Source organism: Sturnira hondurensis, unplaced genomic scaffold (assembly GCF_014824575.4).
Source record: "Sturnira hondurensis isolate 20B ecotype Veracruz unplaced genomic scaffold, ASM1482457v3 Scaffold0020489, whole genome shotgun sequence".
In the NCBI taxonomy this organism is placed as follows: Eukaryota; Metazoa; Chordata; class Mammalia; order Chiroptera; family Phyllostomidae; genus Sturnira; species Sturnira hondurensis.
Genome location: NW_028093120.1, coordinates 782,721 through 926,899, shown reverse-complemented (window position 1 = coordinate 926,899; position 144,179 = coordinate 782,721). Strand labels below are relative to the sequence as shown.

The following is a 144,179-nucleotide window of genomic DNA, read 5'->3' as shown; positions in this document are numbered from 1 at the left end:
CTGGAGAAGCACTCAAGGCTAACAAGGTTAGACAGACAACGTAAATCTAGGTAAGTCAGAAGTCAAATGCGAACAATCAGCCAACACAGAAAGGGTAGAGTAAGTGCTATGGGTCAGAGCAGACGGAGTCGGAAATCAGAATGGATATTAATAGTACTGGAAAGTAGAAAACATGAAGGAGAGGTGGATTTTAGAGCATAGCCTATTGCCTGCCTATGCCGTTTATAGTTATAGGTAGCTGTGCCCGTGGGTGCTCAATGCAGTCACAATACTGTGAGCAGTAATACTGATGAAATAAGATACTGCCCCAAGGAAGATACTGAAAAAAAGTTTTGGAGGATGCTCCATCAAAGAGCATCAGAACATTCAGATAATTTAGAGATACTGGAGGCAGGAGAGGAGATGAGATAAGAAAGCAGAAAGTAGTATGTCTTTCTTAGATGTGTATTCTGTGCTGGCCCTGTCTGGAAAGAAAACAAGCCACTCCCCACTGCCCTTCAGTCCGCGTACGGAGCCAAACCAGTAGAGCTACACCAGGGAACCTGATCTGGGTGATGAAGGCAGGGCCACAATCCCCACCCTGGAGTGGACTGCACACAACAGCGTAACCTTTACCCCTTCCCCAAAGAACAATGGAGAAGGCCGGTCTGTATAAGCACTCTCTCATCCATCTCCTCTGGCTCTGTGGGAAAGTGCTCTGACCCATTCCTCATTCCAAAAAAAAAAAGGAAGAGAACAGTTTTTATGGAAATGGATGGCAATGTAGAAGGTGCTGTGGACACAATAGAAGTTCCTTTTCTAAAAAAGAATTCTTTTTCTGTACCAATTGAACAGCTGGAGAGAGATATTCTGATTTATATTTTAAATAAATCTTCTAGTTGCCTTATAAAGAACGTATTTCAGATGGTAAAGATGGAAGTGACTTAGAACTCTAATGTTCACATGTATCTTGTTTTCCTCACCTTCCACACACACAGGAGAATTATACCTCCTTGTCTTCTTTGCAGCATATAAAACTCCTCATAAACTATACAGTGCTAGCCTAATATGCAAACTTATTAGTAGTTTTAGCCCTGGCTTGTGTAGCTCAGTGGATTGAGCACAGGCCTGCGAAGCCAAGAGTAGTGGGTTCGATTCCCAATTCAGAGCACATGCCTGCGTTGTGGGCCAGGTCCCCAGTGGAGTGCGTGCGAGAGGGAACCACACATTGATGTTTCTCTCCTGCTCTTCCTCCCTCCCTTCCTGTCTGTCTATAAATAAATGAACTGGTGTTTTTAGAAAATATTTTTAAAAAGTGAACCACAAGGGTTTTTCTTTCCCTTATCTCTGAGCCCATGTATAAGCCCAATGAGGCTCTGGAAGACGAAATCTGATATCAAAAACTAGGACTGAAGTAGCTGTGGGAAACTAATGAGTTAGCACAGCGAAATCCAAACTTTTCATCTCATGGCACACATAAACTAATTACTAAAATTATGTTGCATACCAAAAAATACATTTTACTTTTTGCCGATCTGACCAAAAAAACAGGTATAGTTGTGATTCATTCACACCGGACAGCTATTTTTGTGTTGGCTATTGTCACTTTTTTATTTGACAATCTAAGGGAAAAGAGGTCAGTGCCCCTAACACTCAGGTACTGCATATTTTAAAAAATTCTTGCAGTACACCATTTAAAAATCACTGACTTAGAAAGCAGACATTTTGTCAAAGTTAGTGAAAATCCCAAAGGGAAGGAAGTCAAGATGTGGTCAATTTGTTTAGAATCTAATTAGGGAAAAGATTTTAAATTGTATACACCCATCATTGGATTTAATCACATTCCTCAACTGTGCCAGGAGTAGCTTAGTTTACTTTTCATAGTGGCTATGATCTTAGGATTAAATGGTATTGTGTACTTGCATTAAATTGAAAGGTCACTGAGACATTCTTCTTGGTGGGCTCTCCTTCTTCCTCCCTTTTTGCATCTCTCTCTAGTTCTACACAGCACAAAGCAATCAACACCAGAATAATTATACAGTAAACCTGGGAAAGCTAACTAATAGGGTATTGCCTAGAGTAGACTCTTTCATTCAAAGTTATCAAAAGGCCTGTTTGCGGTACAAATTCACATAATAGGTTCTGGTCCTCCACCCTGACAACAGTTTAAAGAAATATTTATTAAGCATTTACAATGGACCAGACACTTGTGTTAGTCATTAGGAGTGCAAAAGTAATTTAAGTCCCCCTGCCCTTAAGGTGCTTAGGGTCTAATGGGAAACGGTATCAACACAATGTGGTAACAGTTAGAAACATGTACAGGTGGTGCAGAACTTTCAGTACACATTGGCTTCCTCCAAGAGATGACACCTCAACTGAATTTTAATGACATATGTGAGTTAGCCAGGTGAATAAAGCGGGGAAGGGCATTTCACACAGGTAACAGCCTGATCGAAAGAAATGTAGGAGCTGTGGATTTGGAGGCCGCAATGAGCTCAGCTTGAGAGGTATTGCAGGAGAACAAAGCAAACTTAGGAGGTATCTCGATATAAAAACCCAGAGCTCAGAGGAGAGTTGCTGGCTGGGCATACACATTTAGGAGTCACCAACTGACAAGGAGGAGAGGAAACCAGAAAACACATGAAAAGATCAGAAGGAGAATTGGGAGCCTGAGGGACACAGGCTGAAGGGACAGGAAAAAGGGAGGGAATTCTTGGAGGGGCAGCAGGAAATGATCAAAATGACAGAAAAAGAACTAGGGAAGAAATTTAGAATGTTGAAAGTTTCAAGCAGATGGCCAACAGTGACAAATACTCAACTAATATCAGCTTAAAATAATACGCATTTTACTAGCAATACGAACAGCATTTGCTTAATAGGAAATTTCAATGGCATACAGATTGGAGGAAAGAGCTAGAATTTAGATTGTGCTCCAGCTAAGAAGAGGGGCAAGTTGAAGGAAGTCGAGGCCAAGACAGGATAGTTTTAAGTTGGAGAAATTAGAAAGCATTACAAGCTAAGGGAAAGAATCACTAGAAACTAATAAACTGACTATTAGAGAAGATAATGGAAGGAGTGGGAATGCTGTGGAAATGCGAAGGGGTGGGGGACGGTCTCAAATAGGATGATGCTCTTAATATCTTTGAGCATGACCCACTATAAGGAATACATCTCACTCAAGACCTAGGAAGCACACAAGGATACAGACATAATCAGAGATGTAAAACGAAGTTTATGAAATATTTGTCCTTACTATATGTTATATGGGGTCTGTCCAGAAAGTATCCAGTCACATATGAAAACTAAAGACATTTATTGAAGAAGATACAAGATACAAGAAACATTGCATATAAGACAATGACACCTCAACCCCCTTGAAAGCAGGCACCCTGGGACCTCACATGGTTCTCCCAATCACCATCAGCTGCCCCATCATATTTTCCTGAATCTCACTGATCGTCTGAAACCTTTTCCCTTTCAAAGGTGATTTTACTTTTGGGGAAATCCAGAAGTTGACGGGCACCAAATGTGGGCTGTAGGAGAGCTGAGTCACCTGGGTGATTTTATGTTTCACCAAAAAACTCTGTACAAGAAATGATGCGTGAGCAGGTGTGTTGTCCTAGTGAGGCTGCCAATCGCCAGCGGCCCATAAAAACTGTGGTCTTCTTAATCACCCAAATAGTTTCCATGGAGGAATGTTCAAGCTTAAAACAAAATTTGATGCAGATTCATCGCTCTCCTCGCTCGGCCATTCTGAGTGCCACAGCTTCACAATACACATGCTGACTCAGTGGTGTCTACCACCCCCACGGACAATCACAGTGAAGTTGTCACTGTTCATGCATGTTCATTCCAGTCCACTCTCTTGGTTGCCTGGTTACATCGTTGTCGCACTAACCATTCTCATTATATTATCAATGGCTGGACTTTTTCCAGACAGACCTCATATACCCTGAACTTTTATTCTTTTCTTGTCTATTTTATTCTACTTTATTTCATTAATAAATGTTAGTCCCATTTCATTAAGTTGCTCTCACGCCGTACTAACTAATCTAGGTTTAGATTTTTTTTAAAAAAGTTGGAATGAGAGACTCTTCAACCTCTAAAACTTCAATCTCTGAATCTTCCCAAATTTGGAGGAAATGGAGTTAGGTAACAATGAAGGTAGATATATAGTGATCCAGAGGAAGTGGAGGCATTTCAGGCTTTATCACCTCACCTTTGCTCAAGTAGAAGTTGAAATCTTCTGTTGAGTATGGGTAGAACGGAATCAGAGTAGGGTGTACAGAGGGAAAGGGGTGAAGATTTGGGAAAGTCACTGAGGAGAGTGAGAGAGGATGCTCAGCAAAGAGAAGGAAAAGGTCACCCCATTTCAGCCAGAAACTAAGCATTTATTGTAGCACCAGCTTTGATGGTTCTGCAGATCAAACTCTCAGTCCACCAGAGGTGTCATGCTCATTTTCTACTCTTTCACCAGAGAGTCTAGTAAATTCTCAATAGTTACTAAATAAATGCTGAATCAAAAATTCTCTATCTAGAGAAGCTAATTCACTGCCTGAGTCTAAAATGTTATACCAACCATTTCAATTCCTCTCTCTCCTGCTAAAAAGATAAGGAGTACTTTCCTTAGATTTTGTTTCCTTCTGCCACTCCCCTTAAGATTTTTCTTGGATGCTTTTGCGCTCAGAATTCTTCAACTGTCAAGTTGACAGCATTCAACATGGCACTTGGCACCCTGAGTGTGCAGTTTATTGATTGGCATCCAGTTTGCAATATATCGTGGAAGTATGCTATATAACCAGCCTTTGTGTTTGCACTGTTTGCTCAACAGAACAATGCTATAGGGCAAAACTGTGACTATTGGAAACAATCTGGCTCCATTCATTTATTCATTCATCCAACGCGTATTTATTGAGCACTGACGACTATGCCAGGCACTATTCTAGGCCTGGAGATAGAGTGTTAATGAGAATGGCAGGGACCCTGCACTAGAGGAGCTAACATTCTCTTTGGGGGAGAAAGGGAAATGATTTTGCTGCATTTCATTTTTGTTTTGTTTTTTTGAGATTGGGTGGGATGGCGGTCAGGGTGGGGTGGACACTGAGTGTGCAGGAAAGGAGAATGGTTAAAGGCTAGGTGTCACACGGACCATGGCACTAAAGTGTTCCAGGAGCTGAGATGAAGCCAATGTGGCTACATTCTGGTGATGGAAAAGACAGGGTCCAGACTGTGGGCCTGGTGGGCACGTTAAAGACACTTTCTCCTAAGACCAAAGGAAAGCCGTTTCAGGCAAGAGAATGATGAGAAGACTACTATTCCAAGATGGACGTCAAAGTCTGAATACTTACCAGTTGTTTATTTCAGTGAGGTATCTCTCAGCTGGCAGACTAGTTCAATGATCTGTTTTCCATCTTGCTTTGTGTTGCTCTTGCCCCAAATGCAAGTATTGTGGAGCAGGGTCTACATTTTGAACCACTTCCCTTCCATCGTCACATTTCTCTTTAATTGCCTGGGGCTGCTTCTGCTTCTACCCACTTCAGCTTTCAGGCCAAATGTCAACAGGAGTCTGGGGAAATTTTACCTCACTAAGAGCCTGGGATTTGCAGAGTAGATACCACAGAGCAGTCAAGAGGAGTTTTAGAGGACTGCTTAAGTTTCAATATCACAACACGAAACGGTGTGGCTACATGGAGGGTTTTGTCTCCACTCCACTCCACAATGTTGATTCAATTCCAAAGGGGAAATCTTGGAACTGCCAACTCCATTTTGCCTTCTCAATTTCCTTCTGGATTTCCTGTTGCCCGGGAGCCTCAGAATCCACATGAGCAGCCCCCTCTCCTCCCCTCATTTCCAGAGGTGACTGCAGATCCTGGCTGGTATGCAGAGCTGACTGGGGAGTACACCAGGGCAGGGTGTGGCAAGAGAAATGCAGCTCGGATGTCCTGCACAGGGCTATGTCTGGTAACCGCAAATCCCCAGGCTTAATGATTAATTAGAATGACAACAGAGTGCTGCTCAAGTGTGTGCCCAGGATTCAAGCACAGCTGCACCTCAGGGAAGCCTGGCAACCTTGCCCCTGTGACCGGGGACATGGGACTGATGCACTAGGTGGATTTTATTCAAAATACCTGTCCCTGGCCAGGCAGACCACGCAACGAGTCCGAAGCTATCGCCTCCACCTGACTTTGGGGACAGAGCTATTGCCACACTAGGACAAAAAGCTAGAGCTGTTATTTTTGTAATTATCTCCATTCCATTTGCTGACCTTTGGCTCTGCCTCTTCAGCATTCTGAGACTTTCCCTCCCACTCCACCAAATTCTAGGAAATTTGCATTTTCCTTCAATTCTTCGTACTTATGAAATAAAATTTTCTTTAAATAAAAAACTTTCTATGGTTGCAATGAAATGCAAATATGTCAATAAACAGACCTGGCTTTGCTCCCAAGCTCTGCGTGTAGTACTTCAACAATCTAACCTCACAGAACCTTATTTTCTCAGTTATAGTAAGAAGAGTAGAGGCCACCACATTGAGTTGTTGTGGAATAAATTAAGATAATGCAGTGCCTGGCACATAGTATGTGCTCAGTAAAGATTAATTGCTGTTATTGTCCTCTATGAGTCTAGGCAGGAGGGAATCACCTGAGGGTTGATCCTCCAGAGGAATCCTGGACACTCGAAGATGCAGTGTGTCCACTGCAGCTCGGTGCTGTGTACTCTCTGGTGGTGCAGGAGTTAGACGGGGTTTCTGTCAGCTTTAACCTCCAAGCTCAGGGGGCATGAGTGGGGCTGAGTGCCGCCTGCTAGGCACAGCTCTGTGTTATTTAGATGTTCTTCAGGACTTGTGTTCTTCCAAACAAATAAATTCATTTTATGGGAGCCCCAGTATTCTTTATTTAGAGTCAAAATGCAGACAGGCTTCTCCCAAGCCAATAAACCCAGGCTTCCAAAGTCCTAATTTTCTCGAATTTGGTAAAATCTTCCCAGACACTGCTGGTGGGTGGGTGTGGAAACAACACACTAATCAATTTCACGCTTCATCCCCTGTCTGTAGCTAATTCTGCGCGGAGTCCTCTCTCCTTCCTGTGGCTTTAGCGATCTTCGTGCCGGGCCTTCTGGACGCTCGTTTCACAGCCCTGCATGGCGGTGACTCACAGCTTGTTTACAGAACCTTGGATGGGCGTCTGGGCTCTGTGCGCAGTGTTCCAGAATCATAGTCCCTGTCCTTAAGTTCCCTTCCACTCTTCTGTTTGCTAGTAGAATAGTTCTGTCCTTGCCCCCAAACATACCTGATTCTTCCCTGCCCCCAGACTTCCCTCATGCTGTTTCATTGCCAGGGACACCATTCCCATTCTCTGCTCTCCCTCTCTATCCCCAGGATACCTGCCAATATTCTTCCTGTGGATTTCAGCTCAGTTTAAATATCATTCTTCCTGAAAGCTTGTCTCTGTCCTTCCATATCCCTCTTCCTCCTCTGAATTCTCAACATAGAGTCCTTACCTCATTCAAAGGATTACTTGGAGTGTCATTTTCTACACATACATCTCTCTCCCCTAATTTAGCACAATATACTAGGAGAGAAATCTACGCTGTTCATCGCTATGTCTCTCACAACACTTCTAGAGCTTAACAGTAGATACGAACAGTTGAGTGAAAGATCAAGTGAATTTATTCATTCGACAGATACTCAGTGACCGCCCCGGCAGGAGCTGCCTCTGTTCTAGGTGCAGGGAATGCAAAGGTGATTGGACTGGCAAAGTCCTGGTCCTGACGGAGCTCATGTTCTCTATCAATAAGTTATGAATAATGAATGAATAAAAGATTTATTAGCTTAAGTCACTCTAAAAATAATTTAAGATGAGATGTATAGTGTGGCCAAAAGAACACTGACCTCCCGGGTTTAACAGAATAAGAGTTCGATTCCTGCCTCTACTCATTCAGACCTGGGCCGAGTGTGTCATCCTGCAGGTACACACACTGCTCTGTGGTTGCTGTAAAATGGGGACAATATTATTTGGCCTAATTTTTGAGGAGAACAAATGGGATAACATAGTGGAGCACCCAACATGATGTTGGTACGTGGTAGATCCTTAACAATGTTTCTCTGGGGGAAAAAAAAACCCACTTGGTTGGGTTGGGTTTGGTTGGGTCACACTTTCTCGTACAATGTAAGTCAAACAGTTGGATTATGTCTGGGGTGAACTCTTACTATCCTTGCTCGAAAATTCTTGTCACTTGGAGGCATGGGTTGCTCATACTTTAAAAATGGCCTTGATGGGCCAGTGAAGTGCTGAGTTACTCTGCTTCCCAGATAACGTGCCTGTGGCATGTTATCTCACACTGGCCAGGTAATTGTGCTGCTTAAAACACCTGCAGGATTCACAGAAAGATTGTAAGTCAGTGTAGCTCTTTAGTTCTGAAAGCTTCATAATGGAGGGAGTTTCAAGTAACCAGACTTCCAATTATCCCACATAGGCGAATGTTGCTCTCATTTCCCAGGGGTTTTCAGTCCGGCAATCTGATCTACTATCTCCAGGTATCTTGGGAATAAAGTGAGCAAGATCTCAAGAAAACACTTAAGAGTGCCTGAAACAAGAGAATGTAATGTCAGCTCATTTGTTGTTTTTCACCCATTTCCATATGTTTTGCCATCAAAAAAGTGTAGCTTGAAAAGCTATAGGGAAAGCTGCAGGTGTGATAGCCAAGGACACAGCAGATTCTTAACAAATGTTACTTCCACTCCTCACTCTCCTCCTAGAAAAGATGCTCATATTACAGGCACAGTAGTTGGGCAAAACCTAAAAGTGGATCAAAGAAAGAGAAACAAGAGAGGGAGTACAATGCAGGAGCTATAGCAGCTACCAAGCCCTGTGGTCAGTGTTTCTCACTTGCTGCCTGTAAGTTTCTTATCTGTTTCGATTCTCTCACCAGCTCTGTGAGATAGGTATTGTTAACCTCATGGTTACAAACAAGGACAATGATTATCAGAAAGGTAAGAAAGTTCCCCAAGATCCTACAGCTTGTGAGCATTAAAGTTTGATTAAAAGGTCTCTTTGCAGATTCTGTTTCCTCTCCATACCTCCAGATCTTCAGCTCTAAAGTAGCGTCTTCAAGATCTTTTCCCAACTCTAAATATCTACACGATTTATTATTTAATTCATTCAAAAAATGGAGATTCTACTACGATGCAGGTTCTGCTATGCTCGATGTAGTTGGGTGATACCAGAAAGAATAAAACATGAAATTTAAGATCTTGGTTGACACACAAAGTGGTTATGATACACCGTCTAGGTATTGGCAGAAGGGCTCAGAGGCTTTGGAAGAAAGAGGATTTGATCTTGCTGAGTAGCCAAGAGACCTCATGGTGGAGGAAGACTGTGATCTAGACCTTAAATGTCCACTCAGTGTTCAAAGCAGAAGACCGTTCTATTTCCCAGGGGCCAAAACTCCTAAGCTTTTCCTGCTTCTCCATTAACGTTGAGAGAATCCCTCTGTGAATTGAGAGCTTGATATTATTTTGGCCAACTCAAAGGAAGAGAACTTCAAGTGCTATAATCAAGTACATTTCAAAGTGCTTGCTTTAAAGGGCCATGACATCTAAGTTGCAGTTCATCTTTCAGTTCATCGTTTTTGTCATTTCCTCTTTAAATCATGCACACGTGGACATCAAAATAATACAGAGGCTTATTGTCATGCTTCTCCTCTTAGTTCATGGAGGCCAGAAAGGGGGATTAGATATCAAACCTTTGACAATAAACAGAGCTGTACTTGGTTAGAAATCAGACCACGGCAACAGCAAACACAAGTACCACTCACCAAGTGCCAGGCATGGCTCTAAGTGCCTTACATATATTATTGTCATTTAATACATGCAATCATCCTTTGAGACAGATACTATTAATATTCTCATTTTACAGATGAAGAAACAGACTTCAAGATGTTAGATAATTTGCCAAAAGTGCCCTGCCCCCACTGTAAGTGTCAGAGTCCAGGTATAGACTAACAAAGCCTTGTTCTACAAAATAGGCTCATCACCACTATTCCACAAGGCCTCCTGGTGTAAAAGCACACACACACACACACACACACACACAAACACCTAGCACGAATGACTCTAACATTTGGAGAAAGCCCAAAGTATTGTTTGTTTGTTTGACTGTAAATTTTCAGCTCAGTACAGATCCTAGTTTAATGGTCTAAATTCATAGGCTTATATTTGAAAATTATTGTTAAGGTATTTATATTGCTATTTTCACAACTATAAATGTAAATCATTGTCATTATGGAAAATTTTTTAATATAGGATAAAAAAGAAAACAAGTCACTTATGAGACAACCACTACTTATATTTTGAAGGATTTCCTCCTTGCTTATTTTTTCCTACATACAGCTAAGCATCTGCCTTCTAGATATGAATATTGAAGATCACAGTATACTCACGTTAGTATTTTCATCTTTGTCCATGTTTTACCTTATTAAAAACTCTTCTAAAGCCTCATTTTACAGACAGAAAAATATTCCACCAAATGACTATTCCATAATTTATATAATCAAATCTTTATTGTAGGCATTTATGGTGTTTCCATTTATCTCATTCAAAAATGTTTCAGTAAATATTTGTGCACATTTCTATAACTGACACTACTATCTTAGGCATTGTTAGGATTATCAGATTTGATTAATTAATCCTACAAGTGCTTACTAAATATCTACGATGTGCCAGCTATAGTTGAGGGGCTGAGAATACTGTGGGTCAAAATGGAAGAATGTGGTCCTAACTGATGTGACGGACCAATCCAATCCAAAAGGTCACTGGTTCGACTCCTGCTCAGGGCACATGCCTGGGTTTTGGGCCAGGCCCCTGGTTTGGGAGCATGTGAGAGGCAACCAATGGGTTTTTCTCTCACATCAATGCTTCCCTCCCTCTCCCTTCCCTTCTCACTAAAACTAAATAAATAAAGCCTTTAAAAAACAAAAGGGAAGAATATGGTTAAGAATCTCGATAATGGTGGCCAACTACTTCATCCCAAAGGCTATTCTACTAAATTTATCCTGCATCAGCTGTTTGAGACTTAGCATTCCACTAAATCCCACCTAGATGAAGATTCGTATTTTCCAATTTGAAAGGCAAAAGAATTGTATTTCCTTGTTGTCTTTATATATTTTTTTTATTTCTAGCGAGGTTATACCTTTTCATATATTTATTATTCATAAATGTTTAATTTTAAAACTCTTGTTCAGGCCCAGTCTAATTGAAGAAATTTCTCATTTCATACTCCTTTATAGCTTGAGAAAATGCAAAAATACTCTCTGAAAGCCTTATTGTTGCCTTTTAGTACCCATAAACGTCAAGGTCAGGCTTTTAATACATCCAGATCTCAGAAATCTGGGTTATTAAAGAACATCAAAATGGCCCACAAATGAATGGAGGACTTGGAAAGACCTAAGCAGGGATATTAACTGAAATTGGGCAGATGAACTAAAATCTGTTGGTTTCCTGGCTGAAGGAAGTTAAACACATGCTCTATCAACAGTTGGAGTTCTTTTTAAAACAAATATTTTTTAATTTCCAGGTTTGTTTCTCGGGCTAATTGTTGGCTAATGTAATGTCATGTAAATTAATCTCACTCTGTTACTTAAAGTCCCATGTGCAATTCACTGAATCCTACAAGGACAAAGTATTTCAAAGTACTTTAACAAGAATCTTTGCAACCTATTCTCAGAAATGACATCATTTCATCTTTGCCACACTCTTCTAGTTTGAAGTGAGTCACTAGGTTCAGTTCACACTCAGGTGATCACACAGGGTGTGAGTAGCAGAAGGTGAAGATTGTTAGGGACCATCTTAGAAGCTGCTGATCACACTATCTATCTTCTATTTTCTTTTTTGCATGGCACTTATCATTACCTGAAGTTATTTGCTTATGTTTTTATTATCTCTCTCTCTTCTCTAGCATGTAAGCTCCATCAGGACAGTGACTTTGTCTGTCTTGTTTGCCACATTACCCCTACACCAGGGGTGTCAACCTCGTTTTCACCGGGGGCCACATCTGCCTTGTGGTTGCCTAAATGTAATGTACATTCAAAGGGCTGAATGTAATTTCAACTCCCTAAAAGTTAAGGAGTAGTTACATTTATACAGTGCTAAATTATTTTGGCCCTTTGAAGGCAAGGTTGATGTGGTCCCTGGTGAAAATGAGTTTGACGGCCCTGCCCTAGACCCTAACTGGCATGTAGTAGCTTTTAAATAAATATTGTTTAGTTAATTAATGTATTAATTTGATAGACTACCATGGATCTGGGAAGCAGAATGTTTCATGGTCAACAGCAAAGTTTAAGTGAAAGAGACCTGAGTTAAATTCCCGTCTTTGCCACTAACTAGCTATGTGACCTTGGTTGGGCACTTCACCTCCACGTTCATAGCTGGAAGATGGGGATACGAACACCTACCTTGCAGAATTATTAGAATTCACTTCAGTTCATATACATATGGGTACACAAGGAGACATTCTGCTATAAAGAGCAGCCCGGAGAAAAAAATGTGTGTCACTTTCGAGGAGGCTTCACTTCCTCTCTACCTACAGGGCCTTGTATGGCCAAACTGAACCGTGGAGAAGGAGAAGCAGACCAAAGGAAAGACTCACATTGCATGAGACTCATTTCTAGGTACTCCCCAGCTCCTGACCACAGCCCTCAGGCCCAGCTGCTGACTCTCATGGTGAGTTTGTCCACTCTGTCTCCTGAGTAACCAAAGGGGATGCCCCGCCCTGCAGCTTCTCCTCACCATCTGGAGTTTGGGAGCTAGCCTTACCCCAAATAAGGGCAGGACGGACAGGAAGCCCACACTTGGCACATTCCTGGCCAACTGAACTAAAACTTCTATGGCCACAGTCCACTGAAACGAGAGATGTCGATCAAATTCAGGTTACACTTTTCCACTTACTGCAGCTTATTCAGAATTTCACACTAAATAAACAAGCAAGAAATGCACAAAAACACTTAGAATAATAATATATCCATTATTTCTTTGTCCAAGTACCCCACAAGCTCTTACTTAGTACTTCATGGGAAGCACCCCGCATAGAGCTTGAGGGTGCGCGGGTGGGAGACCTGATGTAACGCAGCCATAACAGAGCAATGGGAACTGCCAGCAAGTGCCTAGTTCAGGTGTTCATCGGAGGGGGAGAAGAAACCCCTCTGAAATAGGTCTTGAAGAATAAAATTTCCTTCCTTTAATTTATGCTTATGCTCTTACTCTATATGCTAAAGAAAGTCTAGGTCGTGGGGAAAAAACAGTGAATAAGACAGTTCCTGCCATCAAATTGTTTGTGAACCTGTAGGGAATAAAAGAGTAAGGGCAGTCTCTGGGGTGTGGGCGGTGTAGGATTTTAGAAAAAGAGAAGTTCGCGGCTTGTTTGGGAGACAGTATTCTAGCGTGGCAAGAATATATAAATATAAAATGTGGGGGTGGAGGGTGTTGGTGGGAGATGAGCCTGAAGGCCATGGTTTGGTCTGGACAGGAGGAGCCTCCTGTCAACCCGTAAGGAGTTTTGACAGGATTCTGTAGGTGACCTTAGGCTGCAGAAGGGCTGTGGGTGTGGGCAGGGGGGAGGGATGATGTTATCAGATCTGTGTTTACAGAAATCCCTCAGGCACTTGTGTTATATATATGTAGTTTAGAGGGGAGAATAATTTTGCAATTTTTCAGGCAAGAAAAATCTGGGCTCTGAACCTCAGCAGCAAGTGTAGATAGAGAGACGGGAGGATTCAAGATGTAAATCAGAGAAAGAAAAGCTATAAAATATAGGGAAATAATGGCAATATTCTTGAAGGATTTTGGAGTCTTTCTGAATCGCCCATTACAGAGATCAGGAAAAGTTCTGCCAGAGAGTTCAAGTAATCGGCCCAAGATCACACAGCTGCCAGCTTTACCTAGTCTGGAGTAACCTCAGGAATTTTGATTATTGCCTCATGTGTTAGTTTGTTAGGGCTGCCGAGTACCAAAAATTAGGTGCCTTAAAATAACAGAAATGTATTGCCTCCCAGTTCTGGAGGCTAAAGTCTGAAATCCAGGGATCGGCAGGACCATGCTCTCTCTGAAATCTCCAGGAGAACCCCCTGAGACATCCTCGCTCCCGGGGGTCTGCTGGGGGTCTTTGGCAGTCCTCACCTGGTGGGTGCATCTTTCCCATGCTCTGGCATTGTCCCTTTCCAATGTCTGTTGTCTGCCTTCACACTATCGTCTTCTTGTAGGGACACCAGTTACATTTAAGGGACGCTCACAACTCCAGTATGACCTCATTTTAACTACATCTGCAATGAACCTATTCCCAAATAATGTCACATTCTGAGGTGCTGGGGGTTAGGACTCCAACATACCTGTGCGTATGTAGGAGAGAGGGAGGGGAGAACATTTCAACCCATAGCACTATGTGAAGTTATTCTGACTCAACATGACTTTCTCTTCGAATAAACTGGCTTTTTCATAAACAAATACATGTAAAGATCCTACATACTGAGGTGCAGTCATTCAAAAATAGGCAGGTCTTGACTCCTGGTTAAAGCTGCAGGTGCAAATTTATCTAGTTCTAACCTCCACTTGGACATGAGGTGAAGGAAATAATGGGAGTCCTGTCAAGAGATCTCAGCTTTCCGCCGCTGCCCTGTTTCCCTCCTCAGCATTTTCCTCCTGCTGCCTAACGTGGAGTCATCTTTCACAAATCCCTGAGCTCACCCACAGCTATCAGTTCATCTCCATAAAGTGGGAAGAGGCGGCTTTCTCAATCCTTTCTCTGACACGGACAGCTTTGAGTGAACTAAGACTCTGAAGCATTTTATCTGATACAGCAAATGCATTTTCCAGGAGAAAGGAAATAATACAATGTAACTATGTCTGCAGTCCTCTTGACTGCTGACTAATGAGGAACCAGAGTCTAAAATAGCTGATTGGGTCTTGCCCAGGAAGTGCACCCCCCACCCCACTTCCTCCTGCCCTCCTCTCTGGGCATCACAGCTGCTCTGACCTCTCATCTGCCTGGGGCTTTCACCACCCCACACACTTCTGCCCCAGGCTACAGATAGCTTTTCTAAACTCCTTTGGGCACCAGAGGCAGGTCTCTAGAGAGATGTTCAGATGAGGGAGGAGGATGGTGATAACGGGATGGGTTCAGATACCTCACAGTTACATCTTTCTTATAAAGCATGCCAGGGCTTTGTAGACCTAACAGAAGGCCTATTGCATTCATCTCCAGGCTCCCAGAAAGTGAAACTCAGATCATGCTAAAGTCACCTTCATTTGGCGTTTGGGGTCATTCAAACAGAGCCTGAACTGAAATTTAATTTTGCCCTAGCAGTGAGGATTTGCTGAGCAAATTAATGCTAGAGTGTAAACAAGGCTTAGAGCCTGGAAAGGACAACCTGCTTTCAAGGCTTGGAGGCAATCCTTTTACATGCTAATTACAAACCCTTCGGTATTTGTGAGAGCTGATCCTTCAGGGATTTCTATTTGCCAACAAGTTGTTTATTTCCTTTCAGGGGGTGGAGGTTCTATGAATTATTGAGTAGCTACAGTGTATTTTGCCTCTGCTGGGTGAGAGATTATTTATCTTTATCTTCGCAGCCATCCTGGAAGCTAAGCTTGGCTGGGGCCTGAACCTGTGGAACTGAGATTTGGCCGGAGGTGCAGAGCTGGCAAATCCCGGAGCAGGTGTTCAAACCTGGGTGAGCCCCCTCCCAGCACCTTGTTACCAACCTCTGGGTGCATTAAGTCTGCTTTTCTCTGAAGTATGTTTCCAATTTCAGCCTTCTCAGTATTTCAGAATGGCATGTCCCTAATTATCCCACACTACCTAGCTTTTGTAAAGGTTTTCATTCCAGTAATAAGGAAAATGAGGTATTCAGCCAAGAAGCAAGCTGTCAAAGGAGAGAGGTTGCAGCAGGTCTGGGATAAGGAATCAAGAAATCACAGTCCTTGGTGCTTCTTGAGGCCAGCCAAGGACTCTGAAAGATCACAAGATGGAAAATCACTCCCTCTTTGTTCTAGAGGTTTTTTCTTTTGGAAAGATGTGTTTTCACCACTTGCGGGAGAGATTGCCTCTGACCTTAGTGCAGACATTGTCCTGTCAGGGTGCAGGCTGCCTGGGAAATGTAATAGACTGTTTTAACTCTCTGCACCTCGTTCCAGTATGGCCGTCACTGTCCACTAGGTCAAAAACACTGACGAAATGTCAGGACATAGCTGCACGTTCTCAGAAGTATTACAAAGCTTTACCCTCCCCACCAGCAGGCGATACCTCCAAGTCACATCATAACTTTCCCATTCAGACTTATTTTTAAGCAGACACAAAACACGTTTTAGTGGAATTGGAGAACTGGAGCTTTTGACTCAGAAATAAAACAGCTGTTGGCTTCCAGACTGCTTGTCATTGGAAACATCAGAAACAAGTTCAAATTCTATCTATAAGGTACAATATTAAACTTTATATACACCTCATGTGCTAAGAGCTGCCCAGCTGCACATAATGCATGAAACAAAAACAGGTTTCAAACAATTGTAAGGTACAACATACATATCAAGCCTTTAAAATATTTATTAATGCTAAAATTTTTATTGCAAAATAATACTTGCAGAAAAGCACCGGGTATAACTCTTATTGCCCACAGGACTGGCTGTTTGGATGCAAAGAATCTTAACTGCTTACACACCCATTCGTACCCTTTCAGCTAAGGAGACGTTCAGTCTCAGCTTTAAGTGCAGAGGAAGTACAAATGGCCCCTGCACTTCAGAGCTGAGCTTGCTTTGCTAGGAGACGGCTGAGCAAAATCCCAGCACGCTCTGATTCATTCTGCCTGCTGATTGGTAGTTCTCCAGGCGCTGACATCATCCTGTTGCTGGGTGGAAAACTTCTGCTGCACAGCTCTGAGTACTGACTTCAGAATTCTGTGAAGCGGACATTGTATTCAACAGTGAAATCAGTTCAAATGGAATGAGAAGGTCTCTCTTTTGTGTGATAGTTTCAGTCATCTTACGCTTGTTAAATTATAGTGTGTCCTCCCACCCCAAAGCCTGGCGAAGGCTCTGGTGCAGCACTCCCTCCTCCCAGCCACCCAACCCCCAACGCCCTTTACAGTACGGTTTTCCTTGGAGTGTAAATGAAGATGTTTTTATACACCTCCCAGGTGAAACTGGCTTTATGATTACTTTATGTTTGCTTTTATCTACAGAGTCAAAGAGTGTGTCCTTGCTCGCCGCAATGAATTGCTACTTTCAGTAATAAATGCCCTTCTAGCTCTCATTGATTATCTGAGTAATTTAAGAGGCATAGGTAAATGGAGAAAGTGATGGCAAAGACCAACTTGTCTGTCACCCTTTACAGTTTGCAGAGCACTTGTTACGTACATTTTCTCATTTGTCCCTCCCCACAATCTTATGAACTAGGCATATCACATCCCCTGTTTACAGATAAGGAAACAAGTCCTCAGATATTAAATTCTGCCAGCCACATAGCTCATACATGACAAGGCTGGGACTCAAACCCAGGCTTTTTGACCTTTGTTTCTGAACTCCTGCCCCTGGGATACAGCATCTCTCAGCCAAAGTAAGTAGCTAAGCCAGTGCCAGGTCCCAGGCTTGTCTCCATACAGAGGCTTTTCTGCTGCTCTCAGAACACCATTCCTCAGGTTTTCTTTAGAGATGTTCTTAGACACACAGTTATGTTAGACACCTCTAGGCTTTTGCAAGCTTTTACTCATTGAGTGCAGCTTTGAGGGGAAAAAGGAGAAGCCTAATAATTCAGACGAACATTTGCATACATTACATAAGGCTTCTAAAAGAGGTTAGATTCTCTAGTTGTAGGCTTAAGTTTAATTTTTTAATTTTTTTATTTATTGCTTTTAGAGACAGAGAGGAAGCGGGAAAGGAGAGGGGGGGGAGAGAGAGAAATAGATGTCAATTTTTGTTGTTTCACCCGTCCCAGCATTCATTGGTTGCTTTTTGAATGTGCCCTGACTGGAGATGGAGCCCGAAACCTTGGTGTGTGGGGACAGTGCTCCAACCAGCTGAGCAACCCGGCAGAATGACCTACAGAGCAGAAATGACAGGCTCAGAGACATTGCTGTGGGGGAAAGAGGGCTCCTTCTCACCTCTCGGGGGGAGACATGGGATGTCTCTTGCTGATTTCTTTCTGGAGGATTAGCACCCTTTGCTTGACTTTTCACCTTGCCTGGCACAGATTTTCCTTTTGTCTTATTCATTGCTCCAAACCCTTTCTCTCTTCAACTTTTAAGACACTTTTGAAATACTTCAGCGTCCCTAAATTATTTTTACAGAAGCAGAAAAAAAACATCACAGAGTTACTCCAGGGAGCCCACCACATCTGGGTTGCTCAGCCAAAACAATACGCACTCACCCATCCTTATTTTTAAATGAATCGGAGAATCCTTCAACAAAGCCCTAGGAGACTGAAATGTTGGTGGAGGGAATAGGGGAATGAGGGGCACAGATGACTCAGACACAAAAATGCATGTTTTTGTTTTCTATCTTAATCTTTGTGACTGCAGCCCCAAAGCCCATAGCACTGTGACTTACGTTTCACCATTTACATAGCTAATTTCATATACTTTTTATGCTTCTATCGTTTTCCCAGTAGTTGCCTTTTTTCCCTCTGGTGACATTGTGGGACTGTGTGTCCCCCTCAACCCTCATGTCCCAGGCATCCTGTGGACGCCTTTTGTACCCACAGTTCACTCCGTTTCAGCCAAAGGCTCTCTCTGGAACTGGCTTCACTTCACTCTGCTCAGATGGTCGGGTTTTCACTGCCTGTGACAGTACAGACTTACTGGTTTTTGTTTCCCTGTGTCATTGGAAGGTAATACTTTTTCGTATTGAAAAAAACAGAATGTTAGTCTCAGGGACTGTCCAGCACAGACCTAGGCAGTTCCCATGTGTCTCCCCATCTCTGTTCAGTGAGCTCCCCCAGCTCTGCTCCTGCTGTCCCTTTTCCTGAAATGTTCATCCTAAAAGAGGCAGAGTTAGCAATCAGTACATGTTCAAGGAAGAAAGTCCTATAGCCATGTAGTTAGTGGGTGGCAGTCAAAGGTAACATTAGATCCCAACCTCACTCAATTATTAAACAAAATATTGTATCAGTGAAGAAGTACATTAATGTAGGTTGAGAAATTTGTACAACATCCTTCCAGTTCCAAAGCTCCAGACACAAAGGCTCTCTCCTAGGATCTGGGGAGCTGTGCCCTTTCTCCCACCCTACACCTCTCCCCTTTCTGCCCTTTGCTTTGCACTGGGAGATTTATTTTGCCCAGAACGTGACAAAGCAAATCAGGTCCACAAGCATCATGTTCCGAGCAAGATGAGCTTGGAGGGCACTTCCAGTGTGGCCTTCTAGGTCTTGGGCCCTTTACAAAATTGTGTGTGCGGAATAGGAACTTTGGCTCTGGAAACGGGCCATATTCAGACTCTCAGTCTGCAGCACATCAGCAGACTGGGGGGAGGGAGAGAACCCAATATAAATGTGTGAATAACTTCACCTCCCCATCTCTTTTGTTTTTTTTTCTGTAAATCAAGGATAGTTGTATATGTACTTCTTACAGATGAGGATTAAATAAGACAATACCAGTGAAGTTCTCATCACAGAATTGGGATGTGGGATGTAGGAAAGTTTGAGTAACTGCTACCAAGTATTTTTGCCAACTGACAGAAATTCAGGTGTAATAGGGCAAAAAAGTCAAGGCAGTGAGGAATGGATGAAAGCAAATTTCAAAAATGAGTGGTACCCATAGTTTAGTTTTTTTTTTTAAGTGAGACCACTAGGGATAGTATGGAAAACTAGAAATAAGTCTAGATATTAATATCAAAAAGAAGAATCTTCTGGTATCTCTTGTTAATGAACTTCACCAAATTAAACTATGGCCTTTATTGTATTGAATATTTGGCGTACCTGTTAACTAGAGCTCTACTGGGAAAATCCAGGCCTTTTGACATACCCTGTCGTTAAAACTGGGCATCGATGATGAGTCTTTTCTCCTGATTTCACTGCGCCACTTGTAGAATCCCTAGGGTGGGCCAAAGAGACCGAAAACTTTCACAGAATATCAGAAATGGTAGAGAGAACAGAGCCACCATACTGTGGAGCCTACCTACTCTGGGAAATGAATGAGAGCCCTTCTACTGATTCAAACAGCTGAACTGGCTGCAGACCTGGGAAAAGACTGAAAGGCTAAACTTTATATTTCAGTCCTTGAAATGTATCAGATAGCTTGGCTGTTTTGTACAATTGCTGCAGGTCCAGAAAAAACTATGCAGGCTGAGTCACTGAACAAATGTCTGTTGGTGGTATACCATATGCAGTTTCCTGTGCTTGGGATTAGGGATACCACGATGAGTAAAAACGATGGCCCGGAACTGATAGTGGATGTGTAACAAAATTAAAATGCAATTCATAGGTATTGTGACGTGTGTATTCACAGGTGCTGTGGATTCCCATCAATAGTGCACTTATCTCTACCTGCAGGATAGGGAGACATTTCCCAGGAAAAAAAATACTGTGGTGATACCTAACATGCATGGACTAATCAATCAGTAATTGCCCAGAAGGGCAATTGCTACTACTTTCTAATTTCTACTTACTTTCTACTACTGCCCCACTATGGGGTTTAAGAGCCTGTCATCAGTCTTTAACATAGGGTCTTAAATTAACAAAAAGACCCATTCACTGGGTCTGAATGTGGCATAAATTTGTTAGGGAGAAGCAGTACATTGATGACTGAAGCAAGACTCGCAAAGGTCTAACAGGCTGGAAGAATGGCCTGAAACCAAGAAAAGTGTAAATTTGTATTAAAAAAACTAAACATGTAAAAACAGGAGGAGAGCACACTTGCTCAGAAGCAGGCTATGTGGAAAATATAGGGAATGAATGACTAACCAGAAGTTCTTGGTTTTCCTATAAGCTTAATGAGCAAAAGGTTATTACTAAGCCATAATATTCTTAAGGGTGGGGATCACATTTTAAATACATTAATATCCCTCCTCTGCCTAGCGAGGGCCTAATAAAGAAGTATGAACTCAGTAAAACTTTCTTAAATGGTGTCAAAACTTAGAAAGAGAGAGAAGGAGGGAGGGAGGGAAGGAAAGAAAAAAGAAAAGAGAAAAGAAAGGAAAAGAAGAGAAGAAGGCCTAAAGTGATGAGCTCCACTAATGAACGGGCTGTGGTCAGAACCACCAGGGAAGGCTCTCAGCGCTCCTCGGATGTACAGCCTACCCGATATTGTTCTAGGCTTTCTCCTCTCGATTCTTTTTAAGATAAAAATCAAAATTGCTGCATGATTTAGAAGGCCAACCTGGTGCCTTGCCTGACCTTGAGCCCCACCTGACAGGGCTCTTCTGCCTCCAGCTCTTTGAGTTCCGTGGTTCTTCCAGCTGGAACAAGTCCCGGTCTCTCCTCATGGAAAACTCCTCTCCATCCTCTCATACACACAAATTTCCACCTGCTTCTCTAGGTTCACTCTGCATGTTGCTTTAATTTACCCAGCGAACCCTCCCCTGAAACCACATCCCAGATAAGATCCTGCTGTTGCATGACATCCCAGTTCCCCCACGTGTCTTTTTTCTAGCACTTATCAGAGTCATCATTCACTGTTAACCATGGAAGCGTTGCTGCAAATCTGCCTCCCCTGCTAGAGTGTGCACTCGGTGAGGGGCCTCAGCTTTCCTATGTCTTCATCCCTGAAGCCCAAGTACCCAGGCCAGTGTTTCTCTAACTATAACGTTCCTGGAGGATCTTGTTAACCCGCAGATTCTGAGTCAGTAGATCTGCCGCCCTGCATTTCTTCCAGATGACATTGATACTACTGGTTCTCAGACCCAATTTGACCACGTCCTGCATGTCCGCGTGTCCTCTCTGTCTTTACACCCCCTTCTCTCCATCCTCACAGCTCCTGCCTTAATGCAATCTTTGTGCATTTCTTAGCCAGCCGACCTGGTCTCCCAGCTGGTCTTCCTGCCTCAGTTTCCTAGAGGTCCAGCCTCTGGGCCCTATACCTTCAAAGTGTGTCTCTACTATGTAAACCTGTAATGTAATCATGTTGTCCCCCCTTCTTTAAAGACTTTAGAGACTCCTTGTCACCTTGTAAGAAGAATAGCCAAGATTCTCAATATGCCATTCAAGGCTCCACCCGCCTACTTTTCTGGTTCCTGCCTCTTCTGTAGCCACATCTCACAGCCCACACTCCTGCCCTATCAAAGCCTTTTTAGCATCTTGAACTTACTTGCCTGTTTCATTCCTTCCTGCTTTTGCTCAGGCGGCTGACTCTCCCTAGCATACCCTCTCCCAGCTCCATTCGTCTGTCAGAAGTCTGCATTCCTATCCTGACCAACCTCCTTGTGTAGGAAGTGTTTCTGGGATTTGCCTCTCCAAGGAGAATGGGTCACTCCTTCATTTGGGTTCCCCTGGAGCTCCCTGTGCTGGACTAACTCATTTACCGGGCAGCAAGTCCTCGAAACATAAAACTGTGTCTCCCTCATCCCTGTTAACCTTCATGCCTGGCACATGCTTGGCACTTAGGAATGTGTGACACTCATGAATGGACATTATCTTGCTGTGGTCTGGATGCCACATTTTAAGGGCCTGCTTTGACACAGTGGATTCCCTTCTAAGGAAGGAATGCCAGCACTGGTCCAGAATCCCCATGATATGGAAAACAGTTTTTAAAAATGGTCTAAAAATGGAGCTTGGAGAAAAGATGCGTCTGCACATAGTAGGTGCTCGATAAATATTTATTGAGTGAATGAACAAATGAGCCCTCCTAGCTTTCTTCATATGGAGCTGTCAGATGAGATAATATGCATTCTGAGTTATCTGCTGCCCCAGAAGCTCCAAATTATATCTAAGGCAGAGATCTCAGTCTAGTAAAATGACAATTACACTAACAAGACCAGGATGTATCAAATTTCACTTCCCTGGGAGCCATTTATTTATTTATTTATTTATTTCTGTTTTATTCATTGTGCTATTACAGGTGTCCCATTTCCCCCCCTTCACTCCCCTCCACCCTGCACACCCCCCATCCCACCCACATTCCCCCTCTTTAGTTCATGTCCATGGGTCATACATGTAAGTTCTTTGGCTTCTCCATTTCCTATACTATTCTTAACCCCCCGCACCCCGTCTATTTTCTGCCTACTATTTATGCTACTTATTCCCTGTACCTTTTCCCCCATTCCCTGCCCTCCTTCTCCACTGATAACCCTCCATGTGGTCTCCATCTCTGTGATCCTGTTCCTATGCTAGTTGTTTGCTTAGTTTGTTTTCGTTTTTGTTTTTGTTTAGGCTTGGTTGTTGATAGTTGTGAGTTTGCTGTCATTTTAGTCTTCATATTTTTTATCTTATTTTTTTTCTTAGATAAATCCTTTTAACATTTCATATAATAAGGGCTTGGTGACGATGAACTCCTTTAACTTGATCTCATCTGGGGAGCATTTTAAATGTTCTTTTTCTTTTACAAATACAAAAACTGAGTCACATAAGCCAGTCTTTAGACCAGTTCAAGTTATTTTTGTGGCAATTGAAAGAAAAAAAGTAAGTCATAGGTGACTTATTGCCTCTAATGGTATCATCAAGACCTTCTCTTTCCATTTTTTTGCCCACCTTCACCTTCCGCTGTGTTGACTGCTCTATACAGAACTCCACAGCCTGAGCTCACATCTCTCCCAAGCAAAAAAAAAAGGACATCCTCTGGCTCTAGCCCCACTCTTACAGGACTGACTGTAACTGTGGCTGTGCAAAGCCCCATGGTCCCAGGAAGGCCGTTTTCTGCTGAACAGGAAATCACATAGCAGCACTAAACCTGCTGCACCGGGTGGGGTGGGGTGGGGGCGGGGTGGGGGGATGTGCATGGAGGAGGACAAGGACAGCGCAGAGAGGGAAGGAGTGGGTGGGGCGATTTCCCAGCTTAAAACTGGCTGAGTTACCCAAAGGAAAAATAAGAGCCAGAAGGCAAAATCAGCACTTAGCTACCAAGGCCTGAACATTTATTTTTATTCTGGGATGTATAACTACATTCAATATTACATTTACACGTGATATAAATTCAGGTGAAACCACTGGTTATTAAAATCTTCTGAGCAATTCAACCCACATTTTATTAACCCGATGAGAACTCACTATTTCTATAACACTGCTCAGAAGACTGTTCAGCATTGACTTCTATTCATTTCTTCAAAAATGTTTTTACTGAATTGATGAGACAATAATGAGAACTGTCCTAATGAAGCCTATAATCACTTGGAGAAGGTAGCCAAGTAAAACAACAATGACAAGGCAGGTGGCAAGTATTATGAGAAGACGACGTATCTCCATATTGTTGGAACGAGATATAAAAAAATAAAGCAAAAGTTTAATCAAGCTCCTTCGTGACCATCAGTTTTCTTGGTTCACTTGACCAGCTGCTTCTCTGAATTATGATGCCGACTGACAGAAAGGATGTTTTTGCTGATGCAATCTCAACGCCGCGTGGCCTCCCAGAAGAAAAGGTATCCACTTGCTTGGAGCACTCAGTTTCAAGCCCAGCAACGACTCACAGGTGTAACATCACAGACACGGAAATCAGCACCTTCAAGCACAGAAACCAACAGATTACTTCGGGTGAAATGAGTGGCTTCTATCAGTGGCTGGGTCTATAAAGAAAAAGAAAAGAGAAAGTGGGGAGGTTCACTGTCTCTCGATTCCCGCACCATTTGATCCCTTATGTCGCCTGTACTTCTGACTTCACCCTCAGTTTTTGGCCCTTTTTTTTCAGGTTCATGTTTTGAACTGTCATGATCCCACAGAGTGTATGACCTCTCAGGGGTCATCTTTGCTGGGAACATTCTTTCCTCTGTCTGCAGGGACATGGCATGCTACTTGTCCTTCAGAATCTGCAGCAGGCAAGAGGCTTTGGGGATACACTTTCCTCAGGCAGAGAGCAACAGCGCTTTATGTTACTTTGTTTCTCCAGCCTCCGCCACACGTATCAGGTTCTTTGGGTCCTGAGTGACTGCAGTGGTCACTGAGTTACAAAGCTTACCTGAATTCTAATCTATGCTACTCATCTGTTCTTTGTTTAAATTTTCCTGTTGCTCATTAAAACTTCAGTTTCTATTGTCAATTAGCACACTGTATTTACACTGAGCTAAGGAACATGCACAAAACTGTTCTGGATTATTTTGTTATCCCTTCTGCCAAAAGCACAGATGTCCTATACTCAGGTGCTCTGAGAGGCAATCAGTTTCATTGTAATTGCTGGCCCACATTGTGGCCCCAGCTGGTCTGACGTTTTAATTTCTGTCTCTTTTTTGATTTCCATTATCCTGGGGGCGAAGGTATAAACGTGTCTGGAATCACAATCTGTGGAAGATTAGTACAATTTTGGAACAGGGCCAGGACTATTCAGTGCTTAGGATGGATTTCTTGGAGCCTCTCCAAATGCATGGCTTGTCCATTTGTGCCATGTGGCCAGACTTGAGTCTAGAATAGACAGTGAAAACAAAATTATGCTTATTGCAGCCTAGTTGTTCAATGGAAAAGAACTGAGGTGAATGGTCGGGAGAGGGTTGCTTCTGTGCTTTAGAGGAATGCTTCCTGGTGTGGTAAGGCTTGAGGATGCTTAGGAAGCAGTTACTATATAAATAGAAAAGATGACTTACAGGGAAAATGATGCCTCAGACTGAAAAGGCTCTGGCTTTGGATAAATGTTCTATCTACTGACAACCAAAGTCTTCTACATAATGAATAAAAGATTGGCATTCTGGTTCAGCTTGGGCTGGTATCCCAGCTCCACTATTTATCAGCTGGAAGACTTGGGGAAACTCAGCAATATTGTGAAGCTGGGGTTAAATGATGTAATGCACATAAAATGTTTAGCATCGTGTCTGACACTAGAAAGTCTTCTGTCAAGCTTTTTTTTTAAAGATTTTTCTATTTATTTATTTATCTTTAGAGGGGAAGGAGAGAGGGAGAGAAACATCAATGTATGGTTGTGTTTCGTGCATCCCCTGCTGGGAGTTGGCCTGCAAGGAACTGGCCTGCAACCCAGGCATGTGCCCTGACTGGGAATTGAACCGCGATCCTCTGGTTCGCAGGCCTGCGCTCAATCCACTGAGCTACACCAGCCAGGGCTTATCAAGCTTTTTAAGAAGACGATCTCAATGTTATCAACCAATGGCTTATAAAGTTTCTGAAGTCTCAAATTATTTTAGAAATTTAATGGAAACTCTGGGTCTTTGCTCCTCCAGGAAAAAAACGCACATATACAAAATTTTTGGGCACTGTTTTGGGGAATTCAAAGATACAAGGCTGTACAGTCATAGACTTCAGCTTAATATTTTTTTGTTCTCCAGCTAGACTCCCAAAAGAGAAAATAAAGTCCCCAGTTTTATTTATTTACAGTTTTTGATCATTTATAATCATAGTCTTATAACTTTGTAGATTTGGTAGGGATTTTTAATCTAATTTAAACCTTCTCTCCTCTGTTTTTTTTTTTTTTTAGGAATAACATATTAAGACCTAAGGAAACAGTTGGCATTTCAGATAAACAGGAAATTATATCAATTTAACATTTCCATAATTTAAAAATAAATTTTGTTTATCAACTACCCTTCCTTTTGAAGATATTCCTTAAAACTATATTTCTACTTTGCCTAACCCTATTTTCTAAGATCGATTTACAGCCCTCAGAAGCTCATGTCCATTCAAAGCCCTATGATGGATACACTGATCATTTTTTTGTTTTAATTATCCTACTAAAAACGATTCTGCAGCATCAGTTTGATGCTGTGCTATTTAGTGGAGAAGAGCCTTGTTGAAATACAGTACTAGAGTAATAACTTCATCAGTCAGAATGGAAACAGACAGACTTCATGAGCACCTGCATTGGGACAGGCTCTGTCCACACACATGGGGTGCGGGAACGAACACAGCTCCCGCAGAGATGTGTGCCCTCGTGAAGCCAACAGTCTGACGATGAAATGTCGTTTCTTTTGGAAGTATATGGCTGGGTTGACATTCTGTTCATGAACAGGGCCAGAGGTAACCTGGAAGTTTCCCACCTCGTGAATGTCACCAACACCTCCATTACCATTTCTCAAGGACATTTGCCTTCATTTCCTTAAGCAATAGCTGACTCAGGCATCGTGGGTCTGGGGAAAATCCTGTCCATACAGTCTCCCTGGCAGGAGCAAGAACTACATCAAGTAGCAGATAGGCCATGTTACAGATAAGACCTTACCTGCCAAAAATATATATTTTTAGCCCTGGCTGGTGTAGCTCAGTGGATTGAGCGCAGGCCTGCCAACCACATGATCGTGGTTCGATTCCCAGTCAGGGCACATGCCTGGGTTGTAGGCCAGTTCCCAGCAGGGGACTCACGAGAGGCAACCATGCATTGATATTTCTCTCCTTCTCTCCTTCCCTTCCTCTCTAAATAAATAAAAATTTTTAAAAAATTTTAAAGCATTTCTACCTTGCTTCCAGGATACTCTGGGTAACTTTGGAGGGGAATAAAAACAGAAGAGCAAAGGTCCTTTACTATAACAACCTGTTTTAGCAGTTTGTTATAGTCAGAAGGTAGCAGAGAGTAGGGCTGATAATGTGGAAGCAAAGCAGATTGATAAATGGGATGGGAGTCTGGAACATGGAGAAGTGGAATCAAAATTAGATTAGACAAGTGACAGGACCAACGTCAAGAGGCAGTAAACAAATCTGAAATAATATAATCTTACTGAATCTGGAGCCTAGAAGCACATTCAACTACACAAACACAAAGTCAGTGTAGCTAACATGTCATTGGGATCCATGGGCTCTGAGGAGTTCACCTGATCTGCAGCGTAAGGCTAGAATGTCATGCTGCTGAAGCCTTGAAGGCAGAGGGCAAAGAGAACAGACTCAGGTGCTGAACTGGCTCAGGAGCTGGCAGCTTGGGCTTGAGCCTCTATTCACCTCAGGCTGTTGACCTATGTAGGGCAGCAGACTATTGGTCTTCATTCAGGTCTGCTCCAGGCAGCAGCTATGGCACCAGCCCTCCTAAGCAGGTCTTCTTCGCTTTTTCTACCTAGAAAAAGCTTACCCCTCCTGTTACCCTCCACATCTAGAACCTTATCTTTTTTGGCTAAATACACTTCTTAGTTCTTTGAAAAGGGGAAGAAACTTTTCTTGATGCTCCAGCAGGATCCAACTCAAGACTTTGCTTCAACCCCCGTTTACCTGAGATATCACTGCACAGTGGGCTGAGAATGATAGCAAAACAGCAAAAATTAATGCTCATGACATCTGAGGAATGTGAAATCCATGTAAACGAGTTGCATTGTTTGCTCAAGATTACAAAATCATTTACTTATGTACTGGTAATGCAATGACCTTTTCCACATTCATTCTTACTTTGCAAGCCACAATATTTTTGACAGATGAATTGCTTATCTCCTCTCCCAGTGAATGCTTTGATAGACAACAGTATAAATATCCTGTGGCCTGGTTCCTTGGTTTTATAAACAACCAGGAAATAAATAAGGCATTTTGCCTAATGACCAGGGAAGACTCACAAATAGGCTTCTATAAACAGAAGGCAATTGCAAAAGGCAAGGATGACAGAACCTGTGGCTTGTTCCATGCTTTATATATCCTGCCCATTCACCAACCAGAGGACCCTCTTAGCCTAGACCTACATTTTAAAAACCAGACTATTTATAACGTGGTTAGCTTCTTGCCTGAACCATACAGAACAGATCAGGTATATTATCTTTCCGATTCTGTTATATCACCAGAGGCAGAGTGAAACTAGGAGTCATCAGTTATTGGCTCGTAAGCAAAGGTCTGGAACTATTCCAAGGCCCTCTACCTCAGAATTTCAGCTCTTCAATGGAAATATTTCCTTTTAATTAACTGGCAAACTGCAATTCTTCAGTTAAAAGTTTGCAAAATGCTTATAGCATGCTATCTCTAGCATAGAAAAAATAATTTCTTATGAGCTGGAACTATAAAACTATATATTCATATTTGTGTGTACATGTGTGTTGCACATGCACACCTACATATATGTCCAAGTCCATGTTCTAGAGAAGGCTGCCTTTCTTCATCTCGAGAGGTTAGAATGAGGGATTCATTGTTGTCATTCAATTTCTCCAAGCACTTAGGTCCTTCATTACTCAACAGTATCTTTGACACAAAGTTCTCTATCTAGAATGTGATTGAATAGACTAATAGAAGACAAAAATATGCCTTTAAACACAAATGCAATAAAGATGCTTGATGATAAAGTGTACACGACAGCAAGTACATGAGGTCTTTTTAAATCAAACCAACAGTGGTAAATGGCATGAGGAAACCCAAAACATTAAAATTCAAGTGAATTTCAATTGCTATTGAAAAAATATATTATTACTGTGTGAAACATTGGAGAAATAATAACAGCTAACATTTATTGCATTCTCATAGGAGGGACACTATTCTAAGCACTTTATGTATTACTCTTTCATTTAATCCTCAAAAAAAAAACCCTATAAAGTATGTACTAAAAATGAAATTTAAAGACTTTTTGAACAACGACTAGATTATACAATATCACCATAGAAAACAGGTTTTCAAGTTCACCCTTACAGTACTCTTAGGAAATACATTTCAGGTCACAGCTAAAGTAACAACTTGTATAAAATGTTTCCATTTGCTTCTGGTGCTCAGTTCTAGTTCCCCCTAAACATGTGAATCTCTAGATGTTCTTATTTTCTCAGAGAAACAGAAAATGCAAAGTGGCAGGTCGTGTGTATACAGAAATAACAGTAGAGTTATCTCATCAACAGCAAGTCCAGCATGACCTCAACCCTCCTAGTATCGCCCAGGGAGAAACACCATTTCTTTTTCTTCCTCTACCACAAAGTTTTCAAAGATCTGAAAAAAATGATCCTCACTGGTAAGGTGAAGTACCCCTATATTTTCCAACCTTGTAGCAAATCCTAGGAACTGTTTTACCTATAAGATAAGAGAACAGGTTCCAGGGTTGCTAAGCTCAGAATAAGCCCAATATAAATGGGGAAGTGAGGGAGGGAGGGAGAGGGAGACAGACAGACTGACAGAGAGACAGAATAACAGAGAGATACAGAGAGAACGTGACTCACAAAGGGAAGAAAGACCAGTGTTCCTGCAGAGAGACAAGGCATGAGAGGCACAGAGGTGAACGGAAACCAACAAAGTCAAGGTCTGTAATGGTTGGTTAGCTGAGATGAGTTCCTCTCTGGCTAGTGACTGGCTTTACAGAAACAGATCAGTTGTTTAGGCATATTTCAGATCTGATAAGTCAACTTAAAATTTTATGCACATTTATATTTCTAAAACAAAATGACCGCCTTATACAGGCCTGGTCCCTTTAATATCCCATAAAGACCGCCATCGTGATCTTTAACCTGCAAATGACATGGGCACCCTCACTCACCCTATCATTTTTGACTACTTGATTCTCGGAAACTTTTAAGGAAGCTTAATTTTGATTTATTTGTCTTTATGTTTTAGAAAATATTTTTGGCCCTGGCTAGCATGGCTCAGTGGATTGAGCACCAGCCTGCGAATCAAAGGGTCACAGATTAAATTACCGGTCAGAGCACATATCTGGGTTCTGGGCCAGGTCCCCAGTTGGGGACTCATGAGAAGCAACCACACATTGATGTTTCTCTCCCTATCTCCCTTCCTTCCCCTCTCTAAAAACAAATAAATACAATCTTTTTTAAAAAACATGTAAAAAAGGAAAATACTTTTGTTTCAAAACCTCTAGAAAATCATTAAACTGGGCCAGCAGGTATTAAGTTTGAATAAAGGATAAAAAATAGAATGGGAGAAAGTTTTGTCTCTAGAGTTTTCTTCAGAGGCAATTGCTAGTGTAAACACATTTGAATCGCTCTGACGTTAAACCTGGAGAGGAAAAGCAGTTTGGGTAATGGATTACCAATCTCCACTCCCCAACTTGGAATATAGAACTGTTCTAAAATGTTTGAGCTTTTTGCAGAGCAGAGTTTCTTAATGAAACATAGGCTGTAAGAATTTTTTACGAACAAAAACTAACATGGGACTTTTCTGGTCCAGTGAGTTCTAGTTTTTCCTTTTACAATTTCTGACTTTCACATCTATTTACTAGTGAGAACTAAGACTGATATATTTGTAAGTGCTCTGGAGATGAAGATTGCTTCAGTCTGTCTCTTTCGGTCAAAAGAAACAGGCACACTCAAGTTACTTCACAAAATTAGCAGTGAGAGATTAGACTGCGGGAGGGGTGGGAGTGGTTACAAGAATGCACAGCAAGGATTGGACCTGGAAACCCACTCAGACTGAAGGTAGCTCTGAATACCAGTGTTGTGGTGTCTGCTTTTTTCCTGTGCGTGCCCCCATCTCCTTTCCCCAGAAGCTTCCTCAGCCTTTCCTCTCTATCTGCTGTTCCTTCATAGTTTTAGCTTGCATATGGTTCGTGGCATCCTCTCACAATCTGACTTTGCTGCCAACTGGCTTAGTGTGTTACTTTCCCACTGCCAAGTTTCCAAGAAAGGCATCTGATTAGCCCAGATTATCATTTTAAGTTACATTTTAAGTAGTGCATACAGATGGCTGGCCAGGTTCTAGAATAACCATCTTCAAAGTCAAGTGTCTACACCTTGGTCCACTCATCTGAAACAAGAGCAAACACACAGCATAGAGTCTGATTATTTGGAATGAGGCCGCAAGTAGAAAGATCTCTTTAGAGGAGAAGTATGGATGGGACACACTGAGATAAATATATCTAGGTTGTTGGCAGATTATGTGGAAACCAGTTTGTTCATCTTCTCTCGTTTTTAAAAATTATTTTTTGTGTTTATTGTTTGTTTTAGAGAGAGAGGAAGTGAGGGAGGAAGAGAGGGAGAGAAGCATTGATGAGAGAGAAACATCGACTGGTTGCCTTCCTCAGACCTTTCAGTTTGCGTGACGATGCCCAACCAACTGAGGAACGCCTGCCGGGGCCCAGCTTCTTTCTTGGAGGAGCTCATCTCAGCTAATCACAATCGATCTGGATGACCCTTGACGGGGCACATGAGAGTAGCAGCAGCACCTTCTTTCCTCTCCACTTTTTCTTAATTTTATCAACTTTATCTCCATTACATCCACCACGTTATGACTAACCAAGCGCCTAGCAATCTTTAGATTCACATATCAAAACATTTGAAATTTCATCGTAGAGTACCAACAAATGTATTTTTCTCCTCCTAGCATCACTCAGTTGTTGTATTTTAGAGTAACATATCTGTGGACAATAAAATATTAGAATAGGCAATATGGACACTTCTTTGCCAAACCCCATAACATTTATTTCAAGAAGAATGCAAATAATACGAGTGCCTATTTCTGTGTATTTGGTGCATGCTTGTGGGCCTCGCAGTTTGGTAACTTAATATAGAGAATGAGTTCAAAGAATATTTGCAATAATGACTTACTATACCATGCCAAGGCAGGACTGCAGAACAGTGTACATGCCGGCATCGAGCCAATCTGCACTCAAATCACAGCTCTGCTTTGTAGTAAATGTGTGATCTGACCCAATTTGTAATGCATATACATCATTTGTAAAATGGAGATAATAACCACGTTATAGGGTTTTATAAATATTTGGCAAGATAATATCCATTGATTATTGCAAAATGACTGGCACATAGCAAGCACTCAGGATATGGCAGTAGTTGCTTCTGTTAGTACACCTGTTATGATTATAATATTATTATCATGGGTGTTACGAGGATTAGAATATATACAGATATGAGGGTTATCTTCAAATAACTTAAAGTCATAAGAGATAATAGAAGTGTATACATTATAAATGGTATATACATGTAACTTGCACATACACAAGTGAGACTAGCAGAGTGGTGAACTAAGGGAGATTGGTAAGAGTGAAATAATGATATTAAGTGATATTCTCTAACCAGAAAATACTTTTAATATTCTTTTAAAATGCTGGTGGATAGTACCTCTTAGCAAAGAAAGGAGGGATTGTTTCCAGTATAAAAGTGTATCTATTATAATATAAAAAGCCAGGATTCCTCGGAATTTCATAACTGGGGCATGAACTATATTTAAAAGGGGAATTGAAACACTGGGAGTTGCAGATGGAAAGGACCTGGTCAAAGGACCTGGTCAATTAATGTTTATTAAGTGGAAGTCACTGTCCAAAACCAGGGGATAGCCCATTTAAGTTTATATTTCACTTCCTTAGAGCAGCCTAGACTGAGCTACATTTCCCTACTGTACATTCCCTTCCTGTGTTTTCCCTACACATTCGCATTACATATTAAAGTCAATCTTCTGTGCTAATTTATAAGTTCCGTAAGACCCTGACTCTCAGCCCATCACTTTGTCTCCATGATTAGCCAAGAGCTCAGCACGTGCTATGTACTCCACAAAAATATGTTGAGTGCATGAATGCATGAACGCAAGAATGAATTAAGTAATGAACATGGAATTAGTAAGTGATTTATCATATGCTCTCTGTAGTATTCTCTAATATTTATACAGGCTAATCCTTCTTCCTGTTGACTTGTAAATTGCATTGATACACAGCAAACATTCGCATCAAGGTTCCCTCACTATTCCAAAGAGGTGCTCGGTTACAGGCAATAAATACTCAAAAGATTTTTCTGAGCTCTTTGCTAATAATCCTTTTTACCCTCTAGTCCCCATTTTTTATTTAGCTACTACCAATGCAGAGGTTATACCTCAGTCTCACGATAAGATTATAGACTGTCTTTTGTTATTTTTGTCACCAGGACTCACTACTTGGTAAGTGTCCAATAAATAAATGAGTTAATAAAAGAATATCTGGAGAGTATACATTTCAAAGCATATTCTTCCAAATTTGCAGCCTTCCAGAATCTCACAAATTGCTGTTGTGATTCCAAGGTTGCAATTCATGTAGGAATTAATTATTCCAAGCCAACATTTTATCTTTGAAATTGCTGTCTTTGTTATTGTCATGCACATAAGTGTTGAAAGTTCCTTCTTACTAACAAGGCACATTTTACATGTGCATGAAAATATTTTTACAATTCTAAGACAATTTGAGAACTTTCATTGGTAAAAATAATGTGTTCACTTGCTTTTTAGTTAACACACTTTAATACATCCAATCATTTCATCCAACAAGCTTTTGAGCACCTCTTAGGTTCCAGGTACTCGAAATACTCAGGTGAATAAGATATGCCCCTGAAGGTTCTCTAAGTCTGTACGTACCATAGTGACATTCAAAGGGTTTGAAAGTTGAAGTAGACTGTTCTAAGGGCTCCTTCAATCTCACTTCAGTCCTGCATGGTAATTTCCTGCAAATTCCTCCCAATGGAACACTATTCCATCTACATTCTGAGTCTACAAACTATAACTCCTCTCTGCTCAACTAGATCCTACTCCCAACTCTCTTACTCCATATGGGTATTTCATGCTGTTCATCCACTTTCCTTTGAACACCTAAACAGCCAGCACATGGTCTTTCTTTCCTTTAACATATGTGAGATATTTCTGTCTCAGTTTCTTCATCTCCGAAAGAAGGATTGAGAATTTGGGAGAGTGGGTTTGAACTATCAAGGAGCTAAACAGCATAAACAATCCCAGAGGGAACAAAAGAAAACCAAAACAACTTTGGGGAATTTTGAGAGTACAGGGACTTTTTCTTCTCCCTGCCTACTTGAAGATATACCTCCCCTACATCCGACTCACGCTAGATTCTCATAAGAATACTAAGGCAGAACAACTTCACAGAATTTTAACATTTGAGTTCTGCAATTCTCAACTCCCACATAGGATGACCACACATTTAATGGATTTAAACTTTGGAGTCCCTCGCTAGTACTGGTGCCTTCCGAGGCCTGAGCAATGTGTTCACATGGTCACATTTTTAAGTTAAATTTCAAAAATAAGATATTTTAACCATTATTGGTAAAAACCACAGTTTCTTTGCCCTCCAATTCACCTTTTTTAAACTCTTTGATGCTGGATTAAATAGGGGAAGCTACGGGGAAGTTGAGGTGAAGATACTTTTAGCTTGAGTTTAGTGAGTTATAAATACAGATGCGGGCCAGTCATTTCAGTGTGCGGTTGTTATTTCAAGTTGTCCCAAAGCCAGAATGGCTTCTAGGAATACGTCCACTGCCCACCAGGCCAATTTGCCAGCATCCTGTCATAAAGATATAGGGTTAGAGGCTGTTTCATGATGTTTATGTGTCCTGGGGCACTCAGTACTGGATGTGTATGCTTGGGGAAGGATCAAATAATCATTCTATTCTTTCCATAAAGGATAAAGTTTCAAACATCATTGTCATATAGAGAGGAAATCAGACTATAAAGCCCCCAAACTGTAGGGAAAATGTAATAGAGGCTTTTGTCAGATGATTAATAAACATTAATAAATGCTTTATTTATTTATTAATGTTTATTAACTATCTGAGCAGCAAGGAGGTAGGCAGAGTTCTCTATGTAAAGGAAATTCTCACTTTAGGACTGAAAAACTAAAACAACATTTATTTATTTGGATTTTTGTGGTGTTTATGGTACTTTTCAATTTTTAACAATTTATTGTGATTTTGTTGCTCATTTTAAGTAAGTACTGGGTTTACGTTCATAACTAATATTGCATCTCTAGTTTTATATTTTTGTTGCTCATTTTAAGTAAGTACCGGATTCACTTTCGTAACTAATATTGCATCTCTAGTTTTACATTTTTTCTTAAAGAAGGTCTTCCTCATATTCTGTAATCTTCAATGCCCCTACAACCTGAATCTGGCCCTGAGCTGTGACTTAATCACCCTCCATACTTAACAGATTAGGAAAATGAGGCCCAGGGTCACATAGTTCACATCAGTACTGAGCTAATCCCTAGGTTTCCTGACTCTCTGTCTATTGATGTTTCTACTACCTCACATTATCTTACTTTTTGAGAAGCACCTCAAAAAGCAAAGATTTCCACTGGGGAAAAAAAGAAGCAGATCAAAGAACCTCCTGACCATACTATTTAATGATACCAAACACAAATAGCATGTCTCATATGCTAGGCATTGTTTTAAAGTGCTTTCCGTGTAACTCATTTTATCCTCAAACAACTATATGACTAAGTTCCTATTACACCCTCATTTTTCAGATGATGAAAATGGGTACAGAGAAAGGTTGAGTAAGGAGACCAAGGTCACACAGCATGCAGAGAGCAAAGCATGCTTTGCATCATGGTGGCTAGCAGCAGACATTTTTTGAGGGCTTACAATGTGCTAGTCGCCTCATTGAGAACTATAGTATATCATCTTATTTGATTTTTATAATCACCCTTTAAGATGGGTAGCATTATTACTCCATTTTACAGATGAGAAAACAAAAGTGTAGAGAAATTCAATTACCTGAATTTCTAGCAAAGGGTAGTCAGTACTCGAATCCGTGTCTGACTCCAAGGTCAGGGCTCTTTGTGTGTACATGATAACGCCCATCATTAGTAACACCCTCAGTGTCCTTCCACTGTTGCCACACTCCTTGTGGTCCCTTTTTCTTAGAAATACAACTAGAAAGGAAATGTGGACAGAATTAGAATAAGGAGTGGGGCTAGCAGCATAAAGAACACAGTAGTTCCTTTTTAGGCGGTATTGTGTACACATACACACGGACATGTATGTGTCAGGGTGCCTAGCTCTGCACGTCACGATATTCCTTGCATCTGACCCCCGTCCTCAACTTTTGCTGTAGCCTAGAGATTACAAGTTTATTTTTAATTCATATTCTGTATTAAAGTTAAGTCAGCAATCGGCAGATCAGTAATTAGATGCTGGAGAAAGTTTATAGCGGTAGCAAATCCCTACAAAGGTCAAGAAGATAAGTAAAGTGGCAAAACAGAACCCCCAGGGAATGACAGAAAATTTGGTCAACTAGAAAGGACTTGTCCAACCTCAAACAGCGGGTACTAGGCCCCAGTAGATGACTGCCATGTGGCAGCATGAATCCACTGTGACCAGATCTCACAATTTTTCAAGAAAAATTAGAAACCTAGACTGTTGGTGTAAAATCTCCTAACGTGTAAACATTTTAAAGTAATTCAATTTTTTAAAGCATTCTGAGGCTAACGTTGTGCTGGCCAAAGAACAACAAACCCCACATCTGTTGGCCTGTCATTCCCAGTCAGCCTAATAGGGGGTTCAACGTAGGAAGCTCTGCCACGTGAACTTGAAAGAGAAGACTGACAGAAACTTGGATCTTGGTGGATTATTTGTTCTTTGAAAAATGGGCTTTAGTAAGAATAATTTTTGGTGTGTGAAGGTGAGTGATTAAGGGGGGGTAGGATGGGAATGGGCACCAAAGCAGTGCCCTTCTTCGAGCAGATCCTCTTCATTTCTCCTTTGGAGTAATGTTTGTATTGGGTACTAGGAAAAAAATAGCAGGATTCTAATTAACAGCTCAAAGGGAGCAACCAATTTACAATGGTGTGAAGTGCAAATTCCTTTGTGCACAAAACAAATAACAGTATTTGTAAATTTGTAAATAATGTAGCACTTTGCCTGCTGTCCAAATGCTTGGGTGCCCCCGGAGGCAGGAAAAGAAGTCTGAGGAGGCAAAATGTTAGAAAATGACCTATTGTCTCAAGAAATGGAATTTTAAAAATATCTTTAGTAACTGATTTTTTTCAATTGAATCCTTATTTAGGAACTATAAAGGGGCCCAGTTCTTAGGCCAGTAGAACGAAGATATGTAGAGAAGTAAAGAATTTCAAGTCCAAAAGTCAAAGCTGTTATTAACGGGATAACTTCTTTCAAAAGTGCTGAACATAAAAATTTGCCCCCAACCCTTGGTTTGTGGCAAGAACCTTCATTTTACAAAGGAGACAGCAAGCCTAAACCATAATAGTTTATTGTATTCAACGTCAGAAAAGGAATTGGTGACAGAAAATAACATAAATCCAATCTCTCTGCTCCACAAACATTCAATTCACAAATATTGGAGCCCTTTTGTAAGATTCTTTAGCTATTATTAGAGATTCAAAAGACATGCCCTAGGAGAGAAGAATGTATGGTGTATTTAGGAAAGAGCAAAAAACTCGTTATTTTCTCCAAGGCTTTTTAAGCATATCTCTGTGGGTTGAATTAAGAGTTGAGAATACAGACTTCTGGCCAAGATGGAGGCGTAGGTGGAAACACTGGGCCTCCTTGCACAACCAAGTTTAAAGACAACACAGTTTTAGTAACAAAAACACGACCAAAACACAGAAAATTGAACTGTACAGAAGTCAGACAACAATGAACCATTCAGCCAGACTGGTAAGAGGGGTGGAGTCAGCGGCTGGCAGAGCAGGGGTTGTACAGGGAAAAAGCGGCTGGACCGACCCAGGAGCTCAGGGGCAGTTGGTGAATCCCAGGTGTGGGGTGCCAACAGGCGGACCCCGTGAGGGCACAGGGCAGCTGGTTGACTGTGGTCACACATTCGCGCACAAATAAACCAGGCGAAGGAGCGAACAGTGAGAAAGACCATGCAGGCTAGGGCCCCAGCAATGGGAATTAAAGCCTAAAGCACCAACTGGAAAAACTTTCAGGGTTGAGGTGCTGGGAGAAGCTCCCAGGCTCACCAAGAGTTTGTTGGAGAGACCCACAGGGTCCTGGAGGGTGCACGGGCCCACACACCTGGAAGCCGGCACCAGGGGGGGCCGGTTTGCTTGCGGGAAGCAGCAGAGGGGACTGAGGTCTGAGAGAAAGCGGAACAAATGCCATTGCCCCTCTCTGACCTCACCCCCACATACAGCATCACAACCCAGTGACCTGGATTGCCCATCCCTGATGAATACCTAAGGCTCTGCCCCTCACACTGAACAGGTGCAAACAGACCAAAACATTATGGCTCAAGAACAGCTCAAAGCCCCAGAGCCAATAATTCTAAGTGACCAAGGGATAGCCAACCTATCAGATGCACATTTCAAAATACTGGTGATTAGGAGGCTCACAGAACTGGTTGGTTTTAGTCATAAATTAGGCAAACAGATGAAGGCTAAACTAATTGAAATGAAGAGAAATACACAGGAAACCAATAGTGATGGAAAGGAAACTAGGACTCAAATCAAGGGAGTTGACCAGAAGAAGGAAGAAAAAAATGACCAAACAGAAAAGAATAAAGAAACAAGAATTCAGAAAAAAATGAGGAGAGGCTTAGGAACTTCCAGGACATCTTTAAATGTTCCAACATCCGAATTATAGGGGTACCAGAAGGGGAAAAGAAACAGCCACGAGTGGAAAACTTATTTGAACAAATAATAAATGAGAACTTCCCCAATCTGGCAAAGGAAATAGACTTCCAGGAAGTCCAGGAAGCTCAGAGAGTCCCAAAGAGGTTGGACCCAAGAAGGAACACACCAAGGCACATCATCATTACATTAGCCAAGATTAAAATGAAGCAGAGAATCCTAGAAGCAGCAAGAGATAAGGGGACAGTCACCTACAAAGGAGTTCCCATCAGACTGTCAGCTGATTTCTCAAAAGAGACCTTACAGGCAAGAAGGGGCTGGAAAGAAGTATTCCAAGTCATGAAATCCAAAGACCTGCAGCCAAGATTGCTCTATCCAGCAAAGCTTTCATTTAGAATGGAAGGGCAGACAAAGTGCTTCTCAGATAAGGTCAAATTCAAGGAGTTCATCATCACCAAGCCCTTATTATATGAAATATTAAAAGGACTTATCTAAGAAAAAGAAGATAAAAATGTGAACAGTGAAAGGACAGCAAACTCACAGTTATTAACAACCACACCTAAAACAAAAGCAAACTAAGAGGACAGCTAGATCGGGAGCAGAACCATATAAATGGAGATCACATGGAGGGTTAGCAGCAGGGGAGTAGGAGGAGGAGAAGGGGGGAGGAGGTACAGAGAATAAGTAGCATAGACAGTAGGTAGAAAATAGACAGGGGGGAAGGCAAGAACAGTATGGGAAATATAGAATCTAAAGAACTTGTGACACATGGACATAAACTAAAGGGGGGGAATGGTGGGAGGGGTGCAGGGTGGAGGGCAATGAAGGGGGTAAATGGGACAACTGTAATGGCATAATCAATAAAATATATTTTTAAAAAAAGAGTTGAGAATACAGAGTGCATGTAACTTTCCCCCTGTCCTCAAGGAGTTCAGAGTCTGAGGAAAAAAAATAATAGAATTTAAAGCAATCATTTCAGTACTGAGCTTGATGCTAAAGAAGAGGTATGAAAGAGTTACCATGGACAATTTGACAAGCGTTTGACTCTTCCAGGAGATCTTTCGACAGGAGAAGACCAGACAGAAGACATTAGAAGAGGTAAGTGGACTATTGGTGGGCCTTATGTAGAATGACAGATCGAATTTGTGCTCACAAATGTTCGAGTGTTCTTATTCACCATGAGATGCGTGCAAATTGGCTAAACCTTTCCATGAAATATTTTAGCAAATTATATCAAGAACTTTAAAACATATTCACAGCCTTTCAACTAGAAATTCCATGCCTAGGAATCAGGGATGCTGCCAGAAACTTATGTATGAGGAAGCTTATCAAAGCGTTATGTATAGCCATAAAAAAACTGGAAGCAACGTTCATGTCCAATGGTTAAATAAGTTATGGTACATCCAAGCTATGCGATTTTATGAACCACATGTAAGAAAAAGAATTTTAACACTATTTCAAGTAAAACAGATCTTTAAAAAAATATGATGTAAACTGTTTAATGAAATATTATCCTACATTTGTAATAAGATATTTAAAATAGTTCTCAACATTGGTTGCAATTTACACTCATACCTCGCATTTGTAAAGTTCTTTCTTGTTTAGACATAGCAGACAACAAGAGCATGTGGAGTTTCCTGTTGCTCTGTGTGAAATCTAGAGAATTGACTTTTGTTTCCTTCTCTCTTAACAGTATGAGGAATAGAGTAGAGTGAAAAAATCAAATGGAGTCACTATGGCCAAGTCACTGAATTATTAAAATCAAGTAGGTGGAGGTATGAGGAAACAATTCTGTTCTTGTTCTAACTGGCCTGGGAACGTAAACTTTTGAATTGTCCAGTGCTGCATCAATGCCTGGACATATACATCAAAGCTTCAGATAATCCTCTGATACCCCCTGAAGGACCAAAGAAACAATGTTCACATATCTAGACCACCAGCCATCTAGAAGATTACCATTTTGGACCAGGCTAAGATTGCAAGACTGATTCTTCTCAAGAATGTACTTTTCACTTATAAAAAACTCTCAGCTTTTCTTCATTGGAAAACTATGGCACTACCTTGCTGTGTTTCCAGTTTGTAAACCCTAAGACCCTTGAATAAATCTTTATCATTTATTTGCAGCAAAGCCTCCAGACACTTTTTCAGTTATTTTTACACATATGGGATTGGTGTCATAGAATCTGAAGAATGCTCTGCTTCAATTCGTTAGTCTGGAGTAAGGTAACTGCTTGAGCCCTTTGTGCTCTGTGGTCTCCCCAATGGCTCTGGGATTTCAATGATGAGTTCTCTCAGTTCCAACTTCTCTGCTTCATTGAGATTCAGAGCTTTGTTCCTGGGTCCTCTGATACTGGTTTTTGCAATGGGGTGCCCTGTCTCAAAGTTTGTTATGGAGGGGCAACCCCATTCTGGAATGCCAGCCAGATTTATGATCCATCCTCCGCTAAATATTTCTAGATGGACTTCTGATATGAATGACAATTTGAAATCACAGTGACCACTCTGGGGATTTTTCAAGATTCCAAAATTAGTATACTTAGGTGCACAATTAGAGAATCTTAGAAATGTGAAACAAGCTGAATGAAAAACATTTTTCTATTGGTACTTAGAGACTTCTAAGAAATTAAATGATTCAAAAACAGCCTTAACTGCTCTTCTGGGTTTTTTTTTTCCAGCCATGACATCTTTCAGAGAAACTTATCTTTTGCATTAGGATCTTCGCCCTCTAGTTGGGAACTCTAGCTAGTTATATACACAAACATTTCTGTCCCTTCTCTTGTGCCTTTTTAATAACATGGACCAACATGTTATTAAATAACATTAGCCAAAATAATTAAAAACTCTAATGGCCATTCAGGGAAACCTTTAAGCCTACACCTCAAGGGCCATCCTTATAGAGAGAATTCCAAACCTCTTGGGGACAACAGAATGCATTCTTTCATTGACATGCACAGATTCTAAAAGACAAGTTGACTTTTCAAATAGTTCTAAAAGATCCTGAAAAGAAACTTTGGTCATCTGAGTAGGTGTTTTAAAATGTCTTACTATTTCTCCCTCCTGAAATATAGTATTTCAAAAAAATTAATATCTCTATGATCAAAGGTTTGGCAAAATTAGAAAATGAAAATTCAAAGTCTAATAGAATTTTTTTTAAAAAAGTCTTCTCCCTTAAGCTAAAATAAAACTATGTACCCAGAGGGAAAGAAGCAAATTAGGAGGATGTAGTTGGATGAATAGATGCCCAAACCGGATGGTTGTGAAGTTACAATCCAGTGCTTTGCAGGAGTTAAGGAGCAAGTGTCATAATCTCACAAATCTTTGTGAAACTAGAAATGCAACTCTAGAAGCAGTTCAAAGCCCATCTGTCCTTACCATCCTCAATTCCTCTTCCTGATGGAAAAAACAAATAGAAAACAAGGGTTTTTTAAAGCACAAACTGCTGATCTGGCTCCAAGACTACTTGTCAAGGGCAAATGCAAATCTTCATTGCCTTCGCCATAAATATTAATAAGAAAAAGATCTAACCATCTGAACAAATAAACTTAACTGCTATACATTAGTAAGTTTTTCCTTATTATGCCTATCTCCTGGCTGAAATTAAAAAAGAAATCTATGGGAAGTGAGGTAGAGAAAGGGATGGGGGGGATAAATGGTGAAGGGCGGAGACTTGACTTGGGGGAGTGAACACACAACACAGTATACAGATGTGTTGTCGAATTGTGCACCTGAAACCTGAACAATTTTGTTAACCAGTATCACCTCAATAAATTTAATAAAAAGTAAAAATTAAAAACCAAAATCTATCAGGTGTCTGTTTGCATGTTTGTGTGTTCATATGTATTATGTGCTGCTTTCTACTTTCATATGGTATTGCTAATTTGTAAAGCTATTTAATTGGCTTAAAGGGACTAAGTGCTTGTATATAAATTCTCAAAAGTATAACATAAATCAACCTACATGCTTTTCAGAATCACTTAATCTGAGAAAATGTTTCATAGTAAAACTGGTCTGAGGTTCATTTGGTTAAATAAGAATGTCTTTAGAGTTATTGTAATTAAGTATATTTTAATTTTACCTGGGATTACAAAAGAAGTTCATATTATCTCTATTACAAAATTTGTCAGCTGGAAAGTAGCTTGTGATAATAATTAGTCAATTACTATTATCGTCTGATATCTCATGGCATTTTGATGGTTAATCTAAATATAATTATTAAGAACCAATAATCTGCCCTGGCTGGTGTAGCTCAGTGGATTGAGCTCGGGTCTGCGAACCACACGATCACAGTTCCAGTTCGATTCCCAGTCAGGGCACATGCCTGGGTTGCAGGCCAGTTCCCAGCAGGGGACTCATGAGAGGCAACCATACATTGATATTTCTCTCCTTCTCTCCTTCCCTTCTCCTCTAAAGATAAATAAATAAATAAATATATTTTTAAAAGAACCAATAATCCAAATAGTTGTAAGATAAAAAGTTTTTTAGATAAAATGTTTTAACAAAAATTATCTGCTATATATACTTAAAATGGTTTCCCCAAATCTTTTAATAACTTGGAAATTCCGAATTTTGTCAAGTTAAATAATGTTTATTCAATATTAAGATCATTTCCAAGATAAAATACTGAAACATTAATTGTTAAGTAAATCTATATTTTTCTACTACCAACTTACTGCAGAAAAACTATATGGTAAATTTGGATCTGTTAATGAATAGGTTTTGTGTTTTGTTGAGGAAGCATGTTTCTAAAAATTAGGAAATATATTTGCCAGTAAAATAAACTTTTTTTGTAAAGGCTCTGAAATGTATTCATAAATTAGCCAACCTAAAGAATGCTAATTGCTTACTTTTTAGTTACAGTTTAAAGTTTCTAGAGGTAGAAATGCTAATATGAAAAAATAATGTATTTCTAGTAGAAGAAGGTATAAAGTTCATTTTTGAAAAAATTAAAAGAAACTGGTTTGAGCCCTGGCTGGTGTAGCTCAGTGGATTGAGCGCAGGCCTGCGAACCACACGATCGCGGTTCGACTCCCAGTCAGGGCACATGCCTGGGTTGTAGGCCAGTTCCTGGTTCCCCGCAGGGGACGAATGAGAGGCAACCATACATTGATATTTTTTTCTCTCTCTCTCTCCTTCCCTTCTCCTCTAAGATAAATAAATAAAATCTTTAAAAAAATAAAAAATAAAAAATAAAAAGAAAATGGTTTGTTCTAAGACAAATTGCTTATACATGAATGAGTAAGAAGAGACAAAGTAAGAGGGACAAGGAGAGTTTAAAAGATTTTTTTAAATGGTTCTTGGAAAAAATTTAATGTGTAATCAAGCTAGATAAAACTGAATTTTTTAGAAGGATTTTTTAAAAAATAAGATGTAATATCAATAGTGTACTAAAATAATATTCTTTCACCTGCTAAAAAGATAAAATTTTCTTGAACTATTGGTATGCTCCTGATAAGATATTGTAAAAAGTTTTCTGCCAAGAAAGCAAAGTTTCTATGTTTTATCAAAATAATTTTGTTTTATGTCACCTTAATCAGGTCTTTGATTAGTTAAAAAAACTTAATCTTCTCAATGGTAAGAGCTAACATTCTATATTTATCTTTAAAATCTTTTATTGTTACTTTGGTCAAATAGATCATTAAGTATTATCTCACAATAACATGATTCTATTTAGTCAACTAAACTATCTTTTAGCCATCTTTAAAACAGATTTTAAAGGTAAAAACATTAAGCCATCTTTTCTATTGTATCTGCGTAGTGTATGTTATAATGTTCCAGAACTTGTGTGAAATTTCTGGAAGTCTAATATGTCTTGGAAGAAGATGTTTGTGTCAAAATTGAGGCTCATCCTAAAAGGACTGAACCTGAGTATCAAGGAAATGCCCTAGCTAACTTTCACGCAAGGATGGAGGAACAAAATCTATAAAGGTTGTAGCACATGTGGATGAAATTTATTCTACTTTTGCAAAAATGACCCCTCAGTGCCAGACTTTTGCCACTTTGATGCCCTTGAAGCATGGTAACAGCCTGTTCCTAAATCAGAGAAACTAAGGTGGGAAAACAATGGCTGTAAATTAAATGAATGGTCAGAGCTATGGGAAACCCAAGCCAACCGCCTGGTTCCGATGAGCTCCGGGGCATACCCCATCTCGGGTTTTCCCATTCCTTCATTCAGCATTGTGCATTTAAGCTGGACCATTCAACTGCCACTCAGTGTGGGTGCTCAGTATGTTATTGTTACTGCATGTATGTTTTCCAGATGGTTTGAAGCCTTCCTCTGCTGCAAGGCCGATGCCCTCACAGTGGCAAAAAATTATTGGAAAATGTGTTTCCCACTTGGGGTATACCTTCCACAATTCCTAGTGTTCAAGGCACCCATTTCACTGAGAAAATCATACAAGCCTTGATGGAAAGCCTTGCAAACTTCCTGGAATTATCACTGACCCTATCACCCTTAATCATCAGGCAAGGTCACGAGAGAACTAATGGAAAAATTGGATTCATATAACTGTTAACAAAAAGATTAAGATCAACAAGAATTAATAACATGGGACTGAATGAACTGATGAGAGTGATTATAATTTTTATGACTTTCTGTTTGAAATACAACTGGTTCTTTAATCTTCTGTTTTCTAGATACAAGGAAACCTTTTCTCTTAAGCTACCTCTGACTTGAGCAATTTGACATACTGAACTTTGTGAGCAGAACTGAAACATTTATCTTTTTCTCCCTACTTAATACCTCCAGAATTCAGAAACTGTGAGTCTTCATCTTTTTATGGTAATATTGTTATTCATGTAAGTTCAATAAGAATCTGTTCTCCCTGTAACAGGACATAATTGGAAACTGGTTATATTACCAAGGCTTTGACTGAAATGTCATTTTTGAAAAAGATATGTATAGACTCAGATATGACCAGACTGTCATATCTGAGAACTACAGCTGTCTTGTGGAAGCCAATAAAACCCTTGGAAATATCAACCTGGTATGTTGCTTACAAGATTCCCAGAAGCCTTACCAGGTGAGTAAAGCAGGTCAGTTCCTGGCAGGTGCAGGAATCTTAAGATATTTTGGGGATATTGAGAAGAAAGGAACTCATCCAACTCTATAGGTATTGCAGGCAGAGTATGATGGTAAATCTTTGCCCTGGCTTTTCTGGCCTCAAGAGACCTTTCAAAATTTAATTTGAAGAGTCCTTGTGGAAATTCCAGCAAAGCAGATTTAATAGAGCTCATAAGGTTAATTATTACTTATGCTGCTCCTATGTAAATAGAAGGCTAAGTTTATTGAAACTAGACCTATTTTGAGCCATCTGCATATTTGACTTCTGACATGAGAGGCAACTGTTTAATTGAACTGACCTATTCTCAAGACTGAGCTGGTTTCCAAAACTGATATATAACAGTAATATCTCATTTGGTCCTTTCCTCATATTTCAGTCTAAAAATTAACACAACTATTGAGCAGACTATAAATTCATATGTAGCAAGCATGTTTCTAATCCATACCCCCCCTCCAAGGGCCATGATAAACCCAAGGAAACCATTACCACCTTGACATCAAGTGACTTTAAAATCTTGTTTTATCTATGATGTTTCCTGAGAGAAAATTTATGCTCAAAATGGGGGAAATGAAGAATAGAGTGAAGAACTAAAAGGGAGTATATAGTCAAATTGCTAAATTAGTAAAATCAAGTAGGTTGAGGTATGAGAAAACAATTGTATTCTAGTTCTCACTAGCCTGGGCACTTAAACATTTTTGAACTTGCAAGTCCTGCATCATACCTGGATATATATCACACATCCAGATAACCCTCTGGTTATCCCCTGAAAGACTAAGGAAAGAATGCTCATGTATCCAGTCCATCATCTAGACCATCATTTACAATTACCATTATAAATGGAAATCCTTTATATGATTATAAAAGATTACTACTTTGCACCAATCCAGAGGCTAAGATTGCAGGACTGATTCTTCTCAAGAATGTACTTTTTAATATAAGAACCCTCAGCTTTTCTTTCTTCTTTGAAAAACTCTGGCTATTGCTTAGTTGTTGTTTCCAGTTTGTAAACCGGAAGACCTTTGAATAAATATCAATTATTTCTAGCAAAGCCTCCAGACTCTTTGAGTTGGTTTGACAAGTGTGATCCAGGATTTATTTGCAAGTCACTTATTCTCTAAATCCCATTCAAAGAAGGAAGACCAGGTAAGGAATGGAAGAGAGAGAAAGGATCCAAGAGCTGAAAATTACCCTGATAGTAGAGAACAAGTATGATAGGCCTGAGGGTGTGAGAACCAGGAGAAAGGGTTGTTGCTGTGTATTGCGAATGAGTTACCTGATTGAAAATCTCAGTGCAACATAAACACATATGGAACAGTTCAGTATAAGAAGTGTCACACAGTTAACTGCCAATAAATGACATAATAAAAAATTCATGTTATCAAAACTTGGGGGAGTTTGATGGAGAGAAACATCATTAGGTCATATATGGGTACTGACCATACTCGTATATCAATTAAGATATGCCTTTAAAACTTCCTTTTAGTAACCTTTGTTAGAGGATCTAATTGGATAGGAATGAACTCTCTTGACCACTCTTTCTAGGGTATTTAGTTATTGAAGAACTTAAAGGGCTCCACTGTTATATGTTTTATCTATTAAGTAAAAAGAAACATTATGAAAAGAATAAAACAATTTGAAGTTAAAAATATGATTTGAGAAATTTCAACTTTTGCACAAAAATTCACTTCATCCTTCAATTTCTTCTTTCCTTTAAAATGTATTCACAAAAAATCAGCTTTACAAGACAGAACCAGTTTGGAATATAGTCCAAGAAATTTACCACTAACTGGAGATACATATGTGAAACTGAAACAGTTCTAGGAAAACTGGGCCTTGCTAACTTTCTTCCTGAATTTCTTGGTTCTTTACATTTAAGAGTATGTGGTAATTTCTCCCTTTGCTAAACTTTCTTGCTTTTACAGTTTCTCCTACCTGTATTTTAAGGACCTTGTCCACACCATTGCTATTCCAGTCTACATAGCATTAAGCGACCTTCAGCTATGACTAGTTTAAAGGATCAACACATTTACCCAACCACATATCTTAGACCCTTTGGGGGTTTTCCAGTCTATTTTAATCTATTTAAACCCAACGCTGGCAGATTTCAATTTCCTTTGTTCCTCGTGTAGACTTGGTTTATGCCTGGTGATCTCTGAAAGGGATAAAGGAGGAATAAAGAGGTGGCAGCTGTTGAAAAAAATGAGATTGGCAGTTTTAACCAGTTTGTTAGCTTTGATGTCCTAAACTTGCTAGCTCCTCCCCCCGTAGCACTCTGATTTTGCATCACAACACCACAATGAATCCCAAAGTGAACCGGGTAGTTTTTTAAATTAAAAAGAAAAAAAAAATGCAAACCAGTGATACCGTTGCTTTAAATCATCAAAGATTCATTCTGCGAACTGCAGGCCTTTACAAATCTGCGTACACTAGAAACCTTTCAAACAAAAGCCAAGAATACTGATTGTGTTCTAAAACGCGAAAACAGGTGATGTCATAATGCACACTCCTCCGTGGTCACAGCCAAGGCCCGGCCGGGAGTTGGGGCTCCGATGAGCACGGAGCTCTGCGTCAGTGGGTGAAGCAAGTCATCTACCGGCCTGCAGAACACCGGTGAGGACCAAGCACCAATCAGGCTCTTTCTCGGCGCCTGCCTTTGTTCTCACTGGGGAGCTGGTTTCCCGGCGTCCCGCGTCAGGAACCCGCATTCGACCCGCACGTGCGTTGCTGGCCCCCTAGGGAGAACAGGCACCACTTCCCGGCCTTGTCTCCTTCCTTTTCTGTCGGCCAGAGCCTTCCCCAATTACATCTCTCTAAAGCGTGAATGCAAAAATCCTGACTCACCATTTTTTAGCTTTGGAAGAGGCCAGTCCAGCCCAATAGTTTTAAAAGGCAATTTGTTCTCTGAACATTCCTTTTCAAGCAGCACTCTACATTCTGCGTGTATCTGACCAGCTGCCTCAGGAAGGACTTTTGGGTGAGAAAACAAACCTGTCTCTTTGGCCCTTTAGTGCTAGTCAAATAAAGGAACTTGCATTACTGAGAGGACTGTGAAAAGGGCTTCAGATAAGAAACCGCGACACCAGAGGTTTTGTGTCTTTACCCCCCTGATTAAAGGTGTAAATATGCCTCAAACATCCCCTACTCTCCGCCCAAACCTCAGGTGATTGGTCTTTTGCAATACGAAGCTCACGACAAATGATGCGTAAAGTTCTCAGAACTCCCTGGACGCAAAGCCCTACGTGACTGCAGTCTTCTTTACAGCTAAGCTAACATACAGGCTGAGAGAAACCCTAACCACTGATGTGATGGTATGAACATTTTAGTTCCCCATCCCCAGCCCCTCTGCCACTTTCCCAACCTTTCTCAACAAGTCAGGAAATATTTACTTCAGTTTTAGATCCACCAGCGAGCTCTAGCTCCCAGCTATTATTCTCACTCTCTCACCATTTCTGCAGGGACCTAGAGAGGGGGAGCGGCTTGCCTTCGGGAAGGGCTGAGCTTCCCTGTAATTTGCATACGACACACCCTCTTCCTCCTATTGGCGGAGCAGCGCAAACTGTATTCCCTTCCATCCTACTACCTAACTAACCCGCCATCTCCCTTTAGTTCAGCCTCCGAGATAAACTTAACTTGCCCGGAGATTCAAGGCATCCTGTGCCTCTGTGATTGGCCGGCGCAGCTCCCAACCTAGCTCCAGTAGCTCATTGGTAGCGAGCTAGAGCCCCGGGGGCGTGGCCGGAGCTGTCCGGTAGGCGGGAGGGGGCGGTACTGAGTGTGGAGGTGGTGAAGGTGGTGGGGCGGCGGGGGCGGGGCCGCACTGAGGCGCTGCAGCGGCGGCGGAGGCAGCGGTGGCGGCTGCTCGTCCTAGCCAGGCGGGGGCGGGGGTCTGGAGGATGGAGGCGGGTAGAACAACGGGACGGTGAGGAGCAGCCGCCGCCGTCTCCGCCGTCGCTTCGGCAGCCGCCGCGGTAGTAGCCCCCTGGGACAGCGCCGCTTGCTCTCAGGTCATCGTCTCCTATCCCGATATCCCGCCGGTGGAGGTTGAGTCTGAAGCGCTACCGGCGGCGCGGGATCGGTCCGGCTCCACAGCGGCGAGAGCGGCCTCAGTGACAGCCCGGTCCCGGCCCGCCCTCGGTGCCCGCAGCCACGATGAACCGGGGCGGCAGCAGCCCATCGGCCGCCGCCAACTACCTGCTCTGTACCAACTGCCGGAAAGTGTTGCGGAAGGTACGGGCTCGGCCTGAGGTCCGGCTAGAGAGGGGCGCTTCCTGCCTGCCAGGATTGGGGGTGCTCAGTCCCCAGGCGCACCTTTGGGCGAGGTTCAAAGGGATCCCGGGGCACCTTCCCTACGCCGAGACCGAAAAAGGGGGCGTGGGTTGAGGGTGCAGGTTTAAACGGCTGCTGGTGCTTTCATCTCTGCGGGGACAGACGCTAGTCCTGAGGGGTTGGGGATTTATGTTTTGTAAGGGAGGAGCGCGGGACCTGTTCGACCCCTTTCTTGGTGCTGTTGGTGGAGGTTGGTGCGAAATCAGAACAGCCTGGGTCTGGACTCGAGGAACCTGGCTCCCTTTTCCCTGTGCCTATCTCTTGCGGGTGTTTTTGTTTACTTGGTTGCTTCTGCCTTCCTTGTGCGCTTTCTCCCAACACCCCCTTTTTACATTCTTTTGATGGTCGTCTATGTCTATAGCTTAGTCATGGAAGGTACTGGTAGAGTAGCTAGAACTTTAAGCCCATGGGGAAATGCTATTCGACCTTATAGTTCCTCGGACTGGGACTGGGGGAGGAGGAGACTGAGGTAGACGTGAGTTATCCCTTTTTAGTAACCCCTGCCCTCCGCCCCGTTTGTCCAGAAAAATCAGACGCACCATTAGCTTATTGCTTCCTAGAGTGACTGATAGAAAGTTTACTTCAGTATTGGTTAACTTACTTGGCTTAATCGTTCCGTTAACGGCGGCGGGGGGGGGGGGGCGCGGTGCGGAGGGGGCAGGGGGAATGTCGCTTTAGACTGAGAAAAGCTTTTAATCAGACTTTAACACTGGGCGCTGGACAATATTATAATCAAATTATTCCTTTCCAAACTATTTTTACATTTCATTAAGTGGAAACATTAGTTGAGGCGCTTCTGTTTGTCCAGTACAAATGAATTAAAATTGCTGAGCTATGCAAATGCGTTGGGACTGATAGACTAAGCTGAATAGGGCACCGTTTTTTAGTCAATTTCTCTAAATACAGTTCAGCTGGGATTGTTCTTTATTTATTAAGAAAGAAAGAAAGCATCTAAGTAAGCAAGCTCAAATATTTGCGCTCTTTGTCCAAAAACTGTTTTTCTTCCTCTGTGGGTCAGGCCAAGTGCCAATCAAAGTTGTTTTTCAAACCTCTTTTCCCTGCAGTAGGGCTGCTGCTTTTTTTTCTTTCCTATTTTATTCGAGAGCATAAAGAAAAGAAAAGGGATTGCAGATTTGATGTTAACATCAAATTATATATGCCTTAAATTGCGCTCATTTAGTATGTTTTTCTTGAAACATTTGTATTAAATGTTCTTGTTGAGTATGTGCAGTTATTTTTTTACATCAACTCTGGAATCAAATTACAGTTGATACTTGTTCAGCCCATTGTAGAGCAGCTTGTGAGAAATGTAATGGATCAGAAGTGCAGATCAGCTTAGTCGAATGTTAACTCTTTCACTTCAGGGCCGGAGGCATCTGAAATAAGCTTTTTAGAGAATGATTATTCTCTAACTTTAACAGTGATAGGTTATGTCTTTAACATGAAAAAAAGTGTTGTTTGTTACACATTTGTTTTAACTCAAGCCTGATTAAAATAACAGCTAGTTATTTCTTTTAACTGGATCAGGGAAAAAGAACTATATTGAGTTTGATTTTTTTTAAGTGACTGGCATATTGGTAAGCTAATAAAACGTTTGGAGGTGCTATAGACTTTATAATATATTTTATTTTATTTTTCTTTTGAGAGAACCATGGTTATGGATCCATCATACTCTGCTAGCATTCTTTATATTTTCATCTTGGCTTATAAGAATCTACATTTACTCAGAAAGAAAATCTTCCTTTCTAAGCATTATTAATGAAGAGGTATATGGAAAATGAATATTTATCATTTTCACATTTTGTCATTGCTGTTCATACCTCTGCCAATATTCCAGTTTGTAGTAATTCCAAGGGGTATTTAATATTGATTCATGCAGTAGCATGAAATAGCTGTGGATGGAAATGGGATTGTTTGAGCCAGTTATGACATGACTTGGCAACATTTGTAGCTTGTTAAAGAGTGCTAGTCTTAAATGCTCTTAAAAGATATCAAGTGTTTAGCATTTTAAATTCTTCATCCTAAAAATAGCATGTAAGAATTTATTTCTAATAAGAGATGGTTTTCTTACTGATATAAAGTGTATAATTCTAAGTAAAATTTATCTACAGCTTTCTAAATGATTCTCTGAATTTATCCTGAGATAAATATGACTTATAACTCACTTACAACTAAGTGAGTCATAGCACTTTAAATTTTTGTTCAGTGTAGTTAATAATGGAGAATAAAACTCATGCACACCCCGTGTGAATTACTCTTTGCTGTTCTAATCCTCATTAATGATGAGGGAAGATCCACCTTTATATGTAGCATGATGTCTTTTTTCTCTCAGTGGCTTAATTTGTTACAATGTGTTGAATTTGGGGAGGGTAGGAGAGAGTGTAGGGATCTTCAAAAAGAAGTGGGTTCACCTTCACATGAAATAATTTAGTTTAACCCAGTATCTAAAAATAGAATTTTATATTGTAAGAGAGTCGCACTTACTTTTAGAAGTTCCTTTATAATTTTGATTCAGTGTCCTCCAAAGTAAAGAGTTTCTTCAGATATGGAATATATCTAATTTGGTAATTTTAGGTCAGTAAAAAGAATGGAGAAGTAAACCACAGAAGAAAACAAAACTGTCCACGAATCTATAACTCCTACTATGTCTAACTTGTTCTATCATCAAGGAAATAATGCAATAAAGTTTCTAATAAAAGAGGGAATGCCTATATTTATTTTGGAAAAGTTAATGAGCTTGGAAGTGTAATATATTTTACTTGAAGAAATTCCAGGGACAACTAGATAAATTTTAAAGTGGAGTGCCAAACTGCATTAAGAAAGGTAGGTAACTATCAATTCACTCATTTTCCAACAAATAAAAGGTGGCACATTACAATGGACTTTTATTAAGTATTTGGTGCTTTAGAGTGAATAAAATTCTGCACTATAGAGAATTTAACATTTAAAAATTCTGAGTACATTTAGTAGTTTCAGTGGTATATATTTCTTGGTTGTACTTTTCCACTTTGCATATATAGTCACTTATTTTGACAACTTTTGATGGTTTTGTAAGTGAAGAGACTGAAAATAAAGTGGGAAATATTGGATTAAACTGTATGAACCTCATTTTTCTAGTCACAATTGTCAGTTAATAGCAATTCAGTATGGTTCGGCCAACAGAATGGAACTGCTTTGACTGTGGCTGTACTCTGCCTTATTTAATCAGGTTTCTTACATACATAATTTTGATTGTGAAAAGCAGTTTTTTACTTTGTTTTATCTAAGTGAACAAAGCAGAGATTAAGCGGTGAATTTATGATAGCAACTTACTATACAGTGGTTTTCAAACAGCTTTTTATGGGCCCCTAAACTGCTTGTGTTCAAAAATGCTTGAATTGGATTAAATTTTTCCGTTGGATCCGATTTTAACATTGTTTAAAAAATTATCTTTGTAGAGATTTTTGTACAGGAGTTGAAGTAAACCTTGTTCTTCTACCTTTGTTAGATATATTTGAAGGTTTTTGTTAATACGACTTTTTAAAAAAGGTTTTATTTATTCTTAGAAAGAGGGGAAGGGCGGGAGACAGGAGAGAAACATCAATGTGTGGTTGCCTCTCCTGCGCCCCCTACTGGGGACCGGGCCTCCAACCCAGGCACGTTTCCTGACTGGGAATTGAACTGGTGACGCTTTGGTTTGCAGGCTGGCACTTAGTCCACTGAGCCACACCAGCCGGGGCAATATGACATTTTTGAGAAAAATTGTTATTTATTATGAAGGCAGTGGCCTTTAATTAAAATTTTGTTTCTGTATATATCTACTTATGTTAATTTTTACATTTGAGAACACAAACTTATTGTTATCAGTAGTTGTTTTGTGACAAAGACCAATAAATATAATTGTTTTGTATGTTTATGTGCTTCATATTTCAGGTTCAGTATAAGATTTTATTTGTAAAAGGGATTCTGCTACACTTCCCATGGGCACCCCCACCCCCCGCCCAAATAAATTGCTAAAACTTAATGGCTAATGTAGTGGTTCTGGGATCCACAAAATGTGCCCACAGTTAGGTCTTTGATAGGTCCTTTATAAAATTGTGGGCAAGTTAGTTAACCACCTCGAAACCTAGTTTTCTCTGTCAAATGTAGGTGATTCCCGCTTACCTTACAGGTAGCTGCATAGCTTGAGAGAAATAACACATGTTAAAATACTTTGTAAACCATAGAGTACAACTATAAATACAAGAAAAAGACAAGCCTATTTATTTTTTCATTTTCCTCATACCTTAGTTTTTTTGTGTTATGGCAATATATTTGAATACATAACTGAATAATTGGGTTTTTCTTTATATTTTTGTCCCATTTAATTATTGCCTATAAATGGGAGGTAAAGATAAGCTTTTAGTTAGAATGATTAACATTTTAAAATTTGCGTATATATATATTTGTATCCAGTTGCCTCCCCTCCCCCTGCCTTAAATAGTAATCCAGTGGGTAGCTTTTGATTTTTCAAATAATAAAATTGCATTTTGGACACTTCGTCAGATGAGGGAAACTGGTACTAGCTTTGAAAAGACTAAAAGTTAGGATGATTGTGTTTTTAGAAGTTGGGGGGCAAATCTAGGGTAAAGCAAAACAAAATTGATTTTAACTTGGGATAAGAGTTATGGAAGTAAAAGTCTCTTGATCTTTCCCCCATCTCTTCATCTCTCTCTTTTTTCCCTTTTGAAGGGATTGGGTTATGTTTGTCTAGATCACCACAAATTTTAGAGTGTATTCACATTATCTCAGTTGATTCTCAGGAACTGAAAACATTTAAGTGGCATGGCCTTTGTCATACAACTAGTAAGCTATCTGTTTAATTCTCATTACTGCTTCTATAATAAATAAAGCAGTATTTTAGTTGTCTCCCTCAGTATACAGGTTGTCAGGGAATATCCACATTCTAGCTTCAGCATCTTGGGAATGCCTATAGGTACCCAAAACTCTGCAGGTAATATTGGTTGGAAATATGAATTTTAGCTACTCTTTGACACATTATTGCAGAGCACCTGGAAGGAAAGGAAAGGAGTTAGCTGGCTGTTTTTATTATTTCTGTAACAGTTGTTTTGGTTAATTCCTTCAGGTAAAACAGCACTTGTCTAATACGACCTTCATATCCTGGTGGTGTCCAAGACCCTTTGGAGATTGAGGGTTCAAAACTATTTTTATGGCCATACTAAGATTTTATTGCCTTTTTTCACTGTGTGCAACAGCACTGAGGTAAAAGCTGTGCTGGCCCCTTAGTGTATGTAAGTCAGGGTAGTATCACCAAACAGTAATTGTATTCACTGCCATCTATTCAAGGGGAAAAAAATGCGTTTCATTTAAGAGTATCCTCAGGCCTGGCTGGTGTGGCACAGTGGATTGAGCACTGGACTGCAAAACAAAGGATCTCTGGTTCGATTCCCAGTCAGGGCACATGCCTGGGCTGCAGGCTAGTTCCCAGCAGGGGATGCATGAGAGGCAACCATACATTGATATTTCTTTCCAATTCTTTCTCCCTCCCTTTCCCTCTCTAATAAATAAACAAATAAATTCTTTAAAAATAAAAAAAGACTAAAAAAACAGTGTCCTTGAAGCAGTAAAAATTTAAATTTTTTAAATCTTGACCTTGAATGTCTATCTTAAAATATCCCGTATGACAAAATCAGAAGTATGTAAAACACTTATGCACAGCACATTCATTGTCTCTAGGTAAGGAATATGTGCAATTCTTTTAGTTACAAGCTAAACTAGTCACTTCTGAAATGTAACACCATTTAAAAAACTACATTTATAGCAGCTTTATTCAAAATTGCCCCAAACTGGAAACCCAAATACCCTTTAACAAGTGAATGTAAAACGAACTGTGGTACATCCATATAATGGATACTGCTTAGTCATAAAAAGCAATGCGTATGAGTCTGCAAAGACATTACACTGAAATAAGCCAGTTTCTAGATGTTACATCCCCCATGATTTTATGTAGGTGACATTCTGGAAGAAGTAACTCTGAAGGGACAGAGATCAGTGTTTGCCAGGGGCTGCAGTGGGGCGAAGTTTTGACTAATAAGAGGCAGCATTAGGGGAGTTTGGGGGTGATAGAACTGCTGTGTCTTGACTATAAAGGTAGGTAGACAAATATGTGAAAATATACAGAGCTACATGAAAAAGTTAATTTTATGTTAATTTAAAATAAAATGGTAACCCCATTTTTATTTAAAAGAACACCTGTCAGACAAACTTTGGTTATTTGGTTAAAAATTTCTTAAAAATGGCTGTGGCCCTAAAATTCCAAGGAAAAAACCTGACAGTATTCATTACTAGTGGGAAAAAATCAAACTTTAAAGGAAATACTAGAATTTTGGAAAATGTGTGTTTGCCATCATTAGTCTGAAAGCTTCCCAGTTCACAAAGTCATTCTTCTTGGGTGATATTAATGGATATAGTATTTTAATATGTAACAAAATTTGGCATCATTTGGAAGATCTGCATAAGTCAATGAACCAGTGTCTTCCAAGTGACCAATGTAAAGCCATTGCTACTCGCCTTCCTTTTTCAGCTAAGAACCAATCAGTTAAGCACAATGGGCATGATCTTTGCCATCTGATTTTTTTTATCACAAAATAATATTGTTACTTTTCTTTAATTTTCAGGATCACTTTACACATTTTTATCAAAAACATACATGAAGAAAAGATCCACTCAAAGTACAAGACAAATTTTCATAAAACTATGGGAAGTTAAGTTCACTGATTAAAGTTTCAGATTCTACTTTGCAACTAACTTTTAAGAAGCTCTACTTGTCAAGTTTTGGTGTGATGTCAAAGAAGAATATTTACAACTATCTTTTATATTTTTCAACTACATTATCTGTGTGAGGCCATATTTTCCTAACTTTGGTCAAAGTATATTACAAGAGATTGAATGCAGAAGCAAATATGAAATTTGGCTATCATTTGTATTAAAGAGATTTGCAAAAATGTAAATGTCACTCTTCATTTTTTTATTTGGAAAATTCTTATAAAAATATGTGACTCATGTTAATATGTAAGGGGTTATAAACAAGTCAATCATTTAAAATTTTCTCCGTTTTAATTTCTAATACAGTAAATGTTGACAGTTGTAACCAACACATAAACAAAAGCTCTTTTGGGTCTTTGATAATTTTGAAGAGTGTGAAGGAGTTTCAAAACCAAAGTATTTGAGAATTGCTGAGCCAGAGTTTCTCCTTAGCAGTGAGTGGAAGATATAAATTATTTAAAACTCCTGTGACATTTCCAGAAAGTTTTTTTTATATATATACTTTTTGTCATTCTATTATAGTTGTCATAATTTTCCTCTTTGCTCTTCTCCACCCAGCCCAGTCACAGTCAATCCCCACCCCATTGTCCATGTCCAAGGGTCATTTATACATGTTACTTGACTAGTCCCTTCCCCTTCCCCTTCTACCCCTCCCCTCTGGTCCCTGTCACTCTGTTCCTTGTTTCCTTGCCTCTGATTCTATTTTACTTGTTTGTTTTGTTCATTAGGTTCCTCTTATAGGTGAGATCATGTGATATTTGTCTTTCACCTGGCTTATTTCACTTAGCACACGGGAATATTTTCCAGTTCCATCAGTGCTATCATGAAGGGTAGAAGTTCTGTCTTCCTCCTGCATAGTATTCCATTTTGTAAATGTTCCACAGTTTTTTTGATCCATTCATTTACTCATGGGCACTTAGGTTGCTTCCAGCACTTGGCTATTGTAAATAATGCTGCTATGAATGTAGGGGTGTGTAGGTTCTTCTAAATTGACATTTCAAGATTTTTAGACCAGTGGAATTACTGGGTCAAAAGGCAGTTCCATTTTGAGTTTTTGAGGAAATTCCATACTCTTTTCCACAGTGGCTGCACCAGTCTGCATTCCTACCAATAGTGTACTACTAGGGTTCCCTTTTCTCCCTATCATTGCCAGCACTTGTTTGTTTGTTTAATGATGGCCATTCTCACAGGTGTGAAGTGGTATCTCATTGTGGTTTTGATTTGCATCTCTCTGATGGCTAATGATGTTGAGCATCCTATTATTTGTCTAAGGTCTTTCCTAATCTTCAGACTCTCTTCTCCCTGTATTCCTAGCACTGCCATGCTATCCAAGTGTACTGCATTTATTGCACTTTGCCCAAATTAGAATTAACAGTTTACATATATTGTTCCCCTACAGGTTCCCCCTCTTATTCAGGATCTGGTTAATGGAAATTTTATTTTTAGCAAGATAGGATTTTGATTTAAAAATATATTGCACATATATATATATTAATAGTGTATTTACACTGGATACAATATAACCTAATGTTTCTCATTTTCCAAAATGTCTTATAATGTCTTTTTTCCTTGATTTATTTTTCTCTTTATCTAGAAGGAACACTTTCAGAAGTTCAGTAGGGAGGACTATTTTGTCATCTTTGTGACCATGGCAGGGTTTCAGTTAAGTGTTATACCACATTTTGGACAGAGTTCTGATAGGGAGCAAGAATGCTAGTCGTCTAAGAGAGTCAGCACAATGGCCTTAGGTCTCAGTTCTTCTAAAATGTAAAATGGCTATTGCTTTGATATGAACACGCACTTTACCTCATTGGAATCTGCTAGTGTTCTTTCAGGATGGCTGTTTCAGAGTAGTTAAGGGAATACCTTCAAATTTCCAAGATTTTCTGTAGGTCATCTCCTAAGGTTCATTTCCCCATAGAATTCTGGCTAAAAACCATTTCCTCTTTCATCTCCTCCTTTCCTTCCCCACCCCCCCCCCCAACTCCTTTCCTTTGGAAGTCTCTCAAGCCAGCTGGGGCATCCTTGTTGTTGGTAGGCCTGGGCTACCACCCCTTAGCTAGCCTTACTTTTTAGATCCACCAGAAGTGAGCCATTCATTGGTCTATGGGCCAGGATATTGCCTTCCTCCTGAGGGACACATTAATATTACAGGATATTCAGTGATGGATTGAAATACCTTGCGTTTTGCTGCTGAAAGCTTTTAATAAGAAATGATAGGCATTTAACTTTGTTTCATAAAGAATGTATTAAGCATCTATATGCATAAGTATGACAGTATAAAGATGGCTGATTTAGGGCCATATTATTGCCCCAGAGATTTCTTAACAAGTATAAAATACATATTTTTGAGTACTCTTTAATAGCTACTTGTAAGAGAAGTATACATTTTCATTTCTAGATACAGATTTTATTCTTACATCTTCCTCAATTGCAAAGATGGAACTAGTCAAAGAAACAAAATCTCTCTTTGCCAATAATGGAAATATGTCAGATTTACCTCACGGATAACTAGAGCTAGATTTTGTGGAATGACTGTAATTCTCTGGGACTGTAACTCTTAGTTTTGAAATGCATTCTATAATATCAACAATAGTAGCTTCCCTACTGCCTGTGTGGCATAGACTATGCTAAATATTTAAGCTCTAGTGATGTGTCCCATTTACTCGTTGTTATAAACCTATGAGGAATTACATTTTGTGGGTGAAGAAAGTAGGGCTCCAGAAAACTTGAGTTACTTGCTTAAGGTCAGAATACCAATAAGTGTCAGACTTTGAAACCTGAGTTTCAAAGCCTGGCTCGTTTTACAGGTATAAACACTGTATCGCCTACATTATACCTGCTTTTCTTTTATATAAATGACTCTTAGAAAATGTAAAGTTAATGAAACTTAATATGACCAGATTATTTGAGAGATTAAAAGGAGCGATTTCAAATTCAGATATTTTCTACTTTGTACATTAGAAATGCAAAATTTTATCTATAATAAGTTGAGAAACAAATTGAAGTTCTCATTGAACAGTTTTGAACTTGCTAGCTACTTCTTTTATCTATATAAATCTATTGTTAATTAGATGACCTTTATTTCCTAATTCCAGAATGTACTTTTCTGAATTTCCCAGCAAATTTTGACTTCTTCTTTTTGCCAACTAGTCATTCATGAATTCAATGAACATTGATTCATTCAATATTACCAGTATCTGTGGCATAAAACACTGTCTAGAAACATTTTCAGTTAAATACTGTCTCTTGACTAGGACATTGGAAAAACATTCTCACTTTCTGGTAATTTTTTTGTAGTAAAGTGATTTATGAGGATAAATAACATGAATGCTCATTACCATCATTCATTTTGGTTTCCTGTGTTAAGGCAAAAATAATGGTAAAGGAAGCAGAGAACCCCTGGGACTGCTATCCTTCCACAGGCCTTTCTCCTTGTAGCCCCTATAGTAAATACTACAACTGTAGATGAGTTTCTAGTCTTACAAAGGTTTTAAATTGTGGGAAGATGTCATTCTGCTATTTGTAAATTAGAACAACAGAGTTTTCCGTAGAAACACAGTAAGAAACCCAGGTAAGATCCAAAGTACTACCAATATGACAGGTGTAGTCAATAGGCATTTACTGATTAGCCTGGAAACCTAACCACTGGATATAACATTGTTTCCAGGGGAAAATACATCCTGAAATATAAGCAATTGATTCACTGGAGTTTATCTTTCCTAATTTGTTATACTTAACGCTAAAAACAGTAATGATTTTAACCAAAAAAAACCCACTTTTAATACATTTACTCTGAGGGTAGTTTTAGTTATTGTATCTAATAAAAAACTGTTAAGGCAGTTGCATTCAGTATTCATATGGGAGTTGAAAAAAAGAAGGGATAAAAATTGGGTTAAAATCAGGGAGTTAGGATAACCAAGGACCATCATCAAGCTGGCTTATCCTTGTTCACTTTGTTCTAAGTCAATGGCCCAGCATTTTAAGCAAGGCGACATATTTTTTGCTACCCATCATTGTCTCATCCTTTTCCTTTTAAGGATTTTATTTATTTATTTTTAGAGAAAGAGGGGGAAAGGAACATCAATGTGTGGTTGCCTCTTGCCCTCCTCCATGCCCCCCCCCCCGCCCCCCAACANGCCCCCCCCCCCCCGCCCCCCAACAGACCTGGCCCGCAACCCAGGTATGTGCCCTGACTGGAAATCGAACCAGCAACCCTTTGGTTTGCAGGCTGGTACTCAGTCCACTGAGACATACCAGCCAGGGCCCCTGGCTTTAAGGTGATGAAAAAAATAGTCAATTTTAACTCCCTAGGAAGTTTCCTTTCCATATGAAATTAGGAGTTTGACATGTGTAACTTAATTTTTGGTGTAAATTAATAAAGAAAAACAAGACCAAATTTACTCAACTAAAATAAAAACAAAACAGAATCACCTACGCTAAAGGGACCTTAGCATTGAGCCCCAATTAACGTTAAAATTCTTATATTACTTGAAATTAGTGACATTTTAGTTGGAGTAAGGAATACCTATTTCTGTTACAGTTTTTTTTTTAATGGAGTAAGAGCTATATACTTAATCTTTTCAGATACTGTTTTATACTGTGTAGCTGTTAAAATAACTACAAGATACAGGTTCTAATATTCCTTAGGCAAAGTGTATTGATTGTTGAACACCCAAGATTAGCATGAACTTAAAACTTCTTACAATTATGCAGGAGACCTATTTAGTATATTTCCCTTAAAATGAAGGAAAATACGTGTTTTGGTAAATGAGAATGTAGAAATAGTTCTCTCTTTTTTGATAAAAATACATAGATTGTAATCTTATGCCAACTCCGTATCTCAATGCTGTTACCCTTTCATGGCCTTCATATTCTTAAGCAGTCAAGAAATGTAAGGGCTGTGAAGATACATGAACCAACCACTCACGTACTACATGAGTATTTTTCATTCATTTATTTACTCATTCAACAAACATTAAGTGTTTCTACTTGTTAGGCACTGAAAAAACACAGAGTGAGGACATCAGGGTTTTTGCCAAAGTAATGTGACGAATTGCAACATATATCTGACTTCTAAAGAAGTCTTAAGATTATGCTCCTGTCTTGACAAATAGTACAGAATAGTGTTTGGTAAACTTTTTTTGTAAAGAGCAAGACCATAAATCACTATAGGCTTGTAGGCCTAAAGGACAGCCTAAGTAGTTGTCTCTGTGACACCTACTCAAGTCTGTCTTTGTATCATGACACTAGCCATAGCCAGTTCATTTAAGAGTGTAGCTTTGTTCCAATAAAACTTTATTTATGGACACTGAAACTCTAATTTTATATGATATTCATGAGCATTCTTCTGATTTTTTTAAATCACTTAACAATATAGAACCCGTTCTTAGCTCCCAGCAAGTGCAAAAGAGACAGTAGGCTGGATTTGCCCAGCAGTTGGTAGTTTGCTGACCTCCTGGGACAGAAGAAAGTACAGTGAATTTGACATCAGAGGCCTAGGTTAAGTGACCTTTCTGAATTGTGTTTTGCTCATTATTAAAATATACATAGTAATAGTAGTTATTAAAAGGTTTTCTATATCATTCTAACTCTTTATTGGTGTTCAAAATTAATCAAAAGCAGACTGTCATTTGTAAAAACTTCTAATTAGAATGACCTGTCTACATAGTATCTGGAGAAGTACCATATTTATCCAGGTACCATAATTTTGATGAATCCAAAGTAAAACTATATGTAGGTACTGAATATACTTGAAAGCACATAAGTGAGGTCATTTAGCACTATAAACAGAATACTTTTTACCTCTTTTAAAATTGTCACACCTTATTTGATTTCAGTAGAGGTGCCATTATGCACTACAGAGCCTTAAATTTTAATTAAAGTTACATTTTGACTGTTTTCCAAAACTTAATTTATTATGAATGGTTTGGATTGATATGTTATAGTGGAAAATTAATCACTCAAGAACCTGAATATATTTTGTGCTGGCCAGAGTCCCTATGTTAGGATTTCAGAGCTCTGCTATTCACATGTCTTTGAGGGTTCTAGAAAAGATAATGTGTTGTAGTTCTATAGACACTCTTTGTGACTGCAGATAGGCAGTGCCAACAGGCACAGTAGTTTTTCTACAGTAAATAAAGCGTTGAACTCATTCCATTAAAAGCCTGCTTCTATAACTAACTTCCTTGACCAACATAAACATAGTGGCACTCAGGAAATGTGTTGTGTAATAAAGTAAAACAAACACAAACTTAGGAGCTGTCAAAGGTAGGACATAACCTGAAGGCAGAGATAGACGGATGTTGGTGTTGGGAGTATGCATGAGGGGAGGGTAATTCAGTGAAAACAGACACCTCTGATGAGATGAGATGGCTGCCAGTAATTAAAAAATGGAAGATCACTTGGGAGGGGGAAGAGAGAGAATGGAGGAAAAGTTGCAGAGATTAAAAAGTATAAATTGGTGATTTTGTGACTTCCGGCCATGATGGAGGAGTAGGTAGACACACTGTGTCTCCTTGCACAACCAAAAGAAGGACAACAAATTTAAAAACAGAAAACAACCAGAACTGACAGAAAAGTGAACTGCATGGAAGTTTGACAACCAGAGAGTTAAAGAAGAAACATTCATCCAGTAGAGGGTGGAGACAGGCAGTGGCTGAAGGACTGGGGAAGGCAAGGCTGTGGCTGGCAGATCCAGCAAGGTGGCAGATTGTGGACTAGATGGTCCCACATTTGCGTGCAGATAAACTGGGAGGAACAACTCGAGCAAGACAGACCTCGCCACCCAGAGTTTCCAGTGGGGAAAGCCTCAAACCTCTGACTGAAAAGGTTCAACATTTGGGGGTCGAGGCAACAGTGGGAGAAACTCCCAGCCTCACAGGAGAGTTTGTTGGAGAGACCCACAGGGTCCTAGAACATACAAAATCACTCACCTGGGAATCAGTACCAGAAGGGCCCACTTAGCTTGTGGGTAGCAGAAGTGACTGAAAACCAACAGAGAGCAGAGTAAACACCATTGTTCCCTCTTGGACCCCTGCCCACATATACCGTCACAATGCTGTGACGTGGGCTACCTCACCCTGGTGAACACCTAAGGTTCCACCCCTTACTATTACAATAGGGGTGGACTGAGACAAAAAAAAATGGGCCAAGTGGAAGAACAGATCGAAGCTCAAGTAAAAATACAACTAAGCAATGAAGAGATAGCCAACCTATCAGATGCACAGTTCAAAACACTGATAATCAAGATGCTCACAGAATTGATTGAATATAGTTGCAAATTAGAGAAAAAAATGAAGCCTATGAAAAATGAAATAAAAGAAAATGTACAGGGAATCAACAGTGGTAGGAAGGAAACTGGGACTCAAATCAGCATTGTGGACCAGAAGGAAGAAAGAAACATTCGACAAGAACAGAATGAAGAAACAAGAATTCAAAAAAATGAGAGGCTTAGGAACCTCCAGGACATCTTTAAACGTCCCAACATCTAAATCATAGGGGTGCTAGAAGGACAAGAGGAAGAGGAAGACATTGAAAACTTACTTGAACAAATAATGAAGGAGAATTTTCCCAATCTGGCAAAGGAAATAGACTTACAGGCAGTCCAGGAAGCTCAGAGAGTACCAAAGAAGTTGGACCCAAGGAGGAACACACCAAGGCACATCATAATTACATTAGCCAAGATTAAAGATAAGGAGAGAATCTTAAAAGCAGTGCGAGAAAAGGGGACAGTTACTTACAAAGGAGCTCTCCTGAGATTATCAGCTGACTTCTCAAAAGAAACCTTGCAGGCAAGAAGGGACTGCAAAGAAGTATTTGAAGTCATGAAAGGCAAGGACCTACATCCAAGATTACTCTATCCAGCAAAGCTGTCATTTAGAATGGAAGGGCAGATGCCCCCAAAGTGCTTCCCAGATAAGGTCAAGTTAAAAGTCTTCATTATCACTAAGCCCTTATTATATGAAATGTTAAAGGGACTTATCTAAAAAAAGAAGGTAAAAATATGAACAGTAAAATGACAACAAACTCACAGTTATTAACAACCAAACCTAAAGTGAAAACAAATTAAGCAAACAACTAGAACAGGAACAGACTCACAGAAATGAAGATCACATAGAGGGTTATCAGTGAGGGGGAGTGTGGGGGGAGAGGGGGAAAGGTACAGAAAATAAGTAGCATAAATAGTAGACAGAAGATAGATAGGGGGAGGTTAAGAATAGTATGGGAAATGTAGAAGCCAAAGAACTTATTATGTATGACCCATGCACATGAACTAAAGAGGGGGAATGTGAGTAGGAGGGGGTGTGTGTGGTAGAGGGGAATAAAGGGGAAAATAGGACAACCGTAATAGCATAATAAGATATATTTAAAAAACAAATAATAAATTAAAAGTATAAATTGGTAGGGTAAAAATAGATGGGGATGTTAAGAACAGTATAGGAAATGGAGCAGCCAAAAAAGTTACTTTTATTTTTTGGACCATAAGATGCACCTAGGTTTTAGAGGAGGAAAAAAATTTTGAAGCAAAATATGTGGTAAAATATTTAATGCCATAAATAACAATATTTCACCAATGTAAATGTAAACAACTCAACAGCAGCATTAACAACCATTATTCCTCCCAAATTTGTGGGGTGAGTCTTACAGTCCAAAAAATAATGGTATATGGCCCTGGCTGGTGTAGTTCAGTGGATTGAGCGTGAGCCTATGAACCGGAGAATTGTGGTTCAATTCCCAGTCAGGGCACATGCCTGGGTTGCAGGCCAGTTCCCAGCAGGGGACACAGGAGAGGCAACCATACATTGATATTTCTCTCCCTCTCTCCTTCCCTTCCCCTTTAAAGATAAATAAATAAGATCTTTAAAAAATATATGGTGCATGCATGACCCATTAACATGAACTAAGGGGTGAAAGATTGCCGGAAGGAATGGGGTACTGGGTAGAGGGGGCAAGGTGGGAAAATTGGGGACAACTGTAATAGCACAATTAATAAAATACATTTTAAAAATGAAAGAAAAACAAAAAGTCATTACTCAAAATATTTTTATAGAGATGAGCTTTAAAAATAGCATACCAAGTACCTAATCAGTAAATATGGTGTGGAACCATTTATCTGTGTTGGATATATGTAAGAGGCATCAGTGTATGATGTTTCCCATAGTTGAGACCTAATGACACCCAGAGCAATGGCATAGCCAATGCCACATGCAAGATTCAAACGCTATTCAAGCAGAATTTTCATTGAAATGAAGATTGACAACTATGCATTTAATGATGTGTGGTCCAAACTAGATCTGGTGGGATGTTCTTTTAACAAACTCTTGTTATGATTGAGTATTATGACTATATATGGGAGAGTTAAGTGTATATAATCCATTCATTGATATGGATTATCATTCCTGTTCTATTTTATGAAGTAATCACTAATGATACACTTGGCTTTAAAAACAAATTCCCATAATGTATAAGCAGCCATTAATGGAAACTGTCTTAATTTTCATTGGTGTTAAACCTTGAAAGGTAGTACATGACATCTGTGTGTTTTTCTCTTGCCTCCTGTACTCTTGGTCTTTATTAAAACTGTTGCAAAGAACATATTTGTCGTAATAGCAAATGAAAAGAATTGATCATGAATGATTACCTTCATAAATGATAACTCCATTTAACTTCAGATACTTATACAGTTGGATTTTTAAAAATATTAACTAAGAAATTAGGATCCGGCCATCAGTGTACAACAGTGTGTTACCCCTTTAATGTTAGTGCCACTAAGGTTTGAACCTGTTGTGGTAATATGCATTTAGTAAGTTTACCATTTAGTAAGACACTATGACCATTCATGAAAGGTATTCTGATGTCATCAAAAAATGGAGTAGTTTGTCCTCTAGAACTCCTAACTTGTCCATCATTCTTTCAGTAGTAGGTATGCATTTCATCACCATAAGAGAGGGGAGGAGTGCCTTGTTACTAGACAAAGTCATTTTCCAACGTTCTGTCCTTATAGTCATTTTAATTCATTTTTGTGTTTATGGATAGTTAACTATTTGACAGAATTATTTAGCACTTGAAAACTAAAACATAATATGGTGTTTTCCATGGTTGTAGATCAGTCAGTTCAAGACAAATTCTACTTTCATTTGTAGATCAATTTAAGGTAAGTGATTTCTAAAATAAAGATGTAAGTCAGTTGTAAAGTTAGATTGGACTCACAGAAATTTGATACATACCTTTTCTGGAACGTAGGTATTGAGTAACTGCTTTGGAGTAATTTCTGAGAGAAATTTACATGAAAAAACTAATTTCCTCCTCAAAAATTTACAGTGGATACTTGCTTTTCAAGGCCAGTTGAATTCAGAGAGGACACAGGGCATTTACTGCTGGTTAGGGGCTTATTTTCTTAAATGTCATTGTAACTCACGGCAGTTATCCAGCCACTGGATAGCATTTTTTAGGAATTAGCTTGGTTTTGTTTGGATTAATATCCTTTACAAATTGTTTACTCACAAACTGGAGCTATTGTTTTATTTTAAATGGTTCATTTTTGGAAAGATTGAAATAATAATAGGGAATAACAATTCTGTGGGCTAATAAGTTTGTTTAACATCAAGAACAGTGGTTCTTGAAGTTTGGTCCTGGGACCAACAGCATCTGCAAAACCTGGGTGTTTGTCACAAATGCAGAATTTGGGGCCCTGTGCAGACCTGCTGAGTTAGAGATTCTGGAGGTGGGGCCTGTCAATCTGTATTTTAACAAGGCCTCAAGTAATCCTGATGCTCTGTAAGAACTGAGAACCACTGCTCTACGATTAACCAAATGCTTCTACAAGTCAGAGTTGTGTATATCCATTTTATTTTCATTATGCATTATTGGTTGAGAAATACAGTGAAAAGAGGAAATTGATTCAAATTAAATTAACACTGATAATAATGGCAGTACCAGCTCTGGAATCAGGGAGATTGAAGATTCCTTTATTCTGTCTCAAAAATATAATCATAAATTTGGACATTCAGGTAAAATGTGCTATAACCTTAAGAAAAATATGTTTTCTTATTGCTAGATTCTAAACTTTAGCTTAAGAAAAAAAGGGAATTGGGCTTTGAAAGCTTGTTTGTGACTGAAAGCAAGTGAAAATTTCTCTTGGAATTGCTTGTTTACATAAAAATAAGTGTTTTAGTGCCAACAGTGGTAGATTCTGATGGGTCTTACCATCTTAGATTATTTTTACTTCAAGGAGGATTAATGTTTTAAGCTTTCATGCAAAAGAAAGTTATCTTGGATTTTTTGTTTCCATATTCTTTTTACCGTCTTTTAAAAAATTATTTTTTAATTATGGTTGACATAGAATAATTTATTAGTAGTGATAAGACAAGTCTAGTACCCATCTGGTGCCATACATAGCTATTGCAACTTTATTGACTGTATTCCCTATTATATATTTTACATTCCAGTGACGATTTCCAGTACATCTCAAGGACTTTTATTTTTCTTACACATAAGAAATGATAATGTTTATCCTAAAGATAGGTTTAGGGCAAATTGATATATTGTTTTTTAATTGTTTTGAGTCTCTTAGACAAGATTAAATACACATGTATATTATGGATATTCTTTTTACCTGTGAACTGGAATCTTAGTCTTCAGTGACAGTTACAAATGGGCTGTCAGGAAGGCACATCGTGATGCCTGAAAATTAAAACAAACCTGAGGAACGTATATTGTACATGAGTAGATTGCTCTTTGAAAAGGAGAGATTGTTCCACTTCATTGTACTTCTGTGTAGGATACTATATACAAGTAATTTTATTTTACTATTTGGTTGCATCTAATTTTTAAGTAATGGGAGTGTTCCTTATATTGCCTCTAGCTTAATGTTAAATTTTAGCCTACATTGATCTTACTCATGAAAGGTAGACTGTAATTATTCCCCCCACTCTTGTATACCCTGGTGTGTCAGCTGCTCCGGAAGCATGTGTAGTTACTTAATTCTAAACCATGGAGAGTGATGTTTTTCTCTTGACCACTTTTCTATCCATCTTCTGTGAGGAGAGAACTAATATAGTACCTTAAGTAGAACTGTCTCCATGGCAATGGGCAGTCAGCTTTTGACTTTGAGACTCATAAAAAAGGAGATTTTAAAAAGCATTTTCATGGTCTAAAATAGCAGTATGGTAAAAATAAGGTATAAGAATATTTCTTGTTTTTGCATGACTGATTAAGCTAGCGTAATACAAGAGAGGTTTTTAAACATAGTACTTTATATCTGAGTATTTCAAAATGCTATACAATTTCTTTCCTTAATGAGTGAGTGGTAATTATTGTCTTTAGATTAATAGAAAACTTGAGAAGCTCAGATAAAAGCTTAGGAGGTCCATGCCTGAGAAAAAAAGGTTGGCTACCTCTGGTTGTAATTTTATTCCCATAAAGATTAAAAATACTGACAAAATGACAGGTCATTCTTCATTGTATTTAAACAGAAGTATCTCTGGAACAGTGGAAGCAATGACAAGATGAAAAACAAAAGCTTAACAATTTACGCCATTTTTTAAAAGCTGGCTCCTGCAATTTGGGCTCTCTGGTTCAGTTAAAAGACCGCTGGCAACCTGCCTCCCTTGTTCCCTGTTGCATCCACACCCACTTAAGAGGCAAAGCCCTTTGCTTCTCACTGCCCGGCCACCAAGCCTTCAGTAAAGGTCAGTGTCAGTGCTATGTATTAGGAGCTAGAAAATAAAAACACATTATCCTCTGTAATCTTCTTGTCTATATTTACTTCTTCCATGACTGAGCCTTATCTCAGGTTAGTGTTAAATTTCCAGTTGAATCATTTCTCACCTTTAAAGTATCAGTAAATGCTTAATACTCTGAGGTTACTATTAACAAGGGAATTGGTTAAACAAATGATGTGACATAAACACAGTGGATGTAGACCTATGTATTGATGAGAACAGCTGTCCCTAGTAGGTTTTTCCCCGCAAAGTTGTAAAGTTTTTCATTTTTAAAAAAAGTAAAAAGATACATACAGAAAAATACATTCAAAATTAATAGTATTAATTTCTGGGCGGTGGAATTTCTGGAATGTTTTTACCATCTACTTCATCGTCTTTATGTGTTCGTTTTAACAATAAACATGTATTTTCTAAAAATTCAAGAGCTAGTTCTGTGTTGAAATAATAGAGTAGAACATTGAAGTGAAGGATAGTGCACAAAGCAAATCCAAATGAGATGGTAAATTAAACAAAATGGTAAATTAAAGACATTGAAATAAAAACAAAAACTCAAAGATTTAATAGCTGTCCATAAAAGCAGTGGGTAAATTGCCAAGGGATTAATAATGCCTGTGTAGGTGGCTAATGAGAACTCAGATGTGTACACATAGATATACACAATCTGGAAATGAATGGAGATAGTATAGCTGTATCTATAGCATATTCCTTTATGTAAAGTCAATCATTGCAGGATTTGCTTTTACGAATAAGAGGTACTTAATAATTCTTAATCATAAAATTACTTTTTTCTCTTTAATTTTGAGTTAAAAAGATGGCTGTAATTTTTTTACTCTACTTTTATACTGTATGGTAGATAATACTATATAAATTTAAGGAATTTATTAAATATACAGCTTGAACATTGTATGTTAATCTAGAGATGTTATTAGAACCTGCAGATAGGACAAGATGGCTGTTTTATGAAATAATTTAATTTTATAGTTAATATTTACTTTCTAGAGTTTTGGAACAATAGAAAGTATACAGAATATGACTGGGTTTTAGAGTGCTTATTGTGTGGTTGGAGAGAAAGATATTTTCTAAATAATTATGAAGGGAGGTAAAAATGGAAAATAGGTACTTTGGCTTTTTATAGGTATTCATAGATTATTATTTGTCTTTAGGATTTATGAAGGCATGAATAAGATTTCAGTCATCCAAATATGCTACTCTATAGAAAAGGATGGTTAAATATTAAATATTAAATATTAAATACTTAATTTTTTAAGGCAGCAAGATGTGATTTTGATGACTTGCATTTTTAATGATTTTTTAAATCTAAATTTTAGTTATTGAAAATGATCATATACTCATTAGACTATCTGTAACCAATGTTTTGTAAATGTGTGTTTCTCACTTAAGTGGCTTTATTTTCCACATTCATTTAACATTTTAAATTGTTGGCATCATGTGCTGAGTGAAATATTGAATTAACAGACCACTGTGAGCCAACTAATAGTTTTCTAAATCCAATCTACTGTGTAAATTTTTTCCTTAACTTGTTAGATAATGTTTAAACATTTTGAGTAGTTACGTTGTACTTTATGAACTCAGTGTTGCATAATTCTAACAATAGCAAATACCTATGTGGCAGGTAATATACCACTGTTTAAAGAGCTTTACAAGTATTAACTCATAATATTCTCACTAGCCTCCAGTTCACCCCGTTGGTGAGCAAACTTTGGGTCATGGGGATGGCCAAACACAACATCAAACACTGGGCAGATAAGATCAACAGTTCTTAGTTATATACTCACCAAGAGAAGAGAACACTGCCTGCCACACAGGGCTATACTGAGGTCGCACTCAGGAATGAACTGGGGACTGTGGGAGGGAGGCTTTGAGGGTAAGGTATACCCTGTGGTTCCTGTGGGAAACTGTATTGGCTTGTTTAAATAATTCCAGCTGTTAAGGAAATGCTACCTGCTACCTGTGGATACACAGGAATTTTACCTGGTCCTTCTGATGATAAGGAGGGTTGTTTGGCCTGGGGGCCGCATTTGAATGAGGAGAGTGGGGAGGAGAACTTAGATATTTTGAGATGCTCCCAATTTTATCAGATGTCAAGGTAGCACATAATACTGGATCTGAATTTTAGACTCTATACCACACTACCTATGAGGTAGATACTATTATTATCCCAATTTCATAGACAAAGATACCAGGTACACAGGTTAAATTGCTTACAACTATGATGACTACTCCCACAATTATTTTTTTATATGTTTGCTTTCTCTTGACCTACATACAAATTCTCAACATCCAGAATCAAGAGGACAACATACAGAAATTCAATGTTTTACTTCCATTTTGCTCCATAAATATAAATAAACTACCCTATTGTTTTTTATTACTAATGGTCAGATATTTTCATCCATGTGCTCTCGTGATTTTATTTCACTTCCTTTTATAAGGCTATAAACTATAATGTAGGTAAATATACTGGCATTTCTTCACGGGCTGGTGTTCTATCCACTGAACCATGCCAGCCAGGGCTATACTTGCATTCCTGATTGAGAGTTGCTAGACACAGTTATTATCAAGAGAGGTGATAGATTTGGTTTTCCTCTTCTAAGAGCCTTTAAAAAAGTGGAATAAATATTAAGATAAGTTGGACTTTATTCTGTCTAACATGGAGGGAGTGGTCTACACATCTGTATTTCTGAAGTTTCTATGAGTAACTTAGCTATATGCCTTATAAATATGTAAAATACTTTTTGGCTAATAGAAATTATGGTTGTTTAGTTGATTATTATAACTTTGCAATTTACAAACTTGATTTGTCATTATGGTTTTAAAAACATATACTAGGAAGTATTTGATGATTATCTGAGATACACTATTATTTCATTCTAATAATGTCAGAGCATCCCACTTTTTAAAAATAGAATTGAATATATTTTTCTGTGAATTTGTTTTTCAAATAAAATGGAAATCTAATTATAAACTGTTAAAATTAACTGTTTTTGGTTTTTATTTTTTTTTAGTATGCCAAATCTTTGATATAAGGAAGATAAGGATTATATATAATTGTCATGAATTATATGACAATTAAAAGTAAATTTCCCACAATTTTTTCCTCATTCCCTTTACCTTGCCTGTGAACTTCATTGAAATAACTTTTTAAAAATAAGAACAATTTAACCTCTGTTTATTAAAAAGTCTTGTGTCTGATATATTGGCATAATTTATTTAATCTTCCTTTCTGTCTTTTTTAAAATTGATTTTTAAAAGGGAAGAAGGGAGAGAGAAAGAGAAACATTGATTCATTGTTCCACTTGTTTGTGCATTCATTGGTTGATCCTTTTATGTGCTTTGACCTGGATAGAACCTGCAACCTTGGCATGCGGGGACAAGGCTCCAAGCAGCTGAGCTACCTGGCTACGTTTAAATGATACAGTGTTAGAATGCAACATGCTGTCAGGTCTGCTATAACACTTCAGCAAATTTGTTCCAGTTCCTGTATTAGGAAATAATTTAAGTATAATGTCAAGTTTTGAATTTGCTTATGCACAGTTTTAGCCCTGAAAAATACTAGGTGAATTCAGAAAACTGCACCCAGCCAATCTAAGCTGCCTAAGAATAGCTTTCTAAGCGTTTTCAGCTTTCTAAGGGCTTCCCACCTGAACACTTCACTTCAGCTACACCGTAGACAAACATGTTCCTCAGATACCTATCTTCTGCCTCGTTTTAGTTCACCAGTGTATTAGCGCCATCCATCCACATCTAGTGTTAAAACTTTCCCTCCGATTTCACATCGTCCTCCCACTACTTCATAATTCACAGGCTGCAGCCCTTTCAACACCCACTTCCACAGGCAACCTTCAGGTTTTTTGTAAGGTAATGTGCCGTATTTACTGTAATACATGTGCATTTTAACCACTTAATATGTGTAAAACTGTGGTAACATTTTTTTATTAGGTTCCTTTTTGAAAATGTAAAGCTGGTGTAGTTTCTAAAGTATTATGCCCTTAGTCTCATTTTCCCCATAAGCCCTTTGGTTTCATTGTATGATTTTGCATAGTGTAGTGAATTTTTTTAGAGGCACATATGTTGTGTTATAGAACAATGACTATAATTGAAAAGGTCATCCTATTTTTTAAATTAGCCTTGAATTTTAGTCACTTCCTTCTAATAGTATGATTAATTTAGTAAGTGTACTAATTATATGTGGAATAAGTTCAGTGTAGAAATTCAGTGATTTAAAAAAATAGCTAAATCACTACATATCATAGATGTCTTTGACGTGTCATCTGTGAGGGGACTATAGAGAACTGTCATGAAATTGTCATCTAAATTCACTATTAAATGCATTGTTTATTATTGTGAAGGTTTAAAAATATGTTTTGGGGAAAATTATGGGGAGAAATTTTAAAAATCTGTAAAATTATGATCTTTAGTAAATTTGTTTTTATGAATATACAAATATGTATGCTTAGAAAAACATACTAGTAGGATGGTAACCACCAGGTTAAAAGTGGGAGATTTTTGTATGATAAAATTATAAAGAATTTTTTTCCTTATTTGTTGTTCTCTTCATTTTCTGCCTTGTGTGTATTGTTTTTATAATCAGAAAATAAAAACTACATTGATGCAAAACACACAAGTGGGTGTGAGGGAGATATAGTACTAACAATCACCTAACTGTATTTCTTAATGAAGCTTAGAAAAACAGTCCAGAATGGAGGGAAATTAGTAAATCTTGCCAGAAATTCTATCTAAATTTTAAAGATAGGCCCATTTTTAATTTTGTGTTCACTATATTCTTAACACAGTACTAGGTTTTATTCTTCATACTTTACCTCATTTAATCCTCACATCCTATGAAATTGAGATGCCATCCCCACTATATGAAAAAATAAATTTCTTTAGGCTTAAAGAAATTAAATATTTACCTGCTGTTTGGGCGCTATATATTATTACATGTTTAATGTATTACTTTTCCCTTGGGAATGTTTGTCAGTACTAAATGTTACTTCAGTGCTTATCAGTGAAATTAAGCTTATCAGTGAAATTATGCTGTCTCATAATAGCATTCTTACTTGATATTTTTATGTTTCCTCTAAGAAATCAAATGTTAGCATTAACAAAATACAAAAGAAGTTATTGCCTATCTGGAATGTGGAAGTCTGTTGGTATGTTAAAAGTATTTTAAAATACTTGCCAAACTGAATTCTGATTAATCACACATGTCTATTCAAACTGTTATTAAAAATAAGTCTATTCACATTTTGAGTTAAGAGTGACGACTTTGTTAAGTTCACTTCTCTTGATCATAACAAAAAAACCATTGTATCGTCTTTAAGTCTTCCAAAAACTATCACTGGACTACTTTTATTGACTTGGAAATGTACCTTATCAGTAACTTGGTTCTGGAACCACTCATAATTGTGCTGAAAGAACTCAGAGTTGTTACCACTGTAATACAGTCATCTTAGAGAAAAGATAGTTTGCAGTGCAACAAGGGAAACTAAAATTCTTTCCTATAGTAAAGAATTTTACTTTGCCAAGTAAAATTGGGCTTTGAAGGGTTAGTGACAGAAATTTACAGGGATGATCTATAGCTTTCACTTTGCCATTTGGATGCTTCCTGTGGGAACCCAACTGCCATACTTGGAGGAAGCAAAATAGCTCATGTGGAGAGAAGCAAGGCACCTCAATCAACAGCCAGCACCAAGTGCTAGCAATTGAGTTAGGAGTCTTGACCCAGCAGCCAACCCATATGCTCTCATAGTTGTATACATGTTTGGTATACTGATGATTATACAGCTCTTATTTTAGAAGAGAAAAGTGTATTTTTTTAGAGATTACATTCTAGTGAAGAAACTTATATTTGAAGACCTGTTCGAATCTCTTAAAAAGTTATTAAAAATTAAAATATTAATATATACAGGCCTAATACTCCTTAATGCTGATGCTAAAATTCTATAATACATTTTTTATTTTTTATTATTTTTTATTTTTCTATAATACATTTTTAATAGAAATATCTGAGAACAGGAAGTCTACACATTATTTTGTGAGGACTTTGAGAAATCACTTATGATATAGATTATAAAGGGTTTTAATCGTAAAAAGATTCTTAAAGACTACTCTGTTCATTATTTACATAAAATAACTTACCATAGTTCCTTGATTTATTTGGGGGGAAAAACTAGAGAAAGAAGAAAATCATCAAGTAACATAGATCCTTACCGGAAATGTTCGCATGTTTGTTTTTAGAATATAGTATTTTTTCATAACCGAATTATTTAGAGAGTTCATAGAGTATAAAACATTGAAAAGAATCTTAGATATATTTAAAATCAAAGTCATTTTATTTCAGAAATGTGTAAATTACATAATAGATGTCTATAACATTGGTTATTTTTTTCATTTTGGTTTTATAACATTATACCAAAAGTTCAAAATCGAAGTTTATCAGTTTATTAGTAGACTAAGTAGAATGATTATTTAAAATGATACTTTAAACTAGTACAATTATGAGAAGATAATTTCAAAGCATTTTGGTTATTTTACTTCTAAAAACTTTCCACCAGCATTTAGATACTCAACACCAATTCACATTAACCAAAGAATGTTAATGTGAAAAGGACCCTGGAGATCATCTTTCTCAAATGAGAAAACCGATACTCTGAAACTGATCAAGGTCTCAGTGCTTGGGAAGGGAAAAGAACTCAGGTGTTTTGGTACCCTTTTCATTATATCACTGTGCTTGTAACATTCAGTTACATTCATTCTATTTATTGTTGTTTGAGGTGTCTAATTTTAACAACTAGTATGTAAACTCTGTTGTATAGCTTTTATACCTTCTATATTCTTGAAGGAGCTATTACAGGAGCTGGTAAATAATGAAGAATTCAGTTAGTGCATACTGATTGATTGATGTTTTTCTTGATTTGAGTGCATAGTTTTAACTTAGAATGTTCTGGTTCTCATTTCAATGCTTAAAAAATTAGTAATACTTAATTAGATCATGTAAATGATTTTATTTGAGTTAACTAGAAAACTGTGGATTTAGTATACTAATATTGAAGCCTAAAGTACAGGCTATTCTTAATTAAAATAGAATGATAAAGAACAGAAAGATATATGAATAGCACCTGTATGCAAGCTAATCTGGAAAACTGGAGGAGCTATCAGGAGAATGACAAATTTGAAAGTCTTTAATTATTGGAAGATAATTACTTTCACAGATCTCAGTTGTAACATAAAATTATAGCTCTTTTTTCCAATCAAAAACCTACACTCTGAAATTTTGTTGCCAAAACAAATTAAAAACCTATAATGTAATGTAATTCTATTCAATTAAAGTTGTGTGTGTGTGTGTTTAGGTCTAATATGGGTCCAGGATGCCAAGAAACAAAGTACTTAATATCATTAGATGTATAATATATGCTATAATATATAAGAGTGTTGTGTGATTAATCAGCATTTATTGAGCACCTGATCTGACTTAAGATAGAACAATGCTTTTATAATCAAATTAATGAAAGTTAAAGGCATATAAAGATATGAGTAGATGTCATGACAACCCAGAAGAGGAGACAACTCACTGTAGGTCTGAATGACCCAATACAGGTAATATAGGAACTGAATTGAGCCTTATGAGATTAATTAGCAACACTCTTAAAAATATGATGAAGGGGTGTGGCATTTCACATGGAGGTTCAAAGACAGAGGCACAAAGGCATGGAAATAGGCAAAGGAGTATTTGGGAGTCAGCAGATCGGTGTAGCTGAAGTGAAGTGTTCATGTGGGAAGCCCTTAGAAAGCTGAAAATGCTTAGAAAGCTATGTAAGAACCAAAACATTGAAGCCTTACCTTCTTGTTTCTACTGTCTTTTTTCCATTGCTGGGAATAAAAAAATATACTGAAATGGGGTGGTGGAAATGGAAAAGCATATTAGAATCACTGAAAGAAACTTTGTGAACAGGTGGTGAGATAACCTAGTATGAAGTTATTAAATGTTAGCATTATGTATAACCAGAGGTTTATTTAGGCCTTTAAATGCAGATTAAAATAATTTAACACTTGAACTCTTGCCAGGACTTTTATCTCTCTGAAACCCTATATGCCTATATTATTCTGGATGTCTGCCTTATGAACATATATCCCTGAATTATTACCATCAACCTCAATGCAAGCTGCCTCATTCTCTTGATTTCTTGTATATCAGTTGGTGTCATCATCATTCATTTATCCACTCATTCAATTCAGAATTCTGTGAGGCATCCTAGTCTTTTTCTCACTACTTTATCATTATATCCAGCTAGTCACTCAATTCTATTTTTTCTATCTCTTTAAACAGCTCTCAGCATAATTTCTTTTCATAATCCATACTATTTAGCTAACCCAACTCTGTTCTTTCCAAGAAATTTTAGCAGTCTCCACCAGGTTTTATTTCCCCCAGCTTCTCCCACCCCATTTCATTTTCTAACTGATATGAGAAATAGTTTCCTGTCTCTCTTAAGTGTAGTCCCTCCTTTGTTTGTTTGTTGTTTTTTATGCCTTTAACTGGTTGGGTCACTTGTCCTATAGAATATTTTATAATCTGGATATTTTTCTATGCTTCCTCATGTTGTCATTTAACTTGTTCCTTTCTCTATTTCTTCTGTTTCTTGTTAATTTGAAGTTTGGGCTAAAGGCTTGATTGGAGTTATTTTGGGTATATGGACATTTTCCTTATCCTTTTTATATAGCTGTATTCATAGGTTAGATTCCTAGAGATAGGATTGCTGCATCAAAAATACAAAAGTCCTTTTTCTAGGTGTTGTCAAATTCCTATCCATAAGGGTTGTTTGATTTTTTTTATCCCCATGATTTTTGAGAGTGCTTGTTTGTTCCTCTATTTTCTGGTCAGTAAACATGTGCCTAACTTGGATTTTGGCCCATCTCATACATAAATTACAATGTTTGCTTTGTTCTTTTTATGAGCCAATGTATTCTGTTAGTTGCCCATTCTTTTTTTTGTTTTTCTGTTTTTTCCTTGATTTTTAGAAACTTAGTGTATAATTGAAATGTTAAATTTTCACTTACATACCATTTTCTGTGTTGAATTGCACAAAAAACACAATTTGCTATTTTGTACCAATTTTACTTATCTATATTTATATCATGCAAATTTTTTTAAAAATTGTGTGTGTATTGTTGAATTACCAAATTTTTTGTTGTTTCTGGAGACATAATTAGGACAGTTCCATTGATTTGTTACTTACTCAAGTGCTGACACAACTCTTAATTATAAAAACGTTTTCCTGTATAGTAGGACTAGCACCCCTCCTATATTGCTCTTCTTGTATAGGGTTTTCTTGGTCATTCTGCTTGCTTAATGGATTTAAAGTTTGTTTTACAAATAAGGAAAGGAACACTTACATAGGTGTTCTATGACCATGTAGTAATGACAAATAATAACGATTTTTCTTATGGGTTTCTTTTTTTATGAAGGTTCAATGTAGCAATCTTTTTGCAAATGACTGAACCCATCTATAAGGATATATAATTAAAAAGAAGAAAGATAAGAGTGTATTGAGAACATTTGCCTCAATCAGCAGTTCCTAAAGTGTGGTCTGTGGACTACTAGCATCTTAGCACAAATCAAAGCAATGGCATCATATTATAATAGTAATCACAATTTCCCTCACAGCTCTGCATTCATAGTAAAAAATGTCAGTTGCAGTCAAGAATAGCCTTGATGAAACAGTAAAAATTATACATTTTGTTAAATCTTGACTATTAAAACATCTTTTTAAAAGATTGCATTTTATTTTTAGAGAGAGGAAGGGAGGAAGAAAGAGGGAGAGAAACATCTATGTGCAATTGGTTACCTCTGGCATGCCCCCAGTCGGGGACCTGCCCCACAACCCAGGCATGGGCCTTGACTGGGAACGGTAAAGGTGACCCTTCAGTTCATAGGCCAGGGCTCAATCCACTGAGCCACACCAGCCAGGGCAACACTTACCTTTTTAAGTCCATTTCAAAACAGACTAGGCACAAAGCTCTTCACATGCCAAAGGTATGACAGTTGTCTCAAGGAAAAGCAGCTATATGACTGAGTTGTGAGCCAAACTAGTAATTTTTTATTGAACACCATTTTACATGAAAAAATGACTAACTGATAACTATGATTATTCAGACTTGGGTATTGACTATTTGGTAGACAGTTTGATAAAAATGAAGAAAGCAATACAAGCCTGTCACTTTAAGGAAAACAACTGACAGGATTTATTGTTAATGATAAACTTTGAGCTTTCAGGAGAAAAGAATTTTGGAGAATTGGTATCCTCTACTATGAGATTGACCACTTCATACTTACAGATTTTTATGATATGATCAGTGGTGGTATTAAGAAATTTTAATTTTAATACTGTGTTAAATATGTTAACATTTGGAAACCATACAGAGCACAGTGTGTCAGAAATTTTTTTTAATTGTCACCCAATTTCATTGCTTTTAGAGAGGACGGTAAGAGGGAAGGAAGACAGGGTGGAGAGAGAGAGAAACATCAATTGGTTGCCTTCTCCCATGCACCCCAGATGGGGATTGAACCTGCCACCTGATTATGTGCCCTGACCGGGAATCAAACCCATGGTCTTTTGGTCTATGGGCTTATGCTTCAACTAACTGAGCCACACTGGCCAGGGCAATGAGTCAGTATTTTCTAAATGACTAATGGTTAGCATTACAGAATTATGCGTGGGTAAATGATCCATTAAAATTACAAGATAAAATTGTATTTATTTATTTTTAGAGAGAGGGGAAAGGAGGGAGAAAGAGAGGGAGAGAAACATCAATGTGTGGTTGCCTCTCACATGCCCCTTACTGGGGGCCTGGCCTTCAACCCAGGCATGTGCCCTGGCTGGGAAACGAACCAGCGACCCTTGGATTTCACAGGCCAGCATTCAATCCACTGAGCCACACCAGCCAGGGCAGGCCAATGGATTTTAAAGTAACAGATTAAGAAGTTTATTGATAATGGCTTCAGATTTCAGGTTGCAACAAGGTTTAAAAGCTACTAGTCAAATTTTAGTTTAATATAAAAAATGTCCAAAATTGCCAGAAGAGGCTATTAAAGTAATCCTCCCTTTTCCAACTTCATATCTTTATGAGAGTGGATTTTCTTCATGTTGTACACTCACCACAACATATAGCAACAAATTGAATGCAGAAGGAAGCAGATATGAGTCCAGGCCTGATGTTTGTACAAATGTAAAACAATGCTACTCTCTTACAGTAAACTCTTTGTTGTTTTTAGAAGTTAGTTTCCAAAAAACTTATTTGTGTAAACATATAATGGGTTTATTACTTCTATTTTTATTTTTAAATGAATTAATATTTAATTTTTTATTTCTAATATAATTATTGATAGATATTACATAAAATTTGTTGGTGTCAACAATTTCTAACAGTATAAAAAGATATCCTGAGTACAGCTTAGGGAATATATGTAATAATATGGTAATAAGTGTGTATGGTGCCAGGTAGGTACTAGACTTATTGGGGGATCACTTCATAAGTTATATAAATGTCTAATCACTATGTTGTACACTTGAGACTAATGTAATATTGAATGTCATCTATAATTAAAAATTGTAAATGTTTTAAGTAAAAATAAAAAATAAAGAGATCCTGTTATCCAGAAGTTTGTGAACCATTATTAAATGAGCATAACAATTCAATAGTTTTATTTCTGATTACAATGTATTTTAAATTTACCTTAAAGCACAATTTTGTAGTCTTCTGTTTGTAGACATGGGGCTGACAAAATAGAACAGAGATGAAATTAATGAGAATTTACAATACAGATCAGATCTGTTTTCTATTCTGAGCAGAAATGAGAAAACTACTGATCTTCTCAAAAGTAGAAACAAAAACTTGTTTTTCTTTTAAATTGTATTAAAACTGAAGTTTGATATAATTCAGTGTAAAATCATACATACTTTAATTTGTTCAACTCCTGGAAGCTGTATTTTCTTAATTTAAATAAGATCCACGAGTTCTTGTTATTTTTGACTACTCTGTATGTATGAAAGTACTGGTTTTCAGTTCGTTAATATGCTTATGTTTTATAAATTTCCAGAAAGCGACTGTATTTCATGTTTTTCCCTCTGATTCCTCTCATCTGAGCAAGTGACCTGTATTTTGTTAGTCATTGTGTTTTGGAAGACTTGGAAGAGTCTTGTCACTGTGGTTCATTAGAATAATTCAAGGCCTTTTGATTTTGTTAAAACCTATGTGGTAGATACTGAGTATAGAGGTTTGATTTAAAATTCTATACTTAACCCATCATATACCAAAGGAACTACTTTTACAGCATATTTTTTGTTTCTTTAAAAGACTAGTAGCTATTAACCATATACTGAATAATACTAGAGTGTAATATAACTGTAATTATCTCTAATGGTAGTCCTATGTGCTAAAATTCCCAATTTTAATTTCTTTTAATCCAATCGGAACCTAATTTTAATAGGTAAAGCTTTCTAAAAGTCGGGGGTTTTTATTATCACACAGTAAGAATTTTAAAAATTGTTTGTATAGAAGTAAAACTCTTCTATAATACTTTTGTGGAACCTGGGGAGAGAACCTGTGGTAAGAAAAAAAAAGTAGTATTTTCTGTATGTTAATAGAGAAGCACTGAGTGAGGTAGTTAGGATAGACTTGCATTATCTTGAATATGGTAATAGCATATTCAACAAATGAATTTGTAGTTCGGCATCTCTGAAGTTTGCAACACTGGAAAGCTCATGTAGGAGCCGTTGTTGCTGAAGATTAGTGTCACATATTGCAATGTTACTAGTGATTTCTAAGAAAATAGTATAAATTATAGAAAGTTCCAGGTATTGTTTTAACAACATAAAAAAATAAACAAATGGGGAAAGTGAATGTCACATAGGGAACTCAGGGGGTACAAGGAAGGTAGTGAATTGATGTCCAGGACTGTATGTACTAGTTTAATTTGTTGGGGTTTCTCAGTAAGAATACAAAGAACTGCCTGCCTCAAGTTCACAGGATGCACTCATCCTGATGAGTAAAAAGAGATGCAATTCAACAAGTGAATACCTATTTGCTTGTTGCAATTGACCCTACCTTTTAAGGAGCCTATTTATGGTTCAAAAGAAGTTATAAAACAATGATATATGTTAGTAGTTATAAGAAAGAGAAACAAGGTACAATTGTGCATCTTAAGAGGAATAGGTTTAAATTCATAGAAGAGCTTGGGAGTTACTAGAGTGAATAGAGACCAAAGAAGTTGGTATTGGAAATGGATCTTACAAGACGGTTGGGTAGAATTTCAGTGAAGATAAAGAGGAAAGCAGAGCCTCAGGAACACAGAACAGACCTACCATACTAGAACTACTGATTTTCAATTATAGGTGGATCTAACTTGATTCATTTATACTACTCTGGCATTAACATGGAATGTGTGGCAGGGAGGTGTTCTTTGCTACTTGCATCTGGATACACTGGACATGAACCTGAGTTTAGATTTACTTCCAGTTTAAAGGTTAGCTAGAGGTATGATAATGGTGAAGTTTAGAGATACTAGCCCCATGTTCTTAATATTTCCACCTTTGTAGGTCTGTGTCATGTACAGGGACTTCTGTTCCTTTTGTTTTTGGAGGTTTACTATTCCATAGTTAGTGTAAAAATAAAAAGAGTTGTCTGCTTGTGGAACAAGTTCACCACATGTTCTAATGAGTAAAAGGGATTTTGTTGCCCTGGCCGAGTAGCTCAGTTGGTTGAAGTGTTGACCCGGTGTGCTCAGGGTGTGGGTTCAATCCCCAGTCAGAGCACATACTAGAATCAACCAATAATTCATAAATAAATTGAACAACAAATTGATGTCTCTCTCTCTTCCCCCTTCTTTCTCCCTCTCCCTTCCCCCTTCCCTCTCCCCTTCCTCTCTATAAAAATCAAAAAATAATTTTTTACATAGGGGATTTTCCTACTAGCCAAAGGAAAGCTCATTTAGAAACTCAGCTGTACTGCAGTGCAGATTTAACTCTTTGCAGTATGGATGTACATTTTTAATTTCAGTTCTGGACTAAGACCTGTTTATCTTTGCTTTCTTAATTGCATCTACTACAGAAAATAACTACTGCTGATTTCTACTAGGAACAGTGGTACTCACGGCTGCTGTTTGCAGAGTACTCAGTAATATTTGTCTATCTTTAGACCCACAGTTGGTAAAACAAAAATTGCCTGACAGTTTCTACCAAATGGCAGAGGAGGGTTGTTTTTTAATGAATACTACTAAATCATGATACCACATTTTTTGCAACTCATTTTTTGAAAAGTGAAATAGATAAAAAAATACTATGATTTAAGTGATATTATGTAAAACTTAAATTGGAGTAGAACTCTACCTCACACCCATACCCCATACTGAAGTTGAAATGCTCAGTGATGAGCAAGGCACTAAAACTATCCTTGTCCACCTGGAGCTAACAGCTTAGTAAGGTAAAGAGGAGGTAAAGACATTGCTAAAATACAGTTGATAAATGCAATGCTTTTCATGGAAATGTTTTGAGATTTCAAGTTAAAATTTTTAATCAGTATGTATTGTTGAAGAAGGCTGAAATTTCCACTATGAGTAACAAGATCTTGCAACATTCTTCAGGTGACTCTACCCAGAGTGGAGCTGTTGCAGGAAGAACTTGATATCCTTGGTTTTAATACCGTAGTGAAAGGATGTCAACTTCTGAAGTCGCAGGCTCCTAGAATGAGTCAGGATTCCCCCATTGTGAAGGGGAATTTTGAGTGCCACGTCCTGTAGAGCCTGACTGGGCTCCTAGTCTAAGCAGTTCTTTGCACCATTCTGACTCCAAGTAGTAGGAGAGATGTTGGTGCCATTTGAAATATTCTCGTCCTTGGTGCTATTGCCATTTTTCTGCTTCTAGATCTTTTCTCACCAAATGACCTTACACCTCATTGAGTTATGACAGTGCTATGAAGGTGAGTACATAATCTAGAACAAGAAAATTCACAATTCTGTGAAATAGTCTTTAGGCTGTTTTGGGATGGTGAGAACATAATGTATATTCCACATGACAGGCATTTAAATTTGGGTTTACTGTACAATTACCAATCTCATGGGTTGGCCAAAAAAGTCCATCTAGTTTTTCCATAAAATAAGACACATTTTTCATTTTCACCAATAACTACTGATTTGGATATTTTGAGTATGTCAGCCATCTCTTGTGTAATATAAAGTTGATTATTCTCAATTGATGACTTGATTTGATTGCTATCAACATCAACTGATCTACCCAACCATGGAGCATCGTCCAGTGAGATACCTCTAGGGTGAAACCTTACAGACCATTTTTAACACGTTTGATCAGTCACAGCACCTTATCCATACAGTGTATAAAACCTTTTTGTGTTTCAGTTGAAGCTTTACCTTTCTCGAAATACTAAAGTATTATATGCTAAAAATGTTGCGTATTTTCTTCCATCTTCAATATTAAAATGGCTACACAAAAATTCACCAATTTTTTTAATGAATGTTCATATGACATCTGTCACAGTACAGTCTAACAAAATTGTTTCAAATGAAGTTGAAGGCAACTAAACACTGCTAGAGTCATCTTATGGAAAAAACTATATGAACTTTTTGGCTAACCCAATACTATTATTAATATAATTTAAAACCCAGTCTTTTCTTATTTAGAAATAGAGTTGCCATCTCTATGTTCCTTTCCATTTGCCCTTTCCCTCAAAAATATGTAATGTCATCAATTTTTATGAACCCAGCCATTATTCCTGAAATTGACTGCCAAGGAATAAAGAGATAGTATTAGCATTATTTCATAGTGTAGAGCCACCTGTCCACCTCTGGCTCTTTTGCAGTGGTTTCTGCCAATATGGAACATTTATAAAGAATAGAAGGAGAGCCAACAACTGAAATTTACTAGTTGTATTGATAATTGTAGTTGGCTTAATTATGCTTCAAGATTTTGTTTGGGGCATGTGTTTCATATTTAAGATATTTTATCATTGTGTATTAAAACAATACACAATACACAAAGCTATTAAACTATCTTCTAAAGATATCTTTATAATTGGTGGAATTAATATGCTTAGTGAGGTCAAATTTCTGCTTTGGTAGAATTGTTTTGTATGTCAAACTTTTTTTATTTAAGTGTCTGCAAAATTAATTACACATATTACTTTCAATATTCTCTCAGATAAATTCATAAGCAGCTTTTATATTTTAATAAATGAAATGTGTTTTTTCATTGTTAAGTGAAATAAACCAAAGAAAAGTAAAAATTAAAATGATTTTTTGAAGATTTTATTTATTTATTTTTAGAGAAATGGGAAGGGAGAGAGAAAAACAATGATGTGTGAGTGATACATTGACCGGTTGCCTCTCACATGCCCCCAACTGAAGACCTGGCCTGCATCCCTGGCACATGCCCTGACTGGGAATCGAACCAGCAACCCTTTGGTTCACAGGCTGGTGCTCAATCAAATGAACCACTCCAGCCAGGGCTAAATTAAATAATTTATTTGAAAGAATTTAGTAGCTTAAAATGCAGCTGTTAATCTTTTTGGCATTCAGCTTTTTTGGGTCAAGTAGTTTACTGATAGCATCTAAAGGCATAATTTTAAGAATACCTAACTTCTAAGCATCTTAATTTTATATTGGAGTTAATTTATATAAAGTGATCTAGTAAATTTCTTAGCCATTAAATGTCAAAATAAGCAAGTTTCTAAATATAATTCTTTATTTTTTTAGTGTTTTGATTTCCAGCAGAAAATTACTTAATATGCATAATCTCAACTGATGTATTTTAAGCATAACTTCTTCCAGCTATAATTTATCTGAAAAAATAAACTTTTCCTATAGCGCACTCTAGAGATCACAACCCTTGTAAAATAATCTCTTAGAACCCAGAGAACTGATACATAAAAAGTACCTGTTCCTGTTTCATAACTATAGTTTTTTTTCTTGATTGAAATTATGAGGTTTTATGGAGAATTTTAAATTCTGTAACTGTTGTCTAATTTCTATTTTTATACCTATGAGGTCACCTTAGTACACGCTTATTATCCTTATGTTCACTCTTGAATTTTTAACCATTTTTTATCTGCATCATTATCCCAGTAGCTGGAATCAGGACTAATTACTGCTGTGGAGCAATGCTTTACCGTAGCACAGGGGTGTCAAACTCATTTTCACCAGGGGCTGCCTTGCGGTTGCCTTCAAAGGGCTGAATGTGATTTCAACTCCTTAACAGTTAAGGAGTAGTTAACATTTATACAGTCCTAAAATTATTTTGGCCCTTCGAAGGCAACTGCGAGGCTGATGTGGCCCCTGGTGAATATGAGTTTGATACCCTTGCCATAGAACCTTTGATGATGATAGAAAAATCCTAGAGTTGCATTGTCCATCACGGTACCTGCTAGCTGCATGTGGCTGTTGGCACACTTGGAATGTGACTAGTGTCATTGCAGCACTAAATTTTTAACTTTAATGTTAATCAACTGAAATGTAAAGAGCCACCTGTGACTAGTGGCTAGGATAATGGACTGTGCAGCTAAAAAATTTCAAGGGCTCATTTGTTGGTTTTGGATTTTCATAGACACAAAGTAAGGCTTACGATTTTGCCGTTGTACAAAGATTCACTGCTAGTATGATCAGAGTCATTTATTCCCCCAAATAAGAAATTAGCTTTATTCACATTGCAAGAGAGGAAAAGACAGCAATGTTGTTCTTCAAAATCAGTGCAGTTGCAGGTTATTTTCACTTACAGAATGACCCTTGAATTATTCTATCAGAGTAGCTCCTGTTGAAAAACTATAGCTGTTCTAGTTTGAAGTGTTTTGTTTTGCATTAAAGAAAATTGGCAGAAAAATAAAAATAAGACTTTATTTGTATTATGCTTTTCATTTTTACATTTTTATGTATTGTCTTCTCAAAGCCTCCTAACTAGAGAAAGCCAAGACCTAGAATTGATGTTGTTCTCAGTTGTGAGGGGAAAATATTTCTCAGCCTGAGAGAAACTCGGGCTGAAGGGTTGAAGGGTCTATTAAAGGATAACAAAGAGATCATTGGGAAAAGCAATGATAGGATGTGACAGCTGTTTGAATGCAGACTTCTAGGATGAGGAGTCAAAGATAACTGTAAATCGGAGCCAAGGTTACTAGTGTGTGTAGTGATTTTATAACTTGTAGAGGAAAGTGAGCAGGAGTGGCTAGTTTGGGGTAGCAGATTAGTTTGAAACATGTTCATTTGAAGGTACTAATACTACAAACAGATGGCATCACAGGCGGTTCCAAATGCCCAAAGCCAGTCTGAAAGGCTAAAAAGAAGTACCTCCCAGATGGATGTAAAAGATGCAGGACTCAGTTGTCCGGTTTGTTCATTTTTACATCGCATGGCCTGTTCTCTGCTTTACTTCCCCTACTCTCTTCCTCAGTAGTCACTGTTGGTGTCATTTTGTGTGTGTCATGAAGATGAAACCATGGAAGAAACACTCACTTGAGAGAAGTGTATTGGGTGGTTCAGGGTTACGGAAGCCTAGCAAGGGGATCTCTTGCACAAAAATAGGCTGATCTGAATTGTGCAGGGAAGTGGAGAAAGCTGGTGATTACTTAGGGAGCATCTCAGCTGGGATCTGAAGAGCGTGCTTGCACAAAAAGCAGAAAGCAGTGGTTGCTGAGGGTAAGGGAAATGAAAGTTGTTCAATGGTGTAACTTTGCCATTAGGAAAATGGAAGTCCTAACATCTGCTGTACAACATTGTGCTTACAGTCAAGAATACTGTATTGCACGTTAAATTGTTAAGGGGGTAGATCTCACGTATTTTTTTACCATAATTTTTAGAGTGGGGAGAGAGAAAAAAATTCCTTGATATTTTTCTGGAGACTAATGTGAGCAGAAATGAGAAGAATTCTTTGGAACTGATTTTTTCTTTTCGTGCATTGCTGCTATCTGATTCACTCTTAATTTGGTTAAGAGGATTTCTGCAATTATGCTTTGTTACGGGATTGAGTAGGAGTAACCATCAAAGCAATAACTCTGCAGAGCAGTCATTTAACATTTCAGAAAGGCATTAAAATGCTTGAAATGTGATTTAAAAAAAAATGGAATGACTCTAGAGCAGCACTGTGGTAGAACCTCCTGCTGTGGCAGATGGAAAGGTCTGCACTCTTCCTGTAGGTAGCCATAGCCACGTGTGGCTGTTGAACACTTGAATTGTGACAGGCATGATTGAGAAGCTTCATTTTTAACTTCGTTTAGTTTTAATGAAATTTAGTCACATGTGGCTACATGAAGTAGGAATTTTGTCCCCAGCATTTTGGATTTGAAATAAAAGCTGAGGAAAGGTATCACTATTATGGAGACCAGAACTTCAGCTTAAGGTTTTAAAGTGAATCTTTTGAATATGAAGCAGTCCTTTTTCTTTTGTATTTGTTCTTGTCAACTTTAAATACATACAGGGATAGAAAGTAAGTGGAGGGAAAAAACTTTTGGTAAAACATGTTTACAATAGAATTTATGGGCTGCATTGATAATTTTTAAAATTTTGCATTTCACCTTCATATAACTACTTAAAGCAGCCAACTGAAGGCAGTAATAGTCCTCACCAGAAAAGATGGCTGATGATTCAGTAGTGATGCAACTGAGGAAGGATACATGACAATGAAACTTAAAAATGATGTTAGTTTTTCCTTGTCCTTAGTGTCTAAACAGCTCTTAGGCCACATCATCTCTTCTGGCCTGTTGCAGTAACTTCCCAGCTAGTGTGTGTGTGTGTATCTATCTCAGGCCCAGGGAAACATCACTCCCAGAATTGTATTACTGAAAACAGATCTCACCCACAGATCCATTTAAGAAATTTTACCTCAAATCAGTATATAATAAAAAAATTCACACACATTTTTGGATGCTGATTTTCACTTTTGGAGTTTATGAGTTAAATGGATATTTGCTCAGCTGATGGAACCAACATTGGTAAAACAATTTTGTTAGCATATTGTCAACAAAAACTTTAAAGATACGTATAACCTAAACGCCAGTAAAATCACATCTGGGAATTTTCCTAAGGAAACTAGCCCAAATACCACAAAATATACCCACTAAATTTCTTTATACGAAGATATTCAGCACAGCATTATTTATAGCAGTGAAAACTGTATACAACTTTAATGTTCAACAGTTGGGAAATAATGAAGTGAATTGTAATGGCCAAAATGATAGCCTTCCACATCACCTTTTATATACATCTATTCTGGAATATATCATAGGCTATATACAGTGAGTTATTTGCAATTCTGCCAGTCTGACTCTGTGTCTTCAATGTGCTTAGTACAGTGTAAATGTTTAATGAACATTTGCTGAGTAAATGAATATTGACACAAGTGAAATTGAGTTTCAGTTGCTTATCAGTTGGTGAAAACTAAGAGATGTTACATTCTTTTAAGTGCAGTGATATACAGTTCATTTTGTAATGAAGATGTATTTCAGATTTAAACATCTCTTATTCCAGAAAATATTTTGGTAACCAACGTAACAGTTTCAGCCATTTAAAAGTAAATTCAATTGATAAATATATCAAACAGTGATTTTTATAAACAGATAATGTTAGTAATCATTCTGCATCTCTACAGTCCCTATGTACACTTTTCTCTCTCCTTATATTTTCTATTAATTTTATGCATTTTTATAAATGCAATCAAAAGATCCCATTTATCCCCATATTGGCATTTTTTCCAAACCTATAATTTGTGCTCAAAGTAATTTTCTCTGCTTTGTTCATTGTAAATGATCAGTTATAAAGAGGTTGCTTTTCAGATAATGGTGCATTAGGCCATATTAAATACAGTATTTGAAATTGCATTTTCTATAACTTACAGAGAACAGCAAAGGGAAAGAAATCTGTTATTTTCTTTTAAATTATTTTTCTTGGTAAATGGAGATTCATAGTTGATATAGGCAAGGAATAACCAATATTAGAAATTTGAAATTTTTGTTTTTTTTACATGGAGTCCTCTAGTGTGCTTTACCACTAAATTGAGATACATCTGTCATCACTTTATAAATGTAACCCAGATGTCTAGTTCTTTTTGAAAACTTACCAGTTTAAGATTATCATTACTTAATATATTTATTTCCATAGAACCCTGAGAATAAATGGTGATGTTGTGCCGAGCTCATAAGGGCAGGGACAATACCGTTTTGTTGTGGAGTATCCACAGTGTCTATCAGCAGTCTGATTAGGCTCAAAAAATCTTTGAATGCCTACCTGCCTACTTTTACCAATTTGTTTGTGACTGCCTCCTAATAAGGTGAGGAACTTAAGCACCTATTTTGTGCTTGGTAGGCTGTTTTTGTAAGGAATGAAAAGACTCAGTTACTTTGTACAGAGAAAAAGAAGAATGAGGAAAGGAGGGAGAGAGGAGAGAACCTTGATTAGGCTTCACTTTGGTGAATCCATAGAAACTAGTGGTTTTCCTTGAGGAGCAGGCATCTGTTGATTCTTACTCTGGTGCTTCGTTATTTTCTCTTAGCTTCTCCTTCTGAATGTTTTTTCTCTTCTCTCCATTGGGTTACATTACTCATATAACTCTAGTACTCCCATGTTACTTCTAGTATTCTAGAATTTACCAGTTCAGCTAATTACCCCCAACTCTACTTAGGCAGAACTTTATCAGGGAACCCATGGGCTACAAATCAACTTCTGTATCTATTGGTCTAGATCATCAGTTTTCAACCAGTGTGCCACAAGAGTTTTTTAAAACATGAAGTACCTGACTATTTAGTCAGGGACATGGCCCTCTTTTCTTTTAGATTGTCGAAATGAGAGCAGCAACAACAGTAGTCATCAGTGTGAATGAATCAAAATTATACTTTCTTTGGAGGTCAGATCAGCAAAAACACAATTTTTTTTGGTGTGCTGCAGAATTTTAGTAATTAATTTATGTGTACCATGAGATGAAAAGGGTTGGAAATCACTGGTCTAGTCGGCTGTGGCCGGGAGACAAAGTCACATGAAAGCTGTATTGCCATCTCAGATGAGGAACCACCTGGAGCTACCTCGTCAGTTTAGAAGCTTCCTGAGATGGGCTTGGTGGCACCTAATATACTCCCTTTCAGTAGACATCTGTTCCTGTGCTCTTTAATTTCCCACTCAGTGTTTAGGATCTTTATAAGCCATGGCATAGTCCCTATTTTTATGTTATGGTTTTGGAGGGCTTTCTCACAACTTTAAAATGTTACTTCTATTATAGAAAATTAAGTGCCTATTTGTCCTATCTCTTCTTCATGCTAAGAAGGACTTCAAAGCCTGAGAGCCTTATTTTGACTATTCCTGCTCCTCAACATGCCTATGGAGAAGGGAATGACTCCCTGATTGGGATTTTGAGGCTTATAGGTAATCACACTTAAATGAGAACACCGAAATATATTTTTAAAGATTTTATTTATTTATCTTTAGAGGGTAAGGGAAGGAGAGAGGGAGAGAAACATCAATGTATGGTTGCCTTTCGTGCATCCCCTGCTGGGAGTTTGCCTGCAGGGAACTGGCCTGCAACCCAGGAATGTGCCCTGACTGAGAATTGAACCGCGATCCTCTGGTTCGCAGGCCCGCGCTCAATCCACTGAGCTATACCAGCCAGGCCGAAGTATTTTTTAATTTGTTAATTTTAGAGAGAGGAAGGGGGAGAGAAGCATTGATTTGTTGTCCCACTTATTAATGCGTTCATTGGTTGATTCTTGTATGTGCCCTGACTGGAGATCAAACCTTCAACCTTAGCATGTTGGGATAACCCTCTAACCAACTTAGCTGCCAGGACAGGGCTCAAAATATTTTTTAATTAAACAATTATAACAACCCTGGCTGGTGTGGCTCAGTCGATTGAGTGTGGGCCTGCAAACCAAAGAGTTGCTGGTTCAGTTCCCAGTTGGCACATGCCTGGGTTTTGGGCCAGGACCCTGGTGGGGGGCATTCAAGAGGCAACCCACACATCGATGTTTCTCTACTGCTCTTTCTCCTTCCCATCCCCTCTCTCTAAAAATAAATAAAACATTTTTTAAATTTTATAACAAAAGATAACATTGACATACTCTTGCCAGTCTACTAGCTGTTAATACTAAATACAATAGCAAGTGTGACAATAAGCATGATTGTATTCTCCCATTTCTTAGGTTAAATTAACTTCTCCAAGTTTTACATTTTTCTTTAAGCATTAAAAGTTAAATATAATTATTCCTATTTTATTTCATTTTTTATAAAGGTCAGGTTATTGCTTTGGGAAGTTGTCTGTAATTTGATTCTTTGAATTTAACCTTTAGCTTTCAATTTGAGGTATACTATTAGTATACTATTATGTAGGATTTTACTATGGAGGTTCGTAGTTTTCAGTCATGTCAACTGTAGACTAAAAATCCATGGTGCTGTAGAGTATGACTGAGGAAGTGACATTTCGGGAGCCTACTGTGCTCTCAGCACTGTGGTAGGAGTTTGCCTCATTATCTTATTCATACAATGGCTCTATGGGCTTTCATCTATCTGAGACCTAACACTTACTCTGATTTTACATAATTCTATTTATTTTAGTACCTTAGCGATAAATTTGCACCAAGTTAACTTTTTCTTAGAAAGTCATTATTAATACGTAAAACTTTTCTTTTAAAAACAGGATAAGAAAATCAGAGTGTCTCAACCTTTGACAAGAGGACCAAGTGCCTTTATTCCAGAGAAGGAAGTAAGTTTATCTGCCTTATATTTTTAATATGGAAGTAAACATGTGTTTTGATTGTATTTATTATTTATACATCAGAAAACCACACATATTTTTTTCAACTTCACTAAAAAGACTGTGTGTGTAATAATCTGCCTAAAATAATTGTACTGTAAGATAAGAAATATCAATTTTAGCATGTTTGATTTCAAATAACTTTTCTGAGCAAAGTTCCAAGCAGTAATAAAATTTAATATATATCTGAAGGTTTTAGGTTTTAAAATAACCACTGTTTCATGGTGATTTTAGGTTATTAAATGTTAAGAAAAACTAATTGAAATGAGTTTCTCAACTAAACCTGTTAAGTTTCCTTATTAAACCTGTTATTAAACAAAACATGATATTTCATTACTAGTGATTATTCTTTTCATTTGGTCCTAAGTCTTGATTGCACAGAATGTTACGGAGTCTCTGTTACACTCTGTACCTTTGTTGAGGGTGGGGAGTCTAGGTGGTGAATGCAAGAAAGGTTGTAAAATCAGTACAAGATTTGTGCCTGTCATGTGGGTGTACATTTCTATGAGTGTCACAGCAAAGTGCAGGACCTTCTAGATTCCTAGATGCCTCTCCCAGGTATACCTAGACTACGAAAAGTTTGAGAACCACTAATTAAGGGATTTTTCTTTGCTTCAAGGAGTTATTAACTCATACCGTTATATGTGCTGATTTCACAACATACTGCAAAAATAGCATTTATCATAAAGCACCAACATTATCCCCATATTGTTCTGAAATTAGTCAACAAATATTTATAGAACAACTATTATGTGCCAGGCATCGTCTTAGAAGAAGGGATGAGGAGAATTCAAATAATACCTGCCAGGTCATTGCCAAAGTCAGCAGTTCCTTTACCTTCATTTCACTTTTTTTGTGACCTTGTAATTTAAATGAAAATACTCCATGAGGTACTTCCGCCAAGATGGAGGCATAGGTGGAAACACTGTGCCTTCTCCTGCAACCAAGTTTGGATACAACAAAAGTTTTGGAGAACTAAGACACACCCAGAGACCAGAAAACAGAATTATACGGAAGTCCGACAGCAATGAACCATTCAATGAGGACGGTAAGAGAGGTGGAGCCAGCAGCGGAGCTGGGTCGGGCAGGACAGACCGAGGAGTGCAGGCAGCCCAGAACTAGTCGGGGTGCGGGGCAGACTGACCAAGGTCGCACATTCGCGCACAATGAGACAGACCACGCAGGCTCCAGGGGGCGAACCCAGTGGGAGGGCTGACAGCGATGGCACACTCGCATGCCGTGGAGCGAGGCGCGTGGGCCTGGTGACGGTGGTGGCTGTGGTGCTGGTGGGGGTCTCGGCAGCAGGCGACGGAGGGAAGCCATTGTCCCTCTTTGACCCCACATACAACGTCACAACCCAGCGACTGAGTTGCCCTGCTCTGGTGAAAACCTAGGGCTCTGATCCTGCTACTTAACAGGCACGAACAGCCCAAAAGATGGTGCAAGGAGAACTCAAATTCCCAGAGCCAATAACTCTAAGTGACCAACAGATTGCCAGCCTCTCAGAAACCCAATTTAAGACACTATTTATCAGGATGCTCACAGAACTGGTTGATTACAGTCACAAATTAGAGGAACATATGAAGGCTAAACTAATTGAAATGAAGGGAGATGTCCAGGAAACCAATAGCGATGGAAAGGAAACTGGGACTCAAATCAATGGAATGGACCAGAAGGAAGAACAAAACATCCCACCAGAAAGGAATGAAGAAATGAGAATTCAAAACAATGAGGAGAGGCTTAGGAACCTCCAGGACATCTTTAAACGTTCCAACATCCGGATTATAGGGGTACCAGAAGGGGGAAAGAAACAGCCACGAGTGGAAAACGTATTTGAACAAATAATAAAGGAGAACTTCCCCAGTCTGGCAAAGGAAATAGACTTCCAGGAAATCCAGGAAGCTCAGAGAGTGCCAAAGAAGTTGGACCCAAGAAGGAACACATCAAGGCACATCATAATTACATTAGCCAAGACCAAAATGAAGGAGAGAATCCTAGAAGCAGCAAGGGATAAGGGGATAGTCACCTACAAAGGAGTACCCATCAGACTGTCAGCGGATTTCTCAAAAGAGACCTTACAGGCAAGAAGGGGCTGGAAAGAAGTATTCCAAGTCATGAAATCCAAAGACCTACAGCCAAGATTGCTTTATCCAGCAAAGCTTTCATTTAGAATGGAAGGACAGATAAAGTGCTTCTCAGATAAGGTCAAGTTCAAGGAGTTCATCATCACCAAGCCCTTATTATATGAAATGCTAAAGAGACTTATACAAGAAAGAGATGATGAAAAATATTAACAGTGAAAGGACAGCAAACACACAGTTATTAACCACCACACCTAAAACAAAAGCAAACCAAGAGGACAGCTAGATCAGGAGTGGAACCATAGAAATGAAGAACACATGGAGGGTTAGCAACAGGGGGGTGGGAGGAGGAGAAGGTACAGAAAATAGCATAGATGGTAGGCAGAAAATAGATAGGGGGGAGGGCGAGAATAGTGGGGGAAATATAGAATCTAAAGAACTTGAGACACGTGGTTATAAACTAAGGGGGGGAGAATAGTGGGGGAGGGAGTGTGCGGGTGGAGGGGAATGAAGGGGGGAATAGAACAACTGTAATGGTATAATCAATAAAATATATTTAAAAAAAAAAAGAATAGTATAGGAAATGGAGAAGCCAAAGAACTTCTATGTATGACCCATGGACATGAACTAAGCAGGGGGGAATGTTAGAGGGTGGGCAGTGCAGGGTGGAGGGGAATAAAGGGGAGAGAAAAATTGGGACAACTGTAATAGCATAATCAATCAAATATACTTAAAAAGGCAAATGTTACAATAATTAATAAATAATTAAAAGAAAAGAAAAAAAAGAAAGAAAATACTCCATGAAAGTTAGCAGTAATGTTTTAGAGCGCAGTGACTGTAGCTGATCTAGGTGGTGACCGTGCAGTAGGTACCTATTAGTCTCTGCTAGGTCCTATTTCCCTCATACAACATAGGGGCTGTATATATATACACACACATGTGCACACAACACACACACAGTGTTTGGCACAAATAATGCCCCCTTTTTAAAATTACAAAATTTTTTATTACAAAAATTATAGGCATCTAATTCTGTAACATAACAATACCACACTCAAGCACACCATATGACATTTTGGGTGAAATGTTCAAATTAAAACTGTGAAGTATTATATGTATATTATTACCCTACCATCTATACTTGAGCAGACATTATTTGTGCCTGAACCTGTGTGTGTGTGTAAAGATTTCCTGATACAATCATTTTCATAGTATATATTTGAAAATAATCTGATTTGCTGAAGCCACCGCTGTTTTCAGGATCTGTTCTATCATATGAATTATTTATTAATGTATGTTAGGCATCAGTTAAACACAAGAAACTTCTGCTGGGGAAAACAAAACAAAAACAAGTATCCTATCCCTAATTACATGTAGTTTATCTAGATCCTATTATGTTTTTAACAATCTTGACCCCTCTGGTTGACAAAATGGGGGAAATGTGTAAATGAACACATGTCTGGCTTTATAGTGAGCTAAAGTGAAATTGCTTTTTTATACCATTGTAATTAAGTGTGGGGACCAGGGAGGCTGCAGCCCCAGGCCCGGCACCCTCTGGGCTGGCCACAGGGCTCCTGGGAGAGAGCTGGGTCAGCGCTCCCTCCCTGGCCAAACAGGGTTTGTATCAGCAGTGGGAGAGACCTGGTTGCTTAAAGTCGCAGAGAGTGAAGTAAGGACTAAGTGGCAAACACACAGGAGCTGTGACCACCCACGTATAGCCCTGGGAAGAATGTGCACCTGAGCACAGGCTACCAGAGGCAGACTGGCCTGGCATTCGCATGCACATGCCCAACCACAACCCTGGGAGAGCTTTGTAGAATGCCCGGGGCCCACACCCATGGACCCAGAGAGAGCACATCTCCATGAAAGACCCAGAGCTCACACCCATGAACCCAGAGAGAGCGCGTGCCTCGGGAGACCTGGAGCCTGCACCTAGGGCCCTGCAGAGGGTGGCTGGGCTAGCTCTGGGGAGAGTGTGCGACCAGACCTGGGGAAAGTGTGAGTGAGGCTGACCGAGTGCTGAACAGGAAGGGAGAAAAGCATGCCAGTTGCCCCTCAGCCAGCTGCACCCAGCAAGAACAGAAAAACCAGTTTGGCCAGTTTGAAACCAGCAAGAGGTTTTTCTGTTTGTTTGTTTGTTTGATTTTTTTAAAAGTAGTTTTATATTTTTAAATTTTTATTATTTTTATCTCTCAATTCCTTTTACTTCTTTTCTTCTTTCTTGCTTTATTCCTTCTTCTGTTCTTTCCAATTTTATCTCTTCTTCCTTCCTTAGTCTGTTTTTTTTTTTAAATACCCACAAGTGAGACAAAAAACCCAGAACTGTGAAAAGACCAGAGTTGGACCCAAAGAGGGGGCATCCCTCTTTGGTTGAGGGATGCCCCCTCAACCAAACGGCCGAGACAGAGAGACAAATTTCATTTTGATATTACAGAGAACCTGCAAGTTATTGCATATTTGTATTATTGTTTTTCATTATTCTTACGTCTTTTATTTGAATACTATTTTTGTATTCCTCTTCTTTCTGTTTAGTCTTCTTTGCTTGGCTGGTTATATTGTATCATTTGACAGATTTCCCCTGTTCTCTCATTCATAGTATATTGCTAACTTACTGTCCTTCACTTTATTACTGACAGTCATATACTCCCTATTCTTGTTACCTAGATTTCATAGATTCTGTCACATGATTGTTGCTCTAATATTATTATAAATAATAGCTGCTCCATACTACTGTAAATACTACACAACACCCCTCCCAGATCTTAGCCCACTTCATGTTTTCCTGAACTCTATTACTATAGTGGTTAACTCTGTTCTCTAACACAGTACACCTATTTACTATCCTTTACTCTCACCTTACCTCAGAATCGGACCTCCCACAACCTCATTGCTTTCTAGATCCAACTCACAATCTTTCCCTCCATAACAAGAGTCTTACCTTCTTTCCATTCTTTCTAAAAGGTGGCTAGTTGGGCAGAAGATCATGGTTAACACTATACATAGCCAAAGGATCTCTTGTCTCTTCTCTATCGGCTGCTACTGTAAATAGCATAGAATACTTTCTTGCTGTCTTAAACTATTTTGCTTTACCCCTCCAAATGATCACAAACAAGAGTAGGTGGAAGCAGTAAACATCAGGATACCTGAAGGAGACTGCACCACTGAATCTCACAGGTATTCTACCACAGAAGTTCACACCATAAACCCTGGGAGCCAGAACAGATCAATTTAAGAAGCTGAGGCTAACAAGAAGAGTCTCACAAACAATGGGAAGACAAAGAAACAATCTCCAAATGAAAGGAAAGGAGGAAGCCTCAGAAAAAAATGCTAAATGAAATAGAGGCAAGTCAACTCTCAGATATTGAGTTCAAAGCAGTGGTTATCAGGAAGCTCCATGAGCTCACAGTGAATTACCAGGAACTACAGGGAAACTACAATGAACTTGCTGCAAGCTATATCAACATTAAAAAGGAAATAGAAACTATCAACAAGGGCCAAGAGGAAATGAAGAATACAATATCTGAACTAAAGACCACAGTAGAAGGAATGAAAAGCAGAATAGATGAAGCAGAAGATCAGAATGGTGAGCTGGAGGACAAAGTAGAAAAAAACACCCAAAAAGAGCAAGAAAAGGAAAAGAGGCTCAGAAAGAATGAGGAGGGATTAAGAGAAACACAAGACAATATGAAACATAATAAAATCCAAATAATAGGGATATCAGAAGGAGGAGAAGAAGAACAAGGGATAGAAAACCTATTTGAAAGAGTAATGATGGAAAACTTCCCTAATTTGATGAGACAAAAAGGCACACAAATCCAGGAAATACAGAGAGTCCCAATCAAGACTGAACCCAAAGAGGCCCACTTCAAGACACATCATAATAAAAATGTCAAAATTCCAAAACAAAGAGAGAATCTTAAAGGCAGCAAGGGTAATAAAGGAAATAACATACAAAGGAGCCCTGATAAGATTAGCAGCTGACTTCTAAATGGAAATGCTCCAAGCCAGAAGAGAATGGCAACGAATATTCCAAGTAATGAGAACCAGAGGCCTGCAACCAAGGCTACTTTACCCAGCAAGGCTCTCAATCAAGATATAAGGCCAAATAAGGAGCTTTCCAGACAAAAGAAGTTTAAAAGAATACACCTCCACCAAACCAGCTCTGCAAGAGATGCTAAAGGTACTGCTTTAAGAAAAAGAAGGAAAAAAGAGAGATAGAGAGGAACACTGGTATGAAAATGACAATGAATAAGTACCTATCAATAATAACCTTAAATGTAAATGGATTAAATGCTCCAATCAAAAGACATAGAATAGCTGAATGGATAAGAAAGCATGACCCACACATATGCTGCCTACAAGAGACCTACCTCAGGACAAAAGACCTACACAGACTGAAAGTAAAGTGCTGGAAACAAATATTCCAAGCAAACGGACAGGAAAAAAAAGCCTGGGTAGCAATATTCAATATCAGACAAAATAGACTTCAAAAAAAGGGCCATAAAGTGACCAGAAGGTCACTTCATAATACTCAAGGGAAGAATCCACGAAGAAGACAAAAATATTGTAAAAATATATGCACCCGATGTAGGAGCACCCAAATACATAAAGAAAATCGTAGAGGACTTCAAGAAAGGTATTGACAGCAACACAATTATAGTTGGGGATTTTAATACCCCATTGTCAAAAATGGACAGATGTTCCAAACAAAATATCAACAAAGATATTGTGGCATTGAACAATGCTCTACATGAAATGGACTTAACTTATATATATAGAGCCCTTCGTCCCAAAGAAGCTAAATACACATTCTTTTCAAATGCGCATGGAACATTTTCAAAGATAGACCACATGGTAGGACAAAATGAGCCTCAACAAATTCAAGAAAATTGAAATCATACCAAGTATTTTCTCTGATCACAAGGGACTGAAACTAGAAACCAACCCCAAGGGGAAAAAAACCAAATGCTCAAATACATGGAGATTGAATAGCATTTCATTAAACAACGAATGGGTCAAAAATGAAATTAGAGAAGAAATCAAAAAGTTTCTGGAAACAACTGAAAATGAACTCAGAACAACTCAAGATTTATGGGACACAGGGAAGGCAGTCCTGAGAGGGAAGTTCATAGCGGTACAGGTCTATCTAAAAAAAGAGAGAGACATTTTGAACAAACAACCTAACCCTATGCCTACAAGAACTCAAGGAACAACAACAAAGACAGCCTAGAGCAAGTAGAAGGGAGGAAATAACCAAGATCAAAGCAGAAATAAATGACCTAGAGACTAAAAGCACAATTCTAAGGATCTCTGAATCCAGGAGGTGTTTTTTTGAAAAGATAAACAAAATAGACAAGCCTGCTTAAAGCAGGCTCATCAAGAAAAAAAGAGAGAGGACCCAAATAAACACAACCAGAAATGAAATAGAGATTACAACTGACACCACAGAAATACAAAGGATTGTAAGAAATTACTATGAAGAACTATATGCCAAGAAATTTGAAAAGCTCAGTGAAATGGACAGATTTCTAGAAAAATATAATCTTCCAAAACTGGATGAAGAAGCAGCAGAAGAAATTGAAGCAGTAATCAAAAAACTCCCAACACACAAAAGCTCTGGACCAGATGGTTTCACAGGAGAATTCTACAAAGCATTTAAGGAAGAGCTAACCTACATCCGTAACAGACTATTCCAAAAAACCCAAAATAAGGGAAGGCTCCCAAACTCTTTTTATGAAGCTAGCATCATCCTAATCCCAAAACCAGATAAAGATACAACAAAGAAAGAAAACTTCAGGCCAATATCGCTGATGAACATAGACTCTAAAATCCTCAACAAAATATTGGCAAACCGCAACCAACAGTACATTAAAAAGATCATACACCATGANTGGACCAGATGGTTTCACAGGAGAATTCTACAAAGCATTTAAGGAAGAGCTAACCTACATCCATAACAGACTATTCCAAAAAACCCAAAATAAGGGAAGGCTCCCAAACTCTTTTTATGAAGCTAGCATCATCCTAATCCCAAAACCAGATAAAGACACAACAAAGAAAGAAAACTTCAGGCCAATATCGCTGATGAACATAGACTCTAAAATCCTCAACAAAATATTGGCAAACCGCAACCAACAGTACATTAAAAAGATCATACACCATGACCAAGTGGGATTCATCCCAGGGATGTGAGGATGGTTCAACATTCGCAAATCAGTAAATGTAATACACCACATAAACAAAAGCAAAGACAAAAAACACATGATCATGTCAATAGATGAAAAAAGCATTTGATAAGGTACAGCACCCATTTATGATAAAAACACTCAGCAACGTTAGACTAGAGGGAGCATTCCTCAACGTAATAAAGGCCATATACGAGAGACCTACAGCCAACATCATACTTAACGGGCAAAAAGTGAAAGCTTTTCCACTAAGATCAGAAACAAGACAAAGTTGTCCACTTTCACCACTTGTATTCAATATAGTATTGAAAGTTTTGGCCACAGCAATCAGACAAGAAAAGGAAATAAAAGGCATCCAAATTGGAAAGGAGGAAACAAAACTGTCATTGTTTGCAGATGACATGATAGTGTACATAGAAAACCCTATACACTCCACTCAAAAACTGCTCAGCAAAACAGCAGGATGCAAAGTCAGTATCCAGAAATCAAAGGCATTTTTGTATACCAATAATGAAATAGCAGAAGCAGAAATCAAGAAAAAAATCTCATTTGATATAGCAAAAAGAAAAATAAAATACCTAGGAATAAACCTAACCAAGGAGGTAAAAGACCTCTATGTCTATGCAGAAAACTACACAACACTGAAGAAAGAAATCGAGGAAGACACAAACAAATGGAAACATATACCGTGTTCATGGATCGGAAGAATTAACATCAAAATGTCCAAGCAATTTACAGATTCAATGCAACACCTATTAAAATACCAATGGCATATTTCACAGACATAGACCAAACACTTCAAAAATTTCATGTGAAACCATAAACAACCTCGAATAGTGGCTGCAATTTTGAGAAAGAAGAACAAAGTAGGAGGGATCACAATACCTGGTATCAAACTGTATTACAAGGTCACTGTAATCAAAACAGCCTGGTACTGGCATAAAAAGAAGCACATAGACCAATGGAACAGAGCCCAGAAATAAACCCGAGTCTCTATGGTCAATTAACATTTGACAAAGGGGGCAGCAATATAAAATGGAGTAAAAATAGCCTTTTAACAAATGGTTTTGGGAGAACTGGACAGCTACATGCAAAAAAAATGAAACTCAAGCACCAGCTTACACCATACACCAAAATAAATTCATGGTGGATAAAAGACATAAATATAAGCTGTGACACCATTAAAGTCCTAGAGGAGAACATAGGCAGGAAAACCTCAGATATTTCACACAGCAACATTTTTACTGAGATGTCCTCTAGAGCAAGTGACATAAAGGAAAGAATAAACAAATGGAATCTCATCAAAACAAAAAGCTCTGCACAGCTAAAGAAAACAGAATTAAAATAAAAGGAGAACCAACTGTATGGGAAAACATATTTGCCAATGATACCTTTTACAAGGGTTTAATATCTAAATTATATAAAAAACTTACATGACTCCACTCTAAGAAGAGAAGCAACTCAATTACAAAGTGGGCAAAGGCCCTGGCTGGTGTAGCTCAGTGGGTAGAGCACAGGCCTGTGAACCAAAGGATCGTGGTTCGATTCCCAGTCAGGGCAAATGCCTGGGTTGCAGGCCGGTTCCCAGCAGTGGATGCACTAGAGGCAACCATACATTGATATTTCTCTCCTTCTTCCCTTCCCCTCTAAAGATAAATAAATAAAATGTTTCTTTTAAAGTGGGCAAAGGACTTGAACAGAAATTTCTCCAAGGAGGACATATACAGGATCCAGAGGCACATGAAAAGATGCTCAATATTGCTAGCTATCAGAGATGCAAGTTCAAACTACAATGAGATACCACCTCACACTGGTTAGAATGGCTATCATAAACAAAGCAACAAACAAGTGTTGGAGAGGTTGTGGGGGAAAGGGAACTATAGTTTACTGTTGTTGGGATTGCAGACTGGTACAACCACTATGGAAAACAGTATAGAATTTTCTCAGAAAACTAAAAATGCATCTGCCTTTGTACCCAACAATTCCACTGCTAGGATTATATCCTAAGAACCCTGAAACACCAATCCAAAAGAACTTATGCACCCCAGTGTTCATAGCAGCACAATATACAATAACCAAGTGCCTAGGTAAATGAATGGGTAAAAAAACTATGGTACATTTACGCAATGGAATTATCTGCAGCAGAAAGAAAGGAGCTCCTACTCTTTGGGACAGCATGGGTGGAACTGGAAAGCATTATGCTAAGTGAAATAAGCCAGGTGGTGAAAGACAAATACCCCATGATCTCACCTTTAACAGGAACCTAAACAACAAAACAAACGAACAAGCAAAATATAACCAAAGACACTGAAATAGAGAATAGGCTGACGGTGTCCAGAGTCAGGAGGGGAGGGGATTTCAGGGGAAAAGGAGAAGGGTTTACAAGAACAAGTATAAAAGACACATGGACAAAAACTTCGGGGGTTGGAAATGGGAGGGAGGTGGGGAGGGTTGGATGGGAGCAAAAGACAGAAAACTCTTGAAAAACAGTATTAAATTTTTTTTAAAATTCTTTATATACCATTGTAATTAACATTTCCTTGCAATTTACACTTTTCAAATATTATATTTTCTTTGGGATTAAATTTTTCTCAGTCAGTAATGCCTTTTGTGTAACTTATTTTAAGAAGAGCCTGTGGAGCCAGCCCTACAATTATCAGAAGTTTCTTACTAACAGTGTGGTTTCTTGGAAAGACCCTTTTGTCTGGCCCTCAGGAGATCTGGATTCTCAATCAGGCTGTGCTAATAACTAGGTGCATGAACTTGCATTTAATCTTGGGTGTAATATAAGAAATATATTCTTCTAAAGTCTAGAACTCTAAAATGTCAATAAATAGTGAACCAGCACTAGAAATATGCATGTCATATCTATTCATTCCCACAGAGCTGGGTCCTTCTACAAGGTGCTAATAAGCCCCTTTACACCTTTCGAGCCAGTTCTTGGTGTGATGCCCAAGGTGTCATTGTGTATGAAAGTATATGTAGATACCCTATTTTTGAGTAAGCTCCATTGATTTCCTAGGATGGAGGATGTCCCTACTAATAATTTTTATCTTTTTTGTAATTAATATGATAGTCTCAAAATAGAAATGACAGTCCTCTAGTGTTACTGATTTTTAAATTGACACTTTCCTACAAACTATCATATTTTCTTTTGTCCCTAAAAAGAGTTCAGAAGGCCTCTTTTTAATATTGAATAACAAAAACAAGCAAAGAATGAGACTGAAAATACTCGTTTAAAGATAATGTGATTAAACATCTTCATTGGCTGTTGAGATAAAATTATAGATGTATGTAATTGAATGCCATGCTTTTGCCTCACTGCAAATTGATTTGACAGTGGCCATGCAAGTGAGCCCTGAAAAATTTGCCTTATGTTTCTTGCAAAGCAGATGGAAGCTTCCCCCTCCAGTTTCATAGCTGTGTGTATAATATTTGATAATTTGACATTTGTTGTTTAATAATTTAGAGTACCAGAGCCAAAAATGAGTGGTGCTTTCTTTTTTACTCCTGTTTCCCATATGAGCAACTGTAATTCCAGTGTCTGTTAATATCAAAAGAACATTTCATGTGCCTCAAAAGTGGCGTAATTTATGTAAACCAAAGATGTGTTTACTTCTCAATAATTATCTTGTTTTGGGTTTCTTGGTTGTAAGGTTATCCAAGCAAACACAGTGGATGAACGTACTAACTTTCTTGTGGAAGAATACTCTACATCTGGTCGTCTGGACAACATCACCCAGGTCATGAGTCTGCACACTCAGTACCTGGAGTCGTTCCTGCGGAGCCAGTTCTATATGCTGCGCATGGACGGCCCCCTTCCTCTGTCACACAGGCACTACATCGCAATAATGGTGACTCTGCGCTCTCTCGTTCCTTCTTCCTTGTAGTGTTGTGTTTGTGGGTGTGTAGAGCTCGGTATAATTTTAAGGACCTAAAAATTGAAAAATTCTGTGACTTTTTGGATACCAGATCACTTGAGTACATCCTGTATGTTTTAAGCTATTTAATGTATGGAAAAGTTCTCATTTAATTTTTACTAAAGTCATTTTTCATCTTTAATCTCTTGTGATTAAAGATGCTTGTAGGGGGCCAAAGTAACATCCCACAAGTTTTGTTTTTGCTTTTGATGTCTTGCTTTCATTATTAAAATAAAAGCGTATGTGACATTTATTTAGTATTTTATACATGAAAATAATTACTACTTCGGTTAACTAAGAGGAAAGTATCAGTCAGCACCAGTGGAGACTCTGGATAAGAGAAGCATTCTTAAAGGAATTGTATCTTTTTAAGTATAGTAGTACCTGGTACCAGTTAGCTAGTGAATGTTTGAGGAGGAGAGAGAGAATTATAAATTGGGATGATGAGTAGCAGGAGTGAGAAGGGTAGAAAGGAAGAACAGCGCTACAGTAATAGTCAAACTAGTACTGGAGAAAAAGAGGAATGAGAACACGGTGCAAGTGCTGTGTATTTCAGGTTTAGACCAGCTGGGCTGACAGAGCCAGCAGCCAGCTGGGAGTTGGTAGATTAGTTTCACCAGGTTTCACTTGACTATCTTGTTTATACTCTCACTGAAGTTTTAAACAAACACAAAAAGGGCAGTATTCTATTTAAGTGAATTATGAACTTAAAAAAGGAAATAATTTTAGTTTAAGATTTTGATGCAAATCAGGCTGAAAGCAGACCTAGCATGCTCATATACTAAGAAACAAATATAGAAAATAAAATAGAACGATACTATTTGACTGAGAAAGAGCCCTGAGGAATGGAGCACTTTAAAGTCTACTTTGTTTGGATTTACCAAATTGTCAGTATCAAGGCTGATTTTAACTTCATAGGAAGGAGTCAGTGATTTTCAGTTTCTTCTCCATAGAGTGATCTGCATAGATAAGACTGAGGTCACAGTTATATCAAAGGGAGTAAGAGAATTACCCAAATCAGCATGCATTTTGAATTGGTAGAATTCCAGTTAATGAGATTTTACTGTTATAAGTAGAATACAGTTGATACAGCTTACCATAATGAAATGACATATTTTCTTAAAACGAGAAAGTGGCTTCTAAGTTGATTGGTACCAACTTCTAGGAAATAACTGGCTTCATGTGATACTTTATGTGCTTATACAAGCGTCAGCTTCATATATTGACTCAAGAATCTATGGCATCGTGATGTGAGTTTTAGGAGGATTCAATAAGAAAATAAATTTTAGCTATAAAATTATGAATCCTATCTATATTTTTGTTTAGCAATAGTAGAATAGGGCTCTGCCATGATTGTTTTATCAAGTAACTCTTTGTGTTCTAGGCTGCAGCTAGACATCAGTGTTCGTACTTAATAAATATGCATGTGGATGAATTTCTGAAGACAGGAGGTATTGCTGAGTGGTTGAATGGTTTGGAATATGTACCACAAAGACTGAAAAATCTTAATGAAATAAATAAGCTGCTAGCACACCGACCCTGGCTGATCACGAAAGAGCACATTCAGGTACTGAGTGTTTCTTTGAAATAAGAAAAGATATTTACTAATGATTCTAACTAAGAATTATTCAGTTAAGTATTTTGCTTAAGACTTAATGTTAAAAACTTATATATTAGGAACTTGAAAAATACAATAGTATATTTATGTATGCAGAAAAATACATAGGAAAGTGGGTTTAGTTTTAAGTATGAATAATTTCTTCTCTTTAAGTAATCATCAATTAACTTGAAAAGTGCTTTAGTGGGTGGCAATGAAAAATGTTGATTTCTGTTTTCTAGTAGTGGGTAGAACAGAGAAAATACACTAGCATGATAAAATACTTGGGTTCTAGTCTCTCCTCTGTTACTCACAAATTTGTGACCTTTAGTGGATTAACTTCTGTGGGGTCTATGGCCATACCACCCTGAACACGCCCAATCCCGTCTGAGCTCGGAAGTTAAGCAGGGTCGGGCCTGGTTAGTACTTGGATGGGAGACTTCTGTGGGCCTCAGCAGTTCCTCCACTGTAAAATAAGGGGCCTGGATTAAATGTGTTCTGAGCTGTTCTCGGGCTCTGACATCTTTGTAATTTTAAGATTTTCTCAAAATAATTTTGCAAATAAAAAGTAATTTGCCAGCGAGTTTGCAAATGCTTAAATGCCTCTAGAAGCTGGAGCTCAGGTGAGAAATAGAGTTGTGATGGACTAAAGCACTTGCACTTGGAAAGGACTTCATCAAAGGCCTCCAGGGTGAGGTGGTCTTTATAATATCCTTCACACTGTGCATGGCACTTAGTAACTAATAAATAGGAAATACCATCTAAAGTAGTATATACAAGCCTTCGGTATTAAAACTTCTAATGCATTAAGATGTCCTTTTTTTGAAAAAACCCTCTTATTTTTGTTAGTTATTTGCCCAGTTAAACCGAGCTTAGCTTTTGTCAGTCTGTTATGTGCTCAGATTTTAGTTCTCTATTTGGGGATCTGTGAAGAACAATGCTGTCCTGACAGGTTCTGGTTTGGTAATATGTTAGTTAGGTAAAGGAATTTCTCAGTACTTTTGTTTCACAAGTTAATTACTTTATGTCAGTAACTTTGGTGGATCTAAAAAGATAGACACTACCCTTGGACATGCTTGGAGTCTAAAGGAGGAGAGACAGGGAGGCAATGACAGTAACCAGAGCACAAGTTTATGAGTGTAAGAAAAGAGAATCAGATCAGGTTTCCCAAAAGAGGTAACATTTGAGGTAGGCCATGAAGAATAAGGGGGAGTTTCCAAGTAGAGGCGGACATTTCAGTCAGAGAGTAAAGTATGAAATATTATAAAATGTTGGCAAAGTAGCTAATAGCTTTAAGTCACTGAAGTGTACGAATGGCTGTATAAGGCAGAGATAGAAAGAATTAGGATCGTATTATATGACCCAGTGAATACTGTATTTGTGTTTCACCCCCAGAAAGTTATGGTCTCCAGAGTTATGGTAGGTACCTCACAGGGTGCACAAGGCAGTCCTTCAGAATGTTAGAAAAGGTGTGTGTGTATTCTTATGTCATTGTTTTATATATTTTTCATAATATTAGTATTATAGTACGTGTATATAACTATTCTATATAAAATTGGATAACTATATATTGATTTATAAATAAATGTATATACTAACAGGGGATGGACCCCAAATGTTGCTGTCAGAAATACATGTGCTCAGAAGAGCTTAGGGAGTCATTATAATACGATGAATCAAGAGCCATTACAGGTTTTGAGTTGAGTTGTAATATGAGCATATTTGTTGATGCAGAAGATAATATCATAAATTACATACGGTACAGGCTAGAAGCATGGAAGCCAGTCATGAAACTGTTGCAGTGATCTACCTGTAAGGTGATTTTTTTTAAACCATGGGGAGATGAAGAGGAGGGATCAGAGAGTCTTTACATAATCATTCTGCGTAAGAATAAGCAGGACGTGGTGACTGGCAGAATGTGAGAATAGAGAAAAGGGGTGGCCGGGAGAAGTATTTTAAGAGTTCTGTACCTTCCTGTCTGGGCAGAAGGCAGTGCCATGAGCAGGAGATCGTACACAGGCCTGAGAACAGAAAGCTGTGACATCTGCACAGTGATGTCCAGGTACTGGAGAACTAACTACAGGGCTGTAGCTCAAAATGAAGGATAGAGGCAAGTAAAATTGGATAGTTATTTACGTATAAGCAAAGGTCAGGTCGAAGGAATGAATGATCCACCCAGAGAGAAATGGTATTAAGAAAAGATCATTGATAGAGTAGAAGCAGCCAACATTGTGGAGTCAAGTAGGGAGAGAAGAAAAATTATCTCAGGGTAGAAAGGGTTCAAAAAGTGGTGAAATTGCTGAAGTCATGGAGGCTGATTTTAAGAAGGAAGTGAGGAGCATATAAAACCTGCAGAGATCACATAGGATAAGTACTAAAAAGAAATAGTCAGGTGCAGCTTCAGGGGGGTTTTGTTTGTTTGGGGGGTTTTCTTTTGAGAAAGAAACCAAATTATAAGAAGTAAAAGAAATAAACATGAGGTGAGATCTTTGAAGCGATAATATGTTGGCTGTGCTTTCAGCCTAGAAAGACTGGAAAAAGCATCGCAAATTCTACCAGTTCTTTCAGAAAGCTCTTTGGCAATATTATCAAGTCACAAAAGTATTAATACCCTTTGTCCTAAAAATATTTTAAGGAATTATGTCTAAAATATGGACAAAGCTATAGCATGAAGATGCTATTTATGCTAGCAAGTAAACAAGAATAATTCAGAAGCAGTTTGTATGTCTCACAGTAAAGGAAAGAAGAAGTGATTCTGTACACCCATTCCTGGACAGTCTAGCCCATGCTTAAATATTAATACCAAACTGTAACCTTTGAGAAATGAACATGTCGGAAAATGGAGTTTGAAAAGCAGAAAATAAATGTATACTCTGATTATATAATTATGCTTATAAAAATAAAACAAGGTGTGTAAAAGTTATATTAAGATGTTAGAATATGATTGATTTTTTTCCTTTTCTTTTCCCTGAACTTTTGGTAATAAATGTGTGTGTGTGTGCATGTAGTTAAATGACAAGGAGTAAAATAAAAACAGTTTTTTGGTTTTGGTTTTTATGCTTCAAGTGAGCCAAATGAAAAGTTAAGATTTGCAGGGAGTAGCAGGACACACACACACCAAGGAAGAGAGATGAATGGACAGAGAGAGACGAGAATGAACACTGATGGGAAAGAATCCCTGGGGGGTTAGTACATGGAATAGGCAGTTGGGAAAAATGAAAATGAAAGAATTGCTGTTTCTGATGGCTTCACTGTGATTCCATCATTCCACTGGCATTTCAAGTCCAGTAGCATATAAAAAGTGCTTTGAAAATTTTAGTTTTTATTCACTTGAGATAGTATTCTGTGCTTTCTATCATCTGCTGTAGGGTCTGTCTTCATTAGAAAAGATGCTAAAAGTTAATGATATTGGCTTAATGAATTGGATTTTTATGTGAATGTTTTGAGGTAGCCGTCTCATTAATATATGAAATAGTTTTTCCTTTTCATTGAATTTATTGGCTCTTCACTGGTCAACATAACTACAGGCTTCAGGTGCACAATTGTACAACACATTATCTGTACACTGTATTGTGTGTTTACCATCCTAAGTCAAGTCTCCTGAAACATTTTTAAAAGAAGGTTTTAAGTTTTATTACTATAAATGAACACAAATAAAATTTGGTATTTTCCATGCTTTCTAAAATTTCTTTGTAGCATTCTTTTGATTTTCATTTTTTCCTCTGATTTGCCTTCTTGTTTCAGAAACTTGTCAAAACTGGAGAAAATAATTGGTCTCTGCCTGAACTGGTACATGCTGTGGTCCTACTGGCACATTTTCATGCTTTGGCAAGCTTTGTTTTTGGTAGTGGCATCAATCCAGAGAGAGATCCAGAAATCTCCAATGGATTCAGGCTAATACCAGTCAACAATTTCTGCGTTTGTGACCTCGCCAATGACAACAACATAGAGAATGAGTCTCTTACAGGCAACAACTTTGGGGTCAGTTCTCTTAACTCTCTTTACTGTTTTGCCTTTAAACTTCCTAACATTAAAATATCTAGAGATAATTATTCTATTATTCGATTAAACAGCATATATATTTATATATATACTTGAAATTTTTTAGCATAATTTTTGTTACTATAAAAATTTAACCTGTACCTGGAGTTCTGAATTGTCTTAAAGAGGCTTTTACAGCAGACATTGTTAAAAATAGTATAGACTAAAATAGTACAGTATATCTTTAGTCCGTAAGATGCTGGAACAACCAATAGAGAATATATCTTACGACAGTGAAATTTAAAAAATATTTGAAGCTGCTTTGTTTTAAAAAATAAACTATAATATAATTTAACACATACTAAATGCTAGAATGCTAGATTAAATATATCTATACTTATAAACTTTGTATATGTATAACTGAAGCAAAAACATCATACCTCTGGACGTTGTTATAAGGTGTTCTTTGGAGTTAGTCGAAACCCCACTTAGGAACTTACTAACAGTGCTCGTGCTACTGTACATAATAAGGTGACATTGGGAGGCAGAGATGTTTACAGGAATAATTTTTGTGTTTACAGGAATAATTTTTATTATTAATAACACCAACATTATCTTACCTGACCCCAGATTGTAGATTCTCTAAGTGAGCTAGAGGCCTTAATGGAAAGAATGAAAAGGCTTCAAGAAGAAAGGGAAGATGAAGACACATCTCAGGAAGAAATGACCACTCGTTTTGAGAAGGAGAAGAAAGAAAGTCTTTTCGTTGTCTCTGGAGATACTTTCCATTCATTTCCTCATTCAGGTGCCACTTTTTTCCCCACTTTCAGTTGTTGTCAAAATGCTGACAGACCACCTTTTCCATGTGGATATGTAAAAATGATTCTGCTCCCTGTTCCTTTTATTTCCTTTCACCTTCTGTATGTTGTGGGTGGTATGCCTGATACTGCTTTCTCTTCTGTGTTGGTACGTCTTTGAATGTATTTTAGATCCAGTTGGGAGGGACTTTCTAGTCCATACTGTATCCTGGATAAAATGCTATCCAAAGCAGACTGATTGCTTTAAAATTAGATAGAAATATTTAATTCATCCTACCTTTGTGATTTTTAAAAAGTGAAATCCTGTTTTAATAGATATAATATTTTAAAAATATCTTTGCCTCTTTTGTGGGTGGAGAGTGTGTAGGAGGACTGTTCTGACACTGCCACTTTTCCAGATTAATTCTAAAATTACATTGTACTAGTATTTGAATTTCTTTGAAGAAATCCTTGGAATTTTATAAAAATGTATTATCTGGGTCATTTGCTTAGATCGAATTTGGAGGAGTTTATTAGATTGAATTTGGAGGAATTTATTCCATATTTAAAGCTAGGCTTCCTTACTGTAATCCTAAAAATGCATTTTTATCTAATACTCTTAAGAGATTTTAAAATAGGAGGGAAACTTTTCGATTGTGACTACTGAATAACACATGGTAAATGTTATTAAAATAGCACAAACTCAAGAAAAACGTAAACCTTTCAAAGTCTTTAATCTATATAATATTTATCTGTCTATTTATTTAATGGTTCTGTTTCTGTTCTGCTTGTTTGTTTTATAGGTTCAATTGTTGATAGAGGGGTATTTTTTGCCATTTTATTGTTCATATTTTGCATCTTTTCTTAAAGAAGACCCTTTAATATTTCATATAATACTAGTTTGGTGGTGAAGAACTCCTTTAGGTTTTTTTGTCTGGGAACATTTTTAGCTGCCCTTCAAATCTAAGTAATAGCTTTGCTGGGTAGAGTAATCTTGGTTGTAGGTCCTTGCTTTTCATCTCCTTGAATATTTCTTGCCAATCCCTTCTGGCCTGCAAAGTTTCTGTTGAGAAATTGACTGACAGTCTTATGGGAGCCCCTGGTAGGTAACTAACTGCTTTTCTCTTGCTGCTTTTGAGATTCTCTCTTTGTATTTAATGTTTGGCATTTTAATTTTGATGTGTCTTGATGTGGGCCTCTTTGGGTTCATCTTGTTCAGGACTCTTCTGTACTTCCTGTGTGGCTGATAGCCTTTGTGTCCCTGTTCCTGGGCACCAGATGTGATGGACTCTGACCAGCAGAGTCCACCTGTTGTGTCTTACCATGAGAATGAATGCACAGGTGACAACAATTCTGTGGAGGAAAAGGGAACAGTCACTCCCCTGTTCCCGCTCAGGGGGAGAGTGCCTATGGATACCTCGGCCACTCCCTCAAGACGGGAGCGCCCCAACCCTTGCCTAGACAGGCTTTTATTGTTTTCCTGGGGTCTTACATCAGAGAAGGATTTAGTATCTATTACATAGAGTATTATTGTCTACATTTTAGGTTCAATCAAGGAAATAAAAATAACATGCAGAGGGGAATGGTGATGAGCTCATTAGCTCTGTCCTTGGGAGAACTCATACAGGCTTTGGAAATTACCTTGAAGATAGACAATACATGTTCATTGTTTTAGACCAGGGTATGGGAGTTTTAGCAAGAATAAGCCATAACAATCTGTATGCATTTTCTAGGCCTGATTCCCACAGGAAAACTCGGTTTGAAGGTCTGGCTCCTGCCCACCACTTCACTTCTGTAGGTTTTCCATACAGAGCTGAGTCACATTTGCAAGACTTAAACAAATCAGTCCCCTAAATTCCTGGTCTTGTATATCACTTCCTTCACCAAGTTAGAGACGTTTTCTTTCATTTTTTCAAGTAGGTTTCCAATTTCTTGCTCTTTCCTCCTTTCAGCAATCCTATGATGCGAATTTTTGGAATGTTTGAAGTTGTTCCAGATGCTCCTTATACTATCCTCCTTTTGTGGATTCATTTTTCTTCTTACTGTTCATTTTTATCTTTATTGTATTTTTTTCGATTACCATTTAGTGCCCTAATATCTCCCAGCCCCCCTCCTCCAAGCTGTTCTGACAGGTTGTGTTTTGCTTCATTATGTTCCAAATCAAATTGCTGATTAAATTCTTGGGGTTATCCATTCTGTTGTTGATTTCCTATAAATTATTTTTTATTTCAGTTAGTGTATCCTTCGTTTCTGACTGGATCTTTTTTTTAAAGCTATTGAGGTCCTAAGTCCCTTGAACATTCTTATAACCAATGTTAAGCTCTGCATCCAATACATTGCTAGTCTCCATTTTATTTAGTTTTTTTCTGGAATTTTGTTCTGTTTTTCATTTTGGCTGTTTCTTTCTCTCCTCATTTTGGCAGTCTCCATGTTTGTTTTTCTGTATTAGATAGAGCTACTATGTCTCCCAGAGTTGACAGAGTGGCTTAATGTAGTCGGTGCCCTGTAGGGTCCAGTGGCACAGCCTTCCCTGTTACCCCAGCTGGGTACTCAGTGTGCATCCACTGTGTGGGCTGTGTACACCCTCCTCTGATAGTTGACCTTTTATTGCTGAAGGTCAACCACTGCCTGCGTTCTGTCTGAAGTCACACAGCATTAGCTACAAAGTGATCTGCAGATGGCTCTGACTTGTGCTGGGCTTAGTGTTGCCCACTAAAGGCCAGGTTGTAGACCAAGGCTGTCTGCTCTAGTATTAGGCCTATTGTAACTTAGCAAGAGGTTTGGGGGTCACAAAGCTTTTTTGAGAGAATTAAGGAAAATCTGAAGCTTGGGCCAAGACAAGCCATTCATATGGAAAAGCCACTGGAAACAGCTTAGGTGAGCCTCATAGTTGGGTGGGGCAGAGCCTCAGGCAATCACTAGGGTGGGGCAAAGAGTGTGGGCTCCATTGATTGAGTCTCAGGTATGGCACCTGCCTGCCAGCACTTTGGCTCTGTGGGGGGAGGGCTTAGAAAAGGAACAATGGCCTTTTCCAGCTCTTGTCTGGGATAAAGTTGTCCCCCAGGTCTTGCCCTGATGCCAGACAATTCAGTTAACTCCCCATATGTCTCTAATTTCCTTTAGCCGGCTGCCCTGGAACTTGAACTTAGAGGGAGTGAGTCCCAGTAAGTCTTTGTGTGGGCCCTTTAGGAGGAACTGCATGGGATTTCAGCAGTTTCTATCTTTTACAGCCTGGATCCCTGCTGGTTTTTACAGGCAGAAGTTATGGGGACTTAGCTTCCTGGCACTAGGAAGTTATGGGGACTTATATTCCCGGAACTGTGGGCTGGGGGAACTGGTATGGAGCTGGAACTCCTCACTCCAGAGGTATCCTTCTAGATTTTTATTTGCCACATGTGAGTGTGGGACCAGCCTTTTCCACATCTCTACCCCTCCTACCAGTTTTGATACGGTTTCTTTTTCTTCTTTTTTTTTTTAGATTTATTTATTTATCTTTAGAGGGGAAGGGAAGGAGAGGGAGAGAGAGATATCAATGTATGGTTGCTTCTCTGTGTCCCCTGCTGGGAACTGGCCTGCAACCCAGGCATGTGCCCTGACTGGGAATCAAACCGCGATCATCTAGTTCGCAGGCTCGCGCTCAATCCACTGAGCTACACCAGCCAGGGCGATACGGTTTCTTCTTTAATTCGGTAGTTGTCGGACTTACATTCAGCTCAATTTCTGATGGTTCTGAATGATTGTTCTGTAGTTTAGTTATAATTTTGATGTGCTTGTGCAAGGATGTGAGCTGTCTTTGCCTATGCTGCCATCTTGGCTGGCTGTAACATTTATTTTTAAAATTGAGTTCCATTTTGGCTTAAAAGGGGTCTTCAAGAAACTGGTCTTAAGACTCATCAGTTTCATAAATTCTGAGAGTAATTGATTTAGCCATCACTTGTCTCTTAAATTCAAATATTACATCAACCAATAGCTCTCAGAAGCTTTACCATGAAAAAGAACTTTTATCATTTCTTGTGATGATCTTTTTTATGAAAGAGTTTTATTTACAAAATTGAGTATATTAAGTAACAGTTTCTCAGAGCTTCTCAGAAGTAGGAAATCTCAAAAATAAAACGTGGTATTTTAGTTATTTATTTTATAATTATTCTACAAACATTTTTCAGAACCCTATGTAGTCTTCTCTCTATGGTAAGTAGATTTTCAGCCTCAGTAAGACATGGTTTCTGCTTTCTGAGAGCTATCATAGATAAAGGGAGAGAAAGAAATCATTACAATAAATAGAAGATGAAGGGTATATGTACCTAGAAGAGGATCCCAAACCCAGTCTCAGCTCAGTCTTGGTAGGGGAGGAGTGTACACAGAAGCAGTTCCTAGTGGATAACTTTCTCCAACCATTAGGCTCCTAAGCGAAATCTAAATATCGTGAGTGCAGGGGAGTCAGGCAGTGGCTGGGGGACAGGAGAATTGGTACAGACAGCATTCAAGCCTGAGCCAATGGTACGATGGTAAGGAAACAGGATGCTTGCTTCAGGAAAAAGAAAATGGTTGTGTTGTTAAGACATAGATCATGAGGTAAGTAGTGTGACAAGGAAGTGGTTGTTAGGTCAGACCAACCATGTTGGTCTGATCTTTCTAACCTTAAGGGTCATGTAAGCTGCTATAGTTTGGACATTTGGAGTTAAGATGTCTATAAAACATCTAGTCTGGAACTGTCTAACACGGTGTCCCTCAAACTTTACTGTGCATGTGAGTCACTGGTGAGTCTGGCTGAAATGCAGATTCTGATCCAGTCATTCTGGGCAAGGATCTGATCAGCCACCTTTCTGTGGCAGCTGCAAGTGATACTAACGCTGTTACTCTGCAAACCAGTCTTGGAGTAGTCGTATCAAGATTAGGAGAGGGCTTTAAGCTCAACATAAACTTTTAAAAGTAATCAGCATATAATTAGGGGTTAAAACCAAAAGAGTTCTTTATAAAAACCACTCTGGGAAAACTGCCCTGAGTGGTGTAGCTCAGTGGGTTGGGTGTCATCCTGCGTACTGAAAGGTCGCCAGCTCAATTCCTGGTCAGGGCCTATGCCTGGGCTGCGGGGCAGGTCCACAGTTGGCGGCATGTGAGAAGCAACCAATAGATGTTTTATTCACACATCAATGTTTTTCTCCCTCCTTTTCCTTCTCTCTAAAAATAAATAACTAAAATCTTTTTGAAAAAATCACTCAGGGCCCTGCCTGGCATAGCTCAGTGGATTGAGCACAGGCTGCGAACCAAGGGGTTGATGGTTCAATTCTCAATTAGGGCACATGCCTGGGTTGCGAGCCCAGTCCCCAGTGGGGACCACCTGAGCTACAACCACATATTGATCTTTCTCTCCCTCCTCACTTTTTCCCTCCCTTCCCCTTTCTAAAAATAAATAAATAAAATCTTTTTAAAAAAATCACCCACGAAGAACAAATGGGACAAAGAAAGAGTGAACCTAGGGTGAACCTTCTAGGTAAACTAATATTTTTAAACATGAACATTTTAATTAAGGTTATTATCTACTTACTGTTAGACATTACTTTTTAAGAGCATCGCTAAGATTATTAGAGTTTAAAAGATACAAATGTCTTACATTTTAGGGTTTTTTAAATACTGGAACTCTGTTCTGTGACCCAGTCTCCCTATCTTCTCAGACACTTCAGCAGAGACTACTGCTTCTACAGTGAATTCTTGATGAACGGGTATTAGACCCCTGTCAAAAATTTTGTTCTAATTTTAACAGAAGAGGCCATGTTATTTATAAATCATCCAAAGAAATAAATTATTTCATTATTCACTCTTAAACATTCCCAGTACTTAAATTTGCTTTTCACACAAAGATAACATGAGAAAAATGTCTCTATACAGTGGCTAATTGGTCATTTTTACAAACTTTACCATATTTTAAGATGGAAATAGAAATTTATTTTTTTCCTATAAAAAACTTATTGGTTTGACCAGTTGATAAGGCATGCCAGATTCTATGTAGAGATTCTAAATAGTTTTTCAAGTTTTCTGAAGAAACTATCTAGTGTTATATAGGGGTGGTATTCTGTAGCTTGGTAACAGAGTTAACTAGCTTTTGTTTTTTTTGTTTTTAAAGTTAGAAAGGTGTTTCATGAGTATAACGTGTTTTCTGTATTTTGTTTAATAGTTACTCCTTAGGGCAGAAGAATGCAGACAATGCGCAAAACATTATTTCCTTTGAGTTCAGACTGAAATATTTGTTTAGGTGGATTAAAATAAGAGCTTTAGATTTATTGATCAGAGTACTAATTTTAATTTTTTAAACTTTAACCTCCAGATAAATTTAGGAAAAAGATATGTATGGTTTGATAGACCTTTTTGTACATTTCTTTCGTTAGACAGAATTGTCAAGAAAACAGGTCTCTTCTGGCTCCTATTTAAAAATGAATTAATGGATAGTATTCGTAGGATAAATTTTTATCTTGTTTGGTTGTTTACTTTTTATAGTCTATTTAAAGGTGTTTAAAAGTAATATGACAACATGAAAATGTATATGAGCAAAACAAAAACTAACATCAAAGTCAAAGGAACCAGTTAAGTAATAGTCAACTGCAGTACTGATATTTGGGAAATGAAGCTACAGCATTTGTACAGTGTTGGGGGAAGGATCACTTCAACAGAGAAATAGTTACAGAGTTTAGTTGTTACTCACTGTTCTTGGTTTAATTATGCTTTTCACTGCACAAAACTTTTAGCTTTTATAGCAGCCTCAACATTTAAGTTTTACATTTTTTTGCTTCACTTCCATTGATTATTGTGTAGCGAACTGAATTGAAGCAAAGACAACCTCATTGGTAAATGTTGAGATAATGCATTGAAAATGCCATTTATAAAATGTTTCTGTTTACCCCAAATACAACAGTGGATGAGGGATAGGCTAGGGAAAACCTGAGATTTCTCTTTAGAGATCAGTTTCTATAGTTTAATGTTTATAAGTTTTCCACATTATCTTAAACTAATCCACATTGTCAGTGTATTAGTAACTTACAGTTAGTTTGCTTTTTTTTAAAGATTGTGTTTGTTTATTTTTAGAGATGGGGACAGGAGAGAGATAAGAGGGAGAGAAACATCAGTGTGCGAGAGGTGCCTCCACCGTTGCCTTTCTCACACCGCTGACTGGGGACCTGGACCACAAACCAGACATGTGCTCTGAGGGGGAATCAAACCGTCAGCCCTTCAGTTCACAAGCCAGCGCTCAATCCACTGAGGATACCAGCCAGGGCTAGTTTACTTATTACTTAAATAAATATTTATTTTCCTGTTCATGAAACAAAGAAAAAATAAATAAATACATAGGAAGTACCTGATATATAGTAAGTAGTCAACAAATGCCAATTTCCTTGTGTGTAATAAAGTTAGTAAGAATTTTAATAAAATATTTCCTAAGTTGGGTAGCCTAGACTCTTAATCTTTCTTGCCATTATTAAACACTCCATTTAGTCCATGCTAGTGATCCAAGGTAAAGTTAAAACTTGTGAGAAAGGAATACTTACTGTGAGGCTTTTCATTAAATAGCAAAGATAAAAGATAGTAAAGATATTACTAGTTTACTAGGTTATTCAGATGAATTATTATTGCATTTTTTAAGTCTGCCTTTACTGTCTAATTAAGAGTTACAGTTTTTATGCCATAATTTTATTAACTGTTTATTAAATATCGAATGTATTTAATATTAATTAAAATACTAAGAAAATACTGTTCTTTACATGGAAAGAGGTAATTTTTTATTTAGTTTGAAAAATGTTTATTTTTGAGAGAAGATAGTAAAAAAGGGCTGTTCATTCCCTTTTAGTGGTATAAATCAGGAAAAAAGTAATTATGAAGACTAATCTAAAAAAGTGAGTTAAGAGAATTTTCTTAAAATCAAATTAACATGCATTGGGACTCCCCATCAAGATGGTGGCATAAGTAAATGCTGTACTCATCTCCTCCCACAAACATATCAAAACTACAATAAACTACAGAAGAGCCATCATTCAGAATCCTCTGAAATCTGGCTAAATGGAAGTCATATAACTAGGGATTTAAAGAAGAAACCACATCGAGACGCTGGCAGGAGGGGGGGAGATGCAAAATGCTCTGGTCCACACCCAAGTGTGGCAGATAAAAATCAGGAGGAATATCTTGGCTGTTGAGGTCCCCTGAGGATTTCAGGGTCCCAAGCCCACCCATTCCAGGGCCCCCAGTCGAATTACAGTGCCAGGAAGAGAAGCCCTCATAACTTCTGACTTTAAAAACCACCAGGAATTGAGGATGGGGAAGATGAAGGACATCTAGAGGCCCAGGCAGTTTCTCTTAAAGGGCCACAGACTTACTCAGAATCAGTTGCTCTGAGCTCTAACACAGGGGCAATAGCTCGGAAGGCACCAGGGGCATATGGGAAGGAACTGAATGGTCTGGCATCAGGGCAAGAGCCAGGGGTGCAGCTCTCTTCCAGACAAGTGCTTGCAGAGGCCATTGTTTCTTTTCTAAGCCCTCCCCTGACAGAGCCAGCAGGCAGGTGACATAACTTAGTCTCCATCACCCTGGCTCACATTTTTTGCCCTGATGATTCTCTGGGACTCCACCGTAACCAATTTTTAGCCTACCCGTGTTTTAAATTATTTTTCTCTCATCCAAGTACTAACCAGGCCCAACCCTGCTTAGCTTACAAGATCAGACGAGATTGGGTGTGTTCAGGGTGGTATAGCCGTAGACATAACTTTTTTATATGAATGACCTGTCTTAGCTCACATTTTGGATTTTCTTAAAATCTCTCAAATAAGTAGCATCTGGCCTCAGTGAGTCCCATAACTCTTGCTAAGTGGCCCTAGGCCTGACACTAACAACAGCTGGCCTTGGTTCACAGCTTGGCCTTGCCCGGACACCTCCAAGCCCAGCACAGGTAGCAGCCATCTGCAGATTGCTTTGTAGCTCATGCCCAGTGACCTCAGGCAGAACACAGGTAGCAGCTGACCTTGGTCTCTACCTCCCAGGAGGACTCAGAACCAGCCCACCCAGTAGACAGCTTCACACCTCATGGAAGCATCATCACTTAATAACCTTCATAAGTGACACACTCAAGAGGCAGACTCAGCAAGCACCAGAGCCCTGCTGATATAAGTCATGCTCTGTGGAGTGAGGCCCTGCACAGCTGATTCTCTACTGTAGTCAGATGTCAGTGGTAAGTGGTTGCAGCCAGTCCTTGAAGCTGATCAACCTGGGGGTAAATCCCTCCTATTGATGTGCCATTATCAGTCAAGGCTCAACTACAAGAGGGTGTACACACCCCACGTAGGAGATGCACCTTGAGTGCCAAGCTTCGATGATCAGGAAGGCTGTGCCACTGAACCCTACAGAATGCCTAATATATTAAGCCACTCTACCAATCCTGGGAGACGTAGTAGCTCTAATATCAATACATAGAAGTAAACACAGTGAAACTGCCAAATGAGGAGACAAACATATCCCAAATGGAAGAACAGAACAAAATTCCAGAAAAAATGGAGACAAGCAATCTACTAGATGCAGATTTCAAAAACACTGGTAATTAGGATGCTCAATGTACTTAGTGAGAACCTTGACAGCATAAAGAAGAACCAGTCAGAAATGAAGAATAATTTACAGGGAATCAGCAGTATAGTAGATGAAGCCGAGAATCAAATTAGTGATTTGGAATATAAGGAAACAAAAAAATAACCAATCAGAACAGCAAAAGAAAAAAATGAATTAAAAAAATGGGGATGGTGTAAGGAGCCTCTGGAACAACTTCAAGCATACCAATATTCACATCATGGGGGTGCCTAAAGAAGAAAGCAAGAAATCAGAAACTGTTTGAAAAAATAATGACAGAAACTTTCTTTAACTTAGTGAAGGAAACAGACATATAAGTCCAGGAAGTGCAGAAAATCCCAAATACAATAAACCCAAAAATGCCCACACCAAGACACATAATATTTAAGATACCAAAGGTTTAAAGAGAGAATTAAAGAGAGAATCTTAGAAGCAGTAAGAGAAAAGCAGTTAGTTACCTACCAGGGGGCTTCCATAAGACCATCAGTTGATTTCTCAACAGAAACTTGGCAGGCCAGGAGGGATTGGCAAGAAATATTCAAAGTAATGAAAAGCAAGGACTTTACTTCCTGCCAAGATGGAGGCGTAGGTGGAAATGCTGTGCCTCCTTGCACAACCAAAAGCAAGGACCTACAACCAAGATTACTCTACCCAGCAAAGTGATCATTTAGATTTGAGGGACAGATAAAGAACTTCCCAGACAAGAAAAAGGTAAAGGAGTTCATCACTGCCAAACCAGTATTATATGAAATGTTAAAGGGTCTTTAAGAAGAAGAAGAAATGAAGATTAAAAATATGAACAATAAAAATGGCAATAAATGCCTGTCTATCAACAATTGAAGCCCTGGCTGGTGTGGCTCAGTGGATTGAGTGATGGACTGTGAAGCAGAGGGTCCTTGGTTCAATTCCCAGTCGGGGCACATGCCTGGGTTGTGGGCCAGGTTCCCCAGTGTGGGGAGTGCAAGAGGCTACCACACACTGATGTTTCTCTCCCTGTCTTTCTCCCTCCCTTCCACTCTGTCTAAAAATAAAAATAAATAAAAAAGAAACAAATCTAAAAACAAATGAACTAGCTGAACAGAACAGACTTATAAATACAGAGAACACTTTTGACAGTTGTCAGATGGGAAATAGGGTAGGGGAATGGGTAAAAAGGGTGAAGGGATTAAGAAGCACAAATCGGTTGTTACAGAATAGTGATGGGGATGTAAAGTACAGCATAGGGAATATAGGCAATAATATTCTAATAACTATGTATGGGGCCAGGCTGGGTGCAAGATTTGTTGAAATGATCACTTGCAAAGTTATGTAATGTCTAATCACTGGGGTTTATGTCTGAAATTAATATAATTATGTGGATTATAATTGAAACATTAAAAATGATTTAAAATTTAAACAATTAAGTTTGTATGATAAAGTTAAAAAAATCAACCCAACACCCTGGCCATGTGGCTCAGCCGTGGAGCATCATTTCATGCACGAAAAGGTTGCCAGTTTGATTCCCATTCAGGGCACATGCATAGGTTGCGAGTTCGATTCCCAATTGGGGTGCAAGAGGGAGGTTACTGATTGTTTTTCTCTTGTGTCAGCATTTCTCTCCTTTTCTCTTTCTCTAAAAATCATTGGAAACATGTCCTTGAGAGAGAATTCAAATACCAATTTATCATCTACATCTGAATTGGAAGTTCCAGTATATAAATCAGTCTGCCCATTAGAAGTTAGGTTACATTTTTTTTTTTAAATAGAAAGAATTAACATGTATTGTGTTTTTACAATTTCTCAGTGGTAAACTTCTAATATTATCAAGCATGAAGAAGCTAGTGTTAAGATATTATTGTAGTCTTCCTGTCTTCCTTAATGCCACTTTGATAGTATTTCATTCATAATCTCATTAGCATTTTTTATTCCATATGTTGTATATCTTTTATTTTCATGTGCACAGAAAAGGCACATATCCTAGGCGCAAAACTCAATAAATTTTAGAAACAGACCTTCCTCATTTAACTAACAGCAAGTCAACTAAGAATAATAGGGGCTCCCAAAAGTCCACTTCATCCTTGCTGTGTTCCTTTTCCAGTGCCTCTCCCTGTGTGCTTCTTACTGAACTAAAAATGAACAAATTTTCCCTGTGAATACATCCAGATGAAACACCATCTAATTTTAACCAAATCTGTCTTAACATTCAACTCTGTCAAAGTGATCTTTATCTGCATCTCTTCCCTTTCTCTACATCTTACTTCATCCGCAGAGATCAAAGTTCAAGCATTCTACTCCCAGGCTTGTGCCATCTTCCTTTTCTCAATGAGCTACTATTATTAGGTTATTGCAATTTAGTCACTTTGTTGACTGAGTAACCATAGTTAAATGTTAAGATGACCAGTATTTGGTAATGATATTGTATTCAAAATTTTACCAGTAGATATTCTATATGAATTGAAGCCAGGTAATCCATATTGTTACTTTGGAAAAAAGTGTAGGGAAATGGAGGTGTTTTATTCTAACTTCGTACAGTTTTCTTAATACTAGATTGTTATTCTTCTTAGATTTTGAGGATGACATGATTATAACATCTGATGTCTCCCGATATATTGAAGACCCTAGTTTTGGATATGAAGACTTTGCCAGACGAGGAGAAGATCATTTGCCAACATTCCGAGCTCAGGTATGAGTCTTTATTTCAGAGAAACTAGAGAATACTGTTATTTAAATTGTGAAATGTTGAAATGTAAATAAATTGGCTTCTAAAGAAATTAGTGGATAATTTTGATAGTCTGTGAATCTTTTTATTTAATCTAGTTTTCAGCCTAGTATATATAATTCGATGTCCCAATAGATGCATTATTTTAATGTTTTCCTCACTTAAAGGCAAAAGGAAACTGCTCTATTCAGGTACATGCTTTGTTACATTGTAGTTGGGTAATATTCATACCATTTTGTGGGGAGGAGCATAGCAGGGAAGAAATCAAAGGATATATCACATTTGTTATTAAAAGACATTTTGTAATAAGATCATAAACCACTAATGGCTTAAGAGTTATTCCTTCCCCATTCTTAGAAAAATATAGTCACGGTAATGCTGTGGCCCCTACAGAGAGTACAAACGTGAATTAACACAAACTCCTTTGCACCTCTTCTAGATGATCTAACTGCCATGTTACTGGATAGGTTTGGTCACATAGGAATAGTCCAAGGTCTCCTGGGGCCCGTCCAGATTAGGGTGTAGTTTGCATGTATTGTACTGGACCACAGGAAGTAGCCGGTTTGTTACTGACGTGCTAAACCCTGGACCCCACTGGGAAAACAACACGGCACTCCAACCTACACAGTGATGTGAAGGCTTCTTCGTAAAGCTACAAACTTAGAAATAAATTTGAAATATCTTCACTTACTTGCTTAAGTAGTTATAGTTAATAAAAACGTAGAGTTTATTTAAATGAAGAATGTCAAATGGGACAACTGTAATGGCATAATCAATAAAACATATTTAAAAAATAATAAATGAAGAATATCCATTTTTTTATTTTATACATTTTATTCTTTTAGGACTATACCTGGGAAAATCATGGGTTCTCCCTGGTGAACAGACTTTATTCTGACATTGGACATCTTCTTGATGAAAAGTTTCGCATGGTCTACAGTCTCACCTATAACACTATGGCCACCCACGAGGACGCTGACACAACCATGCTGCATAGAGCTTTATTTAACTATGTTCACTGTATGTTTGGAATCAGGTATGTACATTGTGGAAACAGTTTTATACATTTCTAAAGGAAAATTCTGACATGAGTCTTAACTTCTATCCTGTAGGAGTACATAGTTCTGGCGAGAAAATATTACATGTAGGCTTCTGATTTAAAAAAATGAATTTCATTTTATAGGGAAGCATTTGTCTGTGATTAACTATTGTAATCTTAACATGCATATGTAAATATAGTCATATAACAATTTACTGGTGAGTGGAAAAAATCAGGAATCATTGGACATAGGATAAAATCAGACCCAGTTTGAGAATCCTTCCTGGAAGAATTAGCAGTTAAATACCATATATAGTATTTCTTCAGATCACTAATAAATGCTGGTTGGTTAGTTAGTTTTAAAGGAGTGGTAATTAGGGTATAAGTAAAACTAGGATAGATTCTGCCCTCATAAAGCTTACATAAGTTCACGTGACCCAGAAACAAAATTATCAGTCAGTGTAAATTAGTAGCCTCTACATTTTAAAATTTAGCATTGAGTGGATAGAGGTGGACGAGGGTATAAGGAGGACAAATGGTAATGGGGAAAATGTAATAAAAATAAATTAAAAAATAAAAATTAGTATTGAGAAGACAGTGACTAAATGAGATTGAATGGTCTAATCAGGAACGCTTTTTTCTTTTTTGGTGGGGAGAGAATGTGCCTCCGTAATCTGGTTTTTGAAGTCTTTTATGAAGATACATTTGCAGAAAGTCCCTAGCTATGAATGCATTCACTTTGAATCTGTGCTATATCCTTTGTGATAAAGTATCAGAAAGCCTTTGTGAAGTGGAATTAGAATTTTACTGTTAAGCAATGTAGTTTTGTAATCTTAACTAAGAAAAAACAAACTTCCTAAAATATCAGCATTCTACCTAAAAAACACTATTACGATGGTAAATAATAACTGCTATTTACCCATTTACCATCCTAGTCAATAAATTGTCACAGAATCATCACATTTAAGACACAGATATTATACCTACCTAATTAAAAAGAATAAACTCCAATAGAATTTAATTCAATTGTGATAAATGTTTATTATATTCATGATAATAAATAACTAATGCTATGCTGACTATATTTATTTATGGGATGGTACCAAATACAGTTTATATAAAATCCTTGAGATACTGTTTTAACTGTGTTATGTTGGGTTAAAAATTAATGGAAAATGCAGGAATTTCACAACCACGCCCCCTACTGCATTTCCCCTCCTGTCTGCCTCTGTGCCCATTTACTCTGCCCCCCTTGCTTGTTATGGGTGAACTGTCAGTGCCCCTGGGCACTTGGGCACAAAGCCCCATCTTCTCTCTTCTTCAAAGATCCTTGTTCTAGCAATCTCCCTTTTCTGTGTGATCACCTTTACAAATCTCTTTATTGGATCTTTCTCATTAGTATATAAACTTGCTGTTATTTCTCTCATCTTAAAAACTTTTTTTTCTTCATTCTGCTTGTCCCTCTGGCTTCTGCCTCACCTTTCTGCCCCTGTGCACAGCCAGTTTCTTTGAAACACTTTATATATTTACTGTCACCATTTTCTCATCTCTCATTCTTGAACCTGCTTCCAGATCAGGCTTTTACTCCTCCTTCACTAACAAAACTGGTCTCATTGAGGTTGCCAGTGGCCTCCGCGTAGCTAATTCTGGTGGTCAGTTTCCAGTTATCTTATTTGAGTCAGTAGTACTGGACACAGTTCATTACACCTTTCTTGAAACACTCGACTCCTACCTAGGGCTTTATATTTGCTCCTTCAGGTATTCCCCAGATGTCAGCCTCTCAGAGAAGCCTTCCTGCCTGCCTTATCTAAAAATCACAGCTCTTCTCCTAGCCACCAGTTTCATTTTATCTCCATAGTAGTTATCATCAGCTGATACACTATTCTTTTATCTTTTTGATTTTTCTTTTTTTCTCCAGTAGAATTTAAATTCCCCGAGACCGGGGATTTTTGTCTGTTTTGTTCATTGTCTAATACCAGTGCTTAAAAGAATACATGGAAAATACATGGCACATAATAGACATTCAATAAATATTTTAGGTGCGTTAATTAATGAGTTTTTGGTGTTTAATTCCTAGACAGTAAACATCTCTGGTATAACTTTAGAAGTCAGAAATTTTGGTTTTGTCATTATAAAGCTGTTGTTATATTGCTCACAGGTATGATGACTATGACTATGGAGAAGTTAATCAGTTACTTGAACGAAGCCTGAAGGTTTACATTAAGACAGTGGCCTGCTATCCTGAGAGAACTACCAAACGCATGTATGATAGTTACTGGCGTCAGTTCAAACACTCAGAAAAGGTGTGTTTCATGACTAAACAAGCAGACCATGGGTAGATTGTTCAATATAAGAAGTAATGATTATGAAAAACTATGCATGAAAATATTAAGAAATTGGTGCCATTAAAAGAAATGGAAGTAGCATCATCCAGCCATCTTTTTAAAAATGTTTTTAAATTGAAGTTTATTGAGTATTAACTAAATTTTGATGGTGTATTTTGTCTAACGTGGTGTATAAAGTTTAGCCTTCACTAAACTTGGGCCTTTAAAGGACTCATGGGCAGGGACAACGTGTGGTGATTCCTGGGAGGAGGCAGGTGTCGGACACTAAATGGTAATGGGGGAAAAAACTAAAAAAAACGATTTAAATCTGAATGTTGATATTTGTAAAGTACATTTGAAAAACCATCTGTCATTCTAACTATTAAAAAATCAAACCTACTGAGATACTAGGTTAAGTGTAATTGTGTCTTGGCCTAGAAGGCCTATATGTTCAGAGATTTTTTTAACTGTAACCTTTCAAGTTAACTTGGTAGAACAATATTTCCTCATTCTAATTTGGTAGTTTAATATTTTGACAATATAATGCAGGACCTTTGAGTCAAATATATGATATAAAAATATTTCTTTGGATATAGGGGAATCATTATTTAAGAATTAATAAATATTAAGGGTCATTACTAACATTACAAAAACTGGCCTTAAACCTGAGTTTATTGACCTTTAAGTCCAAGAATCTTCTATTTATTCCACTGTTTTCAAGCTTAAGAGTAAAAAACTTTTTAGGGTCCTAATACTCACTATATAACTATATGTGACCTTAAGAGAAAATATTATGGCCTCATACCTGGCAGGGCATTTTGAAGAGTCTCAGACCAATCAGTCACACAGTGAGTAAATATTGTGTTATCCCAGCTCTCCCCTTGATGGATCCTTTTGGACTCTTTATATTTTTCCTTTACTATTTTTAGTCTAGAAATTCTCTTCATTCATCAAGAGATTCATATCTAACAATATAGTAACCTATGGAAAGTAACCAAAATAATTGAAATCTAATGTCACATTTTATGTAATACATTTTGAAAATAATATGAGTTAACCTATCAACTGAGAAATAGTATCCCCCCAAAAGTTAAATGCTTTTTCACAGATACTTTTAAAAGACTCTAGGAAAGTTACACGTATCTAATGAGTACCAGGCACTAATTACAGATTACTGAAAGCTTTAGATGTTCACTTTAGTATCCTTCCAATTAAATTGTAAAAAATGTTTTTCAAAGTTTTCCAAGGAATAAGAATAGGCTATAAGAAATGCAGGGTGGATTTTTAGCCTCATAACATTTTGCCCCTGGAAGAGAAAATATTGATATAGTTTTTAGAAAAGTTGTAAAAATGTATAAAAATCAGTTTCATTTTGTAACCCAAAAGACTGATTCGCTCTACATAACACATATGCTAACAAAATTACTGGAATTGTTAAGACTTTAGAGCAAGGGTGTCAAACTCATTTTCACGGGGGGCCACATCAGCCTCACGGTTGCCTTCAAAGGGCCGAATGTAATTTTAGGATTGTACACATGTAACTACTCCTTAACTAGGGGCAAGGAGCTTGGTGCTGCCGCCAGGTAGAAACCTGGTGCCAGGCTGGATAAAACAAGGTGGAGGCCGGATTTGGCCCGTGGGCCTTGTGTTTGCCACCTGTGTTTGAGGGGTTATCTTTACCGCTTATGAGAGCTGTTTTTTATAAACTTGCATGTTACATCATGTGCACACACGACTCTGCCCAGGGAGAGTGTGTTTGTGCACCTCTCTGCATACACAAGAAAAACCTTTGTGAAGGTTTGCTATATGAATAAAATTTAAAATTTTTCTGTTGTTTATAGCGGTCAGTAAATTGATAACACTCTCCTTTCTAGGTTCACGTCAATTTACTTTTAATGGAAGCACGGATGCAAGCTGAACTTCTGTATGCTCTTCGTGCCATCACTCGGCATTTGACCTGAAGCAGCATCCAGGGGAAATGTCATATTTGTGTAAAGACCTTTTCCCATGGGATATACATCAGAAGCTGTTCGTGATGTAGCATCAAAAATTATTCACTTCTCTGTGTCAAAGTTTAGCCGTTTTTCGGGGGCGGCTGTAATGTGCAATGATGTGTTTTCTTTTTCTTGATGCTTAACATTACTAACAATTGCAAAAATAATACTGAGGAGCACTACTTTGCATTGTTTATAGTTGGATTTTTGGAAACTGATCATCAATCATGAACCTGATTTGTTAATGCTTAACTTCAGCGCTTTGGAGTTTGCGTGTATGTGTATTTCCCTCCCCGCCCCCCCTTTTTGGTTAAATACGGAAAAGTGCTTAAAATCTCAAGCGATTGTTGATTCAGACATTGGAATTCAGCAATGAATAACCTCCTCTGGCCATTCTCAACTTTTCATGTTGTGTCCTAAATCTGGTAGAGGAAAAGCACGCGCTGTTGAACTAAGCTGCTCATGGGACACATACCTGTGTCCCCAGGAGATTATTTGTCAGGCACTGTTTGGGTTTTTTTGTTGTTGTTCGTTTGTTTTTGTTTTTTTTTTTTACTGCTATTGGCGATAACGTGAAATGTGATACAGCCATTGTCCATAATTTAATGTGAAATTAATCATGATGAATTCTATAGCATGCTACTGAAATGCCAAATTCAGTTATTTTCTTTCTATTCTGAAACAGAAGTTTCAGTTTTCCATATCAGATGTATATATTAAAAGTGGAATTATGCACAATCCTTTCTATCACTGACAGTAATCCTCAGTCATCTTAAATGATCAGTGCTCACAGTGCTGCTTACAGTTCATTTAGTTGGCACATACAAACTTGCACCCACCCACACAAGGCTGACCAAAAATTTTCTTTGCACATTTTTCTCTTCTCATAGTGTTTTCTACATTGCAGTAAGCAGAAGAAGGTTAATATGCCTATATTTTTTCCTGTTAGTACTTTTAGGACTTATTTTCCATGATTTTTCTTATAATAGGTTAAACAGTTTATTATTCAAAGGTAAAAATTGTGTGTCTATGCATTAATGTGAATGAACAACAACAACAACAAAAAGAGTGCAATATGTTAAAAAAATATATATACTCCACTAAACTTTCCCCCTCTTAGTCACTGCAGAAGTGTCCTTTAAAACAGAGCCATAAAGAAATTTGGTTCCGATTTCTTTATTGCACAAGGCTTTTGCCTTACTGGGGTTAAACAATGTTCCTTTCATAATGCCAAAGCGTCCCCTTCCCCAGAAAAATCTCTTTGGATGACTGGTTAAAAAAGATTGTCGAGTGTTAGGGGAAGAATATAAACATCCAAAAAGTCACATTTTTGCATTGGTTTATGTTGCTTGATTAGACTATCTTCACAGAGCACAACATTATGTGTTTATAGCTTTAATTTGTTTTCTGTTAACGAACCAGTGAAGTGCCTAAAGAGATGCTTACAACTATCCAATAGGACACGACTGCACAGCTTAAACACTTTGGTTAATTAACAGTGACTTAAATTGTATACCAACATGCTGATTTTTTAAAACAGATCCATTTTTCCATAGCAAATAATATAGTTAGATTTTTTTTGTTAGAGTTCCCACAAAGATTTTAGATTTACTTACTTGTAATGTTGGACTTACTTTTTTTTCTCTCTCGTGAAAGAATAGTTGACTAGTGTTTTGTTAAGTAATCTCCCCCCCCTTCCATGTATCTTCCTTTTCTGGTATAATAAGTAGGTTGCTTTCTTTTTGATCTTGTTCCAGATAAGAAAATAGAGAGATGACTGTAAGCCTATTAACATAAGGAAGTTCTGCGTTTTTAGTTTCTAGGAAAACTTCCATGTGAGGAAAAATTTACTGATTTTTTAAAGACAGGGTGGTTTATTTAAAGAGATTAGTCAAAGAACCCATGCCAGGTTTCTTCTGTTTTGTTTATTGATGTACCATATGTTGGTTTTATTCAGTATCACATTACATAGATATGTTTTAGAAAGAAAATATGTAAGAGAATGGCAAAACCTGGATGACAACATAAATGACCATTTAACTTCCCTAACTATAGAACTTTCCAGTTGAGGATATCTTTTATTCTTGACATTTATTTTTTAATAGAATTCTTTCAGTTAACAGCCCTCTATTTTTGTGCAGGTGACCTGTGTTACAGGATGCAAATGACTTTTATATATTGAGAAGGAGGAGAAGTTCTCAGAGAACACCCACATGAGTTTTAGACCAAAAGGAGAAACAAGGTTTAAGTAACTAAAATGGCCACTTAGTTTTTGGTTTTTTTCTTGTTTTTCCCCAGAAATGTAAGTAGTTGGAATTTGAGTTATGGAAATATTAGTGCCTTTACTAGATCTTTTTCCTAGCAAAGTTTCTTTTCAACTCAGCATTGATCTATCTCATCAGTAATCAGGAAAATCAGTTGACTTGGAACTATAAACAAAAACAAAACAATTTATTTATGAACCTCAGTGAACCAGCCTAGAAAAATTGACGCCGGGGGGTGCCTGAGCACCTGCTCGGATGCAGCATGCACAGCATTCCAGGCTGCCAATACCATGTTACAACGAGTTTGCTGTGAACTTGACCTAATGCAAACTTGAAATTCTGATGCGGTTTTCCAGGGTGGTATTTTTTCAGAGTATTGAATTTACTATAGTAATTTATAGCATAGCTTTTTATATTAAAAATGTGATATTTTTAAAAGAGCTATCTGGTTCAATTGGTGAAACGATGTGATTATACAAGATGCTGGCCTACAGCTTGGGCCCGCATTGTGCCAAACTTAAATGTGCACGTGTCCGTGAAAAAGCACATGTGAATGTGAATTCTCTAACTCTGTTGCTCATTATGTTAAAATTAGTCTAGTCATCCACTGATACATATGCTTGATCAATGTCTATTTACTTTCAAATTTCTGGTTTTCCAGCTCTAGTTGTAATTCTTAATTTTTCAGATCACCTTAAGAAATACCTAAATACTGTCCCATCTGAAAGTAAATCTGTTCTTTAACCTGATCCCTTGAATCTAGGAGTGGCCTGGTGGCGGCCTCCTTGGACTGTCAGATTCAGCCTCCTCCGGTGAACTCGTGACATGTAGAGGAAAAAAGGCTTTGGAGACGGGACTGCTCGTTACCTTACTCACTTTTTTGAACTAAGTATATTGTCTCAGTCTCAGGAAGAATCTTTGTTGCATTTGGGGTACTTTTTAGAAAAAAAGATGGCCTTTAATTATGGCTTTAAACCCCAATAATGGCCAAGTTTCACAGGCTGTTTTAGAACAGACTCGGTGAAAGCTTTCTATCAATCTCCTGTTTGAACCAGAATCCCTATCTTAGTTGTGTTATGTATAGTCTCCTAACTTTTTTCAATGCTTCTAAAAGCTAATTAACATTATTCCAGAGCAACTTTTTCCTTCCTGCCTTACAGAGTTATTTTTAATCCAAAATCAAGATTTTTTTCATGCTGTAGCAAAATAAAGTTATCAGCAAACAAAGATCTGTACTGAAAAATAGTTCACCACTGTAGTGCAGACTGCATGCGTATTGATGGTAACACTTTCTTAAACTCTAAGGACAAGTCATCAGGGAAAAAATAAGTTTCAGTGCATGTTATAAAAATGATTTGCACTGAGGTTTTTTGGTTTATGTTGTGTTTAAAGACAGTTCTAAATTATTCCTCTGGAAAGAAAGATGTTACGCTCTTTCTCTAATAGGACTTTTTCTTTTATGCAAATAGATGGTCTTGCTGCATGGAGTAAACTTAAGCAACACTAATGTTATACAAATAGATAGCATATGAAATTTTTTAGTAGTATAATCCAACAGCAAACTGAAAGACATATGGCTACACCATTTAGAACAAGTTTTAAGTTAGCTAATTCGTATATTCAGAACCTCTTCTAGGTGGCCATCAGCATAAACTGTGTTTCCCTGTAATCTCGCTCTGGAGACTGAGAATCAAAATAAGTAGTCTTTCCTCAAAGCAGTACTGTAACATGAATGTATTCATCTCAGTCAACAGAACTTAAATGCCCCCTTTATGTGGAGCTTATTTCCATGTAATACGACTTAGTTAGCAGTATCTGCTCAGGTGAGACCTAGAACAAAAATAGCAGGGGTGAAAAGGATCATGGAGACAGAGGTATATGTCAAAGCAGAGCCTGGTGAGGAAGGAAAAGGTTTTCAAAGAACACATGAAACTAATTCCGAGACATGGCTGTCCTCAGCATCGTACACTTACTATAAAGGAACATTTCCATCCTAGGAGCTCCTCCCTGTATGCAGCCCACCCTTCCCGCCTGCTTTCTCTTCCTCCAAGTGCCTCAACCTCTACACGCTCCCTCTCCTCCCCTTTCCTCAGTCCATCTTGGTCTGAATGCCTTTTCACACTCCAAACCAAACATCACCAGCCACCTGCTGATAGTCACCAGCATTTACTTTTCTGAGTCACTTTTTCTCCATTCATTAAGAATATGACTTTGTCCTAACTCCCTCTAAGTCCCACTACCATCCTGTAATATTTTGGCTCACCTTTGTTCCAGAGACTCCGCCAGATATTCTGCAGCACCAGTGTAATCCTGTCCATCCCAGACTGTTCTACCCTTTCCCAGCTGCCAAAATATCTTGCTCTCCTCTACCTCATCCCCAAAGAGCCTATAAATTCAGAGTATCCAGTGTTTTCATGGATTTACTCTCTGTTGTTCAGTAATACTACTTCCATATTTTAAATAAATCACAGAAGATTTTTGCCTTCTAACAGAGTAGGAATCTTTATATTTATACGGATACAGAAATTAAACTATTTCTACCATGCAGAATTTAGCATTTACCAGGATTTTAAAGTGATTGAGTTGCCATTCTAACCTGGATCTGTATTAGGTAATAAATACTGGTATTAGTCCAAGTTCTTTGAAGGTAAAGTTTAAATTCCCTGGCAGTCCAGATTGATCTGTAACCTTTATTGGAACGGAGAAGTTCTGGCATACAAATGGATGGTGTTTTGGGCATTTGCTTTTTTTGGTGGTATTTGGGCCTTGAAACATACTTTTAAGAGAAGGCAATATGGCAAAGGGTATTCAGGTGGTCCTATTAGATCACAGAAGCCCATATGATTATATGTTTAAAAAGCCACAAAATTAGCTACGTAGGGATTTGATCAGGCTTTCCTGGGTTAGACTACCCTGTTCTCATGGGGGTTGGGGGGGATGTCCTATGGGATAGAAAGGGAGTGCGTTGGCTTTGTCACCTTTATTCCCTGGCTACACTTAGGAACATCAGACAGTGTCATTGAGGAGCAGGAAACGCACAGAGCAGGAAGAAGCAGGAGTTCTTCCTCTCCAGCCGGTGTGTGCTTACTCGTGTAGTTCACAGAGGAAGACCTGTCAGGTTTCTGATATGGGGTGTGTTTATCTGTACAGATGGTTGTCTGACCTGAAGACAAATGAACCACCCTGTTAGCAAGTATCAATTACTGTGGTCAGTGGTGGTATCTGGATGCTTTCACTCCCATTCATGAGCAACCCAACCTGACAGCAGAGTCTAGTGATGCCTTCTAGGGCCCAGGAGTGAATCAATGCCTAATTAAGAAGTGAGACAGTAATAGAGACTGAAGGATTGGCTTTTATTAAATCATATGTAATGAAGCATTTGTTCTAGCTTTAAATTAATTATGGTTATACCACGATGAAGTACAGAATTGAAAAAGGAGAGAATTGCAACGAGGTAGGGAAAGGAAGAATATTTGATTCTTTGAAATGCTTGTGGAAATTTTTGAAATAATGAAATGCATACTGTAAAATAGCCTTTAGAACAAAAAACCCCATTTTGCAGCTCAGGAGACTATCAAACATTAGTAAGCCTAAATATGATAAATAGAATTTTTTGGTGTATAAATTTACAAAAACGATCTTTTCTTCCACCCCTCAATTTAACCTCTTAAAAGGGAATGTATGAATCCTGGTTGCCTAAGTGTATGTGTTATAATATTTACAAATGAAATGGACCATACATCTCTTTCCTAATGTCTTCACAAATTTTTACCTGACTTCCAAATCTGATAAGGAAGGATCAAAAGGTAGGATAAAGGAAACCTATCAGTTGAGTAGCCAAGTAGTAATGTTGAGGGTGTTTTCTTCAACATTTCTTTGTAATGTTGAGGGTGTTTTCTCCTTTCTGAATTTTACTGATTCTCTAAAATAAAAGCAAAGAGTTAAATGATGCCCTTGTTCATCAAGGAAAGGCATCCAAACTCTGTATCTAATGCAGATATTTCCTTTGCATTCATATATCTTGTCTGGAAAGAAAATACAATTTTTCCCTCCCTCTTTCCCTTTACATTTCCTCTTTCAACCTGAGATAAGATAGACCCAGAAAGCAAACCACAAGCCAGTTTGGCATCTTTGTGCTCATAGAACAGTGACATCCACATGCACAGTCTGAGCAAGGTGAAAAGGAACCCTGTCCAGTCGACTTGGAACATGGCCTTGCTGCTTGGATTAGCTCCTTCAAACCTGAAAATAACTTTTCTGGTCATGGAAGAACTGGATGTATCCTTTAGCTTATAAAATAGGATTTGAACTTGAAATCTTGTTTTTAAATCCTGATTTTGCAGGGCAGCTACATGATGAATGTACATATTAAGGCTTTGTAGCTGAATTGCACATGAAATCAGATTGCCAACTTTTTGACTTTCAATTTTAGACTTCATTTTATCCTTAAGTTGTGAGCGATATATGTAGCATGCTGTGAAATGTCTATTATAGTTCTTTAATTCATCAGTATTAATACAGAATTATCTTTTGTGTTCCTTGGTACTTTTTATTCAGTGTAATCAGAAGCTGTGATGTTTTGCCTTTGTAGTCCTGTGCTTTGTTACTGTAATTTTTTTTACGAAGCACGTGACTTTGGACTAATGTGAGGCGGATGATCTTTAAGACTGCTATATATATATATATATATATATGTCTCTTACTATATAAGATTTTCAATTAGAATAAGCTTTTATCAGATAGATCATTGATGCAATTTAGGATTTACCCAATTTTCATTGTCAAATGGCAGTCTTATATTTATAGTTTCAATTCTGAAAATAGCAAACTTGATAAACAGCCACTTTAAACTTGTTCTGGCAAACCAGAGCCTGCTGTAGATGTAGTCTAAGGTAGTTAACCATGTACGCCTTTTCAGCTGTTATGCCCTCCACATGAGTCAGCAGTTAAGGAGATTATAGAACCCATGGAAGTTTTTTGTATGTATGACTAGGTTTTATTTTTCTTACGTTGCTGATTTTACAACTCTGACTAAAGCTGACCTGAATGGATCAGTTTATGTGTATTCTAGTGCTTTAATGCCTTTTTTTTTGGAGGGATGGGTAATATTATTTGAACAGATGCAGAAGGAAATGTTAGCAAGGCAAGACAAACACATTCGAAATAAAGGAACTGTGTATTAACATGTTAACAATTCATAACTGCACTTTTTATGACATTTTGAAAATCTATTTATAGGTACAGAACAATGGGTTTTGTTAAACTGTATCACATTTATACTTGCAGAAATTTATTTCATTGTTATTAGTAGGAATTTTATTGGTTCAATAAAATTGGCAAAACTGAACCCCAGTTATTTGCTTTTGTGTATGTACATACTGATATTTACATTGGAGTAGCATTCTTGCCCGCGTCAGTTTCTGTGTCGTTATTGAGATACACATTCTGTAAGATACCAGAATTTTAAGAGTCATTTTCTCCCCCTTAATTCCTCCCTCATACACGGTTTTCTCATGACATTTCTTATAGTCACTCAGTATCACATTAGGAGAATATTGGAATAGTATAAATTGGGCAAATGTATCGTTATTGTTACCTTTTAAAATATCAGTTATGGTCTCAGCATGAGGAATATTTATTTCACTTTTTCTCTTGTTACCAAAATAGTGAAGAAGTGATACCCTTTTATAGATGAGGAAATTGAGTCTTAGGAGAGCTTTGCTTGCCCAAGAGTTGGCACCTAGAGTTGGCAATGAGGATTTCTATTTCGGTCTTTCTGATACCACATCTTATGTGGAATTTCTCTACGTTAATTCAGCCTAAGTTTTTTGCTAAACGATTGAAATGACCATGCTATCAACATGACATTTTACTGTGAACCAGAGGTTACATAACCTTCCTCTCTGGCTAACTTGCAACTTTTATGATTTTTTAAGAAATCGATTTTTCCCCTTTGAGTCCTGAATGGGTCCTTTCATTTGAAAGACAGTCCTCAGGGGTGGGGCAGTGCACAGACCAGTATATAAAATTGGTACCTGTCCATTTAAAGGCTAACCATTTCTCCCAACAAACCTGATGCTGAAGAAGACTCAAGAAAGCTTGCAACACTGCATTTTGTTTTTAGGACCATTCTCCTACATGGCAAAAGTTACCAATTCAAAGTCAGAGTTTCTAATGCACAGAACTTTCTAAGTGCAGTGAGAAGAAAAGTCAGCCTCAGAAAATGTCTGTGCTCCCATGATCTCATCCACTTCACGTGTTTCAAAACACAGGTGAACCCAAACCTTACCACGGAAGTCTTTAAAAGGAATTTGAGGCAAGAATTCTTAATATTCCCTTGTGCACTGGCCTGCTCCCAAAATAAATGAAAACAAATCCTTCATCTTTGCAGCAAGATGAAACTCAGGCGAACTCTATCAGTTGCAGTGCTTTTCACCACCCATTGACTATTTCCTTTATTTGCAGAGGCATTAGCGCACGAGTGACCATTTCACAGTCACCGTGGCCCCTCCAAGTCCTGTCCTGCTGCTGTGGCCACTAGGTCCGTGCAGGCTGCGGCCAGGTCTTCACAGGCCCAGTGGGAAAGTACCGCCTTGTGGCCCAGGGCTGCCCTCGTCTGGTTCCCTGTGCTGAGGTTGTGCTGAGCGCTCCCAGCAGGGTCCCAGAGGGACCTGCCCTCCAGCTGAGCAGGCACACGCAGAAGCAAAGGAGTTAATGGTTGACCCAGGAGCAGTGACTGACTGGAGGCAGTGGGTCACTGCTTCCTTCTTTCATTTCCCCAGGCCACAGTCTGGAGACTCCCCGGGCCTGGTGGGACTGAGTGCCAGTCCAACTCTGTCAGCCTTCCCTACTCTACTGTTTCAGTCCCCTACCCTTCCACCTCTGCCCTGTAGGTCTCAAATCGGCCTTGGTCTTCTGCTTTGCTTTCCTGGGAGCCCAGGTCAAGAAAAGGCAGTACAGTGTAGGGAGTTAGGACACAGACCCCAGAATAAATTCAGATCAAAGTGCCACCATTGCTTACCTACCTGACCTTGAGCAAGTCACCAAATGTGGTTCCTTTGTTTCTTCATCTGTAAAATGCAGGTAACGGTAATGAGAAAGAAGACAGAGCGCTTGTCCTTTGAAAGGGGGGTGTGTGGGAAGCTGAGGGCGAGATGGGGCAGCTGCCAACGCAGAAGAGAGTAAGGTAATAGCTTGTAAAATGGGGGTCATTAAAAGCCACCATTTCTCAAGAACCATCTAAATATTAGGAACTTTAAATACATTATTTTTGTTATAATCATCCTGCAAGGGGGTATTATCCCCACTTTAAACATTTAAAAATACAGACTTAGCAAAATCAAGCAACTTGTCTAAGATCGAACAAGTGGGTGGTGAAATTGTTCTCAGATTTGTCTGACTTTCACACACAGTCTTTTTCCTGTATGCCCTGTGTTTGTAGTGCACTGTGTTTGCTGTAAGAGGTGACAGTTTTTAAGACAGGTAATAAACAGGCATCTGCAGAATAACTAAGATTTGGAGCAAGACGTTTAGGTAGCAAAAACGGAGCAGAAACCCCCTGTAGTGGTCAGTGCGTGTGTGTGCGGGACTTCCACCGGAGGTGGATTTGTGGGGTGTCCTCAGGTCAGACTGCAGGGTCAGAAAGGTTAAGCCAAAATACTTGACTCTGTTCGTTTGGAAAAGCAGAAGAAAGTCACTTTCTGTGTGGGGTTTTTTTTGTGTGTGTGTGTGTGTGTGTTTACCACAGAGATAGTTGCGCCTGCTCCTATGATAACCAGAATCTGACTGGAATTTCAGGGCAGGAGAGAAGCTGCAAGGTAATTGTGATGCCTCCTTTGGGGAGTTGTGTGAATATCTTAAATAATTTCCCGAATACTTGGACCCATCCCCTTGGTGATGTACGGCAGGCCATCCTTGGTAAAGCATAAGATACTCAAGGCAAACTGTTGACACCCAAGGCCTGGCCTTCCCTAGTACAGGCAAAGACCTCCTGATGGCCAGGACAACATGAGAGCCTTCAGAACTTTGTGCTTTCTAACTACACCTGAATGAATAAAAGTTAGGTAATGGGTATGGTAGATTGTTCACGTAAGTGGAATCAATGAATGTTCTCCTTGCATTCACACCCTTTGGACTGGAACGTAACAACTTCCCTCATCAGGAGGTGAGAGTGTTTCTCCACTTCCTTGAGTACGGGTTCATTCTGTGACTTGGGTGGCAGAAGTGGCATTGGCATTGCTCAAGCTGCAGACCCAGGCTTTAAGGGACCTTGCCTGCTTCCACGCTCTCAGAATCCTGCCATGCCGAGGATAGCCTGCTGGAGGAGGATCCCACTGGAGCAAGCTGGACTGCCCCAGGTATTCTGGCCAAGGCCTCCGACACGTGGGAAAGACCACCCAAGATCAGTAAAGTCAGCTTACCTGCAACTGACTGCTGACGCACAGGACGTGCCTCACCAAGCCCAGTTCAAATCAGCAGAATTGCCCAGCCAGCCCACAGGCCCCTGAGCAAAGCTCCCTATTTATTGTGCGCCACTGAGGTTTTATGATCGGTTGTATGTTTTACACGGCATGACTGTGGCAATAGGTAACTGACATAATGCAGGTGAGTGGCACTTCACAGAGAACTGGGATTGGGAAGTCCAATCACAATGTACTAAGGATAGCCTTGGAGGAGGAGGTGGAAGAGGGCCTGGGGGGAATAAATGGTGATGGAAGAAGACTTGACTTGGGGTGGTGAGCACACAATACAATATATTACGGAACTGATATATTATTAGAATTGTACCCCTGAAACTGATATAAGTAACCAATAGCTCCCCAATACATTCAGTAAAAAAGAAAAAAAAGGATAGCCCTGCAAATAGTCTCAAGGATTTTCATTTATATTTCTCAGCTAGAGTCAAAGTAGTTGGTAACTTCATAATCAGGCCTTTGATCTCCCTATGTCCTCAGAATGTCCCTCTCTGTGTGGTGGAATATAGCATATTCCTGTCAAGGTCATTCTTAGGTCTTTATCCTTCATCTTTTGGACTAAGCACAACTGTACCCATAACTAGACTAGGGAGTTTAGGGCCCAAATACCCAGACATCAGAGGACATAAGGATCACTGGGGACCTTGGTGAAAATACAGATTTATGGAGCCACCCTCAGAGATTCTGGTTTAGAGAGTGGGGGACAGAGACCAGCAACCTCCATTGAGCAAAGAAGTCTGGGGGCCACACAGTCTGAGACTGAGGGAAAGTGGTTGGGTTATTTATAACAGATTTCTAGTTCTGAATGTAATAAAGCTACAATACTGGGCCACCTGAAAGGTTAATGTTTCAAGGCTGTGAAAAGAAAAACCAAACCGCAGACAGACAGGTGGACAGAGAAAGTCATCATGGAATCATGAATGGAGGATGGGACAAGGAAAAGAAATACTTTTCTCCCACGTTCCAGTGAAGGTTCCTACTGTACTTCTGTTCCTATCCCAGATGGCACTTAGACCAATGAACAGTTCTTAGCTGAGCTGCACCTAGAATCCCCTGAGGACTTGCCGAATCCGGAGAACCAGCCTGCCACCCCGAGCTTCTGAGGGGATCAGTCTGAGGTACATACAGCACATTCAGTTTTGAAAGCTTTCTTGGTTATTCTAATGTCCAGCACATTTTGAAACCAGGTGGGCAAAATTAATAACACCTCCCACCAAATAGATGTCTTCCTAACAGTGGGAAGAATTTCAGCCCTGATTTACCAAACTGGCTGGCGGGCCAAGTGGAGAGAAGACCAATGGGTTAGGCAGGGAAGAAAAGGAATTCCCAATTGCTTCTACAGTCACGTTATGGCAGAATCTTAGAAATGCCGGGAAGGTGACCATGGAAACATGAACCCATTCCACGTGACCGACCCCAAGGAAAAGAAGTCAAGTGCCCATGCTTGTGGGTTCAGACGTGCAGTGAACCTACGTGCAGTGCGTGCTCTTAAAAATGGCATATGGGTTACATAGTATCTTCTGTAATTGCTCTCCTCCCTGTGACTTTGGGGTAAGAATGCTTGTCTGGCATTTCAGATATTTCTTGAATGCAGGAATCCTGTGTGATACACCATATTCCCATGAAAATAAGATCTTAGGGGACTTCTTTTAAAAACTAAGAATTTGGGTGGTAGATATAGTCTAAGCCGTGGCTCTCAAAACCTTTACTCTGTGCATCAAAATCTACAGGGAAGCTTCTCAAAAATAGACATTCCCGAAACCACCCAAATTTCCTGAATCGATGGGCGGTATGGGGCTCATGCAATTTCCCTTTTTACAAACCCCACACAAACTGTTACGCACTCAGCCCCACAGCGGTCTCCTGTTGAGACCCCCGCAGACAACATTTTCTGCATGGCCTTAAGTCTGCCTCGACTGCCTCCCCTCTGTTCAGTATATGGCCAAAAACCGCCAAAGAAGGTTCATGTCTTATTAAAGCAGCAAATCTAATGGAATTTAGAGGAAGCTACATCAAAGTTGGATTCCCCACAGGAAAAATGAACTCCCCCTTACAAACCTGTTACAAACTACTCTTGAATTAGAAAGTACTAAAATGGGATTTCTCAATCAAAAGGCAAAAACACAGTGCTCTTAATACACATTTCTGGACTTCTTTCCAGAACGGTTGTGCCAACCCACCCCTGGCCAGCGTGCATGAGGTGCCTGCCCCCACCCCGCCGTGGGCACAAGCGCTTCAGACAAACCGCATCTCCTTTATGAGTTTGTGCAGTGCTGGCCTCGGTGACATCAAACAGCACACTCCGTGCCTGGACTAAGGTAAGGACTCAGTGACAGGTGAGGATCAGAGAGCCGTGGGACCTCTGAGCAAGAAAGAAGGACTCTCACCTTTTGGTTGAAAGGAAAAGATTCTGTGTGGTTTTCAAGAGGAGAGTGGCTACCCAGTCTAGAGGGGATATGGCAGCCCTGAGGCCACCAGCTGCTTGGCGGGGGGCGGGTGGGCCGTTCCTGAGCCATCCCTGCAGAAGGAACCCATCTGGGCTGAAGCTGGGGCTGATGTCCATGGAGAAGGTCCCTGGACAGGGTGCAGGGACTGACTGAGAGGGCAGGAGGTCAACGGGTGGGCGAGGTTGAGGGCTTCGTAAGACCCTGTGCTCTAACTTTTGGTGGTAGGCCTGGTGGTGACAGCCGAGTTAGCCCCTGCTCCCTCTCTCAGCTCCCCAGTGCGGTCACGGGGTGCTTGCTGTTCAGGGCTTTGCCCACCCCAGTGTTCCAGAAGGAACCTGTGCTGTTGTGTAACGGTAGATTCTAACCTCCTGCTTTCGTTGAGCCTCTTCTGTGTAAAATGGGATTCTGGGACCAGCGCTCTTGCTGCTCACTTCTGCCTGGGGCAGACTGCTCCCAAAGTCCAAAGTGAAATGACGGTCCGTCTATTCAGGACACACACAAACAAAATTAAAAAAAAAAAACAACCCTGTTTGTAAGCCTTATCTCCACCCTGTTCCTAGCTGTGGAAGATTTGAGGTTGAAGAGGTGATTTCATTAGAAAGAACTGTGCTTGGAGTCCCAGCTCCCTCTACAGAGCCCATTCTGAGGGATTTATGCATGTGGAGGTTAAAGAACCCCATAGATGGGTGTTTCATTTCAGTCTGAAAAGAAAGCACTAGAACTGAGCTGTGGCTTGAGCCGCCCTCACTGGTAGGCCAGCCTGGGGTTGGGGGAGGGACGGAGGCGGGCAGAGCAGCAAAAACAACTCTTCCAGCCTTTGCCTGTGCAAGCTCTCTACGGGCCAA

General features: G+C 38.5%; 1 protein-coding gene across 1 annotated transcript; it reads left to right on the top strand.

The window, feature by feature from the left end:
* Positions 1 to 50,097: 50,097 nt before the first annotated feature.
* On the top strand, positions 50,098 to 137,760 carry SESN3 (sestrin 3). The gene is made up of 10 exons (XM_037029791.1): positions 50,098 to 50,501; positions 93,820 to 93,885; positions 105,859 to 106,056; positions 107,507 to 107,689; positions 111,464 to 111,700; positions 112,331 to 112,505; positions 124,638 to 124,756; positions 125,638 to 125,828; positions 127,990 to 128,134; positions 130,030 to 137,760. The coding sequence occupies exons 1-10, from the start codon at positions 50,424 to 50,426 to the stop codon at positions 130,114 to 130,116; spliced, it is 1,479 nt and encodes a 492-aa protein (XP_036885686.1). The 5' UTR covers positions 50,098 to 50,423; the 3' UTR covers positions 130,117 to 137,760.
* The last annotated feature ends 6,419 nt before the right edge of the window (positions 137,761 to 144,179 follow it).

Bases quoted from the DNA above. Each gene is read 5' to 3' on its own strand.
- SESN3 (XM_037029791.1), top strand. From the start codon at position 50,424: ATGAACCGGGGCGGCAGCAGCCCATCGGCCGCCGCCAACTACCTGCTC. The intron at 93,886-105,858 runs GTAAGTTTATCT...CTTGGTTGTAAG, and splicing joins CCTTTATTCCAGAGAAGGAA to GTTATCCAAGCAAACACAGT. The intron at 112,506-124,637 runs GTGCCACTTTTT...TATTCTTCTTAG, and splicing joins CCATTCATTTCCTCATTCAG to ATTTTGAGGATGACATGATT.